The sequence below is a fragment of the Metopolophium dirhodum genome, chromosome 1, assembly GCF_019925205.1.
Source record: "Metopolophium dirhodum isolate CAU chromosome 1, ASM1992520v1, whole genome shotgun sequence".
NCBI lineage: Eukaryota > Metazoa > Arthropoda > Insecta > Hemiptera > Aphididae > Metopolophium > Metopolophium dirhodum.
Window position 1 is genome coordinate 131227858 of NC_083560.1, and position 144179 is coordinate 131372036.

The 144179-nt window shown below is 30.6% G+C and overlaps 5 protein-coding genes and 1 pseudogene across 12 annotated transcripts; 2 read left to right on the forward strand and 4 right to left on the reverse strand.

Moving 5' to 3' along the window:
* Window positions 1-10413: 10413 nt before the first annotated feature.
* Window positions 10414-62797, forward strand: LOC132937456 (serine/threonine-protein kinase MARK2-like). Of its 5 annotated transcripts, none has more exons than XM_061004283.1 (19): window positions 10416-11558; window positions 12625-13749; window positions 47214-47450; window positions 47529-47582; window positions 47655-47703; window positions 47789-47925; window positions 47987-48043; window positions 48127-48262; window positions 48320-48540; window positions 48667-48766; window positions 48885-49012; window positions 49097-49394; window positions 49531-49665; window positions 49768-49876; window positions 50112-50231; window positions 51219-51428; window positions 53809-53847; window positions 57816-57924; window positions 59119-62797. In XM_061004283.1, the coding sequence occupies exons 1-19, from the start codon at window positions 11013-11015 to the stop codon at window positions 59335-59337; spliced, it is 4029 nt and encodes a 1342-aa protein (XP_060860266.1). In that variant the 5' UTR covers window positions 10416-11012; the 3' UTR covers window positions 59338-62797. The 5 variants fall into 5 exon arrangements, with proteins under 5 accessions (XP_060860268.1, XP_060860266.1, XP_060860267.1 ...); XM_061004282.1 differs by having other exon boundaries at window positions 10418-11558; window positions 49097-49400; XM_061004285.1 differs by lacking the exon at window positions 50112-50231 and having other exon boundaries at window positions 10414-11558; window positions 49097-49400.
* Window positions 62798-62802: 5 nt separating this feature from the next.
* Window positions 62803-78745, reverse strand: LOC132937458 (serine/threonine-protein kinase nekl-3-like). 3 transcript variants are annotated; one of them, XM_061004287.1, is made up of 6 exons: window positions 77969-78745; window positions 71107-71326; window positions 69247-69491; window positions 65094-65207; window positions 63000-63142; window positions 62803-62936 (listed from the first exon to the last, which is right to left on the reverse strand). In XM_061004287.1, exons 1-5 carry the CDS (start codon window positions 78182-78184, stop codon window positions 63020-63022), a joined length of 918 nt encoding a protein of 305 aa, XP_060860270.1. In that variant the 5' UTR covers window positions 78185-78745; the 3' UTR covers window positions 62803-62936; window positions 63000-63019. The 3 variants fall into 3 exon arrangements, with proteins under 3 accessions (XP_060860270.1, XP_060860272.1, XP_060860273.1); XM_061004289.1 differs by having other exon boundaries at window positions 62828-63142; window positions 77987-78738; XM_061004290.1 differs by lacking the exon at window positions 65094-65207 and having other exon boundaries at window positions 62828-63142.
* A 12217-nt stretch (window positions 78746-90962) lies between these two features.
* LOC132935676 (eukaryotic translation initiation factor eIF1-like) lies at window positions 90963-93759 on the reverse strand. Its single transcript, XM_061002286.1, has 3 exons — window positions 93375-93759; window positions 92229-92386; window positions 90963-91198 (listed from the first exon to the last, which is right to left on the reverse strand). The coding sequence occupies exons 1-3, from the start codon at window positions 93400-93402 to the stop codon at window positions 91052-91054; spliced, it is 333 nt and encodes a 110-aa protein (XP_060858269.1). The 5' UTR covers window positions 93403-93759; the 3' UTR covers window positions 90963-91051.
* A 1542-nt stretch (window positions 93760-95301) lies between these two features.
* On the forward strand, window positions 95302-116587 carry LOC132936552 (uncharacterized). Its single transcript, XM_061003293.1, has 5 exons — window positions 95302-95753; window positions 112273-112398; window positions 113682-114395; window positions 114527-114676; window positions 115277-116587. The coding sequence occupies exons 2-5, from the start codon at window positions 112363-112365 to the stop codon at window positions 115358-115360; spliced, it is 984 nt and encodes a 327-aa protein (XP_060859276.1). The 5' UTR covers window positions 95302-95753; window positions 112273-112362; the 3' UTR covers window positions 115361-116587.
* LOC132936032 (snRNA-activating protein complex subunit 3-like) lies at window positions 97158-101037 on the reverse strand. Of its 2 annotated transcripts, none has more exons than XM_061002693.1 (3): window positions 100933-101037; window positions 99142-99797; window positions 97158-98390 (listed from the first exon to the last, which is right to left on the reverse strand). In XM_061002693.1, the coding sequence occupies exons 2-3, from the start codon at window positions 99749-99751 to the stop codon at window positions 97885-97887; spliced, it is 1116 nt and encodes a 371-aa protein (XP_060858676.1). In that variant the 5' UTR covers window positions 99752-99797; window positions 100933-101037; the 3' UTR covers window positions 97158-97884. The 2 variants fall into 2 exon arrangements, with proteins under 2 accessions (XP_060858676.1, XP_060858677.1); XM_061002694.1 differs by lacking the exon at window positions 100933-101037 and adding an exon at window positions 100406-100520.
* A 21542-nt stretch (window positions 116588-138129) lies between the features above and the next one.
* Window positions 138130-144179, reverse strand: part of LOC132934260 (uncharacterized) — an 11586-nt pseudogene continuing 5536 nt past the window's right edge.

The window sequence follows — 144179 nt, forward strand, 5'->3', positions numbered from 1 at the left end:
AAACTATAAAGATATATTACAATCATAAGTCATAACTCATAACTAATAAATTAATTACAGTATTGATTTAATTGATTATTTATAGTATAACTATTAGGGTCAAATTTTGAATAGTAAAAATGTATAGACAAAAGTATAAAATATATTTTATCTGTACCTCATATTATACCATTGGAATCAAAACTATGACACATGGATACAAATATACAATAGTATCTTATTTATATATGTACTGACGAATGCTATTTTTTAAAACACAAGACAGTCATTCATTTATCTCGTTTGACTTTGTTACTTATAAGTTGTATCCCATTCATGTTAACAAAAAACTGATTTGTCTTTTATCATGAATTGTAATATGTTATATTTTTTTTAATCGCAATCCTGCATATTTTTAATTCATATCCTGAAGTAAAATATCTTTTGAAATATGCTACGTTATTCGTATAAATAGTTTTTGAAAACTAATAAAATAATAAAACGATGGAAAATAGTGAAAAAACATTTTTTTTTTTTTTTTAACTTTGTCCTAATTTATTTTGAGTGAAGCAAATAATATATTATTGGTTTTTAGAGGCTTTTTCATTTTATTTTTATTACGATCATGGTGATTGGAGTTAATGGGATTTCGATTTAATTACAATTACCTAATTGTATCTATTATATTAATTCATATTTCTTAATGCTGTTAACTTCTAGAATCTCAGAAATTCTGAAGACTGAAGTACCTATAAGGACTGTATATTTTTTTTCTGAAAAAAACGTTGAACATATTTTACGATTGAGATTTAAATATGGTTAAAACACAATTCTGAGATAGATCATGTCGAGGGTCATGTCGTCATGACTTGTGAATTATCGTGATTGATCGGTTACACAGTTGCTCGCTCGTAGTAGGTACATTTTATTTCTATATAAAATATTAAAGTATTAATATTTTATGTAGGTATTCAATTTTTGCATCAATTTAAGTTATTTATATCTAAGTATCATTTTATATACTTACAATTTTATTTTACTTATTTTTATTTATTGAGCTCCGTTTTACTATTCCTGCGTTTTAATTGTTTTAAATTTCTAAATAAGTAATAATATGAGTTAACTTAACAATAATATTTTTGTATATTATAATAAGTTCTCTTCAATTTTCTTCAAAGTTTAAAATCTAATAAGTTTTTTAGTTTTGTTTTTCTTATAATTTAATTTTAAGTTTAGCTTTTGGTTTTATAAGTAAATTAATTAAGTCAAATTTAGTTAAATTTATAAAATTTATAAAATATTTTATTAAATTAATAAACTTCTAAAATATTCCTTACTAATTATTTTATGTTTTTCATATACTATACATAATTATAATTTAATATTGTTGTTTAAGTAAAGTGTATATACAAAATAGTTTTTCTTTGATAAATGATTCTAAATCAAGACACTTTAAAATAAACTTTAAATAATTAAACTTTCATATCAATTGTCTATTGTAATATTTTCTAGAGATTGTAAACTGTCTTTTAAATGAAAAATAGTTCACAACCCATCACATGTATACATGTTCACCTAGCATGCTAAATCCCATTTTTAATAATTTTTTTTATAATTATTCAAAACAGGGTAATATACTTAAAAATTGACTTGATAGGTATATTTTGATAGTAGGTAATTAATTTTTATACCAGACATATTTTCCTTTTCTACTTTTTTTAGATTTTGAGTATAGTGATGAATGATTTTACAATGATGTTTATTGTTTTTTTTATTTTTGTGTCTGTCATTACAATTTAGAGCAAAATAATTGATACAATCTTCATCAAGTGTTGATGGGTTTTCTTTGAAAATTTAATTATGTTAGTACTTACTTTTGCCTTAGGTGTTTAAAATGGACTGTTTTTAATAGTTGGGAATAACTAACACAAAACGGCGTAAAATCAAAATATTTCTGTAACGCTAGTTTTTTTAAAAAATCAAATTTTTTTGTTGTACTTAATTCATAAAATAATTATCTATAATCTAATAACGATAATATAATATAGTATTATAAAATATAATAATTGATTATATTCATAATATGGAATATTTGAAAAAATATATATTGAAATAAATTCTTTCAACCTACCATATTACTACCTAATAGAAATATAAATATAATATTATAAAATTCCTTAGTACCAAGAATGGCTGAGAATTGTCTCCAATGAAAATTGTTTTTCTTCTATAAAGATTAGTCGTTGAATTCAAATTGTACTTATCCATTTCAAAGACCTATAAATGGTGAAGTACACTCAAGAATTACTATACGGCAAAGTGAGGTATATCGCCGGTTTTTATTTTTGTTTGATAGCAATACGTCAAGACGTGTGATTAATTTATTAAATGTATTATTATTAATTGTATTCACTAGCGCTATCTAGAAGAATTGAAACGTGGACTACACTTATATAGTATCAGTTACCTTGAGCAAAATAATAATTAAATTAATTGTACTGCAATATTGCTATATAGTTTTGCTATAGACTATAAAATGTATACATTCAATTTAAATATACTTTCTGTGACTATATAATCGATAACTAGTAACTACATTATTGTTTTTATTATTATAGTAATTACCTTAATTTTGTGAAATCTACTTGGAATAGATTTTGTAATATTTAACACACGATTTTCACATAGACTTGTTGGTCTTGTTTAACAGAATTAATTTAAACATTTTTTTTACTATAGTAAATTAATAAATATATAAAAATTATTATTTTATAGATAGTCCATAAATAACAATGATAATTAACCACGGTAAAAACTATTTTAAATTTAAAAACTGAATAGTTAGGGTATCACTCCGATTTCCAATTGACGTATAAATTGAAGCTTACGTATAGTTAGGTACGTGTATGATTATGAATTGAATTAAAAATCTTATCAACATTAATTGGTTTATATAAGTTTTGTCGTACAATTGTTATTATTGTTAAAACTAATATACAATTTTAGATTCTGAGCGGAGCAAGGAAGCTAGTAGTTTTACAATCGTGATAATTTTTTTTTATCCTGTATACAAAATTTCTACCAGAAGGAGTGCTTTGATTTCAAAATATAGTATCTTATTTTTTAGCAAATTGGATCAAAATATTACTTTAATGAGGTAATTTTTCGATTTTCTCAATAATTATTTAATGCCATGGCAAAAACCACTGACAAATTACGAAAAAACGGTATTTTAATTTCTAACGCTTTGTTTTTGACCATAGAAACAGGTTTGTTACACTAGCACTACAACCTAAACTATTTTCTTCGAATTTGGTTTCATACTTTAGTAACCGATTAGTAACCATTCGTAACCAAAAATTTGAAATTCGTACCCTAAATCAAGTACCAGGAAAACCGTTTTCCCCAACAGGGTGCTGATATTATAATCATTAAAAGACTCTTTGAATATATTTTTATCAAGTATATACAAGCATATCCTTGATCAAAAGTATTTTGGATAGTTTTTTTTAACATGAATATATAAAATATTTTTACATTTTAGCTTTATTTTTTTCATAATTTTAAATTAGTATATTTTTATTTTTATATTTTAATTTTCTTACTGAATATAAAACAAAAATATATAAATAAATGTTATGAAGTATTAACATAGGGATACCTATTTAATTTATTATTGAATTTTATATAAAATAAAAATGTTTTTTATCTAATAAATTATTTTTTATTATTATTCAATAAAAAAATTGATTTAAAAAATAATTATTTAAAATAAATGAAAAGTTTAAAAAAATATTTAATTTTAAAAAGGAAAAAAATTAATTAATTAATATTTTATAATTATTTATTTTTAAGTCCTTAACTATTTATATTTATATAAATACTATTTATTTATTTATGTGAAAAAATTATAATAAATAAAGATAAGATCTTTATTTTTTTTCAAACCATGGAAATTAAATTACTTGGTTTAGGTTACGAATTCCAAATTTTCGGTTATGAATGGTTACGAATGATTACTAATCGGTTACTAAAGTATGAAACCAAATTCGAAGAAAAGGTTGTGGTGCTAGTGTAATGTACCTCATAGAAACGAATAAAAAATAATAATATTAATTCAATTTACAGGCTGTAATAAATAATAACAATATAAAATATCCAGACTGACAAACCGTCACCGCTCAGAATAGTTTTTTCGTACACAATGATATTATATCATTGAATTCAAGTTCTGTACAATCCATTATACATTGACCCTCTTGTAACCTACTGTACAGTAGAGCGACATCCACTTATCCGCTTTTTTTATAATTGTTTTTATTATAAAAAATTTAAATACATTTATTCTTTGAGTACACGCCGTCTTAATATTTTTAATTCTCGGGAAAAAACCCCTTTTGAAGCTATTATGACAAAATAATATTTTAATAACTAAATACTTGTTTCTCAGTAGTGTAATTTTGTTTTGGTTCTAGTCATAAAATATATACTATTTATAAGTATATAAAAGCTTCTATATGTATCGAAATATACTGTATTTTCCACGGTATTAGCTTATAACTCACATTTTTAATATAGATCAATGTCTAAAAACGTATTACACAGTGTTGATTTTTTTCGTACGCTAAAGAAAAATGATGGTGAAAGAGCTTTTAGGAATAAGTAGGTACTTACTATATTCCATAAAGTATTAGACGGTGATTATGGAAACGTTGTATAGGTAGAGTTTCGAATTTTGATTTGAAATACAATTTTGCATTAGTTTGGGTTGGTAAATATTTTCCAATATAATACAAATAACCCTTAGCGGGAAAACATTCATTTTCTTTTTTAAGTTTTCTTTATTCTGAATTGTCATTAAAAATATTTACTCAAACGTATTTACGTATGGGTTTTAAAGTGTAAATATTCCTAATTCCACTTTATTACAAAATAATTCTTAAACAACTTAAAGTTATAATATTTATATCTAATTATAATATAGTATTGTTATATTGTGAAAATTGATTGGTTTTTTTAGTATTCTATTTGTCTACTATCTTCGGACAGAATGCACATAACAAAAGTATCTATATAACACGGTTGTCGGTAATATATATAATATGTAAAAATAGTTATTAAATCTTTTAACTTTAAAATCAATATTTCCGAAATATTTTTTAAAAAAATAATTATAGTTAGGTTTTTTATACGCATTTTATGTGGGTTGGCTAAACTAAAATTATACTAAACTCGTGCATAGACACAGGTTTTCATAGTTAAAATTATAACTTAATATGGATGCTTTATTTTATAGATTCTTTAATTTAGATAATGTCGAGATATTTTTCATGTAATCAACATTATTGACGATACCAATATTATTTTAATTATCTGAACATATTTTGGTTTTTAAAAGTTAATAGATAGGTAGGTATATATTTATATTTTTTGTATTAGTATTTGCTAATACTAAATAGGTATTTTCTTTAATAATAATTATTATAGTATACATAATTTGTATGAACTATAGTTTAAATAAAATAAAAGTGAAATCAAAATATAATATTGTATACTTAATTATTATTCATTAATCATTATTAACTGAAATCTTGATATTACATTATTTTGAACTACATATTGTTATAAAATTTGACGTAGCATATTTTTGTGTTCTTACTTCAAAGTTTAATACACTTCTTACGATGTTTCATGATACAATCAGACAATGGCAATCTTAATATATTTTAATTAAAGCTGTTCCTCAATTTAATTTCATTCACTTATTTCTCCATTAATTATTTCATTATTTTGAGTATCCATGATTTTTGATAATTTATTCATAAACTTTGTCCTAGCAAAATCTTAGAATTGTTCTAAAAATAAAATTACAATATACATTTTAATTTTTTTATAAAATATAACCAGGTAAGTACTAATTATATGCATTTATTGAGAAATATGCAAATATATATTTCAGAATTATTATCTTCACATTATGAAACAAAAGGATTTATATCGGAATTGTTTAAGTACGAGTTTTTAATTTATAATTTTATGTTTAGGTAGGTACTATAGTTTTAAAGTACTTACACGTTAAGACACGTTGACATTACTTATCAATCCACCTTCACATGTACATTGGCATATAAATCCGGGCCTACTTTCCCACATAAATAGTGTTAGTTTGGTGGTATAATTTTAGAGGTGATATTGTAAAGCCGCCTTAAATAACCCTTATTTTTAAGAAATTGTTTAAATTTACATTTGTGTTCAGTTCTTGCAGGTGTTTTAAATTGCGACAGCTTGATTAGAAGAAAAATCACTATCTGTCGCAATATCGCATTTGGAAATTATTATTTATTCTACATACCTACTACTTCAAATAGTTGTCGAGTTGATTTATCTTTTATCAGTCGACAAGGTCATCATGCGACTAGTTTACATCGTGGCATTTGTCGTATTGTGATGATCGGCTAGTTTTTAATTTATGGTGTCAATTAAATTTGTTATTGTTTTTAATTTTTGGATTTCACTATAACATTTAGGCGTTACACAAATTACTTATTAAATCCAAAATTTCCTAAAATTATTTCACGACAGTAAATAAATAATATTTAATTAATTATGGGCTATATACCTATAGGTACTATGTAATAATAATATTATTATATTATATTATATACTATAATATCGTATAGTTAATGAAAAAAAAAAACGATTGTTAAATTAAATATACTTAGTTAGTATGATACCTACCTAATTAAACTTGTATGCAATTACTTTTTTTTATTTTGTTTACTTTTTAAATACAATAATTGGGGATTGGCTAATGAAATCTAAAACATACGTATTAAATCCGTACTAAAACTATTTATAGCCGTCGCCAAAAAATAATTAATCGTAATTGGAATTCACTTAAATATATTCGTGGTTTTATAGAAGTAATATATAAGCTAAAAAACACAGTTATCAAATTATTAATTTATGTGAAGCCGATTTGAAGTTTTCGGAATCGTCGTCGACCTCCTGAACTGAGAGCGTTGTATTGATAAGCGAAGGTGGCCAAATTAATAAAAAAAAAAAAACTTGAGTTTGTTAAGTTAAGCCAATGTAAAAAAACGTTAAGCAATCAATTGATAGTTAACAAATAATACCTCTTTAAATTTAAAGTAGAAAATTATTAACTTCAATTATTTTAATTTTAACATGAGTTACACCCCATAGTGAACTTTCAATTTTTTTTTTTATAAGTTATTAAAGTAAATGATACATATTGCCTACTATATAGTTTAACAATAATCCTTCTTATTGCGAACTAGCTATTATAGTGGCTTAGTCAATTATTACACGTTTGTGTCAACTAAATTATTAAATCAAGGAATATTTGTTTGTTTATTTATATTTCAAATTCATTGTATACGGCGTAATCACAGAATAATTAAAATTAGTTAATTAATTTAAATGATAACTACTGATAATATGTATAAACACAATTTTAACTTGAGACTGGAGAAAGCCTAGTTATTACATTTGATTCTTTAACTAATTAAGTTACTAATTTTATAAGAACATTAACTAACTAGTTAAGTTCAAAATATTTTACTGGTTAATAATTTAATAATTTAATACCCACCTTTGTTGTTGAGTACAAACGTTGGAAGAGCCAAGAGTCAGCCGCAACAAAAAATAAAAGCAATTTTACGTCAGCGTTCGACTTAACTGTATAAATCCGTGCAATACATTTCAGTTTATTAATTCCTTTGGACACGTGATACTTGATATGACCTACATTATTGAAATTATGTAAAATAATTAGAGCCTTCGGCAACTCAATTGCCACCTACTCGCCCACGATAAGCGTATGAACGCAAAAGAAAGTTAACTATTTTTTTTATAGTGGTATTTTTCAAAATACATTATTTTTTTTATCGAATTGTTTATAAATATGTTAAGTTATAGGTACTGGCTTGATTGTGTTATAGATAATTCATAATCAGGAAAACCCGTATAATCTGGTTTCTTATGAGATTTTGTCCAACAATATTGTACAATATAAATATTTTATGGATTGGAAAATTAACACTTTTTTAATGGGTTTTTATCCTGGGAATTGCAACATTTTTTATTAGATGAATTTATTTTTCTTTGCATGTTAACATTTTCTAATTATCCGCTAAATGTCACGCACAAATGATGAATATAACGAAGTTTTACCTTGAAAATTACAATAAATAAAAATTTGATGGTATTTTTGCGTGTTTTTTAGGCATCTGTTTGGTAAATTTAGTAATGGGAACTATGTATCCCAAGGGTCTGTAATAGTATATACCACAAAAATGACGTTATTATTTATTCAACACGAGGATTGTTATATTGTATACAATATATATTATTATCAGTATTAAAAGGTTATTAGTTATTATACTGCTATTAGAAGAATGAATATATCTTTTAGAGCAAATATTAATTGTTTCATTTGAATGAAAATAACAGATTATTACCTTAAGTTTAGTAGAAACTACTTTACTGCTCGATAACTGTAATTAAATATTCATGTAAAATCGTATCGTTTCTTAATTCATAAGTATTAAACAAGGTACTTAAATTATTAAGGTTTTATACTAATGACATTTTTTAAGTTAAAATGCTATTACAGGTTAATGCTATTCAGTTATGAAAGCGATTAAATCAAATAACATAGAGCACTTGTTTATCAAAATAAAATTATATTTTTTTAACGACAATTAATAAGTACTGTTTTTTTTAAATTATTTAATTTTAGTTATCTTATAGAAGCAACTGAGATTTATTTGTACAATTAACTATAAATTCAGCACTTTAGAAACCATTAAAAATAGGTCTTTTAATCACACATAAAATATTTGATCTTGAAATAATAGTCAAATATTTCTTCGGTTCATTGGTGAATAATAGTGTTTTATGAATTTGTGAATAATAATATTTCATTATATTATTATTATAAAAAAGGTATATCTTTCTTATAAACTAAAAGTCATGTTAATTTCCTTGTATTTTCTGTCTACATCCACATCACCTAGTGGAACATAAAAACTGGTACATAAAAAAAAGACTATACATACTTACATAGTTTAAAGTTTAAACGCAGATTACTGTTATGTTAGGTTATAGCGCTATAATTTATAGCATGACCTTCTAATATAATGTATTTATGCAATTTTATTCAATACAAAAAAATTGCGATATTACGCGTGTCCCCTTTGGCTCCCGATAAAAGGCCAGGCAAAAATAATACACGGGAAAATTTTTACAAAATCGTTTGTTTTTGTTGGTTGAACAATTAGACGTTTTCTTCTCATGTGCAACTTATTGGTATAATATATATTGCTTACAACAGTATTTTATAAGTTACAGCAGTTAATAGTATATTACTCTGAACATTTATACTAAGTATAATATTAATTTTAAATAACAGTGTACTTTCGTCGATTTTGTTCTCTCAATATACATTACACACAAACACACTCGACTCGACGTGGAAGTATAATAATTGAGGGTAACGACTGGTGTATCCATAATCACGTGAGTTCAATAAAAATATCAAATCGAGAATACATTTTAAGCTGCGTTATATAACGGGCTTGCACAACATTATTAAATTATTGTTTAACGTCGCGTACATATTGAATAATAATAAACGTTCTATAATATCGTCTCCGGCGTGGCAGTGGAATGGAATAGTATAACAATATAATAATTAATATCATCATGGTGTAACTGTTGCCGTATATTATTTTATTAATATTGAGCGGAGCGACGAACAGAGTTATTATCGTCATTACATCACCGTGGGAAATCGAAATGATCCACATGCGCGCACACACACACACACAATCAAAAAATACGCGCGATCAACATTATAATATATTATTATTATTATTATTACACAATGTCATTCTATTATTTAGGTGATACTCAGAATATTCGTAAAACCATTGATTATAAATACTATAATACTATTTTATTATTAAACTAAATTACTATAGTATTATTTTATAATCAATGGTAAAACTTTAACGACGACGACAATAACTCGACACATTATATTATTATTATATTGTCATATTATTATTACACATCAATAAAACAAAGTAGACGACGAATAAAAAATGATATGACGATGTCGAAAATCGAAAAAGGTTTTCGTCGTCGTCGCGTATTGTGATTGTAGTAATAATAATATTATATTATTATAATCGTAATAGTTGTTTGCCACACTGCAGCTGTTGGTCTGATGGCCGGGCAGGCGAGCGGGCGGGTGGATCGCCACCGCCGCTGCCGTCTCGGCGACCAAGCGCGCGCGCGGTGTGCCGCCTTGGTAACACCGCGGCGGCGGCGTGCTGCTATGGTGGCGCGCACGTTATCAGCGGCGGCGGCGGCGAGTCCGTACGACGACCGACCGACCGACTGCTCGAAGGCGGCGTCGGCGGCGGGCGGCAGCAGCAGCAGTCCGTTTCCACACACGCCGTGTGTTGTAGTCGGTGTGTGTTTATCTCGCGTCACGTTTATTGTGTGAACCGTTCGCGGGCGGCGCTCGCGCTCTGACGCAGTTATTACCGTATGTGTGTGCATGTGTGTTGGTTCGCGTGACACAATTTGCGTGCACTAAGACCCTATCAGCCGACGCCGTGAGTTCCCGTCGGCCACGGGCATCAGTGGCGAACTGGGCACCGGCGTGCGTGCGTTTAACTTTTTGACGGCCGATCGTCGACTGTTTTGAATTCGATAAGAGATAGACTCTGTATCTGTGTGTATATGTGTGTCTCTCTCTGTCTCTGCTTCGTTTTGTTTTTTCATTTCAAATATTTCTTGCTATTGACTACGACGGGACGACATCCGACGTCGTCGCGAACAACCGAGTTGTTATGAAATCGGGCGGACGTGTGTCCGTCGATACGTTAGTAGTTGTGTGAGACCTACGTCGGACGCTCACAAAGACCATTACCCACCGACCGCCACCCATCAACCGCCACACCCCGCGTCCCGTTATATTGTCGTACGGCGGCGTGACGATGATGGACGACGACGACGACTACAGCAAGACGTGTGGTCCCGTGCTGGACCGCCGTAACCCGGTGAATCTAGACGAGCTGTTCGTGCCGCTCGGTGTTAAATCCAAGGAATGCGACAACCTACTGGCCGTGGCCGAGGAGGATTCCGGAGACGAAGATGACTTGGCCGTCGTTGAGACGGTCGCCGCCAAGGCCACGAGTTTGGTGAACGACATCAACACGAGATTTTCCAACGATTGTACACAGACCGTCGGACCGTACTTGGACATGGCCGATCCGTCGCGCAAGGTCAGCGTCCGTGACCTGTTTAAACCCCTAGACTTTAAGTCCAAAGAGGTACAGAACTTAGCCGAAGAACGGTCGTCAGACGACGATGAAGACGACCACCATAACGCCGAGGGTGGTGGCGACTACCAGACGACCAGTGCAGAACACGACCAACAGCATACCCAGACCTGTGGACCCGTCCTGATCGACAGTGGAAGCTACTGCAACTCGCCGGCCAAACAGCATTTGGAACGGATTTTTGATCAAAATCTGGAAGAGGTATTACCCGTACGATATTACACGAATAGACTCGTTGGAAATTATATAACAATAATATATTATTGTGGTTTGGGAGACAACCCCCCCCCCTCTTATTAAAAAAATATTTTTTTCTCCCGTCAATTACTTAAACCACAACGACTCCGGTCCTTTAACTACTACTTATTATAAAAATAAAACGTCATATTAGTAGAGACGGCGACGACGTGGTGTTGACCCTTTGCCCCTACCATCTCACCGAGACGAAACTCGTAGTTGCTTTTTAGTCTGTAGCTGTAGTTGTGAAGTAGTATAACAGTTGAAGTAATACAGTTAATATTTGTCCGAGCTTCGAGTTCAAACGTAATTTTCCAAGCCGTTGAGTTTTGCAGTAATACGATATTTATAGTATTGCAAAGTTGACGCTCAACGTCATAAAGACACATTTCGAGATCACTAAGGAGAAACACAAATACCGTCGCCGCCAACGTAATTGTGACACGCAAAACTTATAATAAAAAAAATACTAACGGCATACACGTACTCTTTTGCACATGCACGGCATACGATCGTGGCTGGCTATCTCTAGTGACAATATCTTCGGCTAATCTTTTAAACACTCGAAAACTTGAGCTATTGAGATACCGTCTCTCTCGTCATTAAACGAAATTATAATACCCGCGTAACACCGGTAGTCAAGCTCTGCGGCCTTGGACGTCATTATCTACTAATTATGACACCTGCTGTATTATTCGTTTGAAACCGTTTCAACGCGCGTACAATACAAATTACAATAGTACTATAGCTCTATGTACATAATGTATGTGTAATCGGGGCAATGAAATAAATATTACAATATTATTATGCGTATATCACGGTCGATGGTATTGTTTTTGTTTTCCGAGCCAGCTACGTCGTCGTCGTCGGTTGCGGCGGCGGCTCGTATGACCACTTGTTTCCAACGAGTCTATAATGTGTGATGCCATACGCACCATTATAAAATAATATCACATGTATTGACGTGTGCGATTGCGCAATCGCATCGAAACACACGATGTGTATATTGACCACGTGTATTTCCGGTTAGGATAACGACGATCGTGAAAAGGAACAACAGAAGCAGGATGAGCCTCCGCGACCACCATCACAACTGGACGGTGCTGACGAAAACGCCGCCCAGTCGTCGGCCGAAGACAACGACGATGACAACGACGAAGAGGGTGGCTTACAGCGGCCACCCGCTAACCCCGACCACGGTATATTGACCACCAAGGACGGCACGCCGCTGATCCGTTTACGGAGTAAAAAGTCCATAATGGAATCGAGGTTCAAGCTCACCATGCGCACGTGGGACGACGTTTGGAAGTCGACAGCTTGGGCCAAGTTCGCACCGGACAAGCTGAAGCACACGTTGCAGAGGTCGACACGGAACCAAGGAGAGCTGAAGGCCGGCGGCGATGCTGCGGCGTCAAAGAAGCCGACCGCCACGGCAGCAGCGATGGCTGCGGCGGGAACTACCGCGACCGCGGTGCCTGTCAAGAAGAGCCGGTTCAGAGTGCACCACGTTCAGATTGACGACCAACCGTCGGTTATGGTGTCCTCTGCCAAGCGGTCCCCGAAACCGGCGTTGTCGTCATCCAGTGGCAGCAGTGACACGGACAGCGATCGGCTGCCGGCCGGCCTGCCGATGATCGAGAGCAACCTTAACGAGCTGACGATGGTCGAGTCACAGCTGAAAAAGCTGGAAAGGGAGCACGAGGCTAAGCACCAGCTACTGACGCCCAAGAACGACGGCGCGGCCGAAAAGTCTGGGTCGACGGCCGATGACGGTGGCCACAAACAGCAGCACCAGCAGCAACGGGCCGTCGGTGGTGTCGGTAGTGGTGCCGGTGGCGGTGGTGACGGAAAAAAAGACAAAGCGGCTACCCCGAAGGTAGGCTCCAGGGCCGCGGAAACTCACTCTAAGCGGTTGGGCTGGCTGAAGGCGTTCCGACGCAAGTCTTCGGCCGACACGAGTTCGGATACAGCCACCTCCGTCACCCCACCGGCGGCACCACACGCGGCCAAGCCGGTCAAACACAAGCAGCAAGCAGCCGCGTCCAAATCGTCTGCCGCCGGTAGACAGTCGTCGTCACCCAGGCAACAACAGAAACAACGCGCATCCTCGACGGCCGGCGCCAACAGGCCGAGACAACAACGAGCGACGGCACCGGTAAGCAACAGGAAAAAAATGGCGTGACAAAAATATAATTGGTTTTTTTAATTTGGGTTTCGTGCGCACGCGTGTATGTGGATAATTATCTAAATATATTATTTTTAAATCGATAAAATCAAAATGTCATGGCTTCCATCATCCCCTTGCGGCAGCTCGCGTGTTTTTCCAATATCAAAAACGCGACACAATAGTTCTGGGGGCGGCTCAATCGTCGGTCGGTGGTAGCGAATGGCACACGCGAAAATTCGACGTAGCCACTGCCGCTGATGTTGCGCAACCGCAAGTTTTGATTACAAGTAATGCGATTTACGACGGTTCGTTAAGCTCTTGCCACCCATCCCTCTCCGACCCGTCACGGTGGTTTAGAGCTGCGTCGTAGGCTTGGATCGACCTGCAATGTTGATGGGTGGGTGATGGCCGGGGGCGGGTGTCTATTGCTGGTCTTATTAATTATCGCATTGAGTGTTGACGGCGTCCAGATAACGAATTAATATTAGTATCGTAGTTTTGTATATCTTATTTTTCCCCTCTTATCGTTCACTCGTGTAAATAATAGATAGAGTGGATTATTATCCGCTCTGTAAAACCGTTTATAACATGACAACACGGGACGGACCTGTGGTGCATTTCGAAATCCCTCTCGAGTAATGTTGTTCTCGTCTGGGAGTTCGAAAAATAAATACGGAAACCGAGCGAGCGCTGCAGTATCTAAAGTAAACAAGGTATATTATGTGCGCCGCGTACTAATCGCCTCTCAACGGTAATATATTTGTTGACCTTTATAAACGAGAATCTAGGCATTAACTGATAATCTTTCGAAAAAAAATGTATTAATGTGTTTTTACGGTAAACATATTACTATTACGAACGTTAGCATTCGGCGGCGAGATTACGCGTAAGACGTAACACAACGCAACTGTTTATGCTATCGTTCGTTGTAGGTGAAACATTTTCTAGTCGACCGTTTTATCTATCTTTTAACCACGGTGGATGACGACAATTAATGTGAGAAAAATCGCGGCTTTTCGCGTTGGCTGTTCCAAATGTTTTGACGGGCACCGAACGAACACAACACGTGTTAACCGCTAGCAATGTATATAATATTATTATTTATCTTAATTTGATGAGTTCTGGCACCGAAGAAGAAGTTGGATTGATTTTTATTTGTACATATGAATTGTGTGTTGTTTTGTGGCGAGCGCCCGCGCGTGTGTGAGCTATGCGGGCTACCGAAGTGTGTGTGTGTTTGTAGTTTATACACTGGCCTGTGCCCATATTGATTATGTAAAATCGTAATAATAACATACTTATTACTTACACCACACGCATATCGTGTGCGTGCGTGCGTCCGTGTGTATGTACATTCTCTTGGCGTTGCCAACCGATGTCTCGAATATAGAAGTGCACGTAAATATTATAATATTTTATTTTTCTCTTGCCGATTATTATTAGTATCGATTATTATTATTATGAAGTAAGATGATTAATTATCGTGGTCGCGGTACTATTTTCAACAAACGATAGCCGTCAACTCTGCCTTACAATGCACCGCTGCATTAGTCACGACCGTTTTTTCTCCCTAAAATGTTCTTAAAAACTATTTCTAGAAATCGCAACGGTCGTCGTCGCACCTGCGTATGCGTGCGCGCGCGCTACCGAGATTTTCGCTGCGTCCCTAATCGTCGCAGTGACGCGCGTCGTCTCGTAATCGTGTGTATGCTGTATGCACCACGCCGCGCTCCGATTATAGGTAAAACTGGGATACCACGATTGCGTTTGGCAATCGGAAAGGGGAGTTAGTTTTTATTTTTGGCACGTCGACATAACTATAATAATATTATAATATTACACACTCGGATCGTACGTACGCGGGCGCGTCGTTGACCACCGCGCAACGGCAACGGCGTGGCGTTTTTTATCCTCTGCCTCGACGACAATATTAATATATTCGACGACACGGGCACTGCACACTACATAACAATATTAATATAGTACAATATAATATTATCGTTTCAGCAAAGTTGTGTAATCGCGTTTTAAAGGTCCTTAATGTCATTACGGGTTTGTACCCGGTGGCTGACAACGACAACGACGTTTGACGCGCGCGGTCGGTCGCCTTTCAATCAAAAGCACTCATTCGCTTTTCCGCCCGCGCAACGTCGGCGTTGTCATTTTTATATACGCACGAGTCACACAAAGGAACGGCTGTTCTTTTTTTTTATTATTGCTCATCCGAAACACGCTCAATTTAAATTACATTTAGTCCCTACTCAAAGGTTTCCGTCGGCGTTTTGAGTCACCGCACGTGAAAACACGTGATGAGAGCTGCAATAATATTAGTAGGCCAGTGCAGCAATGTTGCAATGCGCTCGCCGCACGTATGTACTACATAACATAATAAATACTAATAATAATATTATATTATACTAACTGCTGCGTTTATTATTATTTTTTTACGTTCAAAGTATTGTCAGTTGTCGCCGTTGTCCGACAAGGTCGCCGTGGTTACGGCAGCTACGCGTCATTTAAAATACGAAAACAAATAATAATAACGATTTGAATAATATTAAAACGGACTTACTGCACCTTGCTAAGCAACCGAGACGTTTTTCGATGTGTGTGCTTGCATTCCTATAATTTTTTAATAGACCAACCTTTTGGACGACGGGGGTCATAGTAATAATGATAATATCACGTGTGTTAGTGTGTATGGTTGGAAGGGGTGATTGGGGAATTTGCGTGGTCCTCTAATATTCTGGTCTGGGCAAATGCATTGGTTTTTCTCTAAAACACTCTTTTTATACGACGTTGTAGTGTTGTGCGACAATGCGCGGCATGCGACCGGTTTTCGGGCGGCGGAAATTGTTAACGACTTGACTGGTTTTCGTGTATCGTGTGTGTGAGTATATTATAATATTATTACATCACGCATTATAATATTTTCGCGTGCGGTCGTCTCTCGTCCGTTTAACGTATTATATTGTTTTTTTTTTTATTTCTTTGATTTCCGCTCTGAACATCTCAGGTATAACACGATATAATATTATTGTTAAACGAAAGGATAATATTATGTTTGTCACCGTTGCACGACCGGATCGTCTTGCGTGGCCTTTACATTTGTGTCGCTTAAGTAATGAACGAGAACACTAATAATATAACGTGCAATACTGCTATTAGTCCCAAAAAAAAATGATCGCCTCGTAATTTTTATTAACGCAAACGGTGTTGCCACACATTTGTTTGATTAATAAAAATTCAACGAAGGAAAAACTTTTAACATTATGTCATCCCCTATTTTGTTCTCATAAACGTCGAGCACTCGATTTTATTCTCGCAGACTTTTTAATTTATTTTTATTTTTATTTCGTTCAAGTATTATTATACTTTATTCCGTTAATATGCCGTGTACAAGTGTAATATTATATGGTAAATGGTTGTGACTCGGCATTATTGGAATGTGCAATAATAATTTTTCTTTTTTATATTTGAATATTTTTATTTCTTACTGCGTACGGCTGAAAACAGAATTAAAATAAAAACTGCATGATGCCTAGTTATTATGTTATGCCATCGCCATGAAAATAATTCAGGGTTGTATAATATTACTTTAACTCCTTTAGATTCGCTGAATAATGTAAAAATATAAAATCATGTTCATATTCTTCAAATAGGTACAGGTATACACAATTATATGGGTAGTCTGATGTAAGTTTTGACCTCGTATAAAACTTTTTATCCCAGATTTAACTTTTCATAATGGGCCATTTATAATGAATATTGATTATTTGAAAATAAATTAACAGTTTCAACTTAATGTTTTAAAAGTATTTAATTTTAATAATAGCCACATACGGGAGCATATTATGTTATTTTATAAAATGTTTTAAATGGTAACTTTCATTATATATAAAACAAGATAAAAATATGTATTAAACACAGGTGATGTCTGACGGTATATTTTTTCCAATCCATATGGTTTTTGTTTTTAATGTAACATTTTGTAATTTAAGCCACATATAATTATCTCAGTAAATTGGTTGTAAATTATAAGTTATAACTAATCGAATACTGTGCTAAGGAATTACCTAAACTACTTGTAAATTTAGTTAGTTTTTTAAGTTTAATGAGTTTGACAGAATTAATTGACATGTTAAGACTACTAAATATTGATTATCATAATTGTCAACACATTAAACAGCTAAATAAAAAAAACGATTTTTTAACACAACCACTCGTTATTCAGGGTCAATTATTATAACGTGTCAACATAATATAATATGTGCAAAGTGCATACATATTTTGCCAGACGATTATAAATTTGATTAAAAAATATGAATTGCACACGTGTTTCATTATTAGGTTTTACTGCATTGTTTTTGAACATAGCCACGTGCCCCCCTCCGTCAAATAAAATTTGAGAGTAACGATAAATCAAATTTAATGTGGGTTTTTTACTAATGTAAAGAGGTTTTAAGAATTTAAAAGTACCTATATTAATGTATAATATAATATAGGATTAAACCCAACTAGTTTAGCATATAAATGACTAGCTTGACGGGTAAAGCCGTGAATTTACATTAATAGGATGGAGGACCGTGTTCAACAATTATTTAATTATGATTTTAACGATCCCGTTGTGTACATATTATAATAGTTTTCTAATTTAAGTTGGCGAGTGTTGGTGCGTGATCACGTGAAACCTACGAAGTGTCAAGAAAGCAAACTAAGTCTAAAAATATCAATCAATTAATGCACACAGACACTGTATCATTGAGTATAAACGAGAACGCTGGCTTGATTAAAACTCCACAAAACCGTTTTGATAGCTTATTTGTTACCTAACTGCCAAACAGTCGGGTGGTGAAGAAAGAGTGCGAAGGGTCCTTGAGTTATTATTTATTCCTGGGTGTTCTCTCGTCACGCGGCATTTATCGAACTTCCTTTTACTTTTTATTCATTCCGCGAGTGCGTACATTACAACGCGTTATAAATTTGTTTATTTTTCCACTCCCACCGTTCGAATCCATAAAATTATTAACGACAACAACAACAACAACAACAGTTACAGTAATTATTATCCAATTTTTTTTTTTACGTCTAAATATCGGCGTATGGTTTCTCCGAGCAATGGTCGACTATGTTGTTTGTGTGGTGTGAAAAGGAAGAGGCGCGTACAATATTATTATAATTCCAACGTGGCCGTGTCGATTGCGTTTGGGATGACGTCACCGAAAAGAAGCCGTTTTGTGATCGTCAGGTTCTACCCCACAACGCCCTCCGGCAGACGGGTTCTTCTAACGCTGGCGGGATGGTGAAGCTGCAGTATACCTTCTGTTTGTTCGGTCAAGTTTTTGACTTTCAACGGCTCGTCGTGTTCTTTGTGAAAAAGCTGACTAAAATAGAACCTAGTAGCGTTTTTCATCCCCGCCGCCGTACACAACAATATTTTAATATGCACGGCGAACACGTAAACTAAAAGCCATCGCGCGACCCTCGCAGGGGATCTTTTTTATGTTGTGCGCCACTGAGTCTGTGTTGGGGGACATGGTCGAGTGAGTAATACGGGAGGAGGGCGTCAATGAAACTTTCTAATCGATACTCACACACATACACCGGCGATTTCAGCCGCCAACGTGGGTCGCGTGGTTGCTCTGTTGTAGTCGCCGTCGCCGTAAATTATACTTATTATTATTATTTTAAAATATTTTATATTATTATATTATACGATAGGACGGTAATAACTATCGGTCTTGTGTACATGTTTCGTGTGCCAGCGGTAAACAAAGCAGACCGAGCGACTGTAATGGGCTAAACTCTTTATTTCGTATACACTGCGTACACATTATATTTTTTCCCACCGACGTTCGCCCGTCCGTTGCTCCCTCTCTCCTGCTGGTTTTTTTTCGGAGTAGGTCATTGTCTAATAGAAAAAAACAGAACCCTTCGGTATAATATCGCCGCCGCCGCGGATCGTCCGACAAAGGTGTACCTACATGATAGTCGTCCTAAAAAATCGATATTGGCAGTCGGTACACTTTTTTTCATCGACTTGTAAAATATGCGTGCAATAAAAATAACTAGTACGTGCGCGTTGCCCGTATAGTTTTCTATACGTGCCTACTTTTACTCCGCCTTAAAAAAAAAATATTACTATATTATATAATATATTATCGTGTATTTGTACACGCACATTATTGTCGTTATTATTATTATTATTATTATTATTATTGCACGCGTAAAAACAACAATATTTAACCGCCACACCGCGGTGGGTGCAGCACTTCGACGTGCTCCTATATATAATAAATACCGTAAGTAGGTTACGCGCGTATATAAGTACGATACGTACTGGTCGTCGTCGTCGGAGGGTTTTAGTCGTGTTCGGAATGATGAATTTGTTTCCGTTTTTTTATTGTCCCCTGTTTTTTGTTTTTACGTGACAAAACGATGTCATCCTTCGTGCCCATGCTGCGTTCGGATTATTTCTGATGCCGTATTTATTTGTAATATCAGACGACACGCACGCACCTACATAAGTCACAAGGACACTAAAAAAGTTGATAGGACAACATTTTACAGGAGTTTCAGATCACTAGGTGGGTTTTCATGGCGAGGAGGTGCATAATGGTAGATTATCTGCCTATCCGATCACAGATCACATGACTGCATTTTTATAGGTTATGTCTTTTATATACTATGCAGTGTGCACGCACTATCACTCAACAATGATACAGGGATGAATCAAATGAACGTCGTTCGGTTAGGCCGTCGCCGTCACTTGGCATCTACACAATAATAACATTATGTATCAAAATTGTTTAAAAAATTTTCCCCGACGTGTATTATAAACGACAAACACACCTCGACTAGTCCGTCGTTATCGAAGGGTGAGCATTTTCGGCGCAGACACGATTTCGTGGTCCCTTCTACGCCCTTCCACCGACCATGCCACGCCATACCCGTTTCCTCCAGATCCACCCCCGCCGTCGCCGGCACCGCCACAATGCCGCCACCGAGCACGTTTTGTGTGCGCACGCTATTGTGAAGTTCGGCCCGACTGCCAGGCGCCCCATGTTGCTTGTATTCGCATGTGTGCATACCGGGTGGGTTCTGGGAGTTACTTTCTCTCTCCATCTATCTGTCTCTTTGTCTCTCTCTATTAAACACAGGTCGCATAATATATTATTTACCATCGTAATTCGGTCGAATCCACGCAAAAATCTTCGCCGCGTTTCAATGCATCTTCCTTTTTCATTACGTACATGGTAAACAAAACAAACAAAACTAAATACTATCCCTGAAACAAAGAAAATCTTACAACCGTTTTTCGCCTTTGTCGAGGGGTAAAACAAGCATAATATAGCAGCACACGTGAGGCAGCGGCGGTGTACTATTAAACGTGTAACATATACGCGTAAAACATCTACTCGCCCCCGTATATTGTGCAAATATTCGATGACTTTTATTATATCGTATTCTCTCGTGCGTGGTGTAATGTGTATTTTGCGCATTTCGGGCGCGTCGCCGCCACCACCGCGCACCGGCGAGAAACTACCCAACCCACTGCTCGGACGACCAAGTGTTATCGTTTTCAGAATGTCGCCGTACCAGCGTTATTTTGATCAGTTTATATAACCGTCGCCACCCATCCAACAGACGCCACGGCACCCGTTCGTAGGTCGATTTAATCTAAATTCTCCTCGACCCCGCACGAACACGCACACGCACACGCACACGATCACAGTAATAATATATTACACGAAATTCGTGTGCGACCGGGCGACGTAACGTGCTTGACCTTTTGGATTCCGTCGCGGGGCCTATGTGGGAAATTTGACCAGCCCCGGAGTGACATTGAGAATTGTGTGGGTCGGCGTGAGGGACCTGACGAATCGACACCGCTCGGTCCGTCCGCCGTATTTCCGTCGACCGCGGCGAGACGTCCCGCTAATCGCATGTCGTGTACACCACGGAAAATGGTCGTGTTCGGACAGACATAACATAATAACAATATCATATTAATATAATATTATCATGACGGTATTGCGTTATGAGGACGTTATACCCGCATAATATTTTGTTGTTTCCGTACAACATGACACATGAGTACATGACAAATAATTGTGTACGTTTAGATTAATCCATTTTAATTCTGTTATTTTTAATATTAGATCAAATTGATCTATTATCAAATATAACATAATTCAAATAAAAATAAAACCCCCCATTGGTTTTGTTTTTAAATATTTTATTAACTTTAAAGCAAGTTATGAGCACTTGATAATCGTACATTTATTGTGAAATTTAAAACACTCATGCCTTATTTGAATAATAAAATATCGAAAAAAATCTAGGTGGGGTTTTGGATAATATTCTTCCTTTAAGTTTACAAGTAGGTCAATTCACTTAAATGTTAAAAACGACAGAGTAAAATGGATTATTCTGAACGCAATATTTGCTATGATACGCGTTAACTGAGACAATACATGCGGGTAGAACGTTCTCTTAAATTTAGTTAGTGCGCTCGGAATTTGGTTTAATGTCATCGTCTTTAATAAATAACATACGGTCGTGTGTCGTCTCATTGTCATGCCACCGGGAAACACAACACCTGTGGTATTAATAATAAAGCCGTTTATAATATTATATATTAGCACACAGGCCAATCGACCAAAGACGCGGTATTGTATCGCGATAATAATGATATTGAACAATTTTACCGTAATCGTAATAATTATTTTTATCGTCCGAAAAGCGTATAATATTATTATTATGACGTTCGAGTGACGACGACTAAACGCATAAAGCGTATTGTTGTGTGGTATTCATCGGCAATGCGAAACGCTCGCAAATGCCGCGACACTCCGAACGATCGATAAACTGACAGAAATATAATATTATACCGGTGATAATTGATAATGTCACAATATGATATCGAGAAATACGTTAAAAATAATATTACAATAAATTTGAGAGTTTATTATACCCAACATCGATTGGACCTGGACGCGGTGCCCGCATATGTTATCTCCGTCTATCTACAACCGTAACATATGGTAAATATTTTATGTTCGGCAGTTCCAATTTTGTGTAGTAACTTTTATTAATTACATACAGTGAATTGACCAATATCATTTAACTTTTATATATATGAACATTATCTGTGTTTTCTCGTGGGTTTTTTTACGATATTTTAATTTCACTAGTAAGCACAGATAGCAGGTCAATTCTATTATTATTAAATGTCAGTGCACACAATTGGAACTGCTGAACACAAATTTGATATGTCATGTTAGATAAACATGCTTCAATGTTTAAAAGTGACAACGTGGCAAATTTAAGTTCAGCCGAATTCATTTTGTGTTTTTGGTTTTAATGTTACAGTAAAATATGTAATTTAAAAATATTATTTGTGTTCTCAAGTCGGTTTTTTTCATATTTTAACTTTAAAGTGAGTTATGTCTTTAAAGTATGTAAAATAATATAATTTAAAAATGCGCATAACTCGTTTAAAAATTACAACACAACAAAATACCGACGTGAAAACGCAGATAATAGTTTTACCTTTAAATTTGATAATAGGTAAAAATGTACTGTAATATTAATACTAACAACACAAAATGGTGCTGAACGCAATTTTGACGTGTTGTAAGACGGAGAAAACACGTCATGCGGATATCACGTTCTCTTAATCTATTAGAGTCTATTATAGTGTTTAGTTTGATTTTATAAAACAGTACTCATAATAATATTATAACACTCGCCGACCGCCGAAAAAGTTTTGATCTGTTCGACTGTACTTACTTCAATTATTATTTTCGTGATACGGCGTTAACTGTGTTTTTATCGTTATTTTTTTTATTTACCAAACCGATGGTTCATAGTATTAATAACAACAATATTATTCGTCAATAGTTTTTCGCGTCAACGACGATATTATAATTATGCAGCCAATCCAGTTTTTATTATTGTTGTTTGACGTGGTTATCGTTTGTGTGTGCGTTTGTGTGACATGTTTTCGACGGACGTTGATGAATTGCTTTTTAGACGTAATAATATTATATCATAAACCCACTTCTAATATCACATACAGCGAATTTTTTTTCCGTTTTATCCCATTTATAAACTCCGTATAATAACTAACAATATTGGTTTAAACGAAATTGACAAAATTCAATAGCGCTCGTTTTTTATTGTATTAAAACCACAAAATACGTTATGATATTATGTTTGCCCACTAACGGATTTCGTTTAATATTTTTACCACTATAATCGGTATTGTTTTTGAAATTCACGAGTATAATCTAACAAAAACACGAAACCGCCCACACTAGAGGCGGTGACTTTTATCTGAGTTTGTCGTTGGGTTTTCCATTATGCTGTAGTAGTTAGTAGTGTTTGCCTGTCGGCAACTTTTAATTAATTTTATTTACGATAACCTACCAAAACCAATTTCGCAGTAAACGCATACCAAGTAAAAAGTCTACAAAACATTAAAACCACACAAAGCTTCTTTTAAACTTGAAAATCGACTGCGTTATAAATTGAAAATCATGTTATGATGATGATGTTGTGGTTTTTATTAAGTATTTTTTTTTTTACATAATACGCAAGGTTGAGTACTAATTCCATGGCAAACCATTTGGGATTGTCAGGGTAAACGATTTCCAATAAATATCTTGTTCTCATTTAAAGTGGGATTTGCGTCCAATTATGATGTTTATCGTAATTTTTTTTTGTAACATTCCGAAAGCATAAATATTAGTTTTCCTATAAAAAATAAAATGGCTTATACGTAGGTATGTGTGTTTCATACTAATAGATTTAACATGACGCGCGGTTGCTTTAAATTAACTACATGAATTTCGTATAATTATACATTCCTTGCTTTTAAGTTTGTTTAAAATCATTTACTTTGTTCAACGAAATGCGCCAAAGTTTATGGAAGGACCCGGAAAATAGAACTGTGTTTTTTGAAATAAATTGATTTGTATAGGATGGATAGTTTTTCCAATGAAGTAATGTTTTAATGTTTTTTTTTCTCGGTATATTTAATTTTCCAATCAATAAATAATACGTTTATCAAAATTGTTTACATTTAGTCTTTATCGTTAATAATTACTTCGCTGATCAACCAAAGTTATGTGAAAAAATAATTCAAAGTAAATTATTTATTATCATTTATGACTTATCTATATCGATTTTAATGAAAAATTACATGATCGTGTATTATGCTTAAATGATCTTTATTATAACTTCTCTATAACTGCTGTATAGAAATGTTACTTATAAGTTATATGTATTATATATTCTGTACTCTGAATGTATACTATATTTATCGTAACACCGATATTTTAATATAATTGTAGTTTTAAAAATATATTTTCACTTAAATGTAGTACGTTGGTTATTTTGTTGATTTTTACGCCATTTTATTGACTACACACACATTTTGAAGGTCCTGGCCGACATAAATATATCATATTAGAAGGCGTTTTGCGTAGGCAATTCAATAGCGCCCTTGAACATTGTTACAAAATAATGTAATTCATTTCACGTTTATTACTACACACTAATAGTACTAAATAAGCATACAAGCGTATTACAGCTGTTAATGTTCTTAATCATTAGTCTCAATTAAAATTGTATCATTCGACGTAATTTGTTTGAATTCAAATTAAAAAAAAAATGCACACGCGGTGCGCCTGGCTTTGTATCGTGATGTATTTCAATGAAGACCAATTGTTGTATTATATGAAGATATTTCTCATAACCACGTCGCAAAACGCCATAATACTTGGTTAGAAACATATTTCGTTGTACAAAAACGTAACTATAAATCGCCTGTTTTCCCCCGACCGAATCCGCCATGATCAAGTGCATTAGAAATCACGCACATGGTGTTTATCCAAAATAAGTGTTTGGATATTATGTACAATATCGTTTCGTGGCTCGAAACAATTATTATATAATTTTCATTGTGGAGGAGGAGAGATGACAAAAAAATCGCCGACGATAAAGTTCGGAAAATGGTGAAAAGGGGTCAATCGTGTCCGGCTCATTAACTAGCTTACGGGAAAATAAAAATAGGTGGCTTTGTTTGTGATCCGTTTACACTTCGTCCGTTGTACGATTTCTTCGAAAATCTGATTTGTCGTCGACCGTTTAAATCCCCTCGACTTTTGAGTTTTTAGAATCGCATTGCGTTTTTTTCAGTGAGTTTTCTGTTAAAATATTATTTTGCTTTTCAAACAGTTCATGGACAACCTCGACTTCTTAATATTATGTTATTTACATTTATGCACGAAAACGACGATGAGAAAACCAGAATTTTTTTTGCAACTTACGAAACGATCGGGCGCGATCAGTTAGATCTGTTGGATCACGAGCCGCGTACGATACGGTAAACGTTACCAGAAAGGCATAACCAGATAATAATATAGCGTGGGCACGGAGCGCGTGGGCTATGATACTAACAATATGTTTGTTTGCGTGTATATGTGTATGCGTCTTCGCAGAGTTACGGGCGCAAACACTGTCGGCGCCGATTATAATATAATAATATAATTATAAATCATTATAAACGAATGAAGACGACACTCCCTCCACACCAGTGCGGTGCCCTGCGTATACCGAAGCGTGGGTGTGCCACTGCAATAGTTTTCCTAGTGACGTTTGCAGGGTAGACGACCGGGTGATGATATTATTATTACGGGTAACGTGTACGATAATATAGATTACAGACACGTTCGTTTGCGGAAAAACGGTTTTCAAAAGTAGCTAAGGATTGTTGGGTGGGGGAGACATGGACGACTTTGTTTGTTTGTGATATTATTATTATAATACTGTGTTTAGAGAGGTACGTCGTAAACGCGGGCGCGTGCTATATTGATTGAACGCCGCCGCCACCGTCCGCGGACAAAGACGTAGTTTCTGGCCGCGGAAGCAAACAAGGGCGCGCGCGCGCGGTGCGGTGCTCATCCTGCCCCGTTGCCGATATGGTCGGTCGAGTGGGGGCGGTGCGCGCGCCCTGCCAGCGAAAAATCGCCACGACGAGATGCCGCCCGTGCGCCGCGGGTCGAACGTGCTACAACATTTGGCCTCGCGCCACGCACTTCTGCGGGCGGCGGGCACACAGCACTGCAAGATTTTCCAAAAAAAAACCACCAACGTGACGAAAACGACGTGGCTAAACACTCTAGACGATAATTTAAAGCCGTATGCATAGTCGATGCTTAAGAATAAGTATTGAGTCATAACTTATGACTCAAATGAGATTCATAAACGAGATTTTGGCTTAAGAAAAGACAAAGTATTACTTAAATTAAGGTTGGTCGAGACCTACCTTAACATTGTTTTTTGTTATTATCACAATTTTTCTAATTTTAAATTACCAAAATTAGCTTATACCTATTCTTCATCATTGGCTATGAATGCGGCCCTTACTGTATTGGGGACGAAAAATAGACATCATTATGACGCGCGGAGGTGCGCTACGAAATCAATACCCACACACAAGTCCCAGTAAACCTTTGGAGTTTTTAAACACACCTGGTGGGCGGTTGGGTTAGGTCACGCGCGATTTAATTATTTCGGTGTGGCCCGATAAAGTAAGATTATTAAATTGTTATGGTGGTATTGAATCGGCATGCTTATTAGGTAAAATTTTAAACCATAGACAACAAAAAATGGAGTGGACAAGACTATATTATTATCAACTTCATAGGTCGATGGTCTTTTTTGGGGAAGTCTTAGATGGACAGTTTTTTACGTTTTGTGAAGGGAGACAGACAACGTTAGATAATATTATTTGCTTGGATCTCTATAAACGGTATACTGTGAATTGTGATCAAAGAGACTACTTGTTATTATTATGTGATAATTATCTGTGGTACGGTATTAAAATATGATTAATCCACTATCAGCCAAATTTCGGATTTATTTAGTTTTACAATTATTTCTAGTTATATTTATTATTTATTATACAACCTTAATTGTATGTAACCATTTAGCTAACATGTATGCTCTTCGATCACACTTGAATACAATAATAAATAAAAAATAATAATAGTAATATAAAAAAATACTTTATCTATCCTTGTATATGTGTTTAGGCTGTGTTATGGCTTTGGCTGCATATAACTCGAGTCCCTTTTAGAATGATTCTAATTCCGGGTAGTTTTATGCGATATATTTATTGAGTCCCGTGAAATTTAAAATATAATATTAATTAAGTTCATGTTTAATGTGTAATAATATAATATTATGTGTATTAATTCTTTTGCTTATGATATTATACAATAATGAATGGGCATTGAGCATAATATATTGTGTAATGATTTAATTTAATTTCAGTTATTACATTATTATCATTATTTTGTTTGACGGAGGTTATAACAATTTTATGAACAAAATGCGTATACGGTTGGTTTTATATTTTACTCAAAATAATCCTAGGAGTCAATTGGTATATTTTTCGTTTATACCATTTCAACACAATAATAAATTAGTATAAAATAATTAGGGATTCAATTAGCATCCACCGAGGGATTTTTGTGGTTATGTACAAAATAATGAACCCCATATTTATGAAAGCTTATTATTTAATTATCGAGTGATAACTGATAAGCATTGATATCGTATCAATTATTTTGTTATCTACTGTTAAAATGGTTTGAAATCCACAGATAATAGCTAGAACTAAAACCGTCTTAACGCCGCCCGTCACATAATCTAATATAACACGTTTCCCAAAATAAAACTTTATTCGTTGGTCGTCGTGTTGAAACGATATTTTATTATTATTATTATTATCATCATCATCATCATCATCATCATCATCACCACCATCATCATCATAATCGTTATAGACGTGTCGATCGTCGCAGGATCTAGAACCCAGCACACCCGCACAACCCTCTTTTGCGCGGCGTCGTTCTTTCCTGACCGATGTCACGTGTTGATGGTGTGTGCGGCATGTGCCGTCGACGGCGAGCTTTGCCCCGTTGCTGCTCGGTCGTTCGGCGGCGTATTTATTTTTACACCAGGAAAACGATTTTTGACGTTGGCAAGTCGTCGCGGCATTCGACTAAAATACATACGCGGATGATAGCCACCGCACGTTGCTCTGATCGTCTGCCACACGGTAAAAACCCATCGACCCCCACCCACTGTAGCCGCCACAACGATAATAACAATAATAATCATGAGCCGATAATGGTCTAAAACTTCACACTTTATTATTATTATCATCAGTTGGGCAATACAGAGCGTCGAGCGATCTCTTTCGTCATCACCGTCACAGTCCGCCGCGGAACGTTCTTACTATTACTAAAATAATAATAATAATATGTCGTATTTTTCGTCCATGCACCCACATAAAAGTTTTACCAGCGATTATTACTTTTTGTTCTAAAAACCGCTCGTATTATTATTACTCGACGAGGGATCGCTTCCCGTAATAATAACTGCCGGTTGGTACGAAATATTGTGAGTGAACACATACCGTCGTTTCTGTAAATTATCGATTCGATGTTATTACGACACAAATGATAATTGGTAATTTGTACGGCCGAGAACGTTTTCTTTTGCATGCCTGGTCTGCGAACGAAATGTCATTGTATATTACAATAATGTATAATAATTTAATATTATGTGTCGTGTCCCGTGTGTTCTTTACGTAATTATTTATTTAAAAATATCGACGCCGTGTTTTCGGTTCATTGGCCATTACTTCTGCTATACAGTAGTTGTCACTTGTTACACGCCTGTTCGGCCAGAGATATTAATGTATATTTATTAATAATATTATTATTGCGTATTTTTTTTTATGCATTTTTAGTAGTGTATGGTTTTGAAACTATGGAATACATTTACCATCTAGTATTTCATTTAGTATTTCATTTATTATCATACATCGGTAGACCTTTTAATACCTACATAAACATTGATAAGAGTTCAATGCCCCCCTGTAAATCGTAAGAAACGTGTTAAACCCCGTGTAAATAAATTAAAAAAATTATGTTTCATGGCTTCTTCGATTTAGTTGTTAGAGAAAGTATATATATAATATAGGCGATGTTATAAATGCTATAAATGTTATAACTATGTTAGATCTCTTAACAATTTACTTTCCGGATTAAAAGGTCATTAAATACCAAAAAAAAAACTTCTATGAAATGATTTCACTTTTCATCGTTTTTTTTTTTTGTATTTTGGCTTTTATTATATAAGAGTTAATTAAAACAATGCAGTATTTTTGTTTGTTAATTTAAAAATGAATTATATACATTTATAAAATAAAAAAAGGCAAAGAATGTTATAATTATGACGTTGACCACTGACCAACCGACCTTCTCTACAGTTAAAAGTACAATAATGTTCAATAATCTCTTTATGACCTAGTTTCCGATTTGTCTCATAATGTTATTTTTTACTGCTGTTGTCGTCCGGTGTTTATGATTTTTTTTTCATTCATCCAGCAAGATACGATGTGAAAATATAAAATAACGTTTGGACCTAATATTGAAGTTTGTTTGTTTACTGGTGTATAATATACAGTTCACATATTAACAATTATCAATTATTATCATCGTCCATCAATTTTAGAAATGGGACTGGGGTCAGCGATGTTAAATATTGTGTTATTGAAATATAAACCATATGCTATCCTTCCATTAATGTTCCCATTCGATATTACAATTTTCTTTTTTTTTTTAACATGTCGTGTGTTTAACACTCATTATCAACACTTAAATCGATAAATAGATACATTTATTTAACAATTAATTAATTATAATAGCTATTATTCCATATGATGTATTTATCACGTATGTGCAGTTATTAATATATTAAATCTCACTAAAAAATCAGTCAGGCGAAAAGTCTGCTGGAAAATCTTCATTTCTTACGGCTGTTGTAGGTATCTTTCGAGTTTAACAGTTAACAATATTTTATGATGTCTGCGTCTGTCTAAATATGACTCGGTGATTCCGGATAGAACGCGGAAGATGAAGTTATTAAGCACAAGTGTCAAAAACCTAAATAAAAATAATCTACATTTTATTGTGCGATGTGAACTGTAGAGTCTACTAAAAAAAGAAAGAAATACGATACCTGTTGATTTATATCTGTAAAACGTCAACAGATTGTGCACTTAATATGAACTTAAATTATGCGACACGACTTGTTCGACAAAACTGTAGTTTTTAAATTTCCATAGTGATAACAATTCTGAACATTACGCAGTTTGATAAACTCATCTATCATCAACATTGTGCAATAATGTATAATGTATGTAATAATGTATGCGTTAAATACTTTTTCCATTTTTTTTTTTTTACTGTTGTTTTAATAACATCTGAACTGTTGCAATAATCTGTGAATCGGTTAAAAAATCGATTTGTGTGTATATATTAATATGTATAATAATATTATACTATTATAATATCATATATACAGGAATCGTCCTAAGACATCGGAAACTGAGAAATAACATCTACTTTTTGACATTTCGGCGGGAACCGGTTGACCAACCGGCTGCTATAAACTGTTTTTAGTGCCAAACCCTCCATCGTTTATTAATTTATTTTACCTATGATTTTATTGCCATCGAAAGTCGGCGATGTATTGGCAGGTAGGCGCATTGCGACCGTTTTAAACGTCAGCTCCGCAAACCGACATTTCCCACGGGAACCGATATTATAATAACTTGCTTTATAGGTTGTTATTCGAACGTTCGGTGGTATATTAATTTTAATAATTATCATTTCGATCGTAATATAACGTATGAAGGTCATTCGATATTGTTTATAATTGATAAACGGTTACGATAAACGGTTTTAGCTTTTACACGATTTTATTTTCCATCGCACACGTATGTCTGTGCGAATGCGCGCGTGTCTACGTTCAGCAGTAGGAATGTAAAAATCACATGGGTCCATTAAAATGATGCTGTCGGGATTTGTGTCTTAAAATCGCGATTTATTTAAATTCAATGTGTTTTAGTTAGATGGCCGTGTTTGTTTGTCGAAACATACACTCGCGTGCATCGTCATAATTATTAATAACACGACCAAAGGCATTAGAAAACCAAACTACTCGGCTCCGTTAAAAAACACCAAAGAAGAAACGAAAACTGCACACCGTCTAACCCGTTATCCCGATAGCCGCTAAATAATATTGTACAGTAGAATTTCTGTCGAATTAAACGTTCCTGTATAGGTATTTTTATAGATAGACAAATTGGTTTTATATAGATCACCGAGTATTGCGAATACTTTTTTTTTATTTTCTCTATAAAAACGCATTTGAAAGTGAAATCAGTTAATTCGTCTGTACGGGTAGTTGGTTCACCTAATATTTTTGGACACGTTTTCTTTTTTTAAATGAACCCTAAATAACCAGCTGAGTTGTGATTACTGGAAATTGGAAATCGGACGCCACAATATTTCCGATACACCTAGCCACACATTTATAGTGTACGTTGGCACTTGCGCGTAAAAATCGACGTCCGGAAGTGTGTTGTGTTGTGCATTGTTCGTTCGTTTATTTGGACGAGCCGGAAAAATTACAGGAAATAAAATAATAAACGCGGGATTTAATAGTGTCATTGTGCGGTGTTAAAAACTATTATTACAGGATGATGTTCGGTGTGAATCCTGTTAGAGTTTTGTAACGTCGCGGTCGTGTTTACAAAGATTAACGGAAAAATAATTAAAATCAACGTAGAAATGTATAATACGGCTAGGTAGTTATTTTTATTACCTGTGATATTATAACATTAATTGAACGCGCAGTTTTAATTGGTAAATGTCTGCATATAAAAAAATAGTGATAATAAAAACACTCGCAAAGAGGTATATTGATTACAGTTTAAAAATCAACACTGTATTATATTGTATATTAATGGTGTAAATCGATAACAGTGAATACGTTCTATAATGAAGTGTACCTATATTTTGTACGTTATTATTTTCTCACCTGCATTAGGATAATATTCCGTTTGTACACACACGTGAAATGTTTGGATTCGTAACGAGATAAACAATATTATCAGGGCGATGAACGATATTAAAATTCATTAGATCATCAATATTGTTATTTAACAACACTTTTTAGTACGAGCGAAACGGTAATATTATAAGTTACGCGTTTGTAACGTGTTCAACTTACTATATTATAATAATAATATTGTACATTATGATTTATGGTCTTTGCAGGTTTTGAAATCGTATTGTTGCATGCCTGTAACTATTTAGACAGCTGCTGCTGCTGACTGATGCAATTGATTTGATTTGCATGCAAACTTTTTATTGGGCTAATTTTAAAAACGTACAACTCTTGAAATATAATAGGTACCTCCACATAGTATGCGTCTTGTGTAAACATTTTCTAATGTTTTTTTTGAGTGTAATTATAACTATTTGTATATTATTGCATTTTCTATATCGACTGCATTTGCATACATAATAGACATGAGTAATTAAAACAAAAAATATTACGTTTTCAGTTTTGTAACATAATTTTTATTTTTATTAAGACTCATAAGTTTAATTTTAAATTCACCGTATTTCACATTCATGTAGTTTATGTAATTCATCTGTACAACCTCATTAAATTATGTATTATTATATTTTTTTAAGTTTCCTCTGACCTAATTAGTACTAACCTAACCAACATTTGTTTTTTAATGAAAATAATAATTGTGAACTATATAATATAACCAATTGTATAATGCTTCATATTATATACATTTATGAACATGTATATTACTTTTTAAGTAGTACATGCATATATATATAATATTATATTGTTTCGATCTCTTATTCACTGTCTCTGTAAAACATCGTTACTTATATAAGTTGTAACCTACCTACATGTATTTTTCCAATTAGCTTCATCCACTCTGAGAATTGAACCAGAACAATTATTATTAAATAGCATTAGTATAGCATTTTTCTCTCGAAATTACAAGTCATCATTTTTTTTTCTTTAACCTACAAAGTTCAACTCTGTCGTTATAATTTAGTAAGAATCCATTAGACGTGTTTACTAGTTAATTGTTGGTACTTAGTATTATCGTCGTTTAGTGAAGTTTTCATACATTCAAAGTTAATGTTACATATTATATATGCAAGATAACAAAAATATTTGTTAAATAGTTTCATATATTTACGAATTTGACTAGTTCATTGCTGAAATATATATATCAGTTTAATAAAATATTATATGATTAACGCGTGTGTATAAAAGGTAATAACTGAACGATACTAAAACAATAATCAAATATTTTAATCAATTTTTTTTCAAGTTGAGATATTCTCTGAAATTTGATTAACCTTGATTGTTACTGAGGTATCAATTTATCTATTTACCTACGTTGCCACGTAGGGGTTGATTAATTTTACAAAAATCATTAAGTTATTTGATAATTTTATTCTTATAGTTTTCAAATCAATTATTATTATCTACTACTGTATATATATTTTTATATGACGTCTATATTTTGTATTTGGAAGTTTCTGTACTAATTTATTGTCGTCAATCATATTCTCAATCATACACCGAATGAATCACATGCATCATAATTAATATTAATTTAGTCTGAACACGAGGGAGACATGATTTAGAATCAGTGTTTTTATTGGAATGAAAATTGATTGACCTTTGTAGTTTTTGGACTTGTTGACGAATGGCGGTGGCGGTGACGGCAGCAGTGTTCGATCATCATAACGATTCGAAAATTAATCGATTTGAATAGTATTTTTAAGTACAGCGAATGGCTGGCTGCGCTTCTAGTCGAAGATGATTTAAAATCTACCGTAACTATTGACATCGGTATTACGACAACGACGACGACAATGTATGGAAAACAATAGCCAGGCACACGTGCGATATTTTTATTTACAACGCAGATTGGACGTGACGACCGATGGAAACAAGTAATCGGACCTACGATTGCATTTAAAGTGCGTTTTTTGTTGTTACCGTTGGGTAAAATTTGAAAAAAAAAACAGGAATATAAGATCTTCCGCCGTTTGTCTTTTGGTCCGGTGGGGGCCCCTTACACACGCTTGTCTGACGCGGACTACATGTCATAATATTGTATCATACAATGCGCGTATTGTTATCGGAATTCCGCGGCGGGACTTTCTGTCGACCGACAACGGCGTTATGCTACCATCCAACCGACGTACGTCAGCGCGCGCGCCGTCGGTTCCCGTTCGAAACGAGTTTTTCCGTCCGGCCGACGACTTCGGAAACGAAACTAACGAAATAAAAAAAAAACTAAAGAAAAACCGAAACGAAATGGACCGTGTAAAAATCATCGACGGCGTAATGGCAAATGGAAATCAAAGGCTGGCGAATAACGATATTGTCATTACCGTCGTCATCACCCGTAACGCCGCGCGTCCGGATTTCTATTTGTTTTCGTCGAGTTTTCTTTTCTTAAACGAATAATAACGAAAATCGGGTGCGCGTGGGACCTGCGTTCGAGTTTCACCTGACGCGAAACCGCAGCGGCGAACGGTGTCGCTGGTGGAAAAGTGTGACAAAAGGTCGCCGAAGAAGAAAACAATATTTATCTCGACGGTGTGACAGCGTTCTTTTTTACTCTTTTCGGTTTTCGATATTTTTTTTAACCTTTGTCATTATTAATCTTCGGCTGTGCAGTGTGCCAACGACGACGTATCTCGTCGTCGGTCCGTCGAACCGCCCGCAACGATTCGACACGTTCTCGACAAATATTTTCCAACCCACGGAGGAGCCCCCCGCCGTCTAACCCTTCCCGTGATTTCTTTCTCCCGGCAGCGGCGGCGGCGGTCGAAACGCGCACACCGAACAACAACTATAATATAATAATGTACTACCTCTCCTAATGTAATAATAATAATAATAATAATAATAACGTATAAAACACACACATAGAGAAGGAGCGTGTGAGCGAGACAGAGACGGACGGCAAAAAAATAACAAATTGGCAACGTAGTCCTCTCGGTTGTCGCGGTGCGCGCGCGGCGGGGTGATGTTTGTGTGACGACGACAGCGCACTCTACTGTTCGGTTGCGCTACGAACTGCGGCGGTGGCGAACCGACCAACCAACGGACAGACCGAACGACGAGAGCATACGACGGCAGCGGTAGGACCAGTTTCTCGTCGTTTGTCCGAGATAGTGGAAGTGGTGAGCCCGGGGTCGTTCCGGAGGCCTCGCAGACTTTGAGCCGATCGCACGTTTTGTGTGTGTTTATTTGTTTATCCGTCTGTCTGGACTGGCCGTCGTCGTCGGTTGTTTTAATCTATCGTCGTCGGAAGCGGTTTTCGTGCAATTCTTTCAATCGAAACAATATAGCGCAAAAGCAGCCACGTCGTCGTCGCCCGTCATCGGTTGTGTGATGTCTGCGCGGCGGTAAACAGCAAGAGCTAACTGACTGAAACTCATAACAACGGACTATGTTCATTGACTCTGCACCGGTGTCGTCGTAAGACCGGTAAACGACGTTATATTATATTAACCGACAACCACAGTCGTCGTCCCCCTCGTCTCGTGCCGCAAGCTCACGCCGGACGTGAACACCCGGCTACCGGTACAAGCGACGATGAGCGTCAGCTACATCACTTGGATGCACCAAACAGATAGTCCGGTGTCGCTGCCGCCGGTAGTCGAACACTTGGCCGCCGCAGCCGCCGCGTCCCAGCCGTTGCCCGTCGGCGCTTCGGCATCCGCGCAACAGCCCGCGACGGCGTCGTCCCAACAGCCGCCGTCATCAACGTCTTCCCTCCATCCGACGGCTGCCACGCTTTCGTCGCTGCCGTCCACGCTGCTACCGCCGCCCCTGCCGCCGCCAATCGTCAGATCCTCCAAAAACCTCCTCCCCTTTCATAAGGCTCCCATTGGGCACTTACTGTCGTCGGTTAATCAGTGGCGGCCGCCGTCGCCGCAGATTCCGCTCAAGGCAATAGGGGTCGGCGTCCCCGCGGTCCCAACCTCTGCCACAGCCTCGACCTCGTCGGTCTCAGCGGTAAGTCGTCGCTCCACCCGAGCGGGCGTATTATAAAACTTGGTTTTCGTTTTTATCGTTGTTGTCGTCGACGTCGTTGGTACACATAATGAAACATATTGTAATGTAACAGATTAACGGAACGAACGACGTTGTCGGTGTGTACGTTGGGTGAGTGGCGGGGTGTTACCGCCGGTGGTACTTTCACGTGCCGCCGAGAGGCATGCCCGTTATCTACCTCTGCGTTACCATTTTATTACGATTATATTATTATTTTTATTATTATCATTATTACTTACTACGATTATTATGTTAATATCATTATTATATTATTATTATTATTATTATTATTATTATTATGTGCGTGCGTAAAAAGAAATGCGCATTATCACCGTGTCGAGCGTGTATCGATTGCCCCCGAAAAGATTAAAAACGTTTAGTTTATACGAATTAATAATGTATGCGTCGTCGTCGTCCCGACCAAGTAAATTATTGTGATGTGGCGACTCGCCGCTCTTTCTCGTACAGAGAAATCCCCCCATCGTATGTGACTGGTCGCCGGTGGAAACAGAACGGCTACACCGAGCTCTGCTTGTGGTTTTTTTTCCGGCCGATTTTTATTTTTTCATAATGTATAATGTATAATTTTTTTCACGGTCGCAAATCGAACTCGGTCGTGGTGTGTTTTTTGCACCGTTTTTGCTCTGCCCGGTACAAGCACACACACAATGTACACGCAATTATTACTATTATTATTATCATTATTTCGCCTCGTTTCCTACCGAAAATCACCGTACCGGAACAATCCATTTTACACAACGAGTTCACAATACCGTCGTCGTCGTTGGCGGTGGCAGTGACGATGATGATTATGATGTTGATGATGATGATGATAATAATAACAGTGGTGTACCGCGCCGCCGAACGGTGTCCGTGGACCGATGATTTTCGCATGTAGCCTAACCTACCTATATAGAATAATATAAACAACAACGCCGCGTACCTACAACAACAACAATCATAATAATAATAATATTATTTTGTGCGGTGTGCACGTATAGAGATACTCTACACGGTCTTCGCCGTCGACGACGATGGGTTTTACAGTTATTATGTGTGTGTATAATAATATTCTCCTCAGTTCGGTTGGCGGTCGACGCCGCCGCCACTTCTTCTCTCCGCAGCGCACACGCACGCACGCACACGCGTGACCGGAGTTGTACAACACACACACACGCACACGCACCGATCTCCTCGATCCGGCCAGAAAACACCACGCCCCGCCCCGCCGTACCCATCCGTCGTCGATCGTCGTCGTCGTCTTGTGTGCATTATAACGTGTATTATTATTATTAATATTATTATATTGTATACGACGAGAAACGTTCGTCGTCGTCGTCGGCCGGGCGACTGCAGCTACAGCAGCCACCTGTCTACATATTATTATCCTTGTGTCGGTGGACCAGAAATCGAAGGGGGAACGAAACCGTGGAAAAAAATAACCCGAAAAAAGGTCGTCTTGGTGCGTTGAAACTATCAATAAATAATACATCGTATAGGTAACACGTCATAATGTAAAAACGATGATTTCATCGACCGTATATCGTACGGCCAGTTGCCGAGGCCACCACGTGCATCGTGTGCATCACTAAGCGGTGATGTGATTTTCACACATTTTTTTCGGAATGATACATACATTATACCCTGTTATAGGTTGCCAAGGGCCAACATTGTTGGAAAGAGAGACAGTCGGTGCATAATATGACCTAAACGTGTATGCGATATATTTCTAACAAAGTTGGGCCCTCAGACCACCTCTCCCTATGTCCATTTTTATATAGGTCTGTGCACACAGCACATCCCATCCGGGTCCATTAAACGTTTGCATGCTGCGTTGTATAAAAATCTGTTTGGCCGACACCACAACCGATCCATTGTTAACCGCAACATCTGCAGTGTACCTCTTTTCAATCTCGTTAAAATATTATGTTAGTCTCATACTCTCATTGCCCCACAGATACTTATGTTAGAGTGAGAACCACGTTTGGCCAAAAAACGTGTGTTTGGTGGAGATTGGAATGCCGTAAGTCTGGAAAACCGTCCGTGGCGTGTTCGTCATGTTATCTCAGTTTTTGCAGTCTGCGCAATATTAGGAAGCTTACGATGTTCTAACGTTGAATATTTAGATTGTCGTATGATGTGGCACGTGTGTGCGAGGACATTAATTCTCGTCGGTAACACTGCACAGCGTGACATTTCTCAAGCGAATTACACGTTTTTTTCGCTTTAATAATAATAATATATTACGTTATTGTTTTTTATTATACCGTTTCGTCGTCCGCTCGCGAATAATTGCATTTTCGGATTAGATACGATAGGACGGGACCGGGGGAAACGGTTTCCGAATACTGAAAGAAAACCGTATTTTTCACGATATATTTTATACGGTGGAAAGAATCTATACTGTTGCCGTCCGTGCGTACAGCCGGAAATCTTGTACGGCCATAAACACACGGACGAGAAGATGCGTTCGGCATTCGTGTGCGCGTGCGACGAGATTCTACGTCGTTTCGTCTCGTGTCCGGCTCGTAACATAATATAAAATAAATAATATATTATATTTTTTACGATTAGGTTTTTTTTTTTTTTTTTACCGGGCCTGAGCCGGTCTTGAGAGTCCGAAAGCGGCGACCAACAACTTCTACTACCGGCGCGTTTTCGTAATGCACTCGGAGAGTATAATATATTATGTTTATAGGTATGTCGCTTTATCGATGCATTTTTTATTATTTTCGTGTGTTTCGATTATATTATAAACTCTTTCTGTGTGCGCGCTCGCGAGTGTGTGTTTGTATAATGGGTACGACAAGGGTCGTTGAGTTCTGTCGGGTTTTACGTAACTGTTTTACATTTTCTTTCCTCGTACGTTTATATACAACGTATATATATATATTATTATACAGTCGTCGTTGCGTCACAATAAAAATATATGTACATCACTTCACACGACGCGCGGACGACCGACCGGCCGCTCCGCCGAGTTGCGTCGGTATTTATAATAACGTTATAATATATTATATTATGGGTACGGTTAAAACGTCATTATTATTCCTAAAAAAAAATTTTAAAAACGATAAACGCAGAGTATAAATTACCAGTCTTAATATCGTTATTATAATAATATATTCTATGCGTATTGGGCCGCCTGCTATCCAACATCGACGAAATAATGTTACCATGTGTGTGTGTATTTTATGACATGCACGCGCGCATTATATCGTGATTTAGTGCAATAAGGGTGGTGGTCGGTCGTTGTCTCAGTCGGTGGGTGTACGCGATTCACTCGTCGACTACCGTGTGGCATGCATTTCTGAAGGTTATTATTATTATTTTGAATTTCACCGTATACAAATACGAGTTTATATTATGAACGACATGAACATAATAATGTACATAGATAATAATATAATATTATATAATATTATTGATTTTGTTATTGTCGTCGTTGTGTAAACACACAGACTGCCTGCAGTACGTGTGGGTGGGTACATAATATCTGCGAACCCTTGTTATTTTTTATTCAGATCATTATCGTCGTTACTTTTTCCCTGGAACCCGTCGTTTATACCAACGTGGGTTGGGGGAGATGGGTTATTTAATAGAAACCTACACACTTCCATTGGTATCGATCACTGTGCACAGGAGGGAGTGTATGTTGCACACACCCCTTCGTGTCCAAAACTTCTACGTATTCGGTACAGGTACACCTAGAACAAAATATCGTTTTGCCGGTAGTCGACTAACATTCCACCCACGTTTTAAAATCGTTTTCTAGAGCACGATAACGAGCACCTACGTATATCTACGTACCAAAATCCACCATAATGTATGATCTCCCTACGCCTATTATTATAACGGTGTTCAAATACCATCGCTTACCGATCGTCCGAAATCGGTTTTCGGTAGAATTGTCGTCGTGAATATAATGGGTAGGCAATACTCGCACGGAAAACCACTTCGGATTCGCACCACATCAGATCGCCCGGCCGCATCCGCTCGACCCCGATCCGTACGTTGTTCGCGCGGTTTGGCTTTTCGATACGCAACTAGAACTTTGCAAAATTGAAATCCAAATGATTAGGGGGACCTCAATATAATATGACCGACTGCACTGCTCAACGCCGACGTTCTTATGATCGCGGCGAACCGGTAACGATTTGTCTCCGCGTATACGGTGTACCACGTTTTATCAATAAATGGAGCGACAAGTGCATATAATATAATAATACGATATTGTTGTGAGTTAGTCGGCCCCCTAATCGATGTGTAAGTATTACATCGTCGTCGCTAACGGTACGTTACCATAAATAAATGTATATCGTTTCTCGGTTGAAAATCGCTGCGATAATATAGCAATTATACGCGATAGGAAGTCTCTGCGACGATGCGATACAGTGTAGAGAGAGAGACAGTGAGAGATGAAGAGAGACAGGAAAAAACCAGTTGCAATTTTAACGAGGTCGAACGCGGCGGCGGTCGTCGTCATCGTCGTGCAATGACGGCAATCGATTGTCGGCAGGGGGCACACCGTTGCGTCGAGTAAGGTATACGACGAAATTTCGGTCATCTTCGATTTAGTATACTATAATGGTAATAATCAGTGTTCGTAAGTTCTCGTGCACTAAAAAATGCACATTCGAATGCAAGTGCTAAAAAATAAAATTAAAAAATCTTTGACTGTAGTAGGTACGGATTTTCAAAATAAAATTATATACATTGGCGTCGATATAATTTGAGATATTGTCGAGACCCGCTGCGTAATATTTGACAATTATTTAAATTATGTGCTTTTTCTCAAAACCTCGAAATGTACAAAAATAAGTGTGATTAAATCGCACATTTTGTGATAATGTATAACTGTCGGATACGTGCTTTATCTGCGGACTCGAATTATTATTTTAGCGTGGCCGACTCGTTATCTGCCTGTTTCACTCCGCCCACGAAGGATTTGCACTTTTCTCCTCTGCGGAATTTCTATCCAAAATCGAACCACGCAATCGCGTCAGCTACGTGCGTGTGTACTAGGGCCGTCTAGGGGAGGCTCTGCTTTGTGATTTAGAACCCAGACTCAAGCAGTGGTGAATGCTGAAAAAAATAGAACTACCGACAAAAATACTATTATTAAATTGTATTTAGTCGTACCATAATATCGATTCGCTAAAAAATAAATAATAATAGTTTTACAAACATTTTGACATGATAATGATCAAATTTAAAATATCTATATTCTTATGTTAGAAAAGTTAGGAAATGTTAATGTTGATATGTTAATAATAATGTTAATAAGACACGAAATCAATAAGCTATTAACGGTACACATTTTTGTGAATTTCCTAGAGACTCTGGGTGACTTTTTTACCGAGACTTTTTCTAGCGACTTTTTCCCTATTACCAACAGCTTTGTGTAATTAAATAGCAGCCGGTTTCTCTGCTGCGGCGTTATAAATAATGTATAAGTGATATCCCTAAATAATAATAATAATAAAAATAACAAAATAAAAAAAAACCATTTATAAATTGGTACAATTAAACAAATAAAAAACGACGCTCGCGTTACGTCGAAAAACAACCGTAACCGGTTCGTCGAACCGCTGGAAATCACTCGAGACTTTCACGCATCGAGAGACGTCTCTCGAAACGCTGCCACTGTAATATTATTATAATATAATATAATATAATATAATATATATATTATACACCTCCTACCTATAATAGAGATATATTATATATATATTGACGCGGTCCATCTCTGCCTATGATACATACCTAAGACGTCGGATCGGCTCTTTCGATCGCTCTTCTCATAGCCATATGTAATATCGTGTTATTTATTTATTCGTCGTCGACGCCGCCGCGTGTTCGTTTTGTCGACGCCGAGAATAATATAGAGAATATAATATTTTAATACGTATATATACGTGGTCCGTCGTGCGTAAGCTCCCCGTAAAAGAGCGGTGTGATTCATTAACATATCCATAAAAAGACGTGGTCGTTTGTCGTCCGACTCGTGACGTCGTGCGATGCATAATACACGGACGCGCGCTGCCATGACTAATTTTATTATTTTTACCAACTGCAATACAAATAAATCGATACGACGCGACGTGTGTGTACAACGACTTATATTGTGCACATCGCCTCCTTCGACGTCAAACTGCTCTCGTCCGGACGACGCCTATTTCGTCTCGCACTGCACGACCTTTTCGAAATGGCTTATCGTCGTATTCTGGTATTCAAGAATTTTCATCTAAAATTTATGTTTGGAAATTGGTTTCAATATTATTTTATGTAACCGCTACACGAAAGATCAAAGAAACACAATAATTCTCATTGTTTTACGCCTGAATCAAATTTATTGTATTGTTGATCCGGTCGATGTAAAGGGGTGAAAATCACCCACGTGACCAACCTAAGTGAATAGGGTAGGGATGTATGCCAGGGGTCACTCGCTTTCAGAATCCGAGACGATTTGTTTGGCATGTCCTACCCATATATATATATATTATCTAAATACTAGCAAGTTATTGCAAATTAAGTCAAGTGAACACAGGATCGTTATGTTGGAAGTTAATAGTTAAAATATGATGAATTTCACTATTAAGTTTAGCTTAGAAATAGTATATTATTTTCTATATAAATGAATCTTTAAATCTTTCCTGGATATGAAAAATGTATGAGAGAGAAGAGAAAATATAGGCGTTCTATTTCTGAATAGATTATTCTGAAAAGTCGTTTGGTCAAAAATGTACAGACTATTTAGGTCCCAAATACTACAACTTAATGCCTCTAAATATTAAAAATTAAATTTTTACACGATTGGGAATCGTATAGGTACAGGCATAAACAAATTACAGATATTGCTTTTCAGTACTTAAATAAGGCATATACTTATTATATAAAAATGTGTATACTACCACAAGCATGTGCTTAAAGGAAGTAGATATTTTTATTTTTCATTGTATATTTTAGATTATATCATCTTAAACTATATATATTTTATCTATCTACGATAAAAAAAAAATTTACTTTTAAAGTATTAGATGATCTACCTTCAGTAATTTATTAGTGTATTAAACCGTTTAGACAAGAAATGTCAAAAACATAATATTTAATTTTAACCTGATGGATTAATTTTAAATCAACTGAAAAAAAACTAAGTTATTTCAACAGTCAATTAAACTAGTTAAGTAAAACCTTCTAACTAGTTAATGTTCTTATGTTCACACCTCTGATAATATGGCGAGTGGCGACAGTCGTGGCTGTGGTGTGTAAAGTTTTAATTTGGCATCGTGTACGCTGTATCTTATAACCTGCCACCACGACCACCGTCGCAATAAGTCGACAAGTCTCCGGAGCGCGTTTCAAACGTGTAAAATGTTAATTTAATGTTATTGGTACCTAATATTAATTATTATTACCTCATTTGCCGAGTACTACGACTTGTGTCGTAACCGTGTGTCGTGTATATAATATTATTATTATTATTACCAATAATTAGCAGTGCGTTCTACCACAGCTATTCGTCATCATCATCATCATCATCGCCGTCGTTATCTCGGGCACGTGGTGAAATCGCCAGTGTCGGGTTGCGCCGGCGCGTATTACCTACAGTGTTTTATAAATTACTATCGCGAGTGCGATACACTATCGTCAGCCTCGAAAATTTGTATGAAAAAAAACATAAATTCGTAGTATATCGTACAAGAACGATTATCGTGATGATATAATGCGTTTAATGTTTTAATTATCATGACACCACCGACCGTAGTGTGTCGGTGCCGCTTCGTTACGCGGTTTTACTCAACGGTGCCAACGCATAAAAATAATAATAATAATAATAATTGTTATTACTTATTATATAATATTATAATATCCGTGCGTGGTGAGGTGAGTGTAGGCACATATAATAATATAATATTATAATGTAACTCACGAAACACTCGATCGGCCGCCCTGCAGTTTTCCTGAGATAGTTTTCCCCGTGCAGTGCAGCTCGGCCGTTCCGATCATTGTGTTTGAGTCGTAATAATAATAATAATAATATCGTTCTCGGCGGACAAAGGCCCCCCCCTCCACCTAACCCGTTTCTGCCTACAGGATAAGGCGTGTGTCGTCATTGTGTATTGTGTACATCCCAACGAAACGGAATAATAATAATCATAATTATTATTATTATTATTATTATTGTTCACGGAAAGTCGGTCAAAAGACGTTTTCGCGCGATGAAAAAAAAAAATAATAAAACATAGGTAGGCGAAACACAATGCGACTTGGCGACTGCCGATGTGAAGAGGGATATGTATTATAATATTATTACACGCTGTTTGTACATCATCTCATCGTTTATTCACCGAAAACCGTACTTTAAAATGACATTTTCTCTTATTTTTATGTGCATTTATATGAAGTCGATGACGTATCGACGGAAAAGAGTATAATGGATTAGTTAGGTCGTATGGCGGTTTCCGATATTATCTCTTTTTTTCTTGTTTTACATAAGGTTTAATCGTGCATTTCTTGTATACCTACGTATTTATCCATTATTCATATTTCATTTTTTTATTTTTGAGTTACTCTTAATGCTTGTTATCGCTTCACCTCTGAGGAGCCGTATAAAATGTATCACCTCGCCGAGGTCACCTTACGCCAGCAGCAGTCTTACAAATTTGATGTTCATGATCGATATTTCTCTGTATATCGATAATAATATTACGTGTCTAGTACGTAATGTCATATTATAATATATTTATGAGAAAAAAAAAGGAAATACTCCTTGTAATATTTGAAATTGGTATTTCATTACCCACATAATATAATCATGTCGGCTTGTCGTTGTATTGAATGACGTGTTGTTTCGAGTGCGCGTGTATCTTACAGACGTAGAGTATTAACTTTATTTAAAATATTATTAAAAAAAAACTAACTGGCGTTATTTTTTTACAATAACTATATATTATATCGTTAAAACAAATAATAAAAACAATAGTATAGTTTTTTGTTTTTCCGCTAACCGCTATTTCTTTGGTCTACCGGCAGTTGTCCCGCCGGAGTGTCGCATGTACAAAAATATATCTATTTAAGTATGTTTAACGGGATTCGTAGTAGTCTGTCGCATCATAGGTATATTGTAGGTACGTAAAACGAAAACGCGGAGAGTTCGACGGCGTATTTACGTGACATTTCTCTTCGCAACGATGCACCGCCGTCTTCCGCATATTACGGTGTTTTAAACTCTGGTGGATGAAACCTTGGTGACGTTTCGGTAATGGTGGTGTGACTTGTTATTCCGTTACTATTGTGCGGTGATCTTATTGTTAAAATTGTCATTCGAATAAGAACTATTACAGAGATTTGGGATGACTAAGTCCCCCATTAAGTGGGGGACTCCTTATTTGCGCTGAATTTTGTTCTACCTGTGAAAATTTATCCATACAGAAAGAAATCCACAGAAATGTAAAAAAATAATAATTTCATGGTATACATACTTATAAAATCGTCCGGCAAAAGGCAAATCGTATTTACGTTGCTTTTAAAGACCAGAAAACGAAATGTCTAATCATCTCCGTACAGCTAATACCTAAAATATAATATACCTACGTCACTCGCGATTGCGCAATGCGACAAACATAACCAAATATAGCTAGGCTGGGAGCAACAGCCCAATTTTTTTTTTCCTTCAGCAGCCGTGGCGTGTCGAAACCGATTTCCCCATACCGACCACAACTCTTAAACTGAGCCGTCAAGAGCTAGTTGAGATATGTTTCCCTCCGTATCGAATTTTCGCGTATGTGACGCAATTCAATACGTCCACAACCTTAGCGTGTCCGGACGAGCGTTTTTTGTAATTCTTTCAGGTATTCGGCGGGGCGCGTGCGCCACGACGTGTGTGTTGTAGCTGGGTAGGCTGTTTGTTGGAACGTTGTTCCGCGGAGCGCTTTCACTTTTCTTTTCTTTCCGTTCGTACAGGACTGCGGAAAATTATATTTACGATGGCGCGACATGAGGACGGAGAAAACATCGTTCGAAAATAGGCCGACATTACGGCGGAATGTGTGTAATAAAAAATAATAGATATATACCGAATAAAATAAGCGTCACACGGGCGATTGTTCGAAAAATTTGCTCCGTACATCGTATATAATATGATGTTATATTATTATTAGGTTTTTATTATATATATTTACCACAGATATAGATAATGGGTACGTCAGCTATTGTACATATATGTCCTCGTGACGACAACGCTTTTTTGTTGTTATTTTTAAAATTACCCATAGGCATTGTTATGTGTACGTATCCAATAAGTCGAGGTTTAGATTTTTTTATTCAGTTCATTATCTGTGAAACGTGTACAATATAGAAGTTGTGTTTTCAATTTGTTCCTGCTTTGTTTTTTACAGGGCAGTGATGCGGCCACAAATAGCAGTTCCACAGGAGGAGGTGGAGGAGGAGTTGGAGGTGGTGGTGGAGGAGTAGGTGGAGGCAGCAGTGCCTCCACTGTGACAAGTACACGCGGATCGTCTCGCAGCCGTTCATCGGAAGAGCCGCATATCGGCAAGTACAAACTGCTCAAAACCATCGGTAAAGGCAATTTCGCCAAAGTCAAACTAGCCAAACATGTACCTACTGGGAAGGAGGTAAATGTCATTTTTTTAAATGCATAATAATATCGTAAAATCAGCCAACTGGAAATTGTAACAATTGTCTGTTTGTAGGTCGCGATTAAAATCATTGATAAAACTCAATTATTACCAGGAAGTTTACAAAAAGTATGTTATTATTGACTTTCATTAAAGCTAAATAATTGTACAATATAATCAGTTATTTTTTATTTCTTACAGCTTTTTAGAGAAGTTAGAATAATGAAAATGTTGGACCATCCAAATATAGGTGAGTAATGTCAACAAGAAATATTGCCAACTCGGTTTATTCTTAAGTCACTTACATTTAATTTTTTTGTTGTTGTTGTTTTTAGTTAAATTATTACAAGTTATAGAAACTGAAAAAACACTATATTTAGTTATGGAATATGCTAGTGGAGGTGAAGTATTTGACTACTTGGTATTACACGGGCGCATGAGAGAAAAAGAAGCAAGAGCCAAATTTAGACAAGTATGTACCATAGTAAAACAGTTAAAATAAAAATATGTGTTAAATATTATGTCTTTTTTAGATTGTTTCAGCAGTCCAGTACTGCCATCAAAAAAGAATCATACACAGAGATTTAAAGGTAACTAAATCATGAATTGTAGTAATTAGTAATTACCATTTATATCCATGAAGTACCTGATTACATTTTCATTTTTTTTTCAGGCTGAAAACTTATTACTGGATAGTGAAATGAACATAAAAATAGCAGATTTTGGGTTTAGCAATGAGTTCACACCTGGTGGTAAACTTTATACATTTTGCGGTAGTCCTCCATATGCTGCACCTGAACTATTCCAAGGTAAAATGGTTTGTATATTTTTAATGAAAATCCTTATTTTAAAACTATTTATTACAGGAAAGCGTTATGATGGCCCAGAAGTAGACGTTTGGTCATTAGGAGTTATTTTGTATACTTTGGTTAGCGGTTCTCTGCCTTTTGACGGTTCTACCCTAAGAGAGCTGAGAGAAAGAGTATTGCGTGGCAAATATAGAATACCGTTCTACATGTCAACAGATTGTGAAAATTTACTGAAAAAATTCCTTGTTTTAAATCCACTTAAAAGAGCATCATTAGAGGTAAGATATACTTTTAGTTGTAAAACAAACATTTTTTTTAACTTAATTGTATGTATCATATAGATTTAAACAATATTCTCCAATTCACGCTTTACTATTGTTTATAATTCTGAATATGTATTATAGGTCATCATGAAAGACAAATGGATGAACTTGGGTTGCGAGGAAGATGAATTAAAACCTTATGTAGAGCCAGAACAAGATTTCAAAGAACCAAAACGAATAGGTATATCTTCAATCAATGTCACTATAAACCATTAAACTTTAAAATTGTTTAATGTGTCTTTACTTCATGTATATTTAAAATTTATATTTAAAGCCCTAATTTACTTGTATTTTTCTAGTCTGTCGAGTTACAGAAATATTGGTTGGCATGGGTTATAGCCGTGGAGAAATAGAAGAGAGTTTATCTCAAGCTAAATATGATGACATATTTGCCACTTATTTGTTACTAGGAAGAAAATCTAACGATGTGAGTATTTGTGTTTTAAGTTATAGAGTTTGATTTTATTAATTATTATTATTAATATTATTAATATTATTCTGTCCCATATAGCCTGAAAGTGATGGTTCTCGATCTGGTAGTTCATTATCTTTGAGAGGAATCACTGGACCAAATCCTGGCGTGAATAACACCAACAATGTAGTGGCCGCGAACAATACTAATCAATCACCATCACATCGAGGTGTGCATAGATCAATATCTGCTACCAATTCCAAACCTAGCCGAAGGGCTTCATCTGGTGGTGAGACTTCTGCTTTGACCACGAACCATCCAAATTCTAGCAATGTTCCTGCTACCAATAATACGCCAAACAATCAACAAACAACCCATAACTCAACAAATAAAACAAGTAATAGTTGAGTGTTGTTTTTTAATATTTGAGTTCATAAATCAATGACATAATTGCCTGAAACATTTTTATGTTGTTTCAAACAAATTAATGTTATCCTTAATTATTATTGTATCTGACAAATGAGTGTTCTTAGGTACCACAAATTCAACCAATCACAATCATAATGTGGCCATTCCAAGTACTAATTTCAAGCGTCAAAATACTATTGACGCGGCCAGCATCAAAGAAAATACGGCTCGACTAAATTCTAGACCTGAAAATATAATAGGTATGTCTACTTGTTTTTGTTATTATTGATTACATTTTTATTATACTTCTTTATAACATCTAGCAAGCAATTCCTGTTTTGACTGTTAATTGTTTTTCTTAGGAACAAAACAACGGACTATGGCTCCTGGAGGGTCAGTGGGTAGAAGGAGTACAATTAGTTATGATGCTAAAGCAGCTGTATCAACTCCTCCTGTAATGGATCCAGCAAGGTACACCTTTGACAAAGATCACACTTAAAATGAACACTCGTATAATAATAATAATCATAATAATGTTATGTAAAATAACTTTTTATTTATGTTTTCTTGTTTCTCCTTAACACTGATTAATATTCTGTTATTATATTATAAACATTTGTTCATTCATTTTATTCTATTCATTATTATTGGTGGTAAGATGATAATTTTGAATTAATGTTTGCAATGCATTGGTAATCGGGTTTAGTGCGTTGGCGGTACCTAATTCTGGTTCTGGATGTGGAGATACACGATCCAAAGGTCACGTCAAATCTGCTTCTGTGTCTAGTGCCACAGAACATGCCACAGAACCTCCTGCCCACCCGAGGTATTCCTCCCGTTCATAATTTTATAACTGTGGCTAGATTGTTATACCGTCTTTTAGAACGTATCAAATGCATGTTGTGTATTGTACGCATTTTAAACATTTGAAAACTCTTGAACATATTATTCCTCAAAAATTCTCTTTGCGATTAGAGTTTTTCTTTTCAAAATCCATTCAGTAAAATAAAATATATTTTCTGCGCTGCTTCCTATTACTTTGGGATAGTTCTAAATTGTGCAAGATGTACATTCTATGAAAATACTACTCTTAGCCTTAAATATTTGTGCATGCATGTGTTGTTCATACATCAATATAATTGGATTGCTAACTATTATTAATTTTTAAATTTCTAACTAATCATGGATTTATAAATGGTCATTTAAATTAATAACCTGATTGCTATGTTAATAATTTTCAATAGTAAAATATATTAAACATTAAAAGAAAGCTTCTAAAACTATTAATGATTTAGTTAGGTTTGCATGATTTTGTATTATTGTTTTGCTACTACTAATTTTCATATAGTGTAAAGAAACTGGCAATTTCACTATGAAGAGTGTTTGTCATTTTATAGCTTTTTATAAACTGACATCTTATGAATAAAACTATTGCATTAAATTATTTGATAACTGATATTATTATTAAAAAACTGGAAAACCATGTAATTAAATAATGCAATATTATAAATTATTGCAATTATTTAAAAAAAATATTGTCTTGTTGGTAATTTATAAATACATTTGGTACAAACAGACAATTATTTTATGTTTTCACATATAAAATGTGTGTAACTATGAAAATTCTATATTTTTTTTGTTATGACAGTAATGTCTTTAAATTATAATCAGTTTTTTAATTTTACTGTCATCAAATTGTACGGTTATAGTTTTCTTGCTCGTACTTATGTGGGTGTGTATGTATGCATATTAATATGTTTAATGAGAACATTATTAGTTAATAATGATTTTAATATTTTAATTGATTATATAGGGGTGTTACTGTATCACCTGCATCACCAGCAGTCAATAGCCGACAGCCATTCCCGAGAAATGTGCCTAGTCGCCAGACCTTCCATTCAGGTCAAAACAGACATAGAGGTTACACTGGCGTTGGGCCTACTAACAATACTGGCAGCCCACATGATCCATCTGTGCAAAGGCCATCATTCTTTTCAAAAATATCATCCAAGTTTGTTAAACGGTAAGTGTGCACTTATATATTAATTTTGAAAACTCATTGTTCCTTAAATTATAATTTTCATTTTATAAAATCCTGAAAATTCTTGATCTTATAATTAAACATTTTCCATATATTTCTAAATACGGAAAACATAGGTCCCTGAAGTAAATACTTAAAAGTTTAAACTATAGTTTAATTTTTTTTAAGTGATTTTTTAATATATTCAATTTAATTTTTGTAAGGCCTATGTAACAAGTGAGGTGGTTAAAATCAATTTAACCTATTTTAAATTATTATTGTTTTAAACTCTATTTTTAATGCTTGCATTATAATTTCATAACTCTAAAAATATTCTATATACTTTTATCCAATATAACATCCATCCACTTCTCCACTTTTTTAAAATTAAAACTGCAATGAAAAAAACCTCTAATTATATACTTACTAACAGTGATTGCATTTTACTCGCAGAGGCCTTACTTGTGAAAGCTTGTCTTAATTATTATTATAATATTTTTTTAAGTTTTATTTAGCATATTTAGGACAATTTTGTGTGCCATATATCATTCAATAATTAAATAATTTTAATGATTTGCATATATACATGTATTATTAGCGAACCTTGCATAATTGTCTCAATAAAGGCAGCGCTCAAAAACAATTTTTATTCATAAATTTTAACACGTAATAATCTATTGGCTAGCTTTCACACAGATACGGTCCCTGCACAGATTATTATTATTTAATTTTTTTATGTTTCTGTCATTTTTTTCCATCTTGTGATCGATGCTTTTTTGTGTATATGTGTGCAGGACCACTCCCCATTAATATGAAACAAAAATACCAAATAAAAAAATCATACATCCATATCCATTCATATATCACACGCATGCTACCACTAAATTATGAAGAAGACAAGCAAAAATGGGGCAGGCAGGCACTTAACTATTTTGAGACAATTATGCTGGGATGCCGCTACTCGCCGTTGACATGCTTAGATCTGAAAGTTTTAAAGTTATATATTTGTGTATAAATATGTGTGTGTGTGTGTGTGTGTGTGCGTGCGTGTATGTGTATAATTCTATATGGATACATATTTATATTGTTCCAAATGACTAAAATCAACAGTTACATTTTTGTCCAGTTAAATCAATAATAACTTACTCTCGTTTAAACCTCATATTTTATGTTGATTGCATTTTGTAATATTAATTTTATTTTATTTTTAATTTAACTGCATAAGACATAATTTGTCATTGTGTTTTATTATATTATTATTACTAGATAGTATATGTATTACTTATCTCTACAGACTCTAAATTGAAATTAAACTACTTATATACATATATACTATATCTTTAAACAAATATTCATATATGTATATATAATATATTTCCAATAACAATTTTTTTTTCTATGTATTTTCTAGTCCCCGAATAACTGTTGCATAATTATGTATTTTATTATTTTAATCGTTTTCTGGCCTATATTTTATTACTGTATACTACAATGATACATATATTATTATTATTATAATTATTATTATTATTACTATCATTATTATTATTATTATTAGTTATAATTATTCCTTAGTGTACAAACATTATTTTTAAGCCAATGTTATTGTCTTTGGATTTGTAATAAATTGTTTGATATGTGGCATACATTTGTTTTTTTAAGTTAACACACCAAAAGTGTTTTGTACTGAGGATGTTATACCTTAAATCAATTGTGTATATAATTATAACACTAGTGGAAACCTATACATTATTTTGCCTCTATAAATTGGCATGGCAGCTGCACGATGCATAGAACTACTATTACAACATGAATTACTTATGAAATATTACTTTAATTTGTTGTGTATATAATATGCATAGCAATAATATATAAACATTTATATTTATGATGGATAAAATCATAGACCTTATACTAATAGATGATCTTTCTCAATATTACATACATTTTTAGCTGTGGTAGAATACCACACAGTTTTGCAGGCGATATTGATGCCAGTTGTGCCTGACTGCATATGCGCAATTGTATAAAAACATTATATACTATAATATAATATTGCACCTATCTAATGAGCATGTGCTTTGTAATACAGTAACATCCAAACAGTGCAGTCATGTTTCTGTGAGAACTAGTATAATATTCCATCTATTAGTATAAAGTTTATAGATAATTACATATATCCTGTTATGCCATGACAAAAATACGTATTAAAAATCTTTTTGATGGATTGTTCATCTGTTTAATTTGTGTAATGTATACACTTAAGTTATCATCAGGTGTTATGGATTAAACCGGCATTTCACATTTATTATGATTTATTTTATTTTTATGTTTATGTTTTTGTTTTGTTTATTTTATTAGTTTTTTTTATATTTTATTTCAGGCCAATGGATCAAAATCTGCCCAAAAATAATATTGTTAGGTATGTAAAATCAAAACAAATTTTGCCTGACGTAGGCTAGTCCAATCGATTACTAACCTATTTAGATTGTGCTAACTAAAACAAAAAGCAAATAATAATTGTAATTTTATTCAGAACTTTTAATTAACCTTTTTATAATACCACAAGGGTGAGCCAAGGTACTATACATAATGTTGGAAAAAAACCTTGGTTTGTTAAAGATAAAAACAAAATTATTAAGGTTTCTAAAATTTGTTTAATTTATTTTAACTTTATCTTTAGGTATTTGTTTTTAACAGTTTTTACTAAATTTATTTTTTACTTTATTTGTGATTATTTATATCTTAATTATTCATATACACCGCCGGTGTCTTTATGTCTGATAAGTCGTGATATACAGATTTTATTCAAGAAGTGGATTCATGTAAGCATTCCACTGTATCCACTTCTTGCAAAAAATAAGTACGTAAGATAATGTTCTGTAGACATTCAAATTTTAACTTTGACAGCTAAACCGTATGAATAAATAATAACTAATCAAACCACCAACGTTGAAATTATTCACTCATGGTTGTGTTTTTGTATTTTTATTTATATTTTTTTTAGAAAAATCTGTTACGTGTCATGCAATGACTAAGAACTCAATATCTTTTTATTTTATTTTTACTTCCTTTATTTTGATAGTTATAGAATTCCTTGTAAATTGAATTGTTAGATTTTCTTAAAATTACATGTTCTAGAACGGTCTGTTTGCAAATGTATAAAAAAAATTGTAATATCCATGAGTAACCTCATAAATTTATCATAAAATAAATAATGGATTATAATGGGATGTTTTAATTTATTATACATTTTTACTTAAAACTGAAAACTCAATTGTTATTACCTAACATTAAAAAATAAATAATAATAATGATTATTAATAATGGACAATATGTCAATATTATATTATTATATTTCATTTACAGCCTATCTTATAAGTTTCTAATGGTTTCAGTTATATATGCATATTATAATTGATACAAGATGCGAGCTAAAATAAAAGTAAAACATAAGAATTTTGTTTGAATAACTTTATTTAATCATATTTCCTTTGGTTAACAGACTTAATCAGATAATATAAGGAAGGTGATAGGTTTATGAGATATCTTTGGATCCTTGATTTGGTTCAACCAGAATACTATGTAATATTAATAATATGAAAACTAAAACAAATGCATGCTGTTATATTAAAACTTCATTATTATTAGTTCAAAAGTTTTTAGGTTTCTTTAAGATGACGCGATACCTGCATGTGTTGTTTGCGTCATTCAAGTGCGTAAGACAACAAATTTTACGCTTAGCAGAACTCAAGTAACTCCGTTAGTTGAAATATTAGAGTGAATTGACCTCTTGTAAAATCTAAAGATAAGATTATTTTCTAGGCAACCTCATGGACTTTTTATTATATTTTAATTTTAAAGCAAGTTATGAGTATTTTAAAATTTAAAATTTAAAATTGTTTGTACATCTTAAAATACTCATAACTTGCTTTAAAATTGAAATATAATAAAAAGCTCATGAGGTTGCCTATGTTCTATACAGAATACGTGGAACCACTCGGCCGACCAAAAAACGTTTTTCCCGCGCATCCCCACCACAAACCGGACATTGGTGAGAGCGTTAGCACATGCGCCCAACGACCGACGTTGACTGTCGGCCAATCACATAAAGCATAGCCATCGCATGGTGGGTCAGGCACTGTTCGGCGGCTCAGTCTGCATGCGCGAAGCTGTTCAATCTTATTCTGATTAGAGTATAAAAAATAATCTTACCTTTAGATTTTATTAAAGGTCAATTCACTGCAATTTTTAACGGAGCTACACGTGTTCTGCTCAGTGGTATAAAATTTGCTGTTTTGTACGCACTTGTAAAACGGAGACAACATATGCGGGTATCACATTACACAGATATTTGCTGTCTCCATCTTACAAATACGTAACATAGCAAAGTTACGCTCAGCAGATCACGTTTAGCTCTGTTAGTTTAAAAATTGTGTGAATTGACCTATTATGAAACTTTATGGTAGGAACATCTGTGCTTGTATGTGGGTTTTTTACGATTATTCAGTTTTTAATTGCGTTATTAGCATTTTTAATTTACACTATATTGTATACATTATAATATACACTATTATATTATATCATAACTTGCTAAAAAATTTAACTATTGTAAAAAACCCACACACAAACAGAGATAATGTTCTTACCATCAAGTTCCATAATAGGTCAATTTACTTTAATTTTTAAACTAACAGAGTTAAATGTGATCTTTTATATCATAAATTTGCTATGTTACGCAGTTGTGAGACGGAAACAACAAATAACTGTGTAGCGTCCTCTTAAGATTTATGTAATATTAGGTATAGGTAAATTTGAAACTTGAAAGATGTGCGTTCTTATTAGAAGATCTAATATTATACTTAGGTACCATATTTTAAACCATTGAAATACAAGCTTCAGTTAGCATTCCATTAAAATTAAAATCAAATATTCCAAACCCAATTTATTAAACAAAATTCCATGTATTTTTCTGTAAACTTAACAGAAACAAATCTACAGCTATGTACGAAAGTTTAGTGACTACCTTTAATGGACAGATATTAATATATTACTGTAAACAGTGAAAAACAATTGGGAAAATAGCATTAGAAAACTCTAAATAATTTGTGAACTATGCTTAATACATTAAACAAATTTTATAATTTTCTTTTGTTCTTTTTGTAAAATAATAAATTAACTACAAAATTGAGATCCTAGAATACTAGCATGTGCAAAAGAACCGGTTGTAATCGTATAAATAACGTCTCTAAAATACTAAATTATTTGAGTCTAAAATGCGAGACTGGGCAAGTTAATGATTTTCTTTAACTCAGTTAAGTTAAGTTAATATGCACCAATAACAAAAAGTTAATTTAACTATAGATTAACTCAGTTAAGTTAAAAGTTAATACACTTTTTTTGTTAACTTTTTATTAAGTTAAAAAAAAGTTAATTTGTTTATACAACGCTAGCGTACTTTATTCTTTTCCAACCCAAAACTAAATTATAGGATATAGTGTTAATACTTCATACAGTATTTCCATATAAATTAGATTAGAATAATATAAATTTTTAACTTAAAACAATTTACGATACAAATTTTTTGACATGAAAACAAAATAGACTGAAATAGTGAAATATTATAAAATTAAAAACAAAATTAATTAACCTAACTTACTTCTTAAAATGAAAATTTAACTCGTTAATCAAGAAAGACATTTAGTAAGTTAACAGTTAAGTTAATGAAAAGCCAAAAGTTAATTTTATTTTAACTTTTTAACTCGTTAATGCCCAAGCCTTGTTAAAATGCATTTGGTATAATTTTTGATAAAAACAACAACTTTTAATAGACTCTATGATGACCTAATATTGTAAATGTATTATACAATTATTATATTAATTTGACTATTCCGTCCAAGACTGCAACAACTCGAAATATAACAAATCCGAGTTATGTACACCATCTTATAGACCATCTTATGACAATTTCAATTCATGAACGCAATAAATCATAGTTAAATTATTGACCACGAGAGTGCATTCTCAATATTATGATTTACATTACGTTACATAGAGAAACAACATAGAAGTCTATATTACAATATTGCAGTCTTGAACTGGATAGTCGTTATACTATACTTATTAGGTATACAATTTTAGGCATAATTTAAAAATACCGTGAAAACTGCGAATAAACATGGATTATTATTGTAATAAATATAATATAAAGTATAAGTATTAATAGTAATGTCTTACGAGTGAATATCGGCCATGATGTTTGTTGTTGTGCCGTCAGTACCTGTATTAACTATTTAAATGTAATAATTATTGTATTCATTACCTAAGTATTGAATGCACGCTGTGTTCCTATTTCATTGAATAATCTGAATTTGACATTTTTAAAAACAGTAATACAGTGAATGACGATCAAATGAAACCCAGATCGTTGAGATTCACATGGAGTATGAAAACGACGTCTACAAGAGACCCAAACGAGATTATGGCCGAAATAAGAGAGGTGAGTTGTCTGTTCATAAAGTGTGGTGTATAGTCGGCCTTATAGAAACCTTATGAGTTTTCCCCAATATCGATTTTAAAATAAATCAATATATATATATATCATTGTATGCATCAATATAACTTTATAGTCTAGCTACTCAGGAGGAGATGTCTAGCCTAATGTCCTTGGTTGTCAACCACCAAAATGAACTGGAATAAACTAATTATGTCATAAATCCGCTGGACTTGAATAGTCGACTCCGAGGTCTCTAAAAACATATTTTAAATCCTAGTTTACGCAATTTTCACTGTGTGCTCCACCGCCTGAGTACAGAGAAAAAAATAAAAGTCGCGCGAATTTGTGGTGGTCTTGGTAGATATAATATGGAAATCCGAATTATCATCTATCGACTAGCTAGGAAAATATTGAATAGATAGAAAAACGATTTCGGTCGATTGTTCACCGTGTCCGTTCCCTTGGCCCATATGTAACGCCTTATTATATTTCGTCCTGGTCAATTCGATTCCCTTACAGTATGATGTGGCCTGTGGCACTCGTGGGTATTTACCTCGACAGTAATAAGTAATAACATATATTATTGCTTTAAAGGTACTATTCCATTATATTCCGCGATCAGAATTTTCCCGTTATTCACCAACTAACGGTTAACTTGTTAAAAAATCACACGGAAAATGGAAACCAGTGCCTTTAGACATGAGTGTTAATTATTTACCTATCTAGGTTTACGCGAAATTACCTGTTGTGCCGACGACGATATTAATAATGTTTTCACTTACCGCTTATCATTATTATGTCGGGTTCATGGCTACATCGTCTGTCATGTTGTGTCCAAAAATTGTGCTCGTCCTAACCCCGGAAGTTTCGCGAATGATACCATTACCATGATTACGACGACCAATCAGAATACGGATTTACAATGCACACGACACAACAGACAACGTAGAGTGAACCACGTCCTCTCGGCTTAATTCGATTTTCCCATCGCAAGTTGGACCTAAATTGTTTTTCATAAAAAAAAAAAACCATAAACACCTGTGTTGTTTTCATTCTGTTGTCTTTGGGCGTGGACTCTGCCCTGCTTTACTGTCGTCGTCGTGTCCCAAAAACCACCAACATCATGAACGTGACGCGATATCCGACAATTAACCGTTTTGTTTTTTTTTCTTTCTCGTACTCTCTCGTACTACACAGGTGCTGGACGCCAACAATTGCGATTACGAACAGCGCGAGCGCTTCCTGTTGCTGTGCGTGCACGGCGACCCGAACACCGACTCGCTGGTCCAATGGGAGATCGAGGTGTGCAAGCTGCCCAGGCTGTCGCTGAACGGCGTCCGGTTTAAGCGCATATCGGGCACGTCGATCGGGTTCAAGAACATTGCGTCAAAAATAGCCAACGATCTAAAGCTCTGACTACACACCGAAAACCTGCCGTCCACAGACGAATAGGTTTTTTGGTTTCCGTACGAAAAAAAATTACACACACCCACACACTTACACAAACACACACGTGCGTGCGTATATGCATACACGGACCAGACGAGAACGGGAGTAGCGCGAATCAATAACAATAATATATGATATTATATTATTATTATTATTTTTTTATTATTATTATCATCCCTGAAATATTATGTATATTATTATAATATTTTGTCTATAACCAACAACAACGAACACGCTTGTCGACTGCCACGACCAGCTATGAGCCGGTTGCATCATACAAATACGTACATATTTAAATACACACAAATCTATAAATATACAAAATCATAACGGTTTTCAAAAATTTCTAGACGGAACGGCGGTTGAATGTCTTTTAGGCCGCCAACCGTGTGTTGGTCAGAGACAAGACACAACGTGTTCCGGAAAATCGATTTTGTTAAAAAGTGTTTTTTAATAATTTTGTTTTCGTTTTCGTTATGATTATTTTATTTTTTAATTTTGATTTGATTTAATTTTTTTAAATTTATTGTCGTTATGATTAGTTTTCATTTTCGATAATCTAATTATACTTTTGATTTTTACTATAAGAATGAATTTAAATAAAACCAATATCGTTAGAAATGACCACCCCTCTCCCCTCACCATAATTATAATGTAAACAACCAGAATTTTATGATTTTTGCTGATTTTTAAATTATTCTACTTTTACTTACGTATAGCTTAAACCTATGCCATTTATAATAAATATTATTATGTGTACTTACTTCCAATAGATAATTGAATTATACAAATCATTTATTAATTACTAACAGTTTATTTGTCGGTTAGCAAACATGTGCTTTACTAAACTACCAAACATTTTCCTCTTCAGGGGTGTCTTGGGTAATTTGGATACATATTCGTCCACATGCCCATTAGTTTTAATACTATTTATTTATTTATTATTTTTTTTCATGTATAAATTTAAGATTAATTATTATTATTAAATTAAATAATGTCGTGAATAAAATTTGATTTAATGGGCTGTAGAATTTTATTGAAGTACGTGGAAATAAAAGGGGGATTATAATTTACATACCGCTTTTATAATATTATAATAATAAAACAATCGACTTCAGAAATAATATTGTAATCGGTAACTTGAATACCATAAATAACGATTACAGCCTCAACCAATAAATATTATTACTATTTTTATATTCATATGTATGTTTGTTCTAAAATGCCCGAAATTGTATGTGATATAGCAATATTTTTGGCAATCCCCCTTCCCCCCTGACTGATGATCTACCATTTTAGAGCAGAAGTGTTGAAATGTTTACAATGATAATAATATTTCGATAAGTTTAATTTACGCTTTTCTAGTAAGAACGTATTTATTATTATAATATTTTATTAATATATTGTAGATCATCATATCTTATGAGAATTAACTCTCGCATGTAATATATTATATATGTATATTTTAAATATAACTATAACAAAGAGACATCGTATGAACGAAGATCTTTTTTATTAATGCATTTCTTTATAATACTCATATTATATTACGTAATTGGTCTCGCTAATTAAAAAATTGTTGTTACTAATCATTACAACTAGTTCTGATGATATAGAATCAGCAGAGTGCTTTGTGTAATATTTTCTAAAAATTATATACATGTATTATATGTATCTTGGCCCACCTATCTTGTAAAACTTGATGTTTTTAACGTTTTCCGTGCAAGCATATAAATGTTGGCTATGTTGAGTAGGTAATTTATTCAACAAGTAAATTATTTATAAGTAAGCGGTTTAATAAATTGTTTCATATATATATGTATTTACTAAATGTTTTGATATAAATTGTGTTTTAAGAAATCAACAGCTCTGTATGTCATTTGTATTTTTGCTATTGTGTTGAGTAACAAAATCAGGTTTAGCATTTGTACATTTCCATATTCCATACATACAAAACATTACTATTGCATTTTACATAATTCTTATTTTTTAAATTATGTATACATAATACATAAATACATATATATATTATGTATACATAATACATATATACATATATATATGTTATGTATATATTATTGTTATTATGTAAAAACAATAATTTAATGATTCAGAGTAAATTTTTGTAACGTCGTAATCATTGTTTACTACAGGAAACATAATGTTACTGTTTAATTAAGTAATGACATTAAGCAATTTGGTGTTGAATAGCACAAACCTGGTAATCTGATACCTATTTAAATTGATAATATGTACTATTTCCTGCTTGTATAACAAAATATGGTTTTAATGGGATGTATAACAAAAACGATGTGATATATGAAATACTATTAAATTAAATACTTAACATTTTTTTTAACAATATTAATTAATTAAAATTTATAGTACAGTAACGATAAAAGGTTATCAAATCTTCACCAGTGACATTGTTTTAGCATTACACAAAAACAAAAAAATGAATTAAGTATGTCAATAGATTAATATTAAATAATATATTATATATAATTATATAAAAGTTATATTATATTATGTGTATTTATTTTTTTTTTTTACTGTAGTCATGTAGACAATATTTTGTTAATACCCTGAAAAGGTTATACCCATGCTGTGCAGTATGAACTTGTAAATTTTTTCTTTAAGGTATGTTTGTCAAAATCAATTATATAAGTTTATTATTTTATGATGTAATAATATTTCTTTAGGTAAATATATCACATGAAACAAATTGTTCATAAGATTTTTGACGAACGTGACCTTATAAATAGTGTAATCATAGTGTATGTTATAGTCCTTTTTTTTATCGTTTAGATATTGTAACACCATTAAGTATAATGTAAGCATTTTTACAATAGGTATATTGTTTACAATTCTGTACATTTTTATGTATACATATAATATATTATGTATGTGTATGTAAAGACATATAATATATATATATATATATATATTTATATAATTAAAATATTTTAAACCATAATTGCATAACCTGTATAATATTAAAATGTAGTTTAATGTAGGTAAACAAAATACCTAAAAATGAAAATGGGTCGAATATCATAACGTATTAGTCGTGATGTAACACCATACCTAGTATGTATAATAAAGAACAATTTTTTAAAAATTATTATTATCAGTTCTGTAGGACTAAAATTTGTTTCAATTTATAGTTATAATTAATTTATTTTAAATATAACAAATACCTATTGCTTTACGCCAAGAGTGCTGATAATACTGTCGTATGTATTGTATTATATAAATACAAAAAAAAAATATTGAATATGTTAAATGAAATGCTTATACAAATTTTAGTAACCGTTTTCATTCTTGATTATGTAAAAAGAAAAATCGTCAATCAACTGTTGTACATTTATTGTTTAGCCCTAATAAAGATGTATAAAAATAAATAAAATATATAATAAAAAATTGATTGATGGTTGTACAAAAATTAATCTACTAGATTCTATAATAGGTGCATTTACGCTTCGATAATATTTGGTGGTTTCAAACGTTATACCTGTAGCTGTTATTGGCAAACCATTTTAAATGGTCTTCTAGTCTAAAAGATACTATTAAAAAGTGTATTATTATTATAGTCTAGAATCTATACTGTAATAATAATATAATTGTACTTTATATAGCAATCATCAAATTACGATGGAAGTGCAGTATTCTGAGATTCGGCTAATCCTCTCCGTGTTATTCTCAGGATTTGTGATATATTCGGCCTGAACTTGTGGTTGACTATTATGCAGCTATCTATGAATTTTGTAATCTGCATACCAGTAAAATAAAAAAAAATTGATAATCATGTTGATACTACTTATATTATGGTTGTTTTTAGAACTTAAAAGTGGATCAGATTTCATAAACAATAGTAATTAATAATAATGGACACTAAAGTACATTGTAAATAATTCTATATAAAAATATATTCAATCTATAATTTATTTTTAAATTTACAATCTTATTTTATACAAAAAATGTTTGTACTAATAAAAATATTTATACATGAATATTAAGAAGGCATGCGCTGTCTCCATCTATCTTAACGTAATATGGAAAATTGTATGATCTGAATAATACATTTAACTCTGTTATCAAATTTAGAAATGAAAATATTTTTAGGGAAAACCGCAGGGTTTTTTTTATATTTTAATTTTAAAGTAAGTTATGAGTATTTTAAAATTGTAAATTGTTTGTGCCTTTTAAAATACTCAATATTTGATTTAAAATCAAATTATAAAAAAAAAACTTATGAGGTTCACTATATTATATTCTAAATTTCATAATAGGTGAATTCACTCCAATATTAATTATTATAACAGAATTAAATAAATTATTCAGAACGTACAATTTACTTTGTTATGTGTAAAGACTGGATTTTGCATATTATGCATTTTCATATTTTTATAAGCAATTACATGCAGTAAATGGGTTTTCATCTATTATACTTAAATAAATAATATTACAAATTTATATTTTGCATATTTTTGTATAATACGTATACACTAGATATAAATTTAATTTTATAATTGTATGTAAAATTATTATATATACATTTTTCCACAATACAAAAATTGAAAATATTTTTAAAAATTTAAGATTACGTTTCCGTGTTTGTAGGTATTCATTGCATACTGTTTTTCCTATCATATATTTTTATCTTAACGATTTTGTCTAACATTATCGACTTATCGTCAATACTACAGAACACAAACTAATAGACTGACAACTGCAGTAGTTCTGCAATATTTTATGTAGATAATTTAGAACATTTTAAAAATGTTATTCAAAACCTTCAAGAAGATGGTGTCAAAAGCATTTAAAACTGTAAACAAATTCTAACTAAATCAAATATAATTAACGATCTAACTTATATTAAAACAAATTTTTCAACTATTGAAAGCATTAAAAAGCTTGAGACATCAGGTTTGTTACTCATAGATCCTTTATACATTTTTAAACAAGTTACGGATTCTATTATTAATATTTCTAAAAATGAAAATAGCGTATTAATAAAAAAAAATGTTCTGAAATTATTAATAAAAATAAAGGCTTGCTAATTTTAAAAGAAATTGCTAAAATACACCAAGATGAGACTGTTGACTTGAATAGTTCCTCTATCAAACATTTTTCCCAGGAAATGTTGTCGAGTTTTAAATATGTGCCCATAAAAAGCGTTGATGTGGAACGAAGTTTTTCTGCATACAAACATATTATCACAAACCGAGGTCAATATGGAATATATTATTGTTATTGTTTTTCCAATATCGAATAAATTGTATATTTTTTCATTTTAATTCATTTTTATCATCAATATATAATATATTATTGTAGTTTAATTTTTTTTTCATAATTTATGTTTTGATTTTATAACTTTACAATAAATAAATAGCTATAATAATCAAAAATTATTTTGCATGTTTGCATGCATATTTTACAATTTAAAATTCATATAAATCCGGTCTTTAGTTATGTGTTTGTAAAACGGAGATAATGCATGCAGGTGTAAATGTTTAAAAATTATATTCAAATCGTGCAATACTCATTTAAAAAAATTACGTAACCCTACCGTTTGAATTTACTGTCTGTGTAATATTTTATACATATTACAAGGGTTATGTGTGTTATTGCGGCTGAATAAATTATTGTACATATTTGTATATTTCTGTGAATAATTGGGCATATTAACCATTACTTTTTAACATTAAATACTTACTGACCTTTATGGAATAGATGTCTGAAGGTATGGGTGGGTAAAATCCATTTATTATTCTTTTGGTCATCAAGTTCATGTCTAAGGTATTCAGATGAAATGGGGCCTGAAGTGCTACTAACTAAAACAAAACTACGGAAGTGAATAATGGCATTGTAATTAATATTAATTAAAAAATTATCATTAAAATTATTTAAAAAAATTTAAGAAGAAACCTTACCGAATGATTTCAGTAGGACATTGCCCTGGCTTAAATGGCTTAAATTAAACAACATTAGAGAATATGTATAAATGTATGATGCTCTATTGCTCTCACTGAACCTAAGTTTTATTATGTGTATTTTAGATTTGTTTATTTACTTCAATGCTATTGAATAATAATTATTATGTTTGTTAAAATATCCCTAGATGGCTAGATTATATCTAAGAATTAGTATTTAGTGGCAATGCTAAATTATACATATATAGAAAAAAATATAACCAATATTATTTTGATATATTTTTATTTATTTATTTATTTATTTATTCATTTATTTACCTATTTATAAGTTAAATCTATTTTTATTTAATTATAATATACTAAAAATACTTAAAATACTAAATACTACCTAAAATAATTAATATACACTACAAAGAATATTGTAGTATTAAAAATTAAGTATTCAATATTTTGTACAAATCTGTATTGAATGAAATGTTAACTAGGTACCTATGTGTTAGGAAACATTTATAGGAGCAGTACACCTTATATTATATACCTACTATAGTATCATAGGCACAATTTAGGCGCTTAGTCCACAAATATGTACCTATCTCCCATATAATATATTATAATTTAAGAATGAAATATAAATATTCAATTAATTATCTAATGTACGGTAAACATGGTTTTCTATTCATCTAATTATTTAATATTTTAACAATTATGAAAAAAAAATGATTGATTAAGACATTTTTGTGGTGAAAAACTACATCATTATGCCACATAGAAATACTATGTTGCAGATATAAAGTTAATCATATATGCTGTGGTTTATCCTAATTTTTTTAAACTGTTTTCATTATCTTTAACGATTCCGATCAGCTCTGCGGCATGTGAAAGGTTAATTTCTACAATGATGAAGGTTAATAGTTTTCTTCAAACTGCCTTGGATCAAAATAGATTGAAAAATATACAATAATTTATGTTGAACGAGATTTGTCTAATGTATTGTCTTACAAACAGATTTTGAACAATTTACAATTTACGGTTGTCGGTTTAAATAGATAAATATTTTTAATTTTCGTAATAAGTGATAATTAATAATTGTATAAAATGTATTATATGTATATTTATTATTAAATGTAAGAAAGGTGCTCAGATAAAAATGATAAACATATTATGTCAACTTATCGTGATATTACATCAAGTAATATTGGTACCTATCCTACATTCCTACTACCCTACAAAATATAGGTACATGCATTGCAAGGGGTGTGGCAGTGTGAAACTGTTCTATTTAATTATTGATAGTACTTCCGTGTAAAAATCTGAAATTGTGCTAATATAGTTGAGAAAATATACTATAATATTATAAGTTTGTCTACCTTTATAAAAAAAAATGTCTACCGGAAAGTCAAATTAAAATTTTATGAGCGTTTGAAGTTCATATTTTTACAACATTGGATCATATTCATTCATTTTCTCATGTAGTGATTTTGTTGTAATTCAAAAACGAATGACCGTAGACATTATATTTTACACTTGAAATTTACACCATATGTTTATTTTACCATTATCTATACTTGATAAAATGTTTATAATATTTCGACTCGTTTCAAGTTGTTTGCGGACATTTTCAATTTTCAATTTTTTTTAGTTTTTTTTTTTTAAATGTCAGCTACCTTTTATTTGTTGGGTCAAATTTCAAAATGATTGAAAATTTAATACAAAGCCCCTCACACATTGTTACAATATCAGTTTAAACATCTATAGGCAGTATTTGTTTTTATAAGCTTTTAAAGTTTAAATTTTTACATAATTTATCAAATTGAAAATTTGTAAGGCCAAAATCTGAAATTGTGCTAATATAGTTGTGAAATATTATACTACTATATGGGAAGTATAAAGCTGTTTTATGAATATTTGATTCATTCAAAAAAACTATGTAAAATAAGTAATATTTTTGTGTTAGCTCTGTGATCAAATTCACAGGTAAGTACATTATTTGTGTGCTCTCTTGGATTTTTTTACAATATTTAAATTTTTAAGCGAGATGAGCTTTTTTATATTTTACATACCTACTTACTCATAAATTATTTACTCATAACATATTTTTACGTGAATATCATTATCACACAACGATTGTATACCCACTTGAGTAAGTTTTGTAAGTTCATTCCTTCATAGTCAATATAATAATTTGAATTTTTAACGAATAATACCATTTTATACACGAATTTAAACAAACCTCTATGTAAGCACTGCGTAGTATGTACGGCCACGGTCCCTTGCCCATGATACGTTATTAATAATTACTAATTAGTAATTACATTAAACTAAGAGGACGTCACACCCCCATGTGTTGTCTCCGTCTTACAAATGTACCTACAACATACCAAAATCTGTTTTTCGCAGGGCAATTTTACTCCCTCTGTATTCATAGTAGAATCACCAAAATTCCACAACGCATAGGGAAGAATTGTATCTGTGTCGTAGTCTTTTTATTATTAGGATAACATAAATACATTTAAAGTTATCAGTTCGAGAACACTAGGTTTTTTCTGTCTTCCTCATTTAATTTTTAAAAATTATTGGTTAGTGTTATCAAAAAAATAAAAACACTACGAAATTTATCAAGCTATTGTGCAGTATCAAAACTAAGATAATAAAAATAATTAACAAGTACCTAATTTTCCATGCGTAGAGTACAAAATACGTGTATTAGTGTAGTTAAGGGTAATTTAAAAAATAAGATTAACTTAACTCAAATTATTATTACCATGAAAAATTGTAATTTAACATTACAAATGTAGTTTAAGTAGGTACCTACTAAAATTAATTTACATATAAAAACTAACTTGAATTTATTCTAGTTAATTTTTTTCAGGATAACAAATTAGTTTACAAAAATTGATTTACTTGCACAACTTTGTGCAAAAGGTTTAGGTTGTTTTTTATAGTACCACCTATAGTACATATTTTAATAAAAACTGAGTGATCCCAGGATCCTACTATTTTGTACGTTCTATACGATCGGCTTTAGTATAAAATAAAATATAATATTAATATTGATTGCCTAGTCAAACACAGTATTGTTCATACCACCTGTAGCATCACTAAAATAGTAGGTAGGTACCTATCTGTTATGGTTTATACCTACAATAAAATATAATACGTGAAGCACGTAAATGGTAAATTAGAACACGAGCTATTATAGGTACTTAACCTATAGAAAGATCATAATATTAATGATAAATTATTATTAAATGTATTCGATTCTAAATACACTGTAAAAACATATACTATTAATGTGCTTACTGTAGGCTATATAGAGTAAAAAGCATACACTAAATATTTATTTTATTGTTTGCATTTGGTTTTTGAGAACCATTTAAAGACGAGAAGAGTCCTTTTGACTGCCTATAGCCTTTTTTTTTACTTTAATTTTCTAGGACTCTAGCCCAGTGGCGTCATCTGAACAGCGTGTGGTATACATTTGCGTGTTTATAATCCAATATTAATTATTACTGTAATTTGGCCAATTAGTTGAAAAATGGAAAAATTCTAGACAGGGTTTGTCACTTGCATAAGAATATGCATATTAAAAAAAAAATTGAAATGACACCACTGCTCTAGCCCATGCAAGTATGTAACTACTAAACCCAAATTACGCCCAATTGTCCAAGCCTAATACATTTAAACATTAATTTTGCTTTTATATTAAAATGTTCAGTCTTAGTCCTTTTAAGTACCTAAGTAAGTAAAAATATAGACATATCAATATTATTTATATCCTAATTTACAAATTACGCTAGTTGCTAAATAAAGGATACTCGTTTGTCTAGAAGTGCAGTGTTTATGATTATTGTAAATCTTTGATCCTGCTCCGATAATCGTTATTATTATACTACATGTCTACATTATTGTGCTATTAATTAGTACCTATAGTGTCGCGTACCTCGTATATGACACAAGCCATTGACCATATGTCGCTGTCAAAGTAATACTTTTGGTGTAACATCCTCTCAGGGCTCATGTACAGTGGAGAGCCCAGCACCGACCGGCAGGTCATATCCAGACCGTTCGTAATGTCTTTGCTAAATCCAAAGTCACCGAGCTTGATCTTCACATTTTTCCACCGCTCGTACAGCGATTTCTTTTCTTCTTTTAATCCGTACACGAAAATGTTGGCTGGTTTGATGTCTGCACATGGGCAATACACACAGCTTAATGACAAAGTATGTGCGAATTGCGAGTATATACATTTTGTATTTTTGTATACATACAATTAATATACAATTGTTAATTTTAAATAGTATCTTATATTAAAAAAAAAAATGAGCAATGTCGATAATTTGAATTTGTAACAACAATTGGCTTTTCTATGAATTAGAAAAAAAATCTTCATACTTTAGAAAAATACTCAGTAGGTACCTAATATAAATAACCTAACTGTAAATAATTTTATTTACTATAAAAACAACTACGTTTTAATTTAAATCAATTAAAATTATGACCAAATGCAAGGGCGTCCATCTTCGAAAATCCAGTGGGGGGGCCCGGGTGTCCGGGTACACTGTATTTTTCAATAATATTGACCTTTTTGTTTATCTGTTAATTGGTATATGTAAATTTACGTAACATAATTATATTATATGACTATATTCATACATAAGTATTTATCAATTCATCATATCTAATATCATCATATATAATTATTTATAAAATAAATAAGAGTAGGTAGTTCAATTTCTAATAAAACGTAAGTATATAACATAAATAATTCACTTTATTAATTATTAGTTAATTAATAGTTAATTCAATTAGTATATAATATTATAATTAAATTACATTATAAAAACTGTAAATTTCTTTTATTTTTGGAAAATTCGTTCACAACATTTTGAATTACATTTAATTCATCAATTTTCTGTCTATGTATACTAAGTATCCATCAATCCCTAAACCTACAAGTTTAGTCATGTTTAGTCCAACTTTTTTTGAAAATTCTAATATACTTGACGGCTTCAGAATTGAGTTCTTTTAACTCTGTAAACCCTACAAATTCTTCTTTTATGCTCATAATTGATGAGTCAATATAAATCTATATAGTTGATAAGCACGGTAGACAATCGTGGTGATAAGTGATAGCTAATAACATTGGAAACATCGCAACCACGGCAGCTGCTGGTCGCAACACACTATGAATTATGTAATCAATTTTCTTTATTCAATGTATCAATTATAATATAATTATGTTTAAATATTAAATGTATAATATACACAGGACATGTCCCCCTTGCCCCCCCCCCCTAATGGACGCCCTTGATCAAATGTTTAACGCAATTAATCAAGGACATGTAGATTATAAGCTAGTATAATTAATATTAATGCAGTTTATATTAATATAAGCTTAAAAATCGATATTTTAAATTCACTGACATTTAGGTACCTTAGATAAATAAGACTATACGAGCCTCATGGGCATGCGCATGGCTGAAGCTTTCGCTGTACAATTGTACTTTAAATTTACTTTGGATTTAGTGGGCCGGTGAATATTTATTTAAAATGCTTACATACTAGGAATAATTTTAAAATGATTAGTATATTGACTATTGATGAATGATGGACGAGCCGGCGCAGCGTACCGCACGTGTACGACATTGGTACACTCGGTACAGACAACCGAATACGCATTATTACATGCTAATAACGTTCAACCTGCGAAGTGACACAAACCATTTATAATATGGACCTTTCTGAAATGGTTTTTAAAAATATTCAATCGGAAAAAATAAGATGCATAACAAGTAGGTACCTCGGTGCATGATTCTTGATTTGTGCATGTGATAAAGTGCACTGGACAATTGGACGGCGCAGGACCAAATGATAGGTTCTTTAATTAGATTAAACTTATCATAATGTTCATGGATTATCCGTCTTAGATCTCCACCGGTAGCCAGTTCCAAGCCAATTTTCAGTTCAAAATCCGAAAAATCCCACCACAAACATCGTATGATATTTGAATGATTCAGTTTCTATTAAAAACATAAATAATTATTTAATAATTATAATATTATGTTTTAATATTTTTGTTTTTTTATAAAAAAACATTTTTTTTTCTAGGTTAATACTAAGTACATTATGATTTATCATTAATAGTACCTACGCTGATTTACAATTTATGTAAATATTTTTCGAAAAAAAAATAAGGATTAAAGATAGTGAGGTAGTTATAGTTAATATAATAGTTCATAACAATTAAATATTTTAAGGGCAGAGTAGTAAAATAATATAACCACATATATTATATACATAGGTAAATAGGTTCCATAGGGTGGTACCTTCCCTAATCTTATTATCATACCATTCTTACTCGTCACTCATCAAACCTATTTATTATACTAGGAACATGTAGGTATAGATTGTAGATTACTTCAATAAAACAAAAAAATAAATAAAAAAACAAACAAACAAACAGGTAAATAGGTTATATAGGATATTAATTTTAGTAGTATTTGGTTTATGTGGAGGCATGGTCAGACGGGTCAGTCGGTGGTAATGGATGCTGGACGATTATTTATTATACTATGACTAATATTAATGTAAAATAATTAAAAACAATACATTATTAAGACAAATTTTGAAATAAATCATATTTTTAGAAGAAAACGTAGTATTTATAATGTTATTTAAATTAATTATCCAACTAGTAAATTATAATCAAAATAATACCTACAGTATGTGAGGACTATGATTCTTGATACTTTGGATTCAAGACTGTCGATCTTTTAAATTTCAGCCATATGTTAGTATTTGTATTTTCTATACTTGATAAAATTTTGAAAACATTTTGACACTTAAAGATTAAAAGCCATGAATTATTATCTATATTTTATTTTTTTTTCAATTATTGTCAATAAATAATTTTTATGCAATTTCACTATCCGCCTAGACATTTAGTTAAAGATTTAAGTAAATGTCTATTTCATATCAGGCAAATAATAAAAAAAACATTTTGTATTATTTTAAAATTGTATAATTTTGTAAAAAACCGTTTTTTTCCTAGAGCCTCGGAAAACGTGGAAAAATTAGAGGATATTAAAATAGTACACTTCCGAAAAAATTAAAATAATATATGTAAAAAAATCATTTTAAAAAATAGATAAGAAAACATGTCATTGTCATTTTACTTTTGCCAATACGATTATCAATGTATTATTGTATTAAAATTTAAAATTAAACTATTAAAAATATTAATACATACAATTAAAAATTAAATAATTTTTTTTTAAGGCATTAAGTCGTATTAGATTCTGAGCGAAGTGATGGATGTATTGATTTTACAATGATGTGTGTTTTTTTTTTATTTTTTTTTTTGTTATTTTTGTGTCTGTCATCACCTTTTAGGACAGTAAAAGTGCTTGGATTTTCTTCAATAGTAACTTTTCTGATAGGAAAATGAATCTAGTTGGTACTTTGGGGGGGGGGTCAAAAGTAAAAATTTCCCAGTAGTTTTCAAAAGCGACGTGAAAAACAAAAGAAAAATTAAGGAAAAACGGGAATTTTCACGCAAAATCTGTTTTTGAGAAAATCGATTTTGGTTTTTGGTGTAACTCTAAAACAAATTACCGTAGGGACATGAAATTTTGACTGAATGTTTATATTAGCATTTTCTATACACCATAAAATTTACAAAATATTTTAACTCTTTTTGAGCTGTTTACGGTCATTGTCAGTTTTCAATTTTTTTAGTTTTTTTTTCTATAAATATCAATAAAATTTTATCTGTTGAGTAAAAAAGCTTGAAAATTTAATAGAAGGCTCCTAGGTTATTGTTTCAAAGGCAGATGAAAAAAATTAAAAATCCTTAGTCACAGTTTTTATTTATAAGCATTTAAAGTTCAAATTTTGACAAAATACTGAAAAATCACGAAAAATAGCAAATTATTTTGAGTTGAGAATTCATAAAAATTTTTCTTTTTAAATCTAAGATTTGAAAATGTAATATAAGACTACTCATAAGTTTGTCTACCTTTATCAAAAAAAAAATGTCTAAAAGATACTTAAATTTAAATTTTTATGAGCGTCTGAAATTTATATTTTTACAACATTTGATATTTACTCGATTTCTCATGTAACAATTTTCTTATTTTATTGTAATTAAAAAACGAATTACTGTAGATACTTGAAAATGTCACTGAATGTTTATATTATTATTTTCTATACACCATAAAATGTTGAAAATATTTTGACTCTTTTTGAGCTGTTTACGGTCATTGTCAGTTTTCAATTTTTTTAGTTTTTTTTTCTATAAATATCAATAAAATTTTATCTGTTGAGTAAAAAAGCTTGAAAATTTAATAGAAGGCTCCTAGGTTATTGTTTCAAAGGCAGATGAAAAAAATTAAAAATCCTTAGTCACAGTTTTTATTTATAAGCATTTAAAGTTCAAATTTTGACAAAATACTGAAAAATCACGAAAAATAGCAAATTATTTTGAGTTGAGAATTCATAAAAATTTTTCTTTTTAAATCTAAGATTTGAAAATGTAATATAAGACTACTCATAAGTTTGTCTACCTTTATCAAAAAAAAAATGTCTAAAAGATACTTAAATTTAAATTTTTATGAGCGTCTGAAATTTATATTTTTACAACATTTGATATTTACTCGATTTCTCATGTACCAATTTTCTTATTTTATTGTAATTAAAAAACGAATTACTGTAGATACTTGAAAATGTCACTGAATGTTTATATTATCATTTTCTATACACCATAAAATGTTGAAAATATTTTGACTCTTTTTGAGCTGTTTACGGTCATTGTCAGTTTTCAATTATTTTAGTTTTTTTTTCTATAAATATCAATAAAATTTTATCTGTTGAGTAAAAAAGCTTGAAAATTTAATAGAAGGCTCCTAGGTTATTGTTTCAAAGGCAGATGAAAAAAATTAAAAATCCTTAGTCACAGTTTTTATTTATAAGCATTTAAAGTTCAAATTTTGACAAAATACTGAAAAATCACGAAAAATAGCAAATTATTTTGAGTTGAGAATTCATAAAAATTTTTCTTTTTAAATCTAAGATTTGAAAATGTAATATAAGACTACTCATAAGTTTGTCTACCTTTATCAAAAAAAAAATGTCTAAAAGATACTTAAATTTAAATTTTTATGAGCGTCTGAAATTTATATTTTTACAACATTTGATATTTACTCGATTTCTCATGTAACAATTTTCTTATTTTATTGTAATTAAAAAACGAATTACTGTAGATACTTGAAAATTTCACTGAATGTTTATATTATCATTTTCTATACACCATAAAATGTTGAAAATATTTTGACTCTTTTTGAGCTGTTTACGGACATTGTCAGTTTTCAATTTTTTTAGTTTTTTTTTCTATAAATATCAATAAAATTTTATCTGTTGAGTAAAAAAGCTTGAAAATTTAATAGAAGGCTCCTAAGTTATTGTTTCAAAGGCAGATGAAAAAAATTAAAAATCCTTAGTCACAGTTTTTATTTATAAGCATTTAAAGTTCAAATTTTGACAAAATACGGAAAAATCACGAAAAATAGCAAATTATTTTGAGTTGAGAATTCATAAAAATTTTTCTTTTTAAATCTAAGATTTGAAAATGTAATATAAGACTACTCATAAGTTTGTCTACCTTTATCAAAAAAAAAAATGTCTAAAAGATACTTAAATTTAAATTTTTATGAGCGTCTGAAATTTATATTTTTACAACATTTGATATTTACTCGATTTCTCATGTAACAATTTTCTTATTTTATTGTAATTAAAAAACGAATTACTGTAGATACTTGAAAATGTCACTGAATGTTTATATTATCATTTTCTATACACCATAAAATGTTGAAAATATTTTGACTCTTTTTGAGCTGTTTACGGACATTGTCAGTTTTCAATTTTTTTAGTTTTTTTTTCTATAAATATCAATAAATTTTTATTTGTTGGGTAATAAAGCATGAAAATTTAATATAAGGCTCCTGATATATCGTTCTAATAGCAGTTGAAAAATATTAAAAATATATAGGCACAATTTTTTTTATAAGCATTTAAAGTTCAAATTTTGACAACATTTATCAAATTTATAATTTATTAATTATTTTGTGGTTAAAAATTTATAAATTTTTAACTTTTATGGCTAAGGATTGAAAATTTAAAACAAGGCTCCACGTAAATAGGTTATATATAAATTACTTTATTCACAATGATATCATCAAATATACTTATTTCATAGGCTCCTATCATAGGCTGACTGACCGTTTTCGCTCAGAATCGTTTTTCTTATACAATGATATTATATCATTGAATTCAAATTTAACACCATCCATTACAGTGACCCACTTGTAACCTACTGTACAGCAGAGCGACATCCACTTATCCACCTTTTTTATAATGAATGTTAACTACATTTTAATCGAATTGTATCCATTTCTATATAAAAATGACTTAAAAACATAAAAATGCAAAAAAATGCAAAATTAAAGTTTCATTTTTTAATTCCTTGATGTATGGAATGAACTTTGTGCTTGGAAAGCAATGTTTTCGGTCATTCAGAAATAAATGCAATTTGCATTCAAATCCGTTCCATAATAATAATAATAAATATTGGGAATAGCTGGTTAGGTATACGACGTACTGCCTATACCTATCGGCTATCACGAAGTAAAAATTCTTGATGATAATAATAAAATAATTTCCTAAAATTGCTACATATACCTTGGGTATCAATTTCCAATTTGAGTAATTGACTTAAATATCATAGTAGAGATTTAGTATTTTTACAATTTGAAATTTTTATATTGGTCAAAAGCTTTTATATTTAATTATATACCTATGTTTATATGATCAGTATCACAGATAACACTAATATTTATTGGTTTATTGTGGAACTAATTTGTTCATCGATAACATCGTCGATAAGGCTGGGCTCTCGGCTCGTGGGCTCGTGGCCACTGGCCATTGACTGTACCGAGGAACTACGCCGTGGTAAGCCGCTTTAAGCTTGGTATCATAATAATTGGTGTAACAATACGCGGAAATAATATATTACGACATTTCGGTTTGAATATGGCAACATCGCATAAAAAATTCTATGTTTGGTAGTGTTTTACCGGGACCGATAACAATACTAATAATAAAAATACTAATTTCGATTTACATGTAGGTATGGAAATAATAGATTTTAAAATAAAAATTTTTTTTAAATAATATTCACTTTCCTTGATAAATGATCCATAATATAACGCGTCGGCGCATTGCAAATTAACGCAGGCTATAATTATTTTGGTCAATAAAAATGTATGGGTCCTGGTTCGTTACCCTGTAACACCGAAAATTACACCCCTGATGCATGAGTGTGAAGTGCGTTAAGTAGGTGATGGGAAAGTAGGTAGGTACATCGGTCATCGAGTACAAGTATAATATTCCTATTTAAACTAATAGATATTATGTGTTATACAGCTACACGTTGACACTTTTATCGGGTAATTACCTAAAACCAGTTATTATATTAATTTCAGTTGGTAAATGAATGCCTAATTAAATTTTGTGAATCACTAATCACTATAATGATTTATAAAAACTAAAACTAAATATTCATTCACTCTGGCATACACTTTATTTTTAAGAATACACATGTACTCCCATAATAATCGTTTTAATTATACCACAATTATTATACACGTCACACATCATAATGGACCTGGTGGATGTCCGACGACGATATTTGGAGTGTTGGTCACATTGGCGTTGATCGAATGAAAACACGTAATAATATAAATCAATGATGCGTAATAATACGAAAATAATATTTAGCGTTGTACTTGATGGTTTGAATCTATAGGTATTCTACTATTCTATACTAATAAATTACCAAGTACCTACGATATTTCCAAAAAAATAATGTAATGCGTGAAAGGGACTGCTTAAAAATTAACTTGTACCTATACCAATACCTATACTAATTAACTTGCACCTATGTATAATTCAGTATGACAGAGTGTAGGTAACAGATGCATCAGTCAATGAATGTTATCAAATAGCAAGTATTAACTACCTATGTAAAAACTTTTATTATTGTAATTTTATTCAATTCAGATATACTTATTATATTTTATTGTTAATTAGTAATTATCCGTATATTAACAAAAATGGATTATTGATAAACAAAAGTTATTACTTATCAGTTATTACACACCTAGGTAGTTAGTTAATCACGTTTGTCAGCCATGTCGATTGCACCCTATAATGTATACGTCATACTGACATACTGTAACAGTCATTTATACCTATTTCACATAATATATGAGATGTACAATGTACAATGTATATACTGGCGTATATATATTTTTGGTGAGTGGAGGCGCGCTAGGGCATAGAGTAAAAGATAGAAAAATGTGTCCAAAAAAGAAACATGAGCATGTTACGCTTTTGTAGAAAACCAATTTCAGTATGTGATAAAATACAAAAACAATTTTGCTGCATTCTTGGGAGCTTGCTGCCATCATAATATGAGCACACAGCAATAGTATGTATCTACCTAATACCCAAGTAATATAATTGGACCTACCTAGTACCTATAGACTATAATACCTATGCATTAAGTAAGTGTATTACATATTCATAAATTAAATTGGCGAACATACTATTATTGTTGTACCGACCTTCAGGTTGCTGATTTCGTTTACGCAATCCTGTACGGTTTTGAGGTCGTTGACAATGTTCCGCAGGTGAACGATTTTCAGAGCTATGTGCTCGTTTTCCGGCTCCACCAGCGCTCTGTACACCGTGCTGAACGCCCCTTTGCCTAGGACCCGGTCGAAAACCACTCGCCGACACGACTCTGGTTCAAGGTCGCTCATGATGGTTTCAAATATTATGGTAATTAAATAATGATAATATTAATAGCAATACACATACACATACAACCGTAATATAAATAATATACAATAATAAAGGGCAATAAAAGATACCTAGGTGTAATATTATTATTAAAATGCTCGCGCACACGTCTCTCGAGAATCTCGGCGGTCGACTGTGACAATATAATAATAATCATTGTCGGATTGTCCAGGCCGAACGTATATAGGCATATAGGTACACACTGTGAACGTCGTGTGGTGAAATGATGTGGACCGATAACCCAACCGGCAATAACGCGCGTATACTGTAATATTTTCCAAGCCGCCGTAATGTCGATAATAATCATATAGATATATTATATTATATTATTATGATAGTAATAATAATGCAATTACCGTTTATCGCGCTGAGCGTTCGTCATATCATTGGGTATGTTTTATAATACGTCGCAGTAGTCGTAGCCTATGTGTATGTACCAGCCACCAGGTACCTAAATACCTAATCCGCGTATATAATAATAATATATAACATAAGACGTACCCCCACACGTTTGATAATAATAATAATAAATAATAATAATAATATATACGTAAATAAATATCGACTCCACCGTCGCTAAAACAAGACCGACATAAAATCCATTCACCGGTATTTTACCTCATTATTATTATTATTGACACCGTACAACAGTCCTCCCCTGCTTTCAAATTGCTGTGGCATAAGTCCAATCGTTTACCGCGAACATTACCCCCCCCCCCCCCCACACCACCAAGACCTTTTTTTCAATATTTATAAAAGTTTGTATTATGTATAACTTGTATAATTTCTTAAATCTTTTTTTCTATAAACATATATTATCAACTAAAGTAAATTTCCACAGAATATGTCCATGAATTTATTCTTAAACACTATCTTATACAAGTTTGTATATTTAAGAAATATTAAGGTAGAGGTAAATATGCCGCTTATTATAATATGCAGTGCTTTAGCCGGAAAGAAAATATTTTTGTAATTAGAATAAGTATGAAAAGTAAACTTCTTTACCAAAACAAAATTCTTAACATTTTTAAATTGAACTAGGTTAGTACTATAAATACCTTAATTTTTGTCAGTCGCTAAGGTCGTTATAATGAAAAATTGATAGTGTTTGCAGTGGCCTTAACAGTTCAAACATTAAAATATAAAACAGTATTCTTATATTTTAAACTATAACTTTTTAGGGTTTGTTCATTTCTTTTAAAGTTAAATTAAAAGTACCTATGTTTGAAATGACAATTTAGTACCTACGTATAATATGTAAATATTGTGAAATGATATTATTCTAGAGTTGCCTATAGAAGCTAATAGGCTATAGGCTATATTATGGCTTGGCCACTGTATGGCTGTTCATCACGGGGCTATAAATAAAACTGCAAACGAAATATTGGACGAACTAGCAAAAAAAAAATAAAAAAAAAATTCAATAATTTAATAAAATAAATTTTGTATTTACCATAATTAAAAAATTTGATATTAGGTATAATCAAAAATTATTGACCCATGTTAAAAAATCAGCTACATACCCACCTGCCCTGCGTGACAAAATCATTTGACCTCCACTGAACTAGGTATACCTATAATGCCGAGTAATTTACATTTTTTTGAAACTATTTATACATACTAAATCAAACGGATCTGAATTTTATATAATAAATAATATTATGTTCAATACGTGTTTAAGAGTTTGCGTACTATATAATATTATATATCACCAAGGGCGTCGTTCAGAATTTTCAACCGTATAATCTGCAGAGCCGCTCTTAAAATAGGTAGGAGGTACCTACTCTTAGATTTAAAAAGGGGGAAAGTATAGGTAACCGCTCTGCTGTACAGTTTAGATAACGAGTGGGCACTGAAATTGGTTAAATATGTTAAATTTGAATTCAATGACAAACCATTGTATACGAAAATCGATTATGGGCAAAATCGGTCGGTCAGCCTATATTATTAGGTACACTAGCTGTATCGCCAGACTTCGCCCACACCAAAATTGCGGTGCTTAGTATATCGGCGTATCTCGATAATTATCGATAAAGTCATAAAGACAATACATTTTGATTAATCGTTATAGTAATGTAAAAGTTGAAACTAAATTTTATTATATTATTATATTTTCTTAAAATTATATCGTAGTTACCGGACCTTGCATAACACCTAGGAAAATTAATTTTCTACAAATATAATTTGTGATCAGTGAATTACTGTATCTTCATATATATATATAAAAGAACAGGCAAAACAAGGCCAAAATGTACCAATTTGCCGACGACACAATTTAACTTATTTCGAACAACTTTTTCATTTAAATGACTTGTTAAACAACCGAAACCCTTAAATACAGTAGACACCCTCAGACAAAAAATAAAAAATCGGGTGACGTGGTGACAACTCAGGAAAGTAATTGGAAAAAAGTTCAATACTGTCGTAAAAAATGTGTCTATAAAACAGCCCTGTTCTTTTAATACCTTTATATTATTACTATGTATAGTTATATATTTTATGATATAATATTTGTATTGCTATTATAGTACCTAGGTACTTTATATTTTACAATATAAACAACAAGGCAGGTTAAACTAATTTTTGACGAAAACATAATATAATTTATTATTAATATTTAATTATTATAACGGTAGGTATAGGTGACGTATACATGACGCATATTTATATAATATTATAGTACCATGTTATTAACTTGTGAGTCAATTGATGGCTACTTATCGTAGAACAGTATGAATAGGTAATATCAGCTTCGTATGGTGTAAATAGGCAATACCATAAAATAATCTATGTTCGAAAAATGTCATTGTGTATAAAATAATAAGTAAGAGCCTATACGTGAGAGTTTCAAGTCCCCATGAATAATACTAATGAATTACAACAAAATTGCAGGTCGTTTACGTGTCCCCCCCCCCCCCCGCGCAATACGGTTGTTTTTCTGAGAGTTTGGATGTTCAAGATATGTAATTTGCACCACTGCAGGTAGTTGAAAGTAGTGTTTATAATTTGCACCACCCTCAGATAGTCCAAAATAGGAATTGTAATTTGCACCAAAATTAAAATCGATCATTTTTTCGATAGTATCTTAATAGTACCAACTTACAAGTTTCTATATCCTAATATAAACTTAGCTTAGTTTTTATTTATAAAATAGCTGAGCTTATACACATATTGTTATAATTTAAACTTATAAGTTTATAAGTATAACTAATTATATGTAAAATTATTTTAATCAACTAACTTTTTAGGTTCTGAGCGAAGCGATGAATGTATTGATTCTACAATGATGTGTTTTTTTTTTTTAAATTTTTTTTTTGTGTCTGTCATCAACTTTTAGGACAGTAAAAGTGCTTGGATTTTCTTCAATAGTAACTTTTCTGATAGGAAAGTGAATCTAGTTGGTACTTTGGGGGGTCAAAAGTAAAAATTTTCCAGTAGTTTTCACAAGCGACGTGAAAAACAAAAGAAAAATTAAGGAAAAACGGGAATTTTTACGCAAAATCTGTTTTCGAGAAAATCGATTTTGGTTTTTGGTGTAACTCTAAAACAAATGACCGTAGGGACATGAAATTTTGACTGAATGTTTATATTAGCATTTCCTATACACCATAAAATTTACAAAATATTTTGACTCTTTTTGAGCTGTTTACGGCCATTGTCAGTTTTCAATTTTTTTAGTTTTTTTTTCTATAAATATCAATAAAATTTTATCTGTTGAGTAAAAAAGCTTGAAAATTTAATAGAAGGCTCCTAGGTTATTGTTTCAAAGGCAGATGAAAAAAATTAAAAATCCTTAGTCACAGTTTTTAATTATAAGCATTTAAAGTTCAAATTTTGACAAAATACGGAAAAATCACGAAAAATAGCAAATTATTTTGATGAGAATTCATAAAAATTTTTCTTTTAAATGTAAGATTTGAAAATGTAATATAAGATTACTCATAAGTTTGTCTACCTTTATCAAAAAAAAAATGTCTAGAAGAAACTTAAATTAAATTTTTATGAGCGTCTGAAATTTATATTTTTACAACATTTGATATTTACTCGATTTCTCATGTAACAATTTTCTTATTTTATTGTAATTAAAAAACGAATGACTGTAGATACTTGAAAATTTCACTGAATGTTTATATTAGCATTTTCTATACACCATAAAATGTTGAAAATATTTTGACTCTTTTTAAGCTGTTTACGGACATTGTCAGTTTTCAATAGTTTTAGTTTTTTTTCTATAAATATCAATAAATTTTTATTTATTGGGTAAAAAAGCGTGAAAATTGAATTTAAGGCTCCTGATATATCGTTCTAATAGCAGTTAAAAAATATTAAAAATACATAGGCACAATTTTTTTTTATAAGCATTTAAAGTTCAAATTTTGACAACATTTATCAAATTTATAATTTATTAATTATTTTGTGGTTAAAAATTTATAAATTTTTAACTTTTATGGCTAAGGATTGAAAATTTAAAACAAGGCTCCACGTAAATAGGTTATATATAAATTACTTTATTCACAATAATATCATCAAATATACTTGGTAATATCATAGGCTGACTGACCGTTTTCGCTCAGAATCGTTTTTCTTATACAATGATATTATATCATTGAATTCAAATTTAACACCATCCATTACAGTGACCCACTTGTAACCTACCGTACAGCAGGGCGACATCCACTTATCCACCCTTTTTTTATATTCATAATAATACAATTTTATATAAACTTACAACAACATGTGTATAAGCTCAGCTATTTTATAAATAAAAACTAAGCTAAAGTTATATTGATATTGTAGACATCTTTATCGAAATCTATATTGTATACATTTGTTATTTTTAGATTCTAAGCAAAGCCATGAATGTATTGATTTTACAATGATGTGTTTTTTTTTTTTAAATTTTTTTTTTGTGTCTGTCATCAACTTTTAGGACAGTAAAAGTTCTTGGATTTTCTTCAACAGTAACTTTTCTGATAGGAAAGTGAATCTAGTTGGTACTTTGGGGGGTCAAAAGTAAACAATTCTCAGTAGTTTACAAACGCGACGTGAAAAACACAATAAAAATTAATAGAAAACGGGAATTTTTACGCAAAATCTGTTTTCGAGAAAATTTTGGTTTTTGATGTAACTCTAAAACAAATGACCGTAGGTACATGAAATTTTGACTCAATGTTTATATTAACATTTTCTATACACCATAACATTTTCCAAAATAATATTTTGACTTATTTTGAGCTGTTTACGAACATTTTCAGTTTCAATTTTTTTAGTTTTTTTTTCTATATATATCAATAAAATTTTATCTGTTGAGTAAAAAAGCTTGAAAATTTAATAGAAGGCTCCTAGGTTATTGTTTCAAAGGCAGATGAAAAAAATTAAAAATCCTTAGTCACAGTTTTTAATTATAAGCATTTAAAGTTCAAATTTTGACAAAATACGGAAAAATCACGAAAAATAGCAAATTATTTTGATGAGAATTCATAAAAATTTTTCTTTTTAAATCTAAGATTTGAAAATGTAATATATGATTACTCATAAGTTTGTCTACCTTTATCAAAAAAAAAAAATGTCTAGAAGAAACTTAAATTAAATTTTTACGAGCGTCTGAAATTTATATTTTTACAACATTTGATATTTACTCGATTTCTCATGTAACAATTTTCTTATTTTATTGTAATTAAAAAACGTAAGACTGTAGATACTTGAAAATTATATCATGTTTATTTTATCAATTCCTATACTTTATAATATTTTGATAATATTTTGACTCTTTTTGAGCTGTTTACGGACATTGTCAGTTCTCAATTTTTTTAGTTTTATTTTCTATAAATATCTAACATTATATATGTTGGGTAAAAAAGCGTGAAAATTTAATATAAGGCTCCTGATATATCGTTCTAACAGCCGTTGAAAAATATTAAAAATACATAGGCACAATTTTTTTTATAAGCATTTAAAGTTCAAATGTTGACAACATTTATCAAATTTATAATTTAATAATTATTTTGTAGTTAAAAATTTATAAAATGTTCAACTTTTATAACTAAGGATAGAAAATTTAATACAAGGCTCCACGTAAATTGGTTATATATAAATCACTTTATTCACAATAATATCATCAAATATACTTGGTAATATCATAGGCTGACTGACCGTTTTCGCTCAGAATCGTTTTTCTTATACAATGATGTTATATAATTGAATTCAAATTTAACACCATCCATTACAGTGACCCACTTGCAATCTGCTATACAGCAGAGTGACATCCACTTACCCACCTTTTTTTTAATTTTACATATAATTATTTTAATTGGCTACCTTATTTATATTCATAATAATACGATTTTATATAAGCTTACAACAATATGTACAACAACTTGTAAGTTAGTACTATCGAGATACTATCGAAAAAATAATATATTTTAATTTTGTTCCAAATACAATTCCTATTTCTTACTACCTAAGGATGGTGCAAATTACATATCCTTATTTTGGTGCAAATTACAAACGCATTTTAAAAAAATGGTGCAAATTACACATGTATATTATTTTGGTTCAATTTTGGTGCAAATTGACTACAGCCGTTTTTCTCTACATAGGTACTCGTTATTATTGTTTAGTATTTGAATGATGAATGTACAATAATATTATAATGTACATATTGTATAGCTGTAGTAATCAGTAATGAATAATCTGTATATACGAATTATTACGAAAAATTATGATGTAAATTCCTGGTATTACTTTCGTTTAAAAATAAGAAAAATAATTATGAAAACTAATTAGGTATATTGTATATAATAGTAATATATAATAACATTAGTAACTCAATAGACAATAACTGTACATTATATAAAGCCCGTTTAAAACTATAACTATAAATGATAATTATTTAGCTATAAAAATACACAATCGCTGTGGAGTCGGTGTCCTCATCGAAGATTTCCTGGAAAAAAAAACCATTACTTTGCTAAAAAAATTAACGAAAACAAAATCCAAATATGCTGTTTAAAAGTAGACATTTTACTGAATAACTTCGAATGAAAACAGAAGCATTGCTCTGATAGCCGAGTAACATATTTTTTAAGCAATAAAGATGCCTATATACTAATTCATAAAAAATTATTTAATATAGGTATTTGTAATATATTTTATGGTTTTAGTATGAAATGCTTACGAGGAACATTGTATTAGAATTTAAAGCCTTAACTATAAAAATTAAAAATGCTATGAACTGTTAACTAACTATATTTAGATACCTACATAATAATTTGTAGAATTTGGTAAAATATTAAAACCAATAAAATGTAATTTATTATTCGTGTATGAAAAGCGTCAATTAATATTTCAATAACAAATCTACAAAATATAAAGATCACTTTTAGGATGGAAATGCATAATTATTGCATCCGAAAAATGCATATGTGTAGTTTCTGGCAGGGTATCAATATAAAAGATAGATTGTAAAAATAACATAAGATTAGCATGCTTGGTAAATCATCCTGTATATACGTACAATTGTAGGTACATACACACATATTCAATGTTTAATTTTTTTTAAATATAGTTCAAATTTTATTGCATTTAAATAATAAAGCTCAATGCTTATGATCAGGGCCGTCCCAAGGTTTTTCGGGGCCAGGGGCAAATTAATTTGGGGGCCCTTCGACCATAATAATAAGATATGATAAACAAAATACTCACTGAGAATAACAAAATGTTTATGAACGTATTTTTCCAAACCTTAACCAATCAAGCTCATTTAAATTCATGTACCTACTGCATTACATACTTACATTATAGAATTGAATATTATTTATATTATTTATATCAATATTATTCAATACATTATTGGCAATGTATTACCATGTATACAAAAAACTACAATTTATTCCTAGATGGTTATAAATATTCAAAGAAAATATTAACTTGGATGTTTATAGGATTAAATAAATAGATAAGGTAGATTAAGACAATTAAAAAAAATTTACGTATATTATTTTATTATTTTAAATAAAATATTAAAATGTATATCAAAACACCTTTTTCCTAGCTTTTTTTTCAGCAAAGCTGTCTATAACATCATCATAATCTAGAGTCTTTGCCAACTTGTGTTCGATGGAGAGAAGTATTAAATGATTTAAGCGGTTTTCTTCTGTAGTTGAACGTAAATAACTTTTTATTAATTTCAGTTTACTGAAAGATCTTTCTCTCGTTGACACAGACGTGGGAATGGTAGAAAGTATTCGAAGACAAATACATATTTGAGGTAGTATATTTTGAAGTCCTTTCTTATATATTTGATTAAATTATTAGAAATTAAATTAAGTAATCGAGTACAGTAAACGGAAAAAAGTCTCTCGTTTAAATAATATTATAGGATATATTTTATTCAATTTTAAATTAGTTTACGAGAGGTAAACCACAAATATAAATGAATACATTTTTATATTTTTTAAATAATATTATTATAATATATATTATATTCAATTTTTAATTAATTTACGAGGGGTAAACCACTATGATAATCATAGAATACAATTTTATAGACATGTAAACTGTTTTTTTCTCCCAGTCTGCCACTGGAAAATGCTATAAAATATTTAGATAACAAGTAAAAAAAAAAATGTTTTCTTCAATAAATTTAACATGTTATTATGAATGTAAATAGGTATAACCGTATTAGGTATAATTTAGTATTATTCTGTAAGTACAGGTACATATAATGATACAGACTATAGCTTAATGCCCCAATACGAAGATATACTTCTTTAAAGACTAATAGAAATATTAAAAATTAATCATTTTAATAAAAATAAAGAATAATATGTATATATTTTAATCAATTATTACTTACTAATATTCGTGTTTCTGCTAATCGCTATTTACTGCGCTAGTAATAAATTTATAAAAATACAGTGACACTGTGGTAGTGTGGTATACGTCTACTGTCGAGTAATAAGCAACCGACTGGTGCGGCCGTGCAGGTTGTGGTTTACTATTCAGAATAATCAATTCTACAATGTATCGGTTATAGGTTTTTGTCTAAAAATATGGCGTGCTGCGTGCACCGTCACCTATCGTAGCAAATCGAGTATCGTTATCGCGATCTATCCACATTATACTACACACATATACACATTATACTAATATATTAAAATATTATTAAGTAGAAACGGTGGCATAGACGAGAGGTGGAGGAAATTGTTTTGACTACGTGACTGGACGTCATGCTTTTATACTCGCGCATTGTATGACTGTATAAGTGTTAAATTATATTTTAATTTTATTTTAAGTATTAATATTATGTGGATGACGCAAAGAAGATATTTTTTGTCTCAATAACGGTGGTCGGTGATAGTTCTTTGTTTTTAATTATTATACATCAAGACTTTTTGGGGGCCCCCTAAAATATTCCAACAATGGGGCCTGGGGCAAAATGGTCCCGTTGCCCCCCCCCTCTGAACGGCCCTGCTTATGATAAGACAGAACCGGGATTTTAACACCTTAAAATAAATTAACAAGCTTCAGCCTTCAAGTACTTATGCATATACAATCAACAGCTAGGTATTTAATCGAGGCGATATTACTTTTTACTATTACGTACTAATTATTAATTATTATTAGCATAATGCTAAAATAGCACGATAGTACGATACACATTTCAATCAACAACAAATAACAAAATATATAATTAAAAACTCTAAAAAAAGAAATTATATTATATTTTCAAATTGTTTTTTATAAGAGTATTTTGATAAAATTTAATATTCAAACGACGCAAAACAATAATTTTTAGCTTTTACTTATTAATAATTTAGTTGTTTTCCTGATATTAAAAAAGTAAAAACTATAGATCATAAAAACTTAAACATCTCACAATCACTTTTATTATCATTATACATAATATATACAGTGATATTTTCAAAAATATTAATCTAATTGTATGCCATAAATAGGTACCTATATGAAAACTTTCGACTTTTTTTCTATCTATACAGATACAATTTTTCTAATCCGTCAAAAATTCTTAAAAATATAATACAAAGTTTCTCATAAAATTATCCTATAGAAATTTATAAATATCAAGAAATAAATTTATAAATAGTATAAATAGCACAATTTTTTTTTATAGTCATTTGAATTTTAGATTCTGATTGGAGCGATGATGTTTGTTTATTTGTTTTTCTGTCTGTAAACATTTTTTCTTGTAGAAAACTTCAGTATCTTTACTTGTAGAAAGGTGAATCGAGAGGTTAAAATTGAAAACTTTTTTCGTTTGGTTAAAAAGCTTGACAATTTAATAAATAGTTCTTCATTATAATTGTAACCATATGGCATATACTGTAACCAAAAAAACCTAAAATACCTATGTATTTTGATAATTTTTAATTTCTATAAGAACAACTTCTGTTGTTTTAATTTTTCAAACCTTAAGACCGAATCCAAACATTTTTAACAATATTTAAAACAGCAACATCCGAACACTTTAATTGTTTAAAAATAACTTTAAACTCATCTAAATATTTTTAAAACTTCATATTTAATATAGAAAATTAAAATTTAAGTAATATTGGAATGTTAGCAGTTAGGGACAATAAGTTACTACGACCAATATTTTTTTAATTATAACAAAATACCAGTCTTGGGTTGTATTCCAAATACAGTATTCGGAATACTATTTAGGTTAACATATTTTATATAAGGGAATTCCTTTAATATTTTCAAATACACATAATATATTTTTTACACATTTCAATTGTAATTTTACGATCAACACAATGTTTTATTGATAGTTATCGATTCGATGATCCGTTCGCTTGTTTTCATTCAAAGTTGAATTTTAAACTATGGAATTTTTTGTGTAAGAAGACACTATATATTATAAAAGTGATTCAATACACCAGTTTTAATTTAAAACAATATTGCTTCAATTCAAAAACAAATTTTGTTGGGCTACTTATACTTCATAGACAACAGAAATTGTATTTTTGAAACATTATTTTAATAGTGAAAAAATCATAAATTGTTAAGTTAAAACACCAAAGACTTGTAAATTCAATATATGATTCACAAAGTTATTTTATAAAAATCTAAAAAAAAGTTTAGTGTAACGTCATGAAAGTTTTTTTATGTGTGATCAAACTATGGAAGTTCAAATTTAACATTTTAAACGAATAATAGTAATTTAATCTCAACTGATATTTGTTATTATCCCTAACAGCTAACATTCCAATATTACTTAAATTTTAATTTTCTATACTCTATACTAAATATGAAGTTTTAAAAATATTTAGACAAATTTTTAGTTATTTATAAACAATTAAAATGTTTTAAGCTGTTTTAAATATTGTTAAAAATTTTTGGGTTTCAGTCTAAAAGTTTGAAAAATTAAAACACCATAAGTTGTTCCTATGGAAATTAAAATTATTAAAATATATATGCACATTTTTTTATTTGTAAGCATGTAAGTTCAAATTTTGTCTGAGTAAAGAAAATTACTTTGTTGTTAAAATGTATTAACTTTCAATTTTTATAGCTGAGGCTTGTTTATTAATTGTTAGATTCCTCATAAATACTTACTGAAATCCAAAAATCTAAAAATGTTTAAGCAATATTTTTATTTATTGACAATTGATGTTAATATTTTATATTGAGATGAAAAATAATGATATTAGTTTTAATAATATTGTTGTTTAAAAATATAATTTGTCAGGACCTTGCAACTCTTACGTATATAATTAAATTTTACTAAACCCATTTTCAAAATATTTGGATTAATTTTTAGGTATTGCTGCAAAATGTTGTGAAGAAATAAAGAAGAGTTAAATATTAATTGACTGAACAATTTATCGGGTAAAAATGTAAGCTCTCAGCTAAAATATTTGTCAACTGATAAAATATCGCTTAATATAATTTTCTGCCTAGATGCGATTCAGGTAAAATTATTTTTATTGATATACGGTTAAGTGTTAGTCAAAATTATTGGCTTATTGTAGCACATCATATAGAACTAAATATATTTCCTTTAACTTTAGTTGTAGCTCCAACTAGTGTATGTCAGGACATAAGCTTAGAGCTTAACAGTCTCCGTATGTTTATTTATAAGGACTAACATGGAATTAAAAAAAAATACTTAAGCTACTTTACTTAGTGATTTGGACAATACTTAGAATGGTTTATAAAATGTATATACATTTTATATAAATATACAATCGCGGATCCAGGGGGGAGGGGGCTTAGAGACTCCTACTTGTTGAAAAATGTTATAGATGTATAAATAATTCATACATCTTGAATTCCAGAAATTTAAAATAAAAATACATTTGTAATTATTGTTATCAAATATAATCAATAATCTGTTATGAACTAAAATTATAATTGTATTTATTCTGAAAAAATGTAGCCTCTACCCCATTTTATACTCCTAGATCCGCACCTGTAAATATATACATACTAATATACAAAAGAAAAACATTTAAATGTCATACATTTAATGGAGTTTTTAACACCAACATAATACTATGTAATTTGCGGAGCCATGTGTAATACAGAATTTAAAAAAAATTTTTGTTACATTTAGATATGAAAAACACCTTGAAAATGTTCTCTAGATAATAATATGTCAGTACTGACGATATACCACTAATAAGATAACACTAAGATATCATCACTAATGCTAATTCGAATCTACACTTATTAAAATTAAAATAAAAAATAAATAATTAAAAAAACCAGTAGAATCAAACATTAAATTTATTAACGCATGTTTTTAATTTTTAATTTATTGTGATTTGTTTGACTGAGTAATGTAATGATACAAAGTTTTAGAAACCATGGACCTTGAGTTGATCAGACTTGGCAAGACCACATTTAGTTAACCATTGGCAAATGTTTTCTCGCTGGTCCCCTTGTAATTGTAACACTTCGCCATATTCGGGATGATCAACTACAGTGCCATTGCAAGCAAACTCCTAAAATATTAAAATAATATAAATTAATTTTCAGAATAGTTGTAATTTATTAAAAGGATGGTAAGGGTAATTTTAATATATATATACATTTTTATCAAATGATCTATAATTATAAAAAAAAAACCTTTATTTTAAAGTTGATAGTTTTGTACACTAAGCATTAAAATGATGTCAGTGCACATTTGTTTTCTCTCTTTGACCCACATGTAATAAAGACAAAACACATTCACGTAAAATTATTATTTTTTTTAAATTTTTGAGTAAACTTAGAGTAATTATTTACTATACTCTTAGAGTAAAAGTTATAGAGGATATATTTTTAAGGGTATAACTTATGGATTTGCTAAAATATTGTCCCAAAACAATTTAATATCCAAAATTTACAAGTATATGTTTTTTTTTTTTTAATTGGATTATAAAGTCAAATAATCATAAAATATAAAATCAATATGACAAACCTTCAAAAATAGTATCCTCTATAATTTTTTGTAGTTGGTCATTTTACTCTAAGATTACTCAAAAATTACATATAAAAATATTTTACGTGACTGTTTTATCCATGTTGCGAGTGGGTCTGAGAGAAAACAAATATCAAATATTGCGCTGACATCCTCTTAAGAAGGTATCATTATTAAGTCTGCCAGGTCGTGGGGCTTTAGGCCTGACGCTATTGATATTTAACTACGTTTTATGTCAATAAACAATGGGAGCCGGAGGAGAAGTAATGCTAATGCGGTTCCTCGATAGGTCCCTCGATTAACTCAACAAAAAAAAGTTGGTATCATTAATAAGTATAGATAAGTAAATTATTAAATGCAATTAGTTATTTTTAATTTAAGTAGGGATATAAATACTAGGTAAAACATTTTAAAATAATAAAATATTATAATATATAATTCTATACAAATATTGTGTATGTATAATGTCTCTCGTCTTAATTTTTGTAAGTATTACAAAAAACAGGATAAATTATTAACAATCAATTAGAAACATTTTAATAAAAGAAATATTTTATATTAGTTGTTATTACCATTTTGCAGGCTCGTACAATCTTCTTCAAGTCATATTCTGACGACAGACCTTGAACCGTTGTTAATGTCTTACGACCATTACGCTGTTGAATTCTTATGTGAACAAGTCCGTCTTGCACGTCATCGTCTGCACCCTTGTTTGCATCAGCAAACGGGTCTTAAAATATATAAGATATCAACAATAAGTTATAAAATAAAACTATTTATCAATTTGTACAAAAATAATCAAAATGGCATGACTGCAATTGCCTAGATCATATGATGAAAGTGTAACTAATAAATTTTAAAGAAGTTTCCCAGATTGACATTTAAAATACAAAAAAATATAATATTTTACCTATTTATTATTAATTCTACAGTTAAATGTATACACATACAAATGTATAACAAATTAAAATAATATATACCTAATTGTAAGTAATCTTGGTCGTAAATTTAAAAGTTTACTCTAAATAAATGGATAATTACATAGTAATTAATTGAACAATAGCATGTGGAATACAACGTAGAGTATCAACTCTAGATAATTATGATTGAGATCAAAGTTTAATACATCATGGGATTATTTAGGACTATCAATTGCACACAATGAAATCTAATAGCTTTGACGGTTCAGTCAAATCAGAAGATTGAAAACACAGATTTCATACCAATATCCACATATTATAAATTTCATCATTGGGGACGCGTTGCAGAGGTCAATGAAACGCCTTCAAACAGAACCGGACAGACATGGTGACAAAAAACGAATAATGTCAACCGACATTCGACGTCCACAACAAGGATGTAACGTAAAACCAAAGCGGAAAAATGTTCAAGGAAATAACGGTGGCTGCCGAAGATATTAGGTTCAGCCGTTTGCCATTGCAATCGGCATCGCTTACATTCTTTTCGAGGGGTTGACGGGTTGACCGTAACAACACGCCAACGAGTGTACCCAAAACCGACCCACTGAGGCGACGCCCTTCGACGCGCTCGCGAGCACTGTCAGCGATGCGCGACGTACATTTCGTGTAGAAAACGAAAATGCGCAACAACAAAAAAACGCATTTCCGCGTCGGAACCGAATGAATTCGCAGCGCGACTCACTCTTGTCCCCCCAAGGATAGGATTTACGGTTGCGACCACGCGAAATTTGCACTTACCAAATACGTTGAGATTTTGGATTGACATGCGTATTGTTCGTATCTCTTGTTGTAGGCAAAATCGACCTCCTGCAATCCCGCTCGGCGATAGGACTCGGGCACGTGGGCTGGACGTCGAAAACTGAACGCTGGAAACCGGGAAGAGATTCACGGGCTGGTTGTTACTGCGGCGTTATGACGCGAAATATATATTTCAATATATTTCGTCGTGAACTCGTGAACGGTAATGGATAAATGAATAAATGGAGTCAAACAAAACGTTCAGATGATAAGGTATACGACGCTACAATATGATAACAATAGCGCGACTATTGACCGCGATCTTAGATTATAGAACGCGTCCGAGTCACGAGGGCGGACAAAGGGAATTTTATCTGCAAACAATTTTGTTTATAATGATTTTGTTGGTTATGTGTACTTAATACTTATCTTCGTCTATAGAGGTCGCCCACACACTGTATGCAGCGGCGGCGGCGGCGGTAAAATTCTATTGTCTCGGCGATGGCGGTAAAATATTGTGCCCGGATGCATGACGTACCACCGCTACGATCACCTCCGCTTCGACTGCGGTGTTTGTCCCATGGAGAAAAAAATCATAGATAATAATAAATTTACGGATAAAGTGCGGGGCATGCAAACTTTATAAAATAATTGAAATTTGTAAACGTAATTATGACGGAAAGCGTTAGTCAAAAATAATTAAATACCACGAAACAAAACATAAAGATTAACAAAATATATTATGTATCAATTAAACAATACAATAACTCAAAACGTAATTTATAGAAAATTATTAGACGAAAAATATCGCTTAACACAATATCTTATTGGTAATGGAAAGCGCCATTACTGTCATTGTATAAACAGAACAAATATAATTTAATAATAATAATTACTTAATACTTTAATATTAAATACTTCATTGGTATACATTTTTGTTCTCATTTTCCATTTATAATATTTACATTTAATATTTTCTATGATAGGTAGGTACTCTTAAATATTTGTCTTACCATCAAGTTTAATTCATATAACAAATTACTTTCTCAGTAAGATTTTAGATCCAAATTGAGTAAAATGGTCTGGTTTTAAATGCTAAGGTTATGAAAACGGATGACTTTTTTGTTAATAAATCAGTGTTCAGTTTAAAAAACAATTACAAGGAAGACTAATTGTATAGAAATGTTTTGATTCCTGAGAGTAAATTATTGTTTTTTTTTTTTATTATCATGTCTAAGATTTGTAACTATAAAATATTTGGTATTATTCGATGCAAACAAATAAATATTTATTGTAGTTAGACTGTATTTTATGTATTAAATGTATCTTTAAAGTATAACACAGTAGGTACCTATCTACTGCCTACCCATATACTGTATTTTAGCTTAATATTCTAAATACAAGTTCAAGGGTAAGTCCATTAGGTATCTTACGAGCTTTGTAAGCGTTGTTAGACAGTTAAAAACTTCACTTTTATCAATTTTACTCTTATAATATACAAAAATTCTTTCATATCAAATTTTACGATATTAACATAATGGTATCAGGTCACTTCCCCGTCTGCCATTTCCCCGTACGACATTTCCCCGTCCATATTATATTATTTATAAAATCTTGAAAGAATAATATAAAAATTCCGATTTCGTACTATTTATACATCACGTATACATATCGATATATCCCCATTAATCCATTAATCTAAATGAAATCGGCTTCAAATTGTATAGATATTTTTCGCTATCGGTGCAAACCCAAATAATACGCAGATAAACTAATAGTCAACACACATTATAGATTGTCTGTAATATTATCTACGATTTATACGGTGACGACGAATCTGATGACGGGCCTACAGTTCAGTCTTCAATCCGCTTTTGATGTTCAATTAATTTTGTTTTACGCCGTCCGTGTTTGTCCGTTGTTTTGCTTATTGTTATAGTGCGTTATTTTAATTCACTTCATTAACAATTTTTACAATGTCTTTAAATTACGTGAAAAGTTCAAAAGGAAAAGACTTACTAGTGTACTCAGGATATATTTTTGAAAAAGATTATATAAAAAAACAAAAAACTTATTGGAAATGTATAAAATACAATACTGATAAATGCCGTGGAAGGGCACATACTAAAAATAGTGAGGTTTCTTTTCATAAAGACGATCTGCATAATCATACGCCAAATAATGAGGACATTGGTGTTAAAAAATGTATTGCACAAATAAAAGAAATGTCGAATCAAATTGAGTCAACTCCACAACAAATTGTTGCTAAAATGTCATGTTCTTCTCATGCAGTATCTGCCGCCTTACCAACAGTTAATGCAATGAAAAAAACCATTCAACGAATAAGGCATCGAAAAAATGCACCTCCAGCAAACCCGAGTATGTTATCAGAGTTAATTATTTTTGAACCATATAATATTACCTTAGACAACGAGAAATTTCTTCTATACGATAGTGGCGTGGATGACAATAATAGATTATTATTATTTTCAACAAAAAATAATTTAAAGATTTTAGCGTCTGAGCAAAGTCATTGGTTTATAGATGGCACGTTTAAATCAGCACCACATTTGTTTACTCAAATTCTATCCATACATGCGATAAAATATAATGCGGTATTGCCATTAGTTTTTGTACTTTTACCTAACAAATCAAAAGAGAGTTACTCGAGTTGCCCGTGAACTTTTGATTTTAGAAAAAAATTTAAGTCCGATTAGTATAATGACTGATTTTGAACATGGTCTAATTGAAGCATTTACTAATGTTTATACTGGTACACAAATGAGAGGCTGTTTTTTTCATTTTGGTCAATGTCTATCTGGATAAGTACTTAATTGGCATCGCTCAAAATTTAGAGCTACAAAATTAATTAAAACATTATTACTATTACAGCTCGACAATGTATATTATGTTATATTTACGTGATCAATAAATTATGAATTACTTTTTTTAAAATTCATTATAATATATAAATAATATAATATGGACGGGGAAATGTCGTACGGGGAAATGTCTTACGGGGAAGTGGCTACGGGGAAATGTCTGACGGGGAAATGGCAGACGGGGAAGTGTCCATGAATCAACATAATAAGTTGCTAAACAGTAATGAAGTATTCTGATTTAGTATTTTTCTTACTGTATGCAGAAAAAAAATATTATATAACTAACAACATTATTATAATATGATTATGTATATACTATGTACAATTATTATTCTAATTTAGTTAAAATATAATTTATTTGTATATTGTCAATTGTGTAATGGAAGTATTTATTCAAACGGCTGTCAAGTAAGTAACCGTTCTGCTGTATAGTAGGTTTTGTCTGGTTTCGACTGTTGTGTGTACTACACCACTGTAATGGATGTGTTAAATTTGAATTCAATGATATATCATTGTATAAGCGATTATGAGCAAAGAAGGTCTAACTTTTTTGTAACCTAGATTACCAATCAATTATTATTAAAATAATAATATTAATATTTTAACAATTTATGTTCATATTTTTTTTTTAATTCTTGATTATTTTGATAAGTATTGAGAATTGGGAATTTTTTATTTTTATCCATTCAAAGTGAAAACTAGATCAAATTTGCTAACATAGGATGCTCAAAGTATTTTTTTAATATTTTATACTAGGTAAGTGTCCTAGGATACAAAAATAAATTTAAAATGCACATCATTCTAAAATCAATACATATTTTAATTAAGTATATTTATATTTTATATTACAGTCAAATTTTAAGATAGGTACTACTTCAAATTAGACCTCTCTGTAGTATACGCAGTTAAATTCAGACGTACACAAATAAACAAACAAAATATGATATTATAAGCATTTTATTAAAAAAACGGCGCTCAATAGTGATTGATTCACACGATCACCACTTCTGAACCACTTTTCTGTTCTCACATATTCTTTGTATATCATCAAATAAATTAAACCTAGTAAAATTGTACTTATCGACTATGGGTGAAATTATACTAATTGTTGTTTTATTATGTTAATGTTATCTTAACCTAGTGTTAAAAAATGTGTATTTAGTATACAAAGAAATTACTATTTGATTACTATGGTATTTACTATAACATCATTTTTATGTTGTAAGGTACTTAGCGTAGTGAATACAGAATGATTTATTTTGAATTTTACTTATTCCCTATGGTTGTTTCTTAACCTAGTTTATAAATAATAATATTTCTTATTGCTAGATAATTTAATCATATCTTATAAACTAAATACAATAGGTACACAGAACTCTCATAATTTATTATATTATTAAATTACCATGAAAATGAAAATGAGTAATAAAAGCTTAACTGATAATAATTGGAGCATAAAAAAGTGTTTTTAGTTATTAATTTGCTTATAATTATAATACTACCTACAAAAAAATACCTTGGCTATGCAATTTTAAGATAAGGTATTTAATCCAGTACTCATTAACAAATAAAAAAATTTTAATTTAATTTATCAATCCAAGTTCTTTATAAGTTAATTCATAGGTAATTTAGTTATTTTTCCATTTTACAGTTCTATAAGCTTTGAAATTTGATATCTTATTACCTAAATCATCATAGTTATATGATTCAAAACAATGTTTACACATATGATTTACAGTTCCTAGGGTCCTGTCATTTTCGCTCAGCATAACAATAGTAGCTAAATTTTTACAGCAATATATACATTTCTTCAATTTCTCTTTTTCTACACTAACGACTCTTGGATATTTGGACTGGATAAGCCAATCATTAGATTTAGCAATATTGATTTCATTAAATATAAAAAGATGTTCACAACGTCCTAAATGTTGGTAAACATACGGTTGACCGATGCATACCTCCAAGTCCAAAAGTTGTGTATCCATAGATAGTATATTTTCAATTGTGTGACCATGATCACAAGCCCATTTTTTCATTGTTTCAGCATACTTCATTGATACAAGTGAAGAGTCAACATAAATGTTATTATTTATGTAAAACAAACCGTGCTTCAAATCTGAGTTCTCTATGAATTCTAAAAACAAACAAAAAATAATAGTTAATAATCCATCTTATTAAATTTGTATATTATGTTTTTAATTATACATAATATAAAGGGATTCAATATATTTTTTTATATGAATATGAATATTAGGTACACTGATCAACATATTTGTCTAGAGCCCAAAAAGCTTATAACTAACGGACAGCAGAGCAGTTTGATTATTTTTTTTAGTCATCGATTATGATTATACACAATTAGTCGATAAAATTGATTAATAAAAAATGATTAATTACTTGATTACTTAATCAATAATCGGTCAATTTATAAACTATTTAATCAGCTTATAATTTAATCGATAAGTAATTTTGATTCATTAATATAAATTATTAGTTACATAATTATTACACCTTCCTAATTTATAAGTAGTAACTATTAAATTATATTTATACATTTAAATTAAAAAGGATGGCTTTGTGAAAAGCAAGAAAAAAATACTTTCTTATAAGTTACAAAATACTTAAAATAATGCTTAATTCTTTAATACTGATCGATATGTTTGATTATATGGTTAAATGATATGATAGACGTAATAACGACTAAACAATTTTCTATAGCTATTCTATAAAATAATCGATTAAATCCCTTTAAAGATTATAATTTGAGAAGAGGTTATTTACAGTCTATAAATTATTGAACCATCTATTGACCAATTTTAATTTATATATTTTCCATACAAAAACTCAAGAGGGACTTTTGAATATAAATAAAAATTTGAATTTACCTAATGGTTTATGAATGTTATTACTTATATCTCCGCTGATTTCACTTTCTTCATTTTTACACTTGAATACTTGTTTCAAATCCTGAAGAGTTTGTGTGTCATAAAATTGAATGGTATTTTGACAATGTGGAATATCTGTTTCATTAGGAATTTGGTTTGTCTTCTCATGAAATGGATGATAAGTTGAAATTGTAATTAACAAAGTTTGATCAGGCAAAATATTACCTTCTGGAGAAAATCTGGGAAGTGAAGTATATAATTTAGTTTTTTTGGTCTTATTGAATTTGTGGTTTTTATTTTTAATGGTTTGAAGATCACTAGAAGTGGAGCTGTATATAGGAATAACATGACTAGTACATAATAAATCTGGCGAATCATAAATTGCTTGAAAATTATATTTCTCTAATTCTTTATCCCACTCTTTTACATCATCTGCTAGAGTAGATAAATCAATATCTGGATTAATTGATTTTAATTTTTCAAATACTTTCTGATCAATGATATCATCTGACATTTCAATTTGATCTTTGTTAGCATTCTCAGTCTTAAAGCGTCTTAGATTTATAGTTTTAGAAATGTAACAACCGAGAATTGAATTGCTGGACTCCATTGTACAACTGATTGATAAATGATGATATTCAACTTATTTGCCTGTTCTGTAAAAAAAAAATAATCAATTTATTGTTATTTTGTATAAATAAAATAGCAACCAATACTTTAAATGTTTATAATAATACCTCTATACATGTTACCTATATTTTTATTTAAATTTAAAAATAAAGACACACGTTGCGTTAATCCTCGTTTAAACTGTGTTAAGTATAATTAGTATAATGGATATCACAGTCTAGTAGTTTTTAAGCCAAATTGCATGTAAATATGTAATATTCAACAAAAATAAAATAATTAATTTCATGAAAGAAATATACATAGGTAGTTTAATATTAATTATTCCCACTTTGTTGTATAAAACACTATTAACTTTATTATCTTTCTTTTGATAATTTTATGTATTTTTTTTGTTTTTATTTTTTCTTTTATTGTAAACTATAATATAAACCTGTCTTGTTTATCTACAAATATAAATTCTAAAATAAACAAATAAATAAATATTTAAAATATAGATTAAATTAGAAAACTTTCTAATAAACATTAATTTTTATATCCATAATAAAATTCTAAGAAAACCGAATAAACCTTGTTAAAATCATTGAATAATTAATGGTTTAAATGTAAATTACACTACAGCCTGAGTAGTTCTTACCCTCGAAAAACAGTTTTTGCTATGTTTTACATTTGTAACATTTAAGACGGAGACAACACATGTGGGTGTAACGTCCTCTTGATTCATAATATTTTATTCTTACAACATATTATTCGGAATTCGGAATTCCAGTTATTTCAAAATTATTCTCAATTACAATTGAAATAGGTAAAGTACGTAATCATTAATTTAAAATTAATCAGGAACAATAATTCTAAATTGTGTTATCTCTTCATTTTCTACGGGTGCCTCCCTTGTCATCCCGTGAAAACTACCACTGCAAACCAGACATATAATTAAATGTATAAAATATATTATAAATTATAATATTATAAAGTAAGTTTTTTTACATTAAAATCAGCCAAACACTGGCTAGTTTGTGTTGTCAACTACCAACAAGAAAATCAAATTTAGTAGCCGGAAATAATTCAGAATTATTTATTAATAATTTATCGCATGTTAGTTAGTGTTTAGTGTTTGCAATGTTAAACTACATTATAATGTAAGACTTGTATATCAGTACAGACCTTCTACGTGTCCTTGAAATTTGAATACACCTGCTTCAACCAACCTGTTCTTGTGACGACGTTTTTAACGTGTGTACTGTTAAGATTGAACATAACAATTTACTGATTCATTGGATGTGACGGCTTTTGTGAATGTGCTAAAACATTCCCCCTTTTATCAACCGGTATACGGATTACGGGATATCCTTCTATCGTTCATACTGATTATGTTTATAATATCATAAAATATGTTTTCAAAGAGGTTACAAAATATTGAATCGGAAAATATCAAACACTTTTTAAACAAAACAACGTATAAAACGTAAAATTACATCTTATCAGTGATAAAATCATTTAATTTAGTTTATTCTTGTTATTTAATAGCCATCTTTATGATTTGTTATATTGAGTATATTGTTATATTCAAGGCTGGGCCAGTTAATGATTTTTTTTAACTTAGTTAAGTTAAGTTAATATCAGGGCCTTGCACCCGATTTAACCCGAACCCTTAACACCCCTAAACACCTTTAAAAAATCAAACACCCGAAACCCGTATAACCCGAATGATTCTGTTTTCAAAACACCCGTGTTAACCAAAACCCGAATAAATATTCGGGTCAACCCGAAATCCCGAATAATTTTTTTTCTCATTCTTCATGCGACATATCATTTCCTATGTATTTCTTGTGGTGAGTTCGATTTTGTAGAGTTAAATAATCAATAATATTACTTTATTACTTTATTAGTAAAATAAATCCAAATATAGCCAATAGCAATATAAAATAGACGTGGTCTCAACAAAACTGAAAGTATTGACAGCCGTGACCAAAATACCAAACACTAATAACTAATAATAACTTGTGTTATTTCATTATTTGCGACGAACTTCCAAAGCGCAATTACCTATGTCCTATAATATCTAATTTAGTAACTCGAATATCGTAATATGCGGCTATATTTATTATTTACCAGTGTTTCGGTAATCACGAAATCATAATTTATATTTTATTTTATTTGTCTATGGATCAACAGTCAGCGCCCCTATGGCCATCTATTTTAAACATTTTAATATTTTATTATTTATTATATCCATCGACTTGGTGTTGGTATGTGGGAAATTGTACATTTGTAATTTGTATCACATTCGGTCTACGAGTCTACGACACGCCTCTCACTACGTACCTACTCAATTTTCATTTGTATCATTATTTCATCGTACAATTTATAAGTACCTATATATTTTTTATACTACCTTTTAGTTATAGTATAATAATATTATTCATAATATTTATAAAGATTAATTTTTTTAATTTTTAAGTCATCACAAAATAATCAATACCTATTCTGTTATATAGGTACGTAACATTATGCAAAATCAAAATATCAATCTGTCGTAACTGTTGATTTTGTAAAATATACCTATTCATTATGTTTTTGTATTTACTTTTAAATGGGATTAGGCTCTAGCAAGTTGACTATTTTTTGACCACAGAAAGCCTTGTAAACATTTTGATTTTTGATGACTGTTTTTTGTTTGCTTATCAAATACAATTTTTCTGAATATTTTTAATAAGTACAATTTTTTTTTTAATTATGCTAGTATGTAATTAAAGTCCAGTACCTATTTAGATTTTAGACATGTTATATAGTAAAAAAAATTGAGTTACGTGAACTCTAATGCCTATAATAAAACGAATAGGTATTTAAATAATTAGTTTCCCATTGTCTTATTTCTTATAGTTCATAGAAAAAGGTAACTACTGTACATTGATTAACCTAGTTTAGTTAAAAACAAACGTTGCGAATTTGGGTAAAACTTTTATATTTTATTATAAATAACATAAACATGAACACTTACTGTTTTTTTTTTTTTGGGGGGGGGGGGTCATCAAAAGTTCTGTTTTATCCAGATTTCTCAGCACCCCTATTAACCAATATTAACCCGAATAATAACGGTTTTAAAAACCCAAATGTTTGTTTAAATTTTTTATTCGGGTGTTTGAACGGGTCTAGGCCAAAATAGCGAAACAATTTACCGCGAATGTAAAAATGGCGAATCGATAATAGCGTAAATAAAAACAGCGAATTTTGAAATAAGCGATAATGCATAATAACGAAACTTAAAATTATATATCATTTTAAATATCTCGCAGGGAAATAATTTTAGGACAAAACCCTATGCAGGTAGGTCACAATAATATCGTTATACCTACTGATATCGTCAATATGCTATCTTAATTATTATTTAACTTATACATATACTAATGAGAATAAGAACTTCATAAAAGGTATAGCATATAATTTGTCACTGAATGTCTAAATATAATTATATTTAAATTGAATATAATTATTTTATTTAAAATTATTATTATTGCTACTATAAATACTTATTATTAGAACTTAACGATATTATAATTATAATGAATGTATTCAAAAAATATATAAGAGACAAATAAACACTAAATATAATGATTTTTCATTTATATTCCATGATCACTCCATATTTTATTGTATGCTTTACTTTTTTAAATTTATTAATCTCATTTATAAGCTATTTTTATCCATTTTTTATTGTAACAAATATGTTTGATTTTTACACTGTGTCATATAAGCAACCCGACAGACAGATGTTTCTCTTTTCGCTATTATGTATTTTCGCTCTTTTTTACAATTCGCTATTTTTATTTACGCTATTATTAATTCGCGATTTTTTCATTCGCGGTAATTGTTTCGCTATTTTGGCCGGATACCGTTTGAACACCCAAATACATCCAGCACCCGAAACCCGAAACCCGAATAAATGATTCGGGTGCAAGGCCCTGCTTTAATTACATATTTATACACTCTTGAGTTTTAACAAACCATTTAGTATAAAGTATAACACTACAACAAATAAAAGAATCATTTGTAATATGTTTTGCTATTTCTAGATCAATTATTGGAAATATTTCTTTGAATTTAAATTATATACTTACTTAGACGTTTTCACAGGATCATTTAGAATAATTAATTGGCTAAATGAAACAAATGGGTGGGACGAATAACAATCCCAATGTTGTACAACTTAAAAGGCTATCAAACAAATTTTACTAAACAATGCTCGGAAGTATGAAAATAATGGTAACTGCAATACTTTTGATGATGAATATTTATGTACTATGATAGTACATAAATATGTTAGATTTTCAAATGTTTTAATCAAGAGTAGTATTCACTGATGAAGTTGATTTTGATTTACATATGCCAATATAATATTATATTATAATAGGTACTACGCAATACTACATTTAAGATTTTTAATAATTAATGATAATGAAAATGAACCTATTATAAATACTGTAATGAGATTAGAGAACCTGTTACATTTAGATAATTTAGTGAGGGTTTTCAGAACTGTTACTCGGAAGCTTCAGGAAAGATAGATCAAATATTAAGTTCTAGTTGATATATTTGTATTATTACACAAGGGTGCCCATCAATCAGAACCTAGGGACAATACCATAAAAAAATAACTAAGAACCAACCAAATTGATTTTGTTAAATAATAGAAAATAAATACACAACATAGATAAACAATGTACCTATGTAATATGTCATGTATTATAATATCATCAGTAAAAATAGTTTATTATTTACAATTACAAAAAATTACAATAATTTCACCTTTGTTTAGAGGGGTGACATATCGCCTCCTTGCACCCCCTAATGGGTGCCTTGACAATATTCATTAAATACACAATTCTTATTAAATACAAAATATCAAAAGACTTACTAACAGCATGGTCATCCGAAGTTCCTTAGTGGCGGATGGCTGAACCAGGAATTAACTAACTTAACATGGAGTGTCTTATATGTGCCAATAATTGAATGTGTATAAGTGTTCCCGGATAACTATACTATGTATACAGCCTTCTACTTTATTCTTACTATTTATGTTTATACTTATACTTTACAGTATATTATGTAACGGTAACACACATAATATGTAATCCGCTACATGAATCATTAAAAATGTTATCCCAAACGAATCATACAATGATATTTAATAAACAATAAACAATACCTATTGTCAGTCTATTCTACAATGTGATATAGCTAACCTGGGATGGTTTAGGAATTGTAGCAAGCTAGTAATAAGATACTGAATGCTCAAAAAAGCATTATAATGATAATTTTAAATAAACCCAAATCATATGTAATCTAATATTCATATTCCCCTGTTAAACTATTTGAAGAATTTAAAGTTTTCACTGTTAAACAACTATTTTACAGAACGCTCTATATTTTACATATAAATTTAATTTAATACATTTCAAAACAATATATTATAATAGGTACACGTCAAAAAATTATTTAGATATTTCTACTGTCCAAACTTTACAACCAACTCAAAGTTTTTCACATGTAAGTATTAACCTAATAAGTAAAGTTCCATCACAAATTATTAACTGTAAATATTATATTAAATACAAGCAGTCTATTTAAATATGGTTAGTGCAGATGATATTATATCATTGAATTCAAATTTAACTCCATCCATTACAGTGACGAATGACCCACAAGACACCCAATGTATGGTAATCGGTAAAAATACCCGAGGAATAAATACCCGTGGAAATAATATCCAAAAGAAAAAACGTTTACCAAAACAAAAAAAAATATATATATTCTTGGAAGATGCGTACCTAGTACCTACTGTAAGTCTAAAATCAGTATGTTTAGTATTGTAGTGAGTATTTACTACCTATAATAAATAGTTACCGTAATAAATAATAGGTAACACTACAGTTTTTCCGAAGTATATACAATATACTATATACCTATTAAGATATTATATTATAATATATTGTACCATTATAATTATAAATTTCCACGGTTATCGCTTTATATTGATATTACGTTAACCGGTAGTTGTTTCTTCAAAAATATCCTAAACACAATGGATTAACGTTAATCGTTAATAACCGTTAATTAGTTTTTTCGGAAATTGGTTACTGGTTACAACCGGTTTTAGAAAATTCTAATTTTTCATGTGACAGGCAGTAAATTTTATGTACTTGAGTCCCTATATTTATTACCATGGTTGGGATTTTATAGAACTTACAATTCTATAAATATGCGATATAAATTATAATATTGTCTTAGATATCGCTAAATATAAAACGCGTTTTAGCGGAGGTGTCGAGAGCAAACGGTTTACTAAAAACTGTTTGGCGATAATTTTACGTAAAACAGTTGGAAAATTAATTAAAAATATGAATAATAAATATGAATCTGATGGCAGGGATTCTATACATATTCTACATGTTTCACTGGTTATATTTTATAGTTATATTCTATATTCATTATTCATGATAAAGCAGTTGTGATTAAAATTGATAATATTGACTGGGGAAAATACCTTTTTTTGGGAGGGGGTTGGTATCAGTCAGGGAAACGCAGGGAGTTTTTTATATCAATACTAGGGAGAAAAAGTGGGTTGGCATTCCTGAATCCGTGGCATATGTGGTAATCGCAGACGGAAACCGCCACAGTCACGAGGTGCGTTTTTTATTGTTGTCATTCCACGGTCTGTATGTCTGCTTGTACGACGCACGTTCAGATTTTGGTCAGCGACAGGTAGTATACTACCTATTATATTATAATCGTAGCAGCGGCCCATACATCAATACCTTTTCGTCATCGTCATCACCGTTGTCACTGGTCAGTATAATATTATATCATTATTGTACTTTTGTATATTATTATTATACAATATTAGGTATACAAAATAAACTGATAGATGTAATTAAGTATTAGCTGTAATTTAATAACTGTATTCCAATCGAATTTCTTAAATATTTTGTTTTGAATTAAGGTAGTTTTTATAATTTATATTCTTATGATTGTAAATTATATATTAAAAGCAAAAAAAAATGTAACGTTGATTAGAACAAAATATAATACTTATTAAATAGCTAGTTAAGAGGACGCATGTGATGTCTCCGTCTTACACACGTACGATGTAGAAAAAATGTGTCAATATTTCTAAGGGATAGTTGTTGCGTTTTTTCATTATATCCAATATAACGTTCATTAGGTATATGGTTTAGAAATAGAAAAATTTTAACATTTTTAAAATCTCTTTAACGTTTCAAAATTTTAATTTATTAAAAAAACTCAACGTTTTGCCCTCTAAAATAAATATTGTCATCTTTTAATTCTGTAATAGGTGTCTTTATTCTATCACCAAAATTGACCGAGTTCTATACTCAGACTGCGTAAACTCATTTTATCTATGTCATATGTGTGTAAGACGGAGACAACACATTCGGGTGTGACGTCCTCTTAAACAATTACATTGTTACTATACAGCTGGAATACGATTGCGCGCAGTCCTTATCAGCGGTACCTTTTTAGGCGTACGGTTGCGCGCGTGAAATTATTTTTACTTCTAAGCAACGCTACCAAATATACAGATAACAGGTGCACGGTAAATATATAATTATATAATTTACTTAAGTATTTTGCCATAATTGGAAATCGGTATAAGGGTTTTAAAATTAAAATTGTATTCATCTATTCGGATATTTTCTGTTATTTTATATAATGATTTTTTTTAATGAATATTTTTTTATTTATAATTATTATTATTTTCCTTTATGAGGTAGACTGAGTGTGAATATAAAGTATCTGTTTTATTTTATGTTTATAGATTTAACGATATTTTTTTATAATAATAATTATTTAAATTCTAATAATAATTTGGAAACGTCGCACCTATTTTTACGCGCAATCGTACGCTTTTGAATAGTCAAAGTTATGTTCTTCGTTATTTCGGCACTGCGCGCAATCGTACTCCACCGGTTACTACAGCCTGCATGTTTTCTTTTATTAAGAATTTTGTTTTTTTATTGCTCGCAATTCAAAAATGAATAGGTAACTGTAGTCTTAAAATATTCCCCAAATATTATATTTTTATATTTATATAAAAGTTTTCTAGACGTGATATAGGTAATTTTCAAAATATTTTGGATCTTTTTGCCGAATTATGTAGATAATGTTAATGACGAATTTTGTCAAAATTTGAACTTCAAACGCTAAGGTACGATGGCCAAGCCACGGCTAGTCGCGACAGCTGGCTGCAGCGACCTACCGCACCATGCTGTTCACGGACGAGCGGCAGCGGCTATAATGCTGTTCCATTCCAAAACAGTCGTTAAATACCTTCTGGCCAGTCCGCCTTTGCGTATACCTAACTAATATCAATATAAATATATAATAAAATATCATTAGAATTATTTTCTAGAGTCTAAACTGTCTCAGAATTGTTTTTCGTATAACAATCGTATCATATCATTGAATTCAGATTTAAGTTAAATACATACTTCACATCATCTATTACACATTTATACTATTACCGTAACCTACTTGGTACCTAGGTGGCTAGGTACTTAATGACGAGGTACACTCGACATCTACTATACAGCGAAACGACCTCCCTGATTTTTTTCTAATAAAGAATTAATGTTAAAAAAAAATATATTATTTATTTTTATAATTCAACGAAATTTTTGATATTTTGTAAACATTAGATATAATATTTATTTTTTTGTTTAGTAATATGTTCATGCGGTTGGAAAAGATTTAAAAATGGTTGTAAAATATTTTAGTCCATCTGAGTTCCTGAGTTTGCTATGTAAACTGTTGGTATAATGTGTTTTTAATTTAGGTTAAATATTTTGTACACATTAATTGTGTGTGATACAATTAACGAATTCATTCCCAGTTTTTTTTATGCTTATTATAAGAATAAAATGTATTATACAGGTGCTATAGGTATTTCTAAATACGTTAATTAATAACACATTAAAATAAAAAATTTATGCATTTTTCTGTTGAACCATTTTTTATTAAGTTGACGTTGCACGCGGATGAAATATCTCCGTCTTACACACGGACGGCATACAAAATTTTCGTTGACCAATTTCAATACTGTACTGTTAGTTTTGATATTAGAGTGGATTTGGTTGGTTTTTTACAATACTTTAGTATTTTAGTGAATTATGAGAATTTTAAAATATTTATGTCGTTCATACCACTGTATACTAATTGAGTCTCTATACCTGAACGGGAAAAAATAATATTTTAGTTTACTCAACTGTTTACTATCCACGGAATGAAAAATAATAACTACATACCTTTGGTATTTTGTTTACTTTTGGACAAAGCTTCAACCACGTATGAGGCTTCTTTTCAATTAATAATTTCAGAATTTCAAAAACTTAATTTATGTTTTAATCCTAAAACTGTGTTTGCTGATTTTGTAATGGCAATTCATGTTGCCGTAAATAAAGTTTGGCCATCAACACGACTTAGGGGTTGTCGATTCCATTTGGGACAAGCATTGTTTAGACAAATCCAATCATTGGGTCTAGTTAATGAATATAAAAATAAAAACTCTGAAATTGGTAAATATTTAAAAACATTTTTTGGGCTTTCGTTTTTAAACCCGCCAGATATTAATGATTGCTTCACCGATGACTTAATTTCTAATTTACCTCAAGACTATTGAGTGGAACGTGTTACTGACTATATATTAGAAAATTACATAACTGAAAGCTCACAATATCCTCCAGAAATGTGGGCTTCATTTACTTATTCATTGGCGAGGACCATCAATAGTTGTGAATCATTTCATTCGAAAATTAATGCAATGTTTTATTCAGCCCATCCAAACATTTACCAATTAATAAACATTTTGTTTAATGTACAATGAGAAACGTATATAAAAACTAGAAGTCTTCATATAATTAATTCAAGAAATTGTATAAAAGAAAAAGAAAAAGAAATCAGCCATCAAATGCAGCTGTTTCAGCCGAACACAATAAAGAGATTTGAATATGTACAATGCTTATCCCATAAATTCTTACCAATATAAAAATGTTATTTTATCATTATCTACATTTATTTAATTATACACAAATTATTCATATTATATTATACCCCTACATTATTATATATATTATATTATAAAATATTAAAAAAAAAACATTTTTAACCATACCTGTAGAATTTTTTGTTGCAGACAGTCCCAAGTCTGTAAAAATGGGAAGGAAAATGTTTTTTTTTTTTAATTTTACAGGACTCAGTTAGTATTAAAACATGGACAATTAGTATTATACCTAAAATTTCACTGGACTCAATTCCAAAACAACCCGGGACTCAATTCGTCATAAAAGGTTATACTGGGACTCAGTTAGTATACAGCCATTCATACTCATAACTCACTTAAAAATTTAAATACTGTAAAAAACCAACGAATGAACACAGATAATGTTATTACTTAAAAGTTTGATATTAGGTAAATTCACTCTAATATCAAAACTGACAGCACACTATTGAAACTAGCGAACGAATATTTTTTTATGTCATATAATAATACGTGTAAGATGGATACAACACAATATGAGCGTGTGACGTCCTCTTAATTCTTAATAATGATAATATGATATAATGAATCATTAACGTACAATATTATTATGATGCCTTCAATAATTATTAGATAACTTATTATAATCTTAGTTATAGTTATTGTTGCTATATTATATTGTATATAATTGTAATGTTTGCATTAATATATTTTATAACACAATTAATGAAGATGTAAGTACCTACGTGTCTATTTAAAAAAAAAAAAATACCGATGAACTCTTCATGGTTATTATTTAAACATTATTTAAAAATGTGCTCTTACACATTACAAAATTTTAAATATGCACAAACATAATTACTGTAGATACCAAATGTTTATATCAGAATTTTGTTCCATGCCTTGATAAGTTCACGATAATTTATTTTGAATCGAGATTAATTTGATAGAAAACATTTTTAAAAGTTTAAAGTTAATGATTATTATCATTTTTTTTAACTCAGTTAGGTACGTTAAAAGTTATATGGAAACTTACAATTAACTTACTAACTTAAGTTCAGTTATTATTTTTCTTTTTTTAATTTATCAAAAGCCAGTAATATAATTTAAAATAATAAAGACTAAAAAGTAAATGTTTATGCAATATGAATCATCAATAATACTAATAATAGATACTTAATTTTGTTATATTTATTATTTAATTATTTATATTTTATAAATCTACGAAACAGATTTTATTAATAGTTACTATTAAGTTTATATCAATAAAAATCGGTTAAGTTAAAAATTAAGTTAATGAAAATAAAATTTAAAAAAAGGTTGACAAGTGGGTATTACTCTGCTGTACAGTACTAGTTGTCAAGCATGTCGTTGTAACTTGTAATGTGTATGTTATATTTGTCCAGTAGTTTTTGAATATATTCGTTACAAACATCCAAATGTTTCCTCTTTATAATATAGATTTATCTAGATATAGGAATAGAAATACAAAAAATACTAAAAATAGTAAAAATAAATAGGTTGACAAATACAAAAACTACTGTACAGCATAGCGGTACCAGTTGTCGTCAAATTCAAATTTAATACTATCCAGAAAACAGTGACCAAATTGTAACCTACTGTACAGCAAAGTGACATCAACTTACTCATCTTTTTTCAAATTGTTTACTGTCTATCATTTTATACTATTTTTTATTACAATATTACTTGCATTTTTATATTACAAATCGCCCGCCGCAGCAAAGAAGGTCGTATCTCTGTTTTCACAATCTTTTTTTTTTCAAGTTCTCATAACTATTTTTGTGTAGTTCCCACGAAGGTAGTAACTGCATTTTATTGTATAGGACGTTTTTGATTGTTTTATGATACTATCAGTTTAGCGGGAACTGCACAAAAATAGTTAATAGAACTTGAAAAAAAAAAAATTGTGGAAACAGAGATACGACCTTCTTTGCTGCAGCGGGAGAAATATAATACCTACTATACTATAATAGGTATCTATTATATAATTGCAAATATCAAACATTTTACATTTTATGCTGCTTATAATAATTAAAATTATTGTATTTATTATTTTACTAAAAATATTATTATTATTAAAATATTTATTTCCCCTATTTTACAGGTTGATATTATAATCGTGTGTATAATAATATGTAATGGCAACTGATATTATTGGTTGGGCAATTGGTGAATTTTTGTCTAGATAGTTGTGGGGGGGGGGGGGAGAATTGGTATCTAAAAGGCTACTTTTGAGGGAAATTGGTTGCCTTTTTTAACAACCCTTTTGTAATATTAGCATTATACAGTTGTTTCTAACTATAATGATTATTATTGTATTAATATACAAATTATAAGAACATAATAAATTTATTATACTAAAAAAGGTAAAAAATATTACCAGCTATTTTATTTGATGTATTGATATTTTATGATTGATGACCCTCCAGGTTGAGAATCGCTGATCCATCCAGTACTCACCGACCATTAAGGGGAACATACTATTGAGTTATTGACGAAGCACGTTACTATTAATCAAAATGCAGTGTGGTGAGAACGTTGAGAACAACCCGCAGGTGACATAATACATTAATAATTACTCTACTTTGAAATAAAGCAATAAGAATCTTAGGTTTTCCTAAAAAGTAACTGTCGCATGTCGTGAATTTAACCACCCCACTTGTTTAATAACCATATATTGTTCTGAGCGAAAACGGTCAGCCAGCATTTGATATAGGTATAAACATACTAAGTATATTGATTGATGATATTATTGTGAATAAAGTAATTTATTTACCTATTTACGTGGAACATTGTTTTAAATTTTCAATCCTTGGCTATAAAAGTTGAAAATTTTTTAAACTTTTAACCACAAAAGAATTTTTAAATTTAAATTCTTATAAAAAAAATTGTGTTTATTCATTTTTATATTTTTCAACTGCTCAATTGAAAGAAATCGAGAGAATATCTAATTAAACTTCAAACTCTTATGAATATTTAATTAGACTTACCGGTAGATATTTTTATTATTTTTTGATAAAGGTTGAAATACTTATGAGGAATCTTATATTCAATTTTCAAATCTTAGAATCTTAGAAAAAAATGTTGGAATTTCTAGCTCAAAATAGTTTGCACATTTTCGTGATTTTTACGTATTTTTCAAAATTAGAACTTTAAGGTTATAAAAAAAATTGTGATTATGTATTTTTAATATAAACATTTAGAAAAAAATTGCATATATCTATGGTTATTAATTTTAGAGTTAGGTACACCAAAAAATAAAATCAATTTTGTTGAAAATTGTTGTTTTTTCCGGCACTTATGAAATCTACTGGGAATATTAACCTCCTCAAATCACCGACTAGATTCTCTTTCCCACCGAACAAGATACTGAAGTTAAAAATCGAAGCATTATTTCGACTACTTATCGTGTACACAGACAAAAAAAATATAAAAAATAAAAATAAAAAAGGTGGTCAATTGGGTACCACTCTGCTTTACAGCAGTTGTCAAGCTTGTCGTTGTAATAGGTGATTTAGCATTGCTTTTAAATATGCTACAATAGTATCATCAACTATATAAACTTTTCTGTATTAACCTGTTCCTTGTAGGTTTTATTTATTTATTCATTTTTTTTGTCCTCGTTTTATATATAATATACAATAAATTGATACTTGTTATATTTAAGAAGTATTAGTGTGGCATAATTTGGGACTATGAATGAAATTTTACCGCTCACAACAATAGCAACAAAAATGTAAAAAATGTATAATTTAATACTTCGATTTAATCGATAAATGATAACACTGACACTTAAATATCTTAAATATATTAATTTTTAATTTTTGGTTTATTGTAGACTAGCAGTTTTAGTATTTGTGCTGATAATAAAAAAGATACTAAGGCTGGAGTTAGCAATATGAAAAAACAACTGAGATGTACCGAGAACGGCGATGCGGTAAACACGAATAGGCAAGAGGAAATTGATCAGCTGCGAGCGGAACACGAGGCAACGGTTTTAAATTTACAAATCGATCACGAAGTACAAATGAGAAATTTACAAATTTACTTTCAATCAAAAATTGGGGAATTGGAAATAAACCACGGGGTGATGGTCGATAACTTACAAAGAAGTCATGAGACATTAGTTCAACATTTGCGAAATTTAAATTATTACCAGGGAATACGGCAAGAGGCCGCGCTGAAAAGCATGCGTGAACTTAAAGACCAGATGCGTAAAGATCATGATCAAGAAGTACAGTGTATGCAATTGAAATTTAATAATTTGGTCAAACAGCACGAAATTGAGATTAATGATTTAGTTGAAGAAAACAATCTCCTCTGCACCGACCAGGAGAGTGTACTTCGAGGTTTGCGTCAGACAACCCGAGTTTTTAAAGAAAATATGAAGAGCTCAATAATTAATTATTTGAATGACAGTGGTGGCGTGACTGAGCTTTTCCGGGATTTCTACAATTATTCTTCGCTGGAATTATCAAGCACATACCTCAAGCAAAATAGAACTGAAGTCGAGGGACTTCAGCTCGGTGAGGAGGCTACCATTATAGCAACAGTAAGTGCCTATAATATAATGTTTGTGTATAGCATGCAGTACGTTGAGGCTTAAATATTTAATAATGTACCTACCTACCAACATGTTTAATATTTAAAATAAATAAATTCGAATTGTCTCTGTTTTATCAGCATCTGCAGACAACCGACGGTCACGAAGATTCCGATGCCGACACCACAACGAGCACTATCGCTGATGACGACGCCGTAGACATGGTAAAGTCACAAGACACTATGGTACAAAAAACTGTAGAAGATTGCCAAAAATTATTTTATGATACGGTACGTACGTAGGTACTTTAAATCATGTACTATAAAACGTGTAGACATATTTGATGTCTTTGTATTAGATTTGATGCCACAATAATTGAAAAAGCTAGAGCGCCTTGGTTATTAGTAATTACTGCGCGATTGACCTTACCGCAAACAGAATTATGCGCATACTCACATACAGTCGGGCTCTAGAACTCATGTATTCATTATGGCATCGAGAATTAGCTTGATGGCTACAACCATAGTACATGATCTATACACTATACTTTAGTACTACGCATTAGCGAAAATAGAAAATGTTGTTAGGACAGGCAAAATTATGAATAAGAAAGTAATTCTAATAACAAAAAAAGTTTTTAATTTTAATTTTAAATTCTATTAAGTCGGTATGTTATCCGGTCAGTATTAGGTCAGGCTATGGTCTGACTGGCCTGACCAGTAATTTCGACTATACCTACGTCATAATATCCGGTCTAATAAATTACATTTTTTGATAATGGTGCGGTGGGGACCGTTGCATACGTATCTAACAAACAAAATTAAATCAGAAAATGTTCTTATAATTTTTAACTTATTTATGGTAGTATTAAATGTCTTAAATTTGTATAGGCAAAAAAACTGAGCCTGTTGCACGAGTACGTTTTCCGCAAGGAATCAAATTGTTCGACTCAGACGGACGACCTACAGCAATAGCTGGACGATTTTGAAGAAGACGCCCACAGTCCACAAAACAGTCATGACCACAATAAAGATAAGACCAGAATTCCGAGGACGAAAATTATGCTGTCGCAGTGCCAGTGAAATTATTACCGAACAGTAAATAGCGATTAAATGATAGTAATTTTGGTACATAGGTAGGTGTAATCATTTTTTTTTTAATTTATCACCTATTCCTAAACTTCAGACTGGGACAGTTCCTAACTTGTTATTATATTTGTTAGAAATATTTTAAACAAAAAACAATAAACCACGTGTATCCGTATAGGTCTCAAAATTAGTCAATAAATCATACGAGGATGCCAGCGCACTATTTGTTTCTCTCTCTGGCCCACGCGAAACATAGACAAAACGCATTAATGCAGAATCATTTTTTCTATGTTTTTAATTAATCTTAGAATAAATTCACACATTAAAAAAAAGATAGAGAATAATATTTTTGAGGGAATGACTTATCGATTTTATATTTTATTGTTATTTGACTTTCAAAATAAACAAAAAAATGGTGTGCATTTAAATGTCATTCCCTCAAAAATATTATTCTCAATATTTTTTGTAATGGGTGATTTTACTCTAAGATTACTTAAAAACATAGGAAAAATGATTCTGCGTAAATACGTTTTGTCTATGTTGCGCGTGGGCTAGAGAGAGAAAACGAATAGTGCGTTGACATCCTCATAACTTTTATTTTTAAATTGTAAATATTAATAATATAGTAGTTATAAATAGTTGTGGAATAATATTTATTATTATATAGTTGATTGAATTTAGGTATAAGACTCACACATATGATTGTTATGTAAATATTGTTCATTATTATGGACACTTTCGTACTGTACACACACTCATTAACTGCTATAGATCATTATTTTGTACAATACGTATTAATAATATATAATATTCTTTAATAATTTTAATAAATTGCCTTACGTATTACTTGCATGAGTTGCGCTGTAATTTTGTACTCATGTAGTCATGTGCCATTAAATTTATTGTTTACTTAAATTGTTACTTATAAGTAACTAATATAATATTAGTATTATTTACTTTCAGTTATAATATTATGTATCCTATTCTCGTTTATTAATTATTTATTTTTGGTATTATTTTTGTGTACATAGCAATATTACGATTACTTTTTTTATATTTATTACTACCTATTAAAATGTATATATTTTATTTAATATAAAATAAATTATACTACGAGTGAAACTTTTATTTTTATTGAAAAACTTGAGATGGACAATGAACAACTCTCAATCAGTATTACGTTTTATACATGAAAAATAGACTGTGTAATGGACAATGGTTAACTTGAAGGCAGAACGCTTAATCTAGTGTGTCAGCTGTATTGTTTTAATAACAATCAATTACTTTTTTTTTAAATTTAATAGCGTTTGTCACAATATATTTGGTGTCTTATACAATTAGCTCTTGGAGATATTGCAGGACAAGTGGATAAGATTATACTTTTTACAAATCTACGAGACAGTCCAATTAAAAGGTATATACTCAATTAGTAAATTAATTTTTCGCTTGTTCAGCTATTAGTAGGTATGCATTGATTATTTGTATACTTCTGTAAGTATCACAAAATAGTATATTGTGTAGCAAGGGCGGGAAGTTAGCTATTTCAGTCGCTGGCGATGTGTGTGGCACGAGCCGCAGGCGAGAGACGCATTTCGCCCAAGACTAAAATTGCCTTCCCGCATGAGACACACATACTATTTTTTTGTCACGCATCTGCTTTCATCGATTATGGCAAAGGTGATGCAGGTATCTATGCAACAAACAAACTATTCTGCGAAAACGATATTTCATGAAAGAAACGATTTGGTTTTATTTATTTTAAGCGTCATGCATGGATATTATAATATTAATATAAGATATAGGTTACCAAAAGTTTATATTTTGTCCAACCGTTGTATAGATTTCAATATAAATAATAATTATTTTATAAAAATAAAATAAGAATAAAAAAATGTAATCACAGCAAAGGTTATTCACTATATGCAGGGATCTACGCATAGACTTATAGAAATATACGGAACACTAGGTATGATAAAGCGTGCAATGGTAGAGCTTGTTACGACTTACGAGGATTGGCTGTCCTCGGCACAGTGCCATTTTTCTCACTCTTATGATAAAACTCCTACTATCTTTCTTAATCCGTTTGGCACGATCAAACTTCCCAGTCCTTGAGACAAATGTTCCGTCTATTTCTATAAGTCTATGGATCTATGCAACAATCAATTTATTCTACGAAAACAATTTCATGAAATAAAAATGTTTACTCGTCCAATGCAAGTAGGTTATAATATGAATATAAGATGTAATAAAAAGTTTATATTTTGTAAGGACCGTGGTATCGATTTCAGTGTCTGATTGTGCTGGGGATATATACGCATGATATGCGCCCCCAGCACTTTTAGGAATTTCCACTTTACCGCCCAGCACTTTTGGGGATTTCCACTTTCCACGTCGCTGAACGGAGAAAGGTTGCTTACCAACGATTCAACGGTCATCGAAAAATAAACTTTCGGTGCAGACGTGACAAAAACATATTTAATTACACTCATTAAAATATTTTTCAAAGATTGAATTTTAAAATCATATATTTGACTCCAGAAAACAATGCCACAACTTAAAAATATTATCCTTGATGTACTAATAGCCATTAATAATAAAATATTATAAATCATATGTTTTATATTAACATTAAATTTATGATGCACATCACAAAAAACATAACAAATAATCTTACAATATTTGTTGAATTATCAATATAATAGTTCCATTTAAATATACATTGTAGGGCAAGGCATAGAAACTTTTATTTATATTTTCTAAAATTACACAATAATTATTACAATTATTTTATATATTAAATTAATGCATACCTATTTGTTTTATTAAATCTGAGCTGATAACTCAATGTTAATTTTAAAGTAAAGATATTCTGATTAAATTAAGTGAAATTACAATAGGTAGGATGTCATTTAACTAATATTTTAAATTTTAATGCCAATCTTTAAGAGCCTTGTTAACAATTGTATACAATTAATCTACCTTCGATGGACTTATCATGAATTAAAATAAAACTTAGCAGTGTCATCAGCGTAACAAATTATTTCAGTATTAACACTAAATTTTAACGAACTATTCATATAGCTAGTATAACTATTTATATTATATTATATGATACTGCTATATAAATATTTATTTATTTATTTATAAACGAATAGGTCATAGGTACCCTTTAGTATTAAGTAATAACTAATAAATAATAGTAGGTACAGTAAGTAGAATCTCAATTTGGCGGTTATAACAGTGAAATTAAATATTTTTTTTTGTTTTTTTTTGTTTAATTGATTATGAAGCCAGGCAACTAAGGCCATTAGTTAATGGGCAACAACGTGTGTTTTTAGTCTGTAGGGGAGAAATTGTAAGTTTGTAAACACGTATGTTTTTGGTTTGGCAGATTTTATATTGGGCACCCGTAGGTATCTGCCATACCAGGATGGGGGTGGCGGCACTTTCTCCGGACTTTCCCGAAGAAAAATTCCACCCGCGGCCGGGTTCGAACCGACGTCGGTGCTCGTCGCAATCGACGCCTTTGTCCACTCGGCCATTAACCCTATATGGCAAGACGAAAAGTCAATATAATACTTATTCTCGATTGTATTTTCTATTAAAATTTTTTAGGGGACCTACATAAAAAACTAAATGAAATCTTAAGTTGCTTAGAAATATTAAAAGTTATACGCAATTTGACCATATGAATATTTGGTGAACATTTTAAGTATCTACAGTTATTAGTTTTAGAGTAGCACCAAAAAAAAAAAAAATACATTTTGAAAAAAATCTGGTTTTGCGTCAAAATTTCAGTTTTTCCTTAGTTTTTTTTTTTAATAGTACCAACTAGATTTACACTTTCCCACCAAAAAAGATGCTGAAGTAGAAAATAGAATTATTTTTACTGCTCCAAAAGGCGATAAGGCAAAAAAAATGGTTCTACAAAGAACTCAAATTTCTCTTCTGAAATTAATAAGCCATAGTTTTCGGTGAGTCTCATCGGCAGGAAAAACGTACATTCGATGACCTTTTGAGAAGCGGTGACAATTCACAGCAGAACAGCCGCATTTTGAATATTTGATATTACTGTTAATATAAAGCGTCACACCATATATGAAATGTGTAACACAACATGAACTTTGAATATAATATGCATTATTGAAGTCTGAACTACTACCAATACTGTACTAGTGTCTAGTACAATTGTTTAAATAAGAATTCATATTGATTATGATAACAACAATCAAATGGATAGAATATGGCGGACGAGCATACTTGTATATTTAGAGCCCTAGTTTACCTATAAAGTAATTTGTAAAAAAAGTAAAATAATATACCCTTATAATAATAAAAGTCCAGTATGAACCTATAGTAATTCAGCCAAGCATTTACTCCACGGAGAATCGTGTATTGTAGAAACAACGTAAGTCTTCACAATGTATTATTTTCACTTATTCACTTCATGTACTAAAGCATTATACTCTATACTAAACACTATTTCTTTTTATCTTAGTTTTATCACACTTTAAGTTTTTACTATTTATATCTCTGTTAAGTTGTATATTATACATTATTATTAAAAATCCTGTAATATTTCCATAGTTTTTCTTTTCTCTTTTATGTTTTTTATAAATTGTTAGTTTATTCAATTTTATAATTATATCTATATTACCAATAATGTTTACATTTTATTATAATTTTCAATAACTTGTTTATATATTACCAACTATGTAATAATATATAATATAATTGCCGATTGACGTTAATTAATTAATCAATTAATATTAAATAAGTAAGTACAGAATCATTTTTACGCAACCCTCCCCCCCTCAGGCAAAAAATAATTTTTTTTAAATTTTGAGTTCTTTCCATTAGACCTTTTGGTTTATTTACCATGTAGGTATCGAAGGTAGAGTAAAAACTAAATTTATAGTTATTTAATGCTACGGGAAAAACTACCGACAAATTACGAAAAACCGTTAAAAATGTGATTTAATTTTGAACACTTTGTTTATTACCATAGCAACGAATAAAAAATAATAATATTATAATATTAATTCAACTAGGCTATAATAAACAATAATAGGGTGGGCAAGTGGATGTCGCTCTGCTGTACAGTAGGTTACAAGTGGGTCACTGTAATGGATGGTGTTAAATTTGAATTCAATGATATAATATCATTATATAGGAAAAACGATTCTGAGCGAAAACGGTCAGTCAGCTTATGATATTACTAAGTATATTTGATGATATTATTGTGAATAAAGTAATTTATATATTTACCTACTTACGTGGAACCTTGTTTTAAATTTTCAATCCTTAGCTATAAAAATTCAACATTTTATAAATTTTTAACTACAAAATAATTATTAAATTTTAAATTTGATAAATTTTGTCAAAATTCGAACTTTAAATGTTTATAAAAAAAATTTGTGCCTATGTATTTTCAATATTTTTCAACTACTATTGTAACAATATTTCAGGAGCCTTGCATAAATTTTTCACGATTTTCTACCCAACAAATACAATTTTATTGATATTTATAGAAAAAAAAACTAAAAAAATTGAGAACTGACAATGTCCGTAAACAGCTCAAAAATAGTCAAATTATTTTCAAAATTTATCGTGTATAGAAAATGCTAATATAAATATTCAGTGAAATTTTCAAGTAGTTACAGTCATACGTTTTTTAATTACAACAAAATAAGAAAATCGTTACATGAGAAATCGATGGAATATCTAATGTTGTAAAAGTATAAATTTCAAACGCTCATAAAAATTTTAATTGACTTTCTTTAAGACATTTTTTTTTGATAAAGGTAGACAAACTTATGGATAATCTTTTATTACATTTTCAAATCTTAGATTTAAAAAGAAAAATTTTTATGAATTCTCAACTCAAAATAATTTGCTAATTTTCATGATTTTTCCGTATTTTGTCAAAATTTTAACTTTAAATGCTTATAAATAAAAACTGTGACTAAGGATTTTTAATTTTTTCAAATATCATTGTAACAATATAGTAGGAGTCTTGTATTAAATTTTCAATTTTTTTACCCAACAAATAAAGTTTTATTGACATCCATAGAAAAAAAGGTGGATAAGTGGATGTCGCTCTGCTGTACAGTAGGTTACAAGTGGGTCACTGTAATGGATGGTGTTAAATTTGAATTCAATGATATAATACCATTGTATAAGAAAAACGATTCTGAGCGAAAACGGTCAGTCAGCCTATGATAGGAGCCTATGAAATAAGTATATTTGATGATATTATTGTGAATAAAGTAATTTATATATAACCTATTTACGTGGAGCCTTGTTTTAAATTTTCAATCTTTAGCCATAAAAGTTAAACATTTTATACATTTTTAACCACAAAATAATTAATAAATTATAAATTTGATAAATGTGAAAATAACTTGAAATGCTTATAAAAAAAAATTGTGCCTATGTATTTTTAATATTTTTCAACTGCTATTAGAACGATATATCAGGAGCCTTATATTAAATTTTCACGCTTTTTTACCCAACAGATAAAATTTTATTGATATTTATAGAAAAAAAACTAAAAAAATTAAAAACTGACAATGTCCGTAAACAGCTCAAAAAGAGTCAAAATATTTTATAAATTTTATGGTATATAGAAAATGCTAATATAAACATTCAGTGAAATTTTCAAGTATCTACGGTCATTCGTTTTTTAATTATAATAAAATAAGAAAATTGTTACAAGAGAAATCGAGTGAATATCAAATGTTGTAAAAATATACATTTCAGACGCTCATAAAAATTTAATTTAAGTTTCTTGTAGACATTTTTTTTTTGATAAAGGTAGACAAACTTATGAGTAATCCTATATTACATTTGCATATCTTAGATTTAAAAAGAAAAATTTTTATGAATTCTCAACTCAAAATAATTTGCTAATTTTTGTGATTTTTCCGTATTTTGTCAAAATTTGAACTTTAAATGCTTATAAATAAAAACTGTGATTTTTAATTTTTTTCATCTGCCTTTGAAATAATAACCTAGGAGCCTTCTATTCAAAAATAAAAAAAAATAAAAAAACAATTTAAAAAAAAATAAAAAAAAAACACACATCATTGTAAAATCAATACATTCATCGCTTCGCTCAGAATCTAAAATACTAATAAAATTGAAAACTAAAAATGTTCCTAAACAGTTCAAAATATTTTTAAAATTATATCGTGTATAGAAAATGCAAATATAAACAACCAGTGAAAATGTCATGTATATACGTTCATTTGTTTTAGAGTTACACCAAAAACCAAAATCGATTTTCTCAAAAATTCCCGTGTTTCCTTAATTTTTCTTTTGTTTTTCACGTCGCTATTGAAAACTACTGGGAAATTACTTTTGACTCCCCAAAGTACCAACTAGATTCACTTTCCTATCAGAAAAGTTACTGTTGAAGAAAATCCAAGCTTTTTTACTGTCCTAAAAGGTGATGACAGACAAAAAAAAAAAATTAAAAAAATTAAAAAAAACACACATCATTGTAAAATCAATACATTCATTGCTTCGCTCAGAATCTAAAATAGTATTAAATGATAGGTACTTAGTAAACTATTTAGATATAGGTATTACCTATTAATATTTTGTATTGTAATATACTCTATTATGTATCGTAATAATGACAAACATATTATACAAAATCTTAACTGCTAATATTTCTATTTTTATTATTATTTTTGTAACATTTTTTTTCGTTTAGTTGAAACACATTCAAGTTTTAACAATAATACCTACGTTATTATTTCTTAATTATTGTTACATGGTATTTACTATTAGGAAACGACCTTGACAAATATGTCATGACTACGATCACGTTTGTAGGACTCCATGTTAAATATAATATTGTTGTCTACGTTTTATTTATAAAGTTTTATTTGTAAGTCGTAACAATTTTTTTTTTTATTTGGAAAAAATACAACGTATCTACATTTGTATGAACGTATTTGCATATTATTTTTATATTTAACTAACATTGAAAAATGCACATGTAAAGAAACCTCCCCTAGGAAAAGAATTCTTAACATCAACAATAACGCCATATTTAAGATAAATTAGGTTTTTTTCCAGTCACCATGACGTATCAGCAATTGCACACAGAACATTATTTGAAACCCAATCTGGAGACCAGTAAGTGTTTAAAAATCTATTTGGATTCTTGAACTTTTTGCTAATACTATGCTATTAAAAGTCTATTACAATACCTAACTAAAACCAAATTATTCGTGGAATGCCTGTATTTGATAGTAAAAATCTAAAGAATATAATTATTAATAATTAGCCAATTAGGCCTAGCCAATGTGTATTTCTCGTAAAGCTCATTTCCAATACCCTTACACCTTGATATCTGATTCTCCTTCCCAGGGTCGCATTTATAGAGTGGCAATGGCGGTTGGTGACAACTGCCCCGGGAGCCAACATTTGTTATTTAATTTGTGAATTATTAAAACTTTTAAAATTCAATTTACCTATATTATATTAATATATTATGTTGTTAGGAAATTTTATAGCTATCAGAGATTGAGAATTATTAATGTAGGTACCTAATAATAGTTCATTTTCCCTAATTTGTTGTAATTCAATAGAAATAACTAACAAGTTAGGTATTTAAAAAATGCTCTTAACTTTACAAAAGTGTTTGAAATGTTATGAGACTAATATTGTTTATAGCTATTCTATGTTATTTAAATACTTTAGTACCACCATTGGGTAAAAGACCAGTATGGTTGAAATGTCCAAAATGTAAATTATTGGTGATGACAAGAGTTAAAGAAGAAATATCATCTACTGCTTATATATGCTGTATGTTGATGATTGTTATTGGGTATGTGGGTACTTATTTTATGAAGCTAAATAATCATTGAAATTAAAAGCACGTAAGGACGCTACACCCGCATGTGTTGTCTACTTGTCTCCGTCTTACAAATGTACAACATAAGACAATTATTTTGCAAGGAAAACTATACTCCCTCTGTATTTATATATTATAGTAGAACTACCAAAATTCCGCAACGCATAGTGAAGAACTTTATCCGTGTCGTAGAAAATGTATTATTTGGATAACATAAATACAATTAAAGTAATCAGAACATGAGGTTTTTTATTTTATTATTAAAAATGATCGGTGAGTGTTATCCAAAAAAATTAAACTCTATGAAACAGATAAAGTTGTTCCCTGTGTGCTGTGGAATTTTGGTAATTCTGCTATAAATACAGAAGGAGTATATTTTTTATAGTTGACACGCGCAATACAGTTTTTTCCATGGTGTAAAATCTTGTAAGACGGAGACAACACATGCGGGTGCAGTATGGTAGCGTCCTCTTAACCTATTATTAATTAGATAATACTATATTATTCTCTTTCAACAAAAAATAATATGAATTACCAAAAGGAAAGTCGGTCGGATCCACCATATTAAGGTTGTCCACATGAATGAGATAAAACAACTATCTATCTATATGTACAGAACTGACATATTTTTCTCGTGGAACTGAGTTAAATAAAATTATACCATATATTTATCTTTGTTGTTATATTTTAAATTGTATGATTGTAATTAACTTATGTTCATAAACGTGTTAATTCAACTTATATAATTAATAATCAATAATAATAACTAAGATATTATGATAGGTAGGTATATTAAGTAGGTAATATACATTTTTTCCAGGTGTTTCTTTTGTTCGTGTCTGCCGTTATGCATGGATAACTTTAAGAACAAAAGACATTCATGTCCAAGTTGTAATGCATTCATTGGACTTTACAAACCATCATAAACCAATAGGTAATAATATTATGAACCGAAAATTTAACCAAGCATGCAAACTGCAAGCTTATAAAATATTGAATTCCTCCTATACTATTACATTGATTTTACTATTCATAATACTATTATTTATTTCATTAATCTGTCGGGTGGCACTACTGAGTGCCCTCCCAATACCTGTTAGTCTCGTTATGTATATATTATCTTTAACCAAATTATTTATTGTATCAAATGTTTATAGATTGTAATTATATTTTAATAATAATAAAAAGTTTATTTTTGACAATAATAACAATTATTTTCAGTGGCGTGGGTGGATAGGAGACAAAGATACGTTGCCTAGCCACTTAGGACACGGACAAATAACAAAATACAAAATAATAGTGCCATCCGCCGCCGCAATTCATGGTCGTACTTGTTATCACCGCGTATCAGATAAGACAAGATTGTTTGTTTATTGTTTTGCCCGACGTGTCCTACATACGGCCGACAGGGCATGTAGTTTATATAAAATATATAAATTTATATTGAATATGTGATTGTTAGGTATGATCATACCCCCCTCCCCACCATGCTTATTTGTATAGGTATGTGAAGAATTTGTTGTGCGATTCAATAATAGTAATTACTTGTTGATTAGAGCACGAAATTTCCGGCGTTATTATTCATTCCTTATTTCTTTCACCACTAGTTGAGAAGTATCTACCAACTCCTTAGCCACAATAAAAGGTTCACTCATGGAGGCGCACGTCCGTCAGTGTCGAGTGGCCGGCTAGACATTAATTTCGATAGATCCACAATGGCGCGTTGTTAATATAGGGACCGGAACCTTTTGAATTTATCAGTATCGGTTGCGGCACTCGTTCTCCAAAAATAAAATGTTCCGGTTTGGTTTTGGTTTTTTGATAAAAAAAATAATAAGGATATCGGACCCAAATAATTTTGGTATCGGTTACAGATAATTTGATATTAAGTATAATAATTTTAATTACCTATCCGGGACGCGGGTTTTATTTAATAGTATGAGAAATGTTAGAAAACTCATATGATCATACATAGTATATACACAAAACAGTAATACCATTAAATTACAATAAATAAAATTATTTTATTTTTGAACCTCAATGAACCTATTTAAGTTAAAAATTCCAGTTCAGTTCCGGTACTTAATTTATTAAAATAAATGTTACGGTTCCAGAACCGGTTCTTTTAGGTTCAGTTCCAGTCCCTGGTCGGCAGTTGTTATTGGTGAAATAAATATTATTATTATTGAAAAACGGAGAATAATCCAATGTTCGTAATAATCATTATTTTGTTGTAATTTAAATATTTTATTCTTGGGTACTTGAAACTTGTAAAATAGGTATATTATTACCTAAATCTAATATATAAAAATCTCGTGTCGACGTGTCACAATGTTTGTTACCTAACTCCTCCGAAACGGATGGACCGATTTTTATGAAATCTTTTGTGTATATTAAGTAGGTCTCAGAGAGTGATGTAAACTATTTTTCATACCTCTAGGTGTAAAGGGTGGCTCACCACAAATATTTTTTAATATTTAACACGTAAATTGTATATTTATATATTATTCGATTAGATTACGTTTCCACCTTCCTGCAACCTGACATTTTTGTTGGTTTTTATCGCCGTGTAGATATAATTGTTCCGAGAAATTTATTGAACTATATATTATACCGATTAAAAATACATTTGGATTACCTTACCAATTTCTACTCAAGACGCAACATCACATAATTAATTAAATGATAAACGTACATAGGTACACATGGGTAGGTTTATATGATTTAGGTACTATAATATAGTATAGGTATATAGAAGTTAATATAGAAGGTAAATAAAATAAGTAGCCGTAGTTTGTATAATGTATCTTATCGGTTTTGTCGCAGATTGTATAATCTAAATTTTTTTTTGCCGCAGTTTACATAATATCAATTTTTAGAAAAAGGTTAATTTTGCCGCAGTTTACCATCTCCCTTTTTTACAACAAGAATCGATGCGTATTTCGATTTTGTATATTTTGACAATAATACGTTTTGGAATGTCACCCCTCAATTGGAAACCGATTTTATCTCTCCGGTTGGGATGTGGACGTATGGTATTGAACTAAATAACAACTACCGAATAAGCGACTTAATACAATTTATACAACAGAGGTAGGTACCTTTTTTTTGTAATGTGTATTTCTTGTTAGCACCATTACACAAGGCTCGTAGTCCCCATGCAACATAATTTATTGGAAATAATTAATATACAGGTAGGTAGACAGCCTCACCTTTCACCCTCACGAGTAATGTTACAATAACAGGTAATATTATGAACATAATAATCGGCGCCGTTTCAAGGTCGTCTCGACCGACCGTAGTTATAAGTCACCCCAAAATTCCAGCACATTCTTCGCAAACCAGCCACTCTCTGCTGCCCGTTCCATAAACATTCCACTATAATTCAGGGGTGCCCAACATGCGGTTCGCGTCTTATTTACAAAAACCAAAATTTACTTATTACTTACTTTATAATGAATTAAAATTTTTTTGATATGAATATCAATAATTTAATATTTATATAATATGCGTAATTTGATATATGTTTATACGTGGCTGTTAGCTATCCTTTATTACTTTTATACAATTTCATGTAATCTATAACAATGATTGAAACATTTTGACTCGTTCTATCATCGTATTTATCCGTGTGGCTCGTGAACGTATTCGTGTTGACGACGTTGGCCGCCTCTGCATGCACCAACAATGTCGGCGCCCGTCGTCTGGACGCATACCTATACCTACACGTATAATATAGTATTAATGTGATCTTAGCACTTAGCGACGATAATATAATATTCCATTAGCGACTTGGAATTTTAGAAAGTAATGATGATCCGTAGGAATTTACACCGTCGTTGACTTAATACATTAAGCCACAGTGTTCTAAATGAACTAAATGTATAAGATTATATCTATTGACTACGCATTGTAGGTATTTCCTGATGGTGTATTACAAATACATGTAGGTACATTGTACCTACATTACGATAACAAAAATGATCACCAAACCCGTCGTCGTTATTTAAATAATTATTTTATTTTATACGTAGCTTCAGATTATATCAATTTATTATTTATAGTCACTGTTTGGATAATGCCATAATGGATTTACCTGCTTTGACAGTGCATATTTGGCTGTGACTGTGTGCGTACTGTGTATAAGAAGCTTTACTATATAGAAATCCACACTAGTTTTAAGTATTTTATGTATATAAGAAGAAAAACGCATCACAACATTTTATAATATTTATATTTTATAATTCGTTTATAAATAGTAATATTATTATTTTAAGATAAACAATTGAGATGTTGAAGCCTTTATTTGTTTAATAAAAATATATTATTGTTGTTTGGTAGATAATAAAAATATGTAAATAAATCGTAACATAGACAAAAGCATTTACGTAGATTAAATTGTTTTATGTTTTTAGTAATCTTAGGGTACAAATAGTACAACTATCCATTTCAAAAACGATAGAGAATATTATTTTTGTTGGTATGACACAGGTATCGATTTGTCTAAATATTATGTCAAAACAATTTAAACATCATTTAAATTAAAATCTTTTTTTTATCGTGAAAGTCGAATTTCGAATATAAAGTCAAATAATAATGAAATATAAAACCGATATGGCATACCCTCAAAAAATTATTCTCTTTAATTTTTGTAAAAGTCAATTTTACTATAAGATTACTCAAAAATCATTAAAAAAGATTTTAGGTGAAAGCATTTTATCCATGTTGCTCGTGGGTCTGAGAGAGAAAACAAATATAGCGCTGACATCCTCTTTAAATGTTACTTCAAATGTTATACCTATTATCGTGTACGGTATAGTACCTATGTACATTTTATAATATCTTATTTAAGGTAATATACCTATCCATTATCTGTAATGAACTCACAAATACAATTTGGACACTTTCCATCTAAAAATAAATGGGTATCACCATGATCAAATATTGTATCGTACAATAAAAATTAGCAACGATATACAGTGGACTAAAATTTATTATATAATATCTCAGTACACATATTATATTCCATGCAACACGGAGTAAAATATTTTCTGAGTGTAAGAGTAATGTACAACATGGAATTATTAGTTGATTGCCAGAATAATAAGAACACCTAAAACCAATAACGGACCTCTTTGGTTTAGAATTATTCTATAAAAATGAACAAATATAATATAAATGTAGCTTAAATTGTATTCAATATTTATTTCAAACCCAGCTAATGTATATATTAATCTTTGTTTGACATGCATATTAATAATTCTCGTCTTTATTTAATGACGGCACACTCGATAATCGACGGACTTAAATGAAAATAACATTTTGGACAGATAACAATTTGGATGGTAAAAATGTTTATTCAATTCGAGTATTTTTATTTTTTAAATTTTTAAAATATAAATATTTATTGGAGTAAATTTACTCAAAACGTAATAACTTTTTTTTTTAAATATTCTTAGGAATTTTCAGATATAAATAAATCTTAAATTTATTATTTTCCATCACGTAATATTTTCATAATTTTTTTTATACATTTAACAAGTATCAGTTTTTCATTAATATTGTCAGGACGTCAAGTCTGTTACATTCTGTATATTTCAGTCTCAAATAAATGAGGAAACCATGAAAGTATAAATACTATAATAGCGCTGGTAGTTGTTGCCGGCCCAATTTTAACATTACAAAATACGACGAAAACTACATTTTCGTTTATTGTGGATTGTAGGGTGAGAAAAATAAACGTTATACCTATTGGTTTTATAGTCGTTAAAAATAAGTATTTATGTGTCTAGCGACATAATAATATTATTTATAATATGTAGGTGGTGTACATGATAATATGTACACAATACACCAGGCGACTTGGGGTGAACGTCGTAGCGTCCAATAGCATTGTACCTAAACCATATATTTTATATTATTTGTCCCCGATCGACGACCGGTTTGTAGAATTAAATAACGAGAAATACACTATAGTGTTATACCTAACCACTCTCCGTCTCTCACAATGATACATCAGCCAAACAATTTAATCTCAGATCTCTGTATAATATAATATTATTGTTAGGTATTTTTTTTTATACGTTCGTCTAAACCCAGTGGACCCTCCCATATAATGGAATGTTAATAAATCGTCTGGGTTTAAAAGCGAACCCACAACCAAAACATTTTTATCGAAAAAATAAAATAAAAATCGAAAATATCTCTTGTAAAATATCTAAATAGCTCTAAAAGAGTAAAATATTGAACATTTTAACTATAGAAAAAACCTATTTCTCATTTAGGTATTTTTTTTTATACGTTCGTCTAAACCTAATGGACCCTCCCATATAATGGAATCTTAATTAATCGTCTGGGTTTAAAAGCGAACCCACAACCAAAACATTTTTATCGAAAACAAAAATAAAAATCGAAAATATCTCTTGTAAAATATCTAAATAGGTCAAAAAGAATAAAATATTGAACATTTTACCATGTATAGAAAAAGCTCATATAAACATTTATCTCCACGGTTAAAAATGTTTCAGTTACACTTAAAAATCAAAATCGATTGTTCCAAAAATTGGTTTTGCGTAAAACTTTTCGTTTTTACTTATTTTTTATTTATGTTAATCGATTATTTTGAAAAGTATTGGGAATTTTTAATTTTGAAGTCCCGTAGGACACCTACCAACTAGATTCACTATCCTACCAGAAAATATAAAAATTAAAATGTTTTTTCGACTATGAAAAAACACACACACACACACACACACACACATAATTATAAAATCAATACCTACATTTATCGCTCCGCTCCAGAATCTAAAAAAAAATAATACTATACACCAGTCACCAGCGTTTATCGTGGAACTCCTACTCCGTTTCAATTGTTTTAATGCTACACATTCTGACATTTTTTTGACAAAAACGAATTTATAGCCTATAGTGTTGTACATTTAACGACTATTTATTAGTAAAACTAAAGACAAGATGTGGTATAAAAACCTGGTACTGTTATGAAACTGATAAATATGAATTAAATGATAAATCAGTATGTACAAAAAGTGATTCTGAGTGGAGACGGTTCGTCGATTTATATTTATTAAGATATTTTCACTACATATAATATGCTACCTACTATAATAGGTAATTTATTTTTATTGATAGGTTGAATTAATATTTACAAAAAAACATAATAATATATTGTTTTATATTATCAAATAATAATTACAGTGTTTGGAAGGTACGAATTCCAAAAGGAACGGATTCCTGGAACGAATTCCTTTTTATAAAACCACACGTTGAACGAGTTTCTTTTTATAAAAAAAAATAACGAGAAAATGAACGAGTTCTTTTTTACAAGGAAAAATAACAAAATTGTTCGTTCCTTTCTAGTTCCAATAGTTTACACAGATGTTTAAATAATTCAAATTAAGATATATTTTTTTAATGTGTATAATGTATATAGCCAATTAGTGATCGTTATCGAGTATCGACGTTAATTGTTACTCATTAGTCACTTTATAAATATTTCTCATACCTAAGCTATAAGCTGACATTTATATAGAAATGAGTTCTAGAGTACTTAATATATAAAATATAATTATTTATAAAAATAAACGATAAGACAGTCGACACGTTGGACACAATTTAATTTTGAAGACAATCTCAAAATACAATTGTATCTATAATAATATGTACCTACTTGTAGGTATACATTACAATTACAAATTAAAGAAGTATGCATATGAAAAAAAATCATATATGATTAAATAAAATTTTTTATTTTATTTGGAACTAAAAAAGGAACTCGTTGATTGTCCAAAGGAACGACAAAGAAACGCATTATTTTTTTTTAAGGAACAAGGAACGGGACGAGTCCTTGTTTTAAAAAAAAAAGAAAGTGGAACGGAACGAATTCTTTTTTATAAGGAACTTGCCAAACACTGTTATAATTATCATAATAATATTATATATATATATATCATAAGATATTATTGTTATTATCTTCAGTAAAATATACTGGTGTGCCGATGTACTATATTATATACTCGTATGCATAAATGTATAAGTGTTTGTGGTATAAATATTGTACGTTTACATTGTATTACAACCTGCGTAAACTTATATTTTATCCAAGTCATAATGGAAAAAGAGTATAACCAGATACCTAACCATGATATATCTTCCCTCTTGAATGTCAATAACGCAGCTGGTATAGGGGGGTTTCGATTCGAGCACTGCGCTCTGTTGGAGTGTGAGACCAATGACGATTGTACGCCACCGAGAGAGCGCAATATCTATTCCATAGAGTAAACGAATGTCTCTTCGCAGGAAAAATTTTTTGTCGGATCCATATCCGTGACGTCACTGTTATCTATGCACGTCTCTGTGATACCATTCTGTATTATCAGCGATACAATAATATTGAATGTCGTCGTCTTCTTAATAATTTAAATATATTTTTATTAATTAATTATTAAAATGTTTAGTTGATACCAATATTGAATGTATAAATTATACAACCGTTTTAGATTATTGTTATAGCTGTAGCTTACATTTAAAATATAAATGATTATAAGAAATGCTTATTGAATTTGAAAATATAAACTTCTTAGTTATATTTCAAAATAGGAATAAATAAATAATAATAACAATCACTATTCACTATAATACACAAACCTAGTGGTTATTTTGGTTACAATTATAATAATATACAGCTTTGACATAATATAAAAAAAAATAGTAAACAATTATTATATAATGTAATATCAAAAAATTGAATTGTCAATCATAAATCACTTAAGGGCGGACATACCTAGTGGTCAAATAATAAATATTAGTTACAATAAAATTATAATATACAACTCTAATCCAGTTATTGTAAAAAATGACTTAGTACAATTTGAAAATGAACATAACATGTTTAATCGTTGATCATTTAAATGAGTTCTGACATGTTTAATTAAATTTGCCTTTAAAGCAAATGATTCTTCACAATTATTACAAAAATATATGTTCTTTTTAACAGGTTTTTTTTTAGGTATATTTATATGTTTAATCCTATGGTGCTTATTTAAACCGGATATAGAATTATAATTTGAATCGCAAACTTCACAATTAAACATTTTAATAATTAATTAATAAAAATATATTTAAATTATTAAAAAGACGACGAATCTTTATCTTATTACATTCAATATTAGTATCAATATTATTGTATCGCTGATTATACTGAATGGTATCACAGAGACGTGCATAGATAACAGTGACGTCACAGATATGGATCTGACAAAAAATTTTTCCTGCGAAGAGACATTCGTATAGAGTAATATTATAGAGTTCCATCTATAAATTAAAACTCAAAATAAATGGTTTCTATTTTATAGGGTAATAGGTACTCAAGAAAAAATGTATTATGATATTGTGGTACGACGGGCACCTGACGCAGTTATAAAGTTACTTAAGTATTTCAAAAAATGTATAAGTACAATGGTTTAACAAATTATTATATTTATTTTTATTATTTTTACCTATTTAAAGTCAAATTTTTTTTAAAGTTACAGAGGGTGATTTTTTTATCATGAAATACACATTATTTCAAAAAGTATAAATGTTTTTGAAAAAAATTTTTTACATAGTTTCAAGTTGTTAAAAAAACAAAGTTTTTATTAAAAAATTATATTTTCAAATATTTTTTATCCTTAAATTTTTTTTAAGTTTTTAAATTTTTTGAATAACAACAGAGTTTTAATTTAATACTCCAAAGCAGAATAGTTTTGTAAGTATTTTGATAAATAAAAATTGAATTTAGGACGAGTAGTTTATGAGTTATAAGTTTAATTACTTTATAATGCAACCTACATATATCCTAAAAACCTGAAAAATTTAGTTTTTAAAAAATGATTTAATGAATGAAAATTGATTTATAATGGAAAAAAAATCTTGAAATTTAAAAATCAGTTAAGTGGAAGTTATTCTGCTGTACAGTGGTAATGGATGGCGTTAAATTTGATTTAAATTATATAAAATAATTGTATGCGAGTGCGTATTTGATGATATTATTGTGATTAAAGTAATTTATTTTACTTTGAAGCATTAGTATAAAAGTAGGTAGTATAATAATTACATTTGAAATTGTTATTGTATATATAAAATATAATATAATACTCTAACATTTTCATATACCCACGAATAATATTTTTCACTGAAAACAAAATAACCTTACTATAATAGTTATTCTTGGTTTTAATATATAACTAATTTTGTTCTAATTTGAACTTATATAATGTCTGTAAAAAATAACTACCTAGTAATAAAAGTTGAAAATTATATATACTTTTAACTGCCGTAGAATGGGCATAACCTGGGTTACTTTAATTTTGTGGGGCTATTTTGATACGCTTATATTTTTATTCACAGTAGTACCATGATGATATAATTTTTTTTCATAAAATGGGGTTACTTTGATATCACATTAAGAAATATAGGTATCAAAGCTGCCTACGACGTTGTGTAACTTTGATAGCATATTAAAAAGATTGACATTTCTGAAGATAATATAAGAAATTTAAAAATTAAAACTTTAAAAAATTGATCATAACTAGCTGCAATTTAGATTTAATTTTGAGAGTTTTATTGGTAATACCACTGGAGTTATCCATAAAATAAAAAGTAAAATTGTCAAAAAAATTATCAAAGTAGGTACTAAATAATTTGTAAATTTCGTCAACATTTGAAATTGAAATGCTTATAAAAAAACTTGTGCGTATGGATCATTATTATTTCTCAACTGTTATTATAAAAACTATAGTATAACTTATAAGAAACCTTGTATTAAATTGTCGAGCTTTTTGACCCAACGAATAAAATGTTATTGACATTTATAGAATTATACTAAAATAGTACAAACATTTATGTTACTTTTCTTGAAAAAATAATTTTGTTTTTGTAGATAGATATATTTTAGCTGGTAGATTAGATAGACTTAATATTATATTAAGACCTTTAAAAGCTAATTGATAAAAAAAAAAAAAGACCTGTATGCACTATGCATAGTCACTTTATATGCTTCATAAGACATAGTTGTTTCTTTTTTAATTGTCCGCTGCACAGTGATATTCATGCCACGTAGTCCGTTAACTAGCACATATGTTGTTTTGTGTCTATTATAAATTTATTTCTATGAAGTAACTACTCAAACTTAATACTAATTAGTTCCTGTTGAAAATATAAATTTAAACTTAAGAAATATGGATGGTTTTAATCAACAATTTTATCATGTATAGATAATTTGTTAATAATTTACGGTTGAATATCCAATGTTTTACATTTATAGAATTATACTAAAATAATACTAAAATTTCTGTTACTCTTCTTGATAACATAATTTTGCAGATAGATATATTTTAGTTGGTAGATTAGATAGGCTTAATATTATGTTAAGACCCTTAATAGTTAATTGATATAAAAAAATTAATATTTGTTAAATTATTAATTGAGATGTGTATAGTTTAAATATTAAATAACCATCTGAAGTTAAAAAGGTATCATGTAGGTACCTAGGATGGTCAGTAATTGGGCCACATTTTATCTATCTGCTTCGTATAAAATATTTGTTTACATTTTACTACCCCGGAGATTGGGCCACAAATTAAATCTATATTTTTAAAGTGTACCCGGAGATTGGTCCATACATGCACAGCATAAAAATTTACGAATATAATATAACGTTTATTTAACTAATAATTATTTTTTACAATGCATAAAATACAATAATTTTTTTTTAATAATGCCATACACAGATTTCACAAATTTAATATATAATAGGTCAATAAAATTAGTGATTCACAGTTTGTGTTTATACTGCGTACAGACAACACGTTAATTATCGCGAGTTCCGTCTTTATTAGCTTCGATAGCATACAGTCAACGCAGTCAATATACGCAGGTAAATATGGTAATTATTTAATACCGTAGGCGCGCGCTCAAAATAAAAACAACCAGGGCACAAGCCCAAAACACTAAATCATGTTCACAAAAAAACCCGCGATGAAGAGCCCATCAACCCGTCAAAACCCACCAACCAACACAAAGTCAACTGTTACAAAGTCATCCAGTAAAATCAATCAAATTAAAACCCCACAAGTATTAATAACCAAATCAACGCCACTAGTAACCAAAATAACTCAGCAAATCCTCACACCACAGAAGACCTCCTCATCAACAAACAATCTCGAAGCACAAATATCTACAGATGCACACAAAAAAACTTTTGCCTCAACTGTAGCAAGCAGCCTAATCCTGAAAAAAGAACAAGCAATATTAATAGACATAAACGAAACATTCCCGCACAAAGATTATATTATCACTATCGGCAATATTGTAAAACCGGCCAACATTATCTTCGCCTCCCGTATATCGAATAAACGATTGTGCACACTCGCCTACAGTTATTGACAACCCCTCACAAAGCAACATATTAGAAAACAAAATCATGAAAGTACAGGAAACAAAAAAAACCCAAAATAACTTCTAATTCTCTCAAACAATTCCTAGAAAACATTGATACTAATTTAAGCCCTGCAGAAGAAATCTTTAATGATAACGAAGACTTCAAAATCGATTTCACTACATTCAAACATATTTTTGAAAACAACCAAGGTGATTTAACCCATATGACATATATACAGAATACAAGATTACAAAAGACGAACTACTTGATATTTTATTAAAAATAAAATCTACTTTAAAAAACAAAAGCATAAAAAATAGACTTACTCGTTTTGCTAAAAGTTAGTAGATGATAATTAAGACTCAGCTAGTTCAAAAGCATAAACAAATCAACACATAAAAAAATAAAAAAACAACAACAAAAAAAAACAAAAAAAACAAACAATGAATTTGCATAAAAATGATAGTATAAAAATCCTACAATGGAATATGAATGGGTTCAATAAAAAGTATGAAGAAATCACCATTTTAATACAAGAACATAATCCAGATATCATATGCATTCAAGAAACTAACTTCAAAAACGACAACATAACAAACCTAGCTAATTATGATGGTTACAATAAAAACAGATTAGATAGTGCAAGGGCAAGTGGTGGAGTGGCCATATACATTAACACTAATTACTTAAGCAGTCAATTAAACATATCTACAGACATAGAAGCGATAGCGGTCACAGTCAAATTAACGAATAATGATATTAACATATGCAATATATATCTACCTAACCACAAATCATTCACTAACGCGGACATTAACAATATTATAAAACAATTACCACAACCATTTATAATTCTAGGAGATTTTAATAGTCACAACGTAATATGGGGTTCCAAAAAACACTGATCAAAGAGGTAAAGTCATAGAAAAAATCCTGGAAAATAACAACATAATATTATTAAATAACACAGAACCCACAAGATTAAATCCAATAAATGGCAACTTATCAAACATTGACCTATCTTTCGCTAGCACATCATTAGCACAACGGATCGATTGGAACATAACGCCAAACCTAAATAGCAGTGACCATTTTCCTATAATATTTCAAATTTTATCTAGGGCATACAACGCAATAAACAATGAATCAATAGAGAGGTGGAACTTAAAAGACCCAAATTGGGCCAGATACACAGAGACACTAGAACTGGAAGTGGACAACATACAAAATATAGACTCATTAAACATAGACAGTCTAACAAAATTATTCACGGACGCAATAATAAAAACAGCTGAACTTACGATAGGAAAAAATAAGAATAAGGGGAAAAAACCAAAGGTACCCTGGTGGAACGAGGCTAATCAATTATTTTTAGTTTAATAAAAACTAAAAATAAAGGCCTCAATAAATTCAAAAAAACAAAAAACCAAAGTGATTATATTAATTTAAAAAAACATAGGGCAGCGACTAAATATATAATTAAATCAAGTAAAAAAAAGTCATGGGAATCCTTCATCAATAATATAAACGAAAAGGCAGATACCAAACTCATATGGAATAAAATACACTCTCTTAAAGGACTTAAACGTAACTATAAAATAAACCTAATTGATGAAATCAACAATAAACTAATAACAAATCCAAATGAAATTTCTAACAAATTAGGACAGTACTTCCATTCAAACAGTAATGACACATCATACAGTCCAAACTTTATCAATCTCAAACACATAAAAGAAAATACACCTATCATTAATATCGTTGACCACAACAATGAAAATCAACTTCAAATTAGTTTAAAGATAACAAGGGAAAAAATAGCATACACACTAAAAAAATGTAAAAATCTAAGCCCAGGGCTTGATGGGATTCCATTTATTTTTATACAATATTTTGGTCCAAAAAGTCAAATCTTACTCGAAAAAATATACAACACCATTAGATGTAACGGTACCTTCACCTGAACATGGAAAAAAGGCATAGTCATCCCTATTAACAAACCAGGAAAATGTAGATTCAACACAGAAAGTTATCGGCCAATCACATTATTAAACACCATAGGTCATAGAAAAAATTGTAAAATTTTACTTATTTGGTATCTAGAAAAAATTAATTACCTAACACCGTTCCAAAGTGGCTTTAGAAAAAATCGCTTCACATACAACAACCTCATCGCAATAAAGGAAGAAGCTCAGAAAGCTCTTTAAAATAAACAAATCTTAGGTTTACTCAGTATAGACATTTCAAAAGCATATGACGTCACCTGGAGACACTACATTCTTTCTAAGCCAAATAAAGTCATATGCCAAGGTAATATGCTAAATTTTATAACGAACTTCCTAAAAAATAGAACATTCCAAGTCAAAACATCAAACCATATCTCTGATACCTTTACACAGGAAAATGGCGTACCACAAGGATCCGCACTTTCAGTTACACTATTTTTAGAGGCAATTAACAAAATTAATAAACATTGTAAATTTCCGATAAAAGCCAACATATTTGCAGATGATGCTAATTTCTCCTGTAGAAGTAAAAATATCAAAACACTTAAATACCACCACCTACAAGCAACAGCAAATCACCTAGAAAAATGATCAGCAAAAACAAGATTCAGTTTTTCAATAGAAAAATCAAAGAGCATAACCTTTACTAGGAAATCAAATGTAGGAGAACTAAATATTAAAATGAATAATAAAAATATACCCAACAAAACATGTATAAAAATATTGGGTATCACATTCGATTCTAGGCTCACGTGGTCGCAGCACATAAAATCATTGAAAGTATCTACAAATAAAGCGCTTAATTTAATAAAACTATTATCGCACACAAATTGAGGATGTGAAACAGAAACATTGATCAAAATATTTAAATCAACAATCCAAGCAAAATTATATTACAGTTCATTTCTTTATAACACTGCCACAAACACATTAATAAAATATATAGACTCAAACCACAACACGGGGATACGAATGGCTATAGGGGCCAAACGCAGCCAAATTAAAAGTATTCATAATATAGCGAGAGAACCAACACCAGACCTAAAAAGAACAGAGTTGACACTTCTATACACTGCGAGATTAACCAGATTAACAAATAACCCAGCATCAACTAGCAACAAAACCCTTGAACTACAAAATAATAAAAACTACACCAAGATTCCACAAATAATAAAAAAAGAAAAAAGAATTTGTCCTCCATGGACAAGCATATATAAAATAAACACAGAGTTGAATACTCTACGTAAAGAAAACACGCCTCCACTTATATACAAAAACCTTCTGAAAAATACTCTAGAGAACCAAAATGAATTTCAAGAACTATATACAGATGCCTCCAAAAGTGACGAAGGGGTAGGAATAGCCATAATAAAAAACAATTCACAGACATCATTCAAACTACCATCGACATGTTCCATATATACAGCCGAAGCACTTGCTATATTGCTAGCCATAAAATACATAAACAAAAAGGAAAACCAAAAACATATCATTCTAAGCCACTCGTTAAGTACACTAATTAGTGTAAAAATAAATTCAATCCGAGCGATATAGCAATTCAAATTCAGATTAGACTAGAAGAAGCAAACCAAAAGAACAACAATATAATCTTAATCTGGACACATTGGAATAATCGGCAACAAAAGGGCAGATAAACAAGCTAAATTAGTAATCAGTCCACCGAATTCACAATATATCAACATTTCATCATACTCTGAAAACAAATTCAACAAGACACCACTATACTATGGCAAAATATATGGAACATCCAAAACACCAAATTAAACCAAGTTAAACAAACTGTCCAAAGAGGGAGAAGAAATCCCAATATTAGTATCACAAATGAAAAAAAACTAAATAGGGCCAGAATTAGCCACACAAGACTAACTCATGAGTACCTAATGAACAAAGGAGACCCACCAATATGTCAATCATGTGGCACAACAATCACAATAAAACACATATTCGAAGAATGTAGAATTTACATACAACAAAGAAAGAAGCTCAATATAAGCTACCAAATTGGAGCAAGTCTAGGCCCAAATCCTGACAATTAGATCAACACCATCGAATTCTTCAAGACAACCAAATTACTCAAGCTACTCTAGTCAACCCCTTTTCAATGTACAAATTACCAAACAAACTAATCTAAAACTGTTTCTATCTTTTTTTTTTTAATTCTTTGATCTGTTACCCACTATAAATATTATGTATCTATTATTTATAGTAACATGCTAATGACCAAGTTGTCGAAGCAGAAATTGTATAGATTTCAAGACCAATAAAAAAAAAAAAAAATTAGTGATTAATGACTTCATAATATTTGAAATTCCTGATGGTTTTAATGAGAGTCTAAGTTGACGATTTCTTTTAATTTCTGCCATTTTTCTTCTTAGTTTTAATACAATTTCAGTCTTTTCAGCAATCTATAAAATAAAATATAATTAAGATATAAACTATTTTAATAAGTAACTAATATACAGGGTCTTTCATTTAATTTAAGACACTCGTTCTTTCAGAAAATAAATGTTTTTAAAAAAAATGTATTTATATAATATTAACTCGTTACAAAACAACATTTTTTATCTTAAGCCATTTTAGGTTTTTTTTAACCTTTTGAGTTAAAACATACATTTTGAATTAGATAGGCATAATATTATATAGTGTTTCCACATTCATTCGTTGAAGTTTTAAATACTTATAACTGAAGCACGGATTTGTATGCATTAATAACAAACTATAAAAGTGCTAAAAAATCTTTAAAATGCATAAATATATTAATATATATTATGCATTAAAATGTTCAAATATGCACTTAAAAATTTATTTATTTTCTGAATGTTTAATTTAAAATTATGGAACGCTACTGCCTACTATTAATACTTTTCTTTAAAATATCTGTATTTTGTAGGTAGTTTTAATCTATAAGAAAAATAGGAATCAATTAAGAGGATGCTACACGGACATTTGTTGTCTTCGTCCTACAAGTACATAACATATTACAAATTTAAGCACAGCAGGTAACATTTAGCTCTGTTAGTTTAAAAATTAGAGTAAATCCACCTATTATGAAACTTGATGGTAAGAACATATTATCTGTGTAACCAACATACGAACACAGATAATATGTTCTTAAAATAGTTTACGATAGTTCAATTGTTTAACAAATTATGCGTACATAATATAACATAAATTAAAAATGCTCATAACTCACTTAAATACTGTATATTCGTAAAAGAAATAACACGATACGAACACAGAAAATGTTCTTACCATCAAGTTTTATAATAGGTCGATTCACTCTAATTTTTAAACAAACAGAGCTAAACGTTATCCCCTAAGTGTTAATTTGCTATCTTACGCACTTGTAAGACGGAGACAACAAATGTTGAAATGTTTGTGTTGCGTCCTCTTAACATCAAAAATGTTTCCTAAAAGAAATTTACTTAGGTAGGTACCTACCTAAATAATAATTTGTGTTTTTTCGGTAGTTTTAATCTATAAGAAAAAAATTAATTCCCTGGGAAAACCATTTACACCTACGAGTAAACGTATTAATTTATTTTGTTATTAATCAAAACTATAAATGCCGAAATATGCTAAATATTCACCATAAAAGTTTCATAGTTAAAATGTTAATGTTATGAAACAAATTCTGTACCCACTTAGCATACCATACGATCAACCAGAATAAATATGCAGGTGCATACAAATATGCACTGTAATTATAAATCATAAACTACACGTACAAAATTTGATTTTAATGCATCTAAGTACTTCAAAAAACATTCTGCTTTAGAATATGGAACTAAAAATGTTGTTATCACTAAAAAAGTAAACAAATTAAAAAAATTATAGTGAAAAAAAAGTAAATATAATAAATATTTTTTTTTAGATTCTGAGCGGAGTGAGAGATCTAGTGGTTTTACAATGGTGTTTTATTTTTTTTTTTTATCCTGTATACAAAATTTATACCAGAAGGAATGCTTTGATTTCAACATATAGTATCTCATCTTTTAGCAAATTGGATCAAGATGGTACTGTTATGATTTGGTATTATTAAACATAGGAAGTAAGTAAGGATGTAGCAGTTAGTAAACAAATTAGAAATGTAGTATTTATAAAACATTTAGAATTATGAAATGAAATGATTATTGTAAATTAGTGTAAACAGGTACAATCCCGAAACTGCGAGTAAGCACTTTTTATATAGGAGGGATTGTCCTACAGAAGTTTAGATATAAGGAACGTTAAGATTGTAAGACAGGCAGTGGAGAATGGAGATAGTGCCATTGACTGTACATGTTCAGAACGCAATAAACTTTATTAATTGAATATTTGAACGTGTGTTTGTTACTTTATTTACTAAATCTATATACAAACTCCACAAGTACGAGGCTACGGTCAACCGACTTGTAACATTGGTGGCAGCGGATCAAAAGAACCATTAATTCAAACGAGGCGCGTTCATTCAATCAGGGTGAGTTAAATTGTTATTGAACCAGTCAAGGTGCATAATTCCAGTCAACTACGGATCATTCCACTCAAGTACAGAGCATTTCATTCAACTACAGAGCATTTTCATTCGACTACAAAGCATTCCAGTCAACTACAGAGCATTCCAGTCAACTACAAAGCATTCCAGTCAATTACAGAGCATTCCAAACAAATTCAGCATTCAACTTTTTCAAGTCAACAGAGAAACAACTTCGATAATGTTAAATTTATTGGTATTGTAAGTTTGTTATTTTTATATATTGTATTGTAAGCATATCTATATTTTTCTATTTATATTTAATTAATGAGCGACGATAGTGGTAGTACTAGTAGCGTAACACAGAGCGATAGTGAAGACAAAACATTTGTCCCAGATAGGTCATTTGATTCAGATGATAGTAGGGCAAGTCAAACGACATTAGGTAGGGATAGCGTTAGTAACCAAGTAGAAAATACAGTGCAGAATCAGAGTACTTTATTAGGACTTCAAAATCCTGACACCGGTAGAAACACATTACATTTGCCAATACAGCGTAGACGGTTAGGAGTACCAGCAGAATTAAGTTCAAACATTGTTAAGGAAGATATTTCTTTTGATAGTAGTACTGAATCATACAGTTTTGTACCAAATTTGAGTCAATCAAGTACTGAATTAGTAAATATGAGTGTAATTACTTCTTTAGAGGCAGCATTTCGAATATTACCAAAGTTTGACAAACAAGACTCTGAAGGCTTACATAATTTCATAAAGTCATCAGAATTTGCTTTTTCATGCATTAGTGAGGAGTTAAAACCCATAATATTAGGGGCAATAGTTGCAAATTTAACAGCAAAAGCAGCTCAGGTTGTCCGATTTAAAAAAATAAATTCATGGGAAGAATTGAAAACACAGTTAAA

Bases quoted from the DNA above. Each gene is read 5' to 3' on its own strand.
- LOC132937456 (XM_061004282.1), top strand. From the start codon at position 11,013: ATGATGGACGACGACGACGACTACAGCAAGACGTGTGGTCCCGTGCTG. The intron at 47,583-47,654 runs GTATGTTATTAT...TATTTCTTACAG, and splicing joins TACCAGGAAGTTTACAAAAA to CTTTTTAGAGAAGTTAGAAT. The intron at 48,263-48,319 runs GTAAAATGGTTT...TATTTATTACAG, and splicing joins TGCACCTGAACTATTCCAAG to GAAAGCGTTATGATGGCCCA.
- LOC132937458 (XM_061004287.1), bottom strand. From the start codon at position 78,184: ATGAGCGACCTTGAACCAGAGTCGTGTCGGCGAGTGGTTTTCGACCGG. The intron at 71,327-77,968 runs GTATGTTCGCCA...TGTTTTTAATAG, and splicing joins AGGTCGGTACAACAATAATA to AAACTGAATCATTCAAATAT. The intron at 65,208-69,246 runs GTACGCGACACT...GTTTTGTTTTAG, and splicing joins TGGCTTGTGTCATATACGAG to TTAGTAGCACTTCAGGCCCC.
- LOC132935676 (XM_061002286.1), bottom strand. From the start codon at position 93,402: ATGTCAATCCAAAATCTCAACGTATTTG. The intron at 92,387-93,374 runs GTAAGTGCAAAT...ATATATTTTAAG, and splicing joins CCAAAATCTCAACGTATTTG to ACCCGTTTGCTGATGCAAAC. The intron at 91,199-92,228 runs GTAATAACAACT...TTAATATTTTAG, and splicing joins TTGTACGAGCCTGCAAAATG to GAGTTTGCTTGCAATGGCAC.
- LOC132936032 (XM_061002693.1), bottom strand. From the start codon at position 99,751: ATGGAGTCCAGCAATTCAATTCTCGGTTGTTACATTTCTAAAACTATA. The intron at 98,391-99,141 runs GTAAATTCAAAT...GTTTGTTTTTAG, and splicing joins TAACATTCATAAACCATTAG to AATTCATAGAGAACTCAGAT.
- LOC132936552 (XM_061003293.1), top strand. From the start codon at position 112,363: ATGCAGTGTGGTGAGAACGTTGAGAACAACCCGCAG. The intron at 112,399-113,681 runs GTGACATAATAC...GGTTTATTGTAG, and splicing joins ACGTTGAGAACAACCCGCAG to ACTAGCAGTTTTAGTATTTG. The intron at 114,396-114,526 runs GTAAGTGCCTAT...CTGTTTTATCAG, and splicing joins AGGCTACCATTATAGCAACA to CATCTGCAGACAACCGACGG.